The sequence below is a fragment of the Perissodus microlepis genome, chromosome 18 (genome assembly GCF_051167445.1).
Source record: "Perissodus microlepis isolate ML-2025 ecotype Zambia chromosome 18, ASM5116744v1, whole genome shotgun sequence".
In the NCBI taxonomy this organism is placed as follows: domain Eukaryota; kingdom Metazoa; phylum Chordata; class Actinopteri; order Cichliformes; family Cichlidae; genus Perissodus; species Perissodus microlepis.
In genome coordinates, this window is record NC_140478.1 from 25684905 (window position 1) to 25796294 (window position 111390).

Sequence of the window (111390 nt, forward strand, 5' to 3'; positions counted from 1 at the left end):
AAAAACAAAACAAAAGACAAAAAAAAAAAATCTAGTGTTGTATCACATTAAGCAAACAGAAACACTAAATTATTACATGTCAGAGGCAGTTGGGCTTAAAAAATATATTTTATTTATATACAAATTATACATACCTGTATAGGGCAGCAAGGTGTCATGGTGATTAGCACTGTTAGCTCACAACAAGAAAGTCTGAATCCAGCATCTGTCCGAGGCCTTTCTATGTGGAGTTTGCAAGTCCGAAAACGTGGAGTTAGTGGGGTTAGGTTAACTGGTGACTCTAAATGGCCCATAGGTGTGACTTTGAGTGTGAATGGTTGTCTGTCTCTCTGTGTTAGCCCTGTGACAGACGGACGACCTGTCCAGGTGTACCCCGCCTCTCACCCTGTGCCAGCTCCAGTCCCCCCATGACCCTGAAGTGGAGAAGTGAAAGAGGATAGATCGATGGATAATCTATATAAATTTAGATTTTTAATGAAACTTGTACGCAAACAATTGGACTGCAGCTTCTTCTAAACTATGTATAATTTATCACACTCAGGAATGCATTTTTTATAAGAGCAGACTTTATAATAATCGTGTATTATGTTACATAATGAAGTCATTACAGCTCATATTGGATTGTAATCTCTGCAGGGGAATAGCTCTTTATATGACTTCTAAATATTTAGAATTGAGGATTTATTTTATGATCAAGACTGCCATCTGTTTTATAAATGTATCCATTTTATATGCGTATTTGTCAGGATTCTATCAGCTGTGTCAGTTTTACTGTTTGGTGATGTATTTATTACCTTTATTGACTTGCTTCGTCTAGTTAACCGTAAGGCTGAATTATGCTTTAAAAAATTGCATGTTAAATTTTAACATGCAAAAAAATTAACATGCAAATGTTGTTGCACAATTGCACAAACCTGCTGTTGTTTTCTAATCATTTGTTCTTATTTCCACCTATGTTTCACATATGGCTACCTTCATACTCTACAATTACATATGCACATATAAAGAAACCTGTACTTTCTTGGGTTTTTGGGCTTTGTCACTTATGACTTTCTCCTCATAAAATGTGTTGACTTTGTCTTATGTAACAATAACAAATTACACATAATAAAAATGTGCCTTTTTAAGCTATATGTAATACTATTCAGACTGCTGTATGTGCCTTTTCTTTTCAAATAAGGTTTACTTACATATGTAAAGTAGAAAGCAATATTTAAGTGAAAACGCACTGCACACTTTTTCTGTCGACATGCCTTTTTCTGATGTAACACAAATAAGTACTTTGGACCCGCTATCTCAGCATCCTGCCACAGAAAATCAAACAGAGTGCATACAGATTGATTGCTCAGCAGAGGCCGCTAGGTGCGTAGACTGTGTTATTTACTGGTGACTGTGATAGCAGCAGTCTAAACATCAGAGCTGTCAGAGGTGTCCATCCCTCCAGTCTCCGTCCTTTGTAACTGGTTGCTGTGCTTAGCTCACTTGTTTGTTTTTCACATAGTTACAGCTCCTCACTGTAAATCAGACTCTTCTTTTCCAGCCCTGCTTTGGACACTGGCTCTGTTTGCTCACCTCTGAGTGGACATTTATGAGGCCATGTATCCTCCACTGGAGCCTGGATCAGGAATCACTGTGGACTTCCCCATTCCCAGCCTGAATCCGAGTCTCACAGTGTTTACATTTTTATTTGCACTGATTTTTGTTTTACTAGGAGATTTTTTAAAATAAACATCCACGCTAAAAATGATGAACTAATCTCAATTCCTGACACTAGGTGGCATTATTGTAATGTGCAGCATGGCTCTCAGCCTCAGCCCTTAGGCCTGTATTTACTTCATAAACAGAGACACCCAGAGGCTCCTTTATTGACAGAAAACAATCAAAGGAACATCTGAGATATTTAACACTTTGTTTGGATTTTATGTCAAAACTCTCTCTTTATTACTGGTTCCAGAAATGTTAGAAGTCTTGCTTTTTACTTTGCTTCCCTCGTGAGTATCAAACTGACACACAATGGTTCGTCTGTGATCTTGATCTATAGATGAAACACACGCCCAGATTAGCATCCATGGATACTCAGACAACTGTTTCAGCCTAGTCATTTCGTGCCTTTGGCTACTGATTGTGGCTAAGATCTCTGCGAATGGCACTTCCATGCTGATCATTTTGGTAACCCAATGCTGTAATTACAACTTCCCACGGTGAGTGAAATTAGAGCTCAAAAGAGGGATTTCAGGTAGCTGGGGTCAGCCTGGGTCATTGCCAGGGCAGAAAGGGGAACATAGAAAAAGATTAGGAGTCTGTTTTCAGAGATACTGAACACAAATACTTAAAGGCAAGCTTTTATTTCTCTGTCAACAATATTAAAGTGTATACACAATCAACACAGTGCATCTTCCTGTATAAATGTGGTTAAAAAAATCAGTGCTTTTATTACATACAGTATTGCCATTTTACATCTGAATGATTACTAATGATTCAGCGATACTGAAGACATTACGGGGTGTCAAATATGTAGCTAATGGCACAAAATCTGTCTGCAGCATTTGCAAAGTGTTAACATTACAGAGAATCAGGACACAATTTTGTCTCAGGCAGATATCTGACTCATTGTCAATTTTACAGCATTTTTACTGAAAAAACAACAACATTACACTTAGCCTGTCACCACAAAAACAAGACAACGTAGTTTGTTTTTCTTTCCTTTACAACAGTAGCCTTTCTTAATGACAGTAGACTGACTAATTATAAAAAACAAACAAACAACAAAAAATCCCAAGCCTTGACTTATATTTGACACATTTAAGACATCTCAGGCTGTTTATCAACTGTTTTATGAATTGATAGTTTATTAGTTTTCTTTTCTTTCTTTTTTTTTTTTTTTTTAAATCTTTGTTCAAAGACAATAAAACATATACAATGATTCTGCTGGTCCGGACTTAAGATTAAACTAGCCTACATAGCCTATTAACTAAGATGTCTAACAAGCTTTTTAGGCTAACAAACAGTTTGTCAAACAAAGCTCGTTTATGTTAAAATGAAGGAGGGTTATAAAGTTTGATTACTTTTTTAAATATTTGGATTCCATGTATCCTATTATTTAATTTTGGCAAGGTTAATTTCCCAGCAGGACTAAATTTAATCAAATTCAAATATATTTAGTCTAAAAAAAGTGTGCCTATTGAAATGTATTTGACACTTAGCAATAGCACAACACAAATGTCCAGTAATTTAGAATGTAATTTTAGAAACATGTAAACCTTTGGACTTGTAGGTATTTATACTGTTAAAAGTATAGTTAAGGTAGTGAAGTTTGAAAGTTGGCGCTTTTTTATGCCTCTCCCAAAATTTCAAAAGTTAGCATGTTTGCTAACTAGCAAGCAAATTAACCAAATATATGATTACTTTACAACTTTAGAATGTGAGTTTACAGGTTACAATAATAAAAAAAAAAGGTTAATAGTACATTCACCGTAGCTTTCTACTGTTTTTTAAAATGCTAATCCTGAATGTTATCAGTGTGGTTTAGCTAAAGTTATCTTACATATATAAAGCTTTGGCTAAACTTTAAACAAAACAAAACTGTGGAGACCACATCATAAGAGACTACTTCATTCATTCTAAATTAAAAACACACTGTTTCATATATGAGGTAAGGTTTACTTATTGCTAACTTTACATGTAGCCTTAGCCTCACTCTTTTTATGCATTTTTTGTATACACCATACACATTTTTTTACATTAGTCATTTCAATTAATATTGAGAAACCATAGACAATATTTTATTTTTACCAGTTCATGAAGTAAGTTTATTATTAGCTAAAATTCATTTGAATCTCAATGTTGCTTCAATGTAATTTGCGAAATAATCAAAACAAATGTGTTTTTTTATATACAAGGAAACACATAAGAAAGACAGTAAGTTAAAAAAAAAAAACAACTAAAAAAATGTTTATTAATTGAATCTAAATTATAGAATTTGATTTAAACTTTTAAAATGTGGTGAAATTCAGCAAAAGTCTCTGTCACACGGGCTTAGGTGACTTAGGAACTGTACCAAAAACCTTCTTGTGATTGCTTTGGCTACTAGCAGGTTGCTAAAGTTTGCATTAAAGACAGACTTCACTGCAAACCCTTGCCATCCAACTACCAGTTGTTAGTGAAGATTGAAGAAGTGTAACGTAAAATAGGGACTGGAGAATGTTCATCTTCACGGAAAAAGTGTGTCATACGACTGAAACTAACAGGCTTGAACACACAAAACTTCACTTTGAAAGCAAAATGTCTCAGTTTCCAGTTTGCGTTGCAGACTTCACAGTTCTACAACACTTAGTGAGGAGTTGGCAAATGTTTGCAGACAAGTTAGAATGTTCCATGCAAACTACAGGCAATCACAGCAATCTGTTGGCAATCAAAGTAATCACAAAGAGGTTTTTGGTGCAGCACTATATACCTCTGTCTGATTAATTTTATCCAACAACACCCAGGAAGCACTTGCCAACTATTCAGGAAGAAAATGTTTTTCCTTAGCAACCTCTTGCTAGGTCCCCAACCAGTCTCCAGGGCTGTGTGACTAGAGCTTAGACTCCAGGAAATGTCTTGTCTTTAGTGGTGGGGATAAAGACAAGACATTCAACAGAGTACAACCCGACTCTAACAATATGCTAACTTGTGTATAATTTTTGCATGTTTGGCCAGATGAAGGTACCGAAACTACGTGGTTAGTTTTAGGAAAAGACTGTGGATTGGGTTAAAATACTACATTTACGACTATCACAGGATAAATGAGGCAAATTGTGTCCATATTTACAAACAAGCAGATCACATTTCATGGCTATTTCACAAATTGTGAAATTAAATTTTGTCAGCAGGTTATTCAGTCAGAAATAAAGTCCAGTACAAAACTGCTGCCAATGTAAACCTATGACAAAAATATAAAGCTTGACAGGCACTGAAATAATAACCAGAGAATAACATCTAAAATGCACAGAACTGTACATCAGTGGCATGTAGCTGTATGTCCCTTTTACATTAACATAACAACAAGCTGTTTTGTGCATCAACTGTCTTTGCATTTGTCTTTTGACCGAAGAGCACTTGGCAACCTTACAATGTTGATATATAAAGCTTAAACGGAAAATATGTGAAAACTCATCTGGAAAACACAGATCAGTTTTTTTCAATTGCAGGAAGTTCCACACCCTTTGCTGCACCCTCAGTATTTCACTGAACAAAAAAACCAATTAGTCTGCGAAACCAGCAATTGTGAGAGCGAGACATCCGTCTGTTTTCCACATCTTTGATATGAATCGAGTGTCCTACACTGTCACAATAACCCTGCTGTGCACTGTTTTCTTTCTTGCAGGTCTCAGCTCCACTTTACCGAACAAGCACTGCTTAGATTTTTATCTTAAACCAGCATTTAGGCCCAACCGCCATGGCCTTTTTCAAACTCTCTGCACATTTCAGTGTGTGACGCAAAGCAAGCGTCGTCATGTTGTCTATCCTTCCTTAACAATGAAAGACACATAAAATTAGATTTGTCATCTTAGCTTTACATTCTACATTTAGCTCTAAATTAACTACGAACATAGCGGTGGGATTAGTCATTGTTCAGCACCTATATTTCTGGTTGTGCAGCTTAATCAGGAATCCTCTTGTGTTCGGTACAACAAGTCGAACAGGAATGGCCGGAACAACGACAGTTGTGTGAGGTAAAGAAAAGTAGACAGAAAAGGCTGCTGTACTTAGCAGTTAAAAATATGTCCTCGTTCCTTGTCTTTAAAACGACATTAAATGCACACTGCACTGGACTCAGTATTAAACAGAATAAATCTATTTCAGCGTTTTTCCATAAGCGAAAAAAAAAGAAAAAAGGAAAATCAGGCCTCCCTTTTGAGCCGTCACTGCGTTCCTTGGGTCCCACAGGAAAAGCTCCAGATTAAATCACTTCCTCACACATTGTGATACTGTGGAGGCTGGACCACACTGTCCCTGTAACTAGTTAATGCATTGTTTTGATTTGGCTGTTGTTTTTTTTACATACTAATTGGAAATTTGGGGAAATACATTTATTTTTCTACCCAGTTATAGACTGATAAAGCTCCCTGATCTGTGTGTTACGTATGGAGACAGAGGTAAAGGAGCATTGTTCTTCCTAGGACTGAGGGCTTCTGGACTGAGATCTCAGATGTAGTATATCCACCTGATTATCACTAGATATAATTTAACTTAATGTTATTTTTTATGCTAGGATATAAGAAGTTTTACGAAGGAGCATAAAAGTTTTTTACTTGCATTCCTGACCAGAAAATTTAATTTTGATGTTTGAATGTTATGTTTGATTCATTTCTGGCCTCTCACTGAAGTCCAGTATACTGTCTCAAATTCAAGTATGAAAAATTTAGTTCAGTGAATTCAGTTATTTTCAGTTGTAAACAAGTCTTTGAAAGATTTCTGAAATATTTGTGTTTTCTTAGTTTTTTGACAGGTGGTCTAAGAAATTTGTAAGGTACTCTATGTTGGATGCTTGTAGTAAAAGCCAAAGGTCTAAATTGTGTGTATAAAGCCTGTGAGCCAAAAACCCAGGCTTCATTCTGCTTTTAGCATTTGTTTTTCTCTTTTGTTTCTCCTCTAGGTGCTGTATAAATGTCATATAGAGTGGGTAATCGTAATATGGTCTAAGCTCACAGCTATAGCTGCGAGCACAAAAGCCTCACTCACCCGCTGTTCAAATCTGCTCCTTCTACAGGGCAGCCAATCAGAAGAAACTTGGCTTAAAGGGAGATAAAAAAAAGTCTTGTTTCAGACATAGAAGAGCTGACCAACATAACAGGTCTTCTTTCGAAGAAGGGCAAACAGCTATCTGGCTTTGCCCAGGTTAGACATCAACATACTAGCACCTTAAAAAGGCCCAGTCAAACCAGAATACTGAAAACATTAAATTTGTATACATTTAGTTACCCAAAGCAAGCCAACACAACAGTGCTGGTTTTGAAAGAAACCAAATTAGTGTAAAGTAGATGTTTTTCTGTGGGTTAAGAACAGGCGCATCAGTGTCGGCTGCATTTGACTTACAGGAAGTCCTTCACTGCTAATTTAAACTGCACTGTTATCAATGCCACCTGTGCTTCTCCACCTATGACAAGTCAACATCTCCACTGTAAAAAACAAACAAACATGTATTTCTGCCTCTGATCACTGACACTAATACATGTATGAATTTATTTCTAAATAAGTTTTGGACTAGCATTAGCATCTTCATGTTAGCGCTTCCCTATTAGATGTAAAACTGTTACCAAACCTCCAAAACGAATTACAGAAATCTTGGTATTTCCAGGCTTTTAAACTTAAAAACGTAACTTTATTTATTCCAGACACAGAAGCAGAAATAAAAAACTTCCAAAATACCATGGCGCGAGCATGCATCGAAGCCATGACAGATTTGTCATTCATTGAGCTACACTGTTGTTTCTGCTTAGCTTTAGTTTCTGCATTTATCAGATAGGGCAGTACAGACGGAGTAGGCCCTGCTGTATCTTTATGCTATGGGAGGCTAACTTCTGGAAACTTCCTGTGCATTATGACACAAGTATATGACTATTTTAACGAAAACTCTTTTCAGAGATTTGAGAGAATCAAGTGGATCAGTTGCCAAACCAACTGAGACTAGGTGGTTCTGCTCTGATGAAATAAAAAAGAAGACAGACAAAAACACAAAGAAGGACAGAAACCTGTAGTAACTTTGGCAGGAATATCTTAAGACCTCATCATGCAGGAAGTTGGTTTGAAGGCACCATGTGAATGCCACAAATATTCTAATAAAGATTTTTTCAAAGCATTTCCTGTAATGCTGATCTATTCTTTGGTGGAAGATGATGTCGCCACATTCTCGTACTCGCCATGGTCCGAATCCTCCAGTTCGATACCTGGCACCAGGTTGTAGTACTCGGTTGACTGAGTCATGTAAGCTTTCTCCCTGTCAGCTGAGTCTTTCATCACTTCTGTGACACTCACCGTGTCCAGCTCTGTATTATTCGCCCCATCAGGCTCCTGGGAGCCTTGCCTCTCCTCTGTGGAGCTGGAGCGGAATGAGGTGACTCGGGGAAGAGACTCTACTGAGCCCAGCTTGATCTCCACTTCTTCATAGATGTCCCTGGTGCTGCCCAGGAGGGCGGATGCTGGGCGAAGCAGCAGCTGGTTCTTCAGGATCCCCTCTCCAGCTTTACCCTGCTCAGCCGCTGAAGGCTGCTGTTTGCTGCGATGCTTCTGGCCGTTGGAGCTGGAACTGTGAGGCCTCTTTTTTGAGCTGCTGAAAGTAGGCACTTCTTTTTTCTTCCTCGTCCTCCCACAGCACCAGCAGAGCAGCAAGGTGGACAGGACGAGGAGGGGAAGGACAATGAAGAGCGCTGTGAGGCCGGCTGGCTGACACGCATCGGTAACCTTCACCGACAACACAGTCCTGCCGGCCAGGTGCCAGGGAGAGAAGCAGGTCATGTTCCAAAGCAGATCCTGCAGTTTGATGGTGCGATTAGCCTCCCTTCTTGCCTCCAGGCCTTCCAGTAACAAGCAAGAGCAGTCCCAGCGGTTCCCATCCAGCTCCAACTTTTGAAGCCTCGGATTCTCCAATATAGAGCTAGGAAGGAAATTTAGCTGGTTTTCTTGTAGAAACAACTTCTGGAGGTTGTTAGAGTCCTTTAGAAAGTCCCCAGGAAGCTCCTGAAGTAAGTTTCCAGCCAGATCCAGCTCCTTCAGACTGGGCTGTCTCCCCAGAAACCCACTTGGTAACATTTTTAGTCTATTATGACTCAAATAGACCTTCTGCAATGCAGAGGCCCCAGAAGCCTCTTCGCCACTGATATCGAGAGAGCTGATATTACAGTTGGAGAGATCCAGGGTCACTATGTTTGTTTCATTGGTAAACACAGACCAGTCCACACGGGTGAAAGCAGATCCAGAGTAGTTCAGGCAGCACACATCAGCAGGAACCTTGGAGGGAAACTGGGACAAAATGGTGGCTGCTGGACAAACACATCCAACAGCAAGTCCTGTCTTCACTAGCAATATGAAAATCAGCTGGAGACTCCACTGGAAAACCATCTCTGAAACAGAAAAAACTGTTAAACCAAGCACAGAAAACATGACTTCATCACTACATATTGGTGCTCTGTCTCTTACTCCACCCTACCTGCTTCCTTGTCTCTAGGAAGGGATCCACTTTATGTTGGCTAACAGAGCTGGAATTATAGTTGTAAACCTAGCAGCTCCTCTGAGGACTCCAGGTTGCTGTGAGGATCGCAGGAGTTGGCATGGTGACGCGAATCACTGGGGATCAGTTGCTAGCTGTGAGAGAGGAAACAGATGCTTCTATGACTCTCACATGAAAGTAATCTCTTAACTGGCAGATGGGAGTTACACATGCATGAGTGGAGTGAAAAACTGGACTCTAATCTGAGAAGAAGGTTATCTACACAGACTTAGACCCCCTCAAATCTGGACCTATGTCTCACTTTAATGCCAACATGTCAATAAACTTGCTCTTTGAAACAACATCCAGCATTTTGGTGTTTATGGTTGAAGTTGATTTAACTGTGTGTTTGTGTAAACCTGCTTGTAATAATTTACTTTGTAAGGTAAATACAGTAGTACTTAATAGTTGAGTTTAAGCCTGAATTTTTGTTTAAATAATTATAATGAATTATAATGCCAGTCAGAAACTCCCAAGCTTATTAGCATGCCTTGTAAAAAGTGATATACAACTAAAGTATAAAACTGTAGTTAGAAAATTGCTTGAAAGAAAGTCTTCACGTGTGATGCAATCTACCAAATGCACAGTGTACAGGATGTACACGCTTTATACATGGAGATAAAAATGATGCTGAGGTTCATTATGGTCACAAAAATGCAGCAGGGTTTCCCACAGATTCTGAGTCTATTTGTGGAAGTTGGGGCCGAGCATGTGTGTGTGTGCGCTCGACGGAGGCACATGCACACTTCTTAAGTAAATAAACTGAAAAGACTACTTGGTGACAAATAAATAATAGATTAATAAAAGCAGCAGTTTGTGAGCATGAACTCTGTGGACATGAGCTGCACTTGCTCAAGGCAGCTTTGATTCACAGTAACTGTACCTGTAACTTGTACCATACAGAGTTTATATAAACCATGCAGATAAATATAAATAGCATCCATAGCAGATTTTAGCTATTCCTGTTTACAACATTTCTTGGAGCGAAAAATCTTTCTGTGCAATCAGCGAGCTGAATATTTTTACTTCCAGATGTAGAAGAGTCTGTGGGGATTCTTCAGAACAACAGTAAGTGCTTTTAAATGACCTTCTGGTGCATTTAAACTTTGCTGGTTAATTTATTTTAGGAAAAACAAATGGTTAGCTCAGTGAATATATGCTCTTAATGTCTGTGTAGGGCACAAACTGGACTTAAAAATAACTTCAACAGCAAAATACAAATGTGCTATTTTTATCCATAAATATAAACTTTATTTTGTAGCGTCTGGACAGGTTCATTTTGAAAATGTACGGGAATAAACAATTTCACAGCATGTGTAGTAAAAAACGAAGATGACTCAGAGGATGGTACCCAAAATGTCTTATTTCACTGTAATTTCACTCCATCGTAATTACTTTAAACTCAGGTTTCATCCCTGCCGTGTGTCTGGCTGGGAGAACGTGACACGACAATATTTTGGAAAACCTGCACTTGGAGACACAAATAAACTAATTGCTGGTCACTTCCTAAAACTCACATGTGTACTGTGACGCCGCCTGAACATAAAAGCGCATGTGGTCGGCATAAAGAAGGCCTTTCTTTTCCAAATGACTTACATGTGAAGCGGGCAGGATGACACCAGCCGGGACGGAGACTGTGTTTGTTTCGCCCACCAAAAAAAGGAATGCGATAAATTATCAAACAAAAAAGCAAGACCCAGACGGTCTGCCTGTAGACCTCATGTAACCATGGCAACCAACATTTGAAACCAACTTAAGGTAGGGACGGACTTATCCCAAATAACCTTCACACAACTAAAAGTCACATGGTAACAACTGGCAACTAGTTACTACTGTTTCTTCCTGGGTTCAAACCTGAGCAGGGACCTTCTGGGTAGAGTGTGCATGTGATCCCCGTGACTTTTATCTCAACTTATTGTTGCTCTTTGCTCACAAGCTCAAAATCTATTAGTTGTTCCTTGTACAAGACCAGGGGGTTAGGGCCTTGCAGTCTGTGACTCCAAGGCTCTGGAACAGATTATGACTCCAACTCTGTTTAGCTGACTGAAACTTTTCTGTTTAATCAGGCTTTTTAATTTGTTTTGTTTTCATTTAACATGGTTCTCGTCTTATATTAATTGTGTTTTAATTCTTGTACGTGCTTTGTGACTTTTATGCCTGTGAAATGTGCTACAGAAATAAACTTTACTTACTTTGGATCCCTGGTTTCTCCTACCCCGCCTATCTCGGCTCAGGACACTCTCACCAAAGAGATTCCTTAACTCAGCCAAACTCCAGATGCCAGAATTAAACAAGTGATAGAGAATTTATCTGAAACCTTCTAAAACAGGGGTCCCCAATCCCAGTCCACAAGGGCCGGTGTCCCTGCAGGTTTTAGATCTCACCCTGGGTCAACACACCTGAATCACATGATTAGTTCATTACCAGGCCTCTGGAGAACTTCAAGACACGTTGAGAAGGTAATTTATCCATTAAAATCAGCTGTGATGGATCAAGGACACATCTAAAACCTGCAGGGACAGCGGCCCTCGTGGACTGGGATTGGGGACCCCTGTAATCTAAAATAAGAACATTTGTTTTTCTTCTAAGCTGTTCTCTGGATTTTGGACCTTTGTTTGGGGAAAACAAGACACAAATCTTCAAGTCTCAGAAAGCTCAATGTATTTTAACTATTTTGATGTCTTATATCAAAAAGGGTTATATATTGAACCCACTCTATATAGCGACAGCACTCTCTGATAGCAGTGCGCTCCCAAGCAGCGAAATGCAAATCATTAAAACTGCTCATGAACAGGTTGCTGTGTTTGCCGTTTGTTCCTCTTTTCATTTTCTCTTTGCAAATGTGGATAACCGTGTTCTGACTGGGAATATTCTGTGTGAATGTGTTCTAAATAATTTAGATTGTTTTGTTTACTGGTTCCATTTATCATACTTGTTCTAAATGATTAAATACATTCTGGAAGAAATAAAAAGGGGGGCCTTGAACGGGCCTTTGATGTGTCAGTGGGATGTGTCCCAGCCAAAGAGGCTTGCCTTGAATCGTGCAGTCTCAGAGGCTCTACTGCCAACATCCTGGAGTTGGACAACACAATTCCCAAACCAGAACCAACCAGACATGTCTATAATTCCTGGTTTACTCAAGTGTAGCGTTTTTAATAATTTTCTCAGACTCTTCCAGATCGTGAGTGTGCTCCTCTGTAAAACCAAATGTTCTCCTGGACATAAAAGAGGCACAAATGGCTTTTTTTCAACCTTGACTTAAAATATCAGCACAGCAGCAAGGCTCCTGAACAAATGCAGGAAGTGAGCGTCAGTGGAGAGAAATAATCTGCCTTGAGCTGATATCTGCCGCTTGTAGAGATGATCTAACATTTCTAGTATGAGTATGAGGGAGGATGAGATATGGTCGGTATGAAGGAGGCTGTATATGTTAAAGGGAAAGTCTGTATTAAATTGGATCTTATTGCACTTCTGACAGTGAAAACAGCTTCATAGAGAGTATAACAGCTTTAATTGTGTATTTTAATCGTCACTTTAGACTAAAACTAAATTCTTTAATATTAGCATGAAGTGACTTTGAGTAAAACACATCCTTTACAGGGAATAGCTGATTTTTCCCAGCTGAGCCAAGCTGTTAATGTGAACTAGAAGCTTAGAAACGATACAGCACTGCAGGATCTTTTAATGATATCTGCTACATTAAAAAAAAAGTTTGACCAAGATCCAGACCGAATGACACATTTTACAGTTGAAAAACCATTAACCTTGTTATTGTTCTCTGTAACAATAAAGTACTATCCCTTAATAAACCTGATCCAGTGTGGCTGCACTGTTATAACTTCTTAATAATTTTCCAACAGATACATCTGCACTCGGCTACTGATATACTGGTCTAGCTTTAGCTGTCATATTGGACGTAATGGCTGGTATGGCAACAGAGGAACAGTCACTGGAGACGAGTTTCTGGACACCTGATAAATGTAAAGTCATTTACATCATTCTTGTTTTGGTTTGGTTTGTGCAAACTCCTGAGACAAATATCTGTCCTCTTTAGCAGCTACGTGCTCCAGTGTGTTCACCAGCTGGTTTCTAACTTTGTGTCTGCAGTTTGGTGCAAAGCCAGCAGTCCACAGACAGTTTACATAGCTTTTTAACACTCAGGAGAACAGTGAGAGTGAACCAACGCTGGCCAGAAAACAAAAGATGAGCTGAAAGACACTAAAAGTGAGGGGTGAAAACAGTTATATCAGTCATTTGCTCCTTCTGCCCTGAGCATTCCTGGGATGACGTACAGGCATGTTTCCACTTCAGAGGAATAAAATCTGAATAAAATATGATCACTTCCATCTCCATATTTTTATTTTCTCATATTTATTCAGGATGAATCTGGGAACTTGATGGTCTCCCTGCTGGAAACTAAACATCTAAATCTGTTGCAGAGTACTGAACATGTGACATTCACTTGTGCTGGGATGCTGATTAGTTGATATATGGAGTAAAACGTCAATAAAGGGGACTTATCATTCTCTATAATTCTTTTTTTTTTTTTTTTTACTATACCGAGGCTCAATACAGCTCCTTGGTTCTGAAACAAGTCATTCCCTTTAAGGCAAATTGCTTCTGATTGGCTGCTCTTCACAAACAGAAGGTTTCACAGCAGGCAGTTGGTGCTTCTGACCTCACAGCCAGATCATTGTTTGGGTGGATGACTATATTATTATTATACAGAGCCAAGAGCAGGAAAAACTGTCTTTAAAAACACTGAGCTTTTTGGCTCACAGGCATAATACTTACACTTACTCTGACATCAGTTTTTAACACTCCGCTAATGTTTAATATTACAATCCAGTCTTCTAATCGTATATGTATGACAGAAACAGACAGAGAGCACGTTAGGTCCAGATTAAAAAGCAGACATTTATTGATAAATCCTCAAAAAATACGGAACCAAGACAGCAATCACCAATTTAAGATCTACCAGTGGATGTTCATATGTCATCATTTGAACAGAGCCTGTATAGTGCTCTGTTTATTTATAATATGCACCATTTCATTTGCATGTTGCACAGCCCTGTGAGAAATCTTTGTTCTAACTGATGGCTATCAAGACCCAGGAACATCCCTCTGAACACGGAAAAGGAAAAATGTGTGAAGGAAATAATTTGCCTGGAGTTGGACACTTTGGTTCAAATGTTCACACCCGAGTAGGAGCCAAATCTGGACAGCTCTTGTATATGTGCAACTAAGTTCATGCAGTCGCTCGTTAAGATAACTGCATGTCTGAAATGTCAAACTCCCATCTCACCCTGATAACAGGGGCAGTGAAAAGGTTATAGGGTCCCTGCTGAGCAGCATCTGACTGACCTGCCTTGTTTGAGGTGTCAGTCAGTTTATGTCCAGTATTCAGTGCAAACATTAGCTGATGAGCTGATCTTTGGATTCTGACACTACACACAAACATAAGTCACTTACTGACCTTTGCAGATCTTCTGAGTTACGCCTTTAAGAGGATTTAAATCTGGAGAACAAGGATGATCTCACTGACCAGCAATGTGAGTTGCTACATCCTCTCTGGGAGCAGAGCTTCCTCTGAAATAACGGACTCCATTCTCCTTCATTTGAGCAGAAAATATCTGAGCTAAATTAGAGCTACAGCTGACCACACACGGGGTGGGGGGTGGTGGGGGGGTGATTTGGGGGCTTATTGTGTAAAATTTTAATTTTCCAAACTCAGTACTGTTAAATATACAAATGTAATTCAATAATTACCAAAATCAAACTAATTAAATATTCTAAACACTTGTTTGGTGTATGGTCGACTTTCTGAATGTGATTGGATAGCACTGGGTCACATAAGTCCGTGACCACCTGCAGTGCTTAAATCTGGCCACTGTTCACCATAAAAACACATTAAAAGCGTTATTCTACGACTCGGACCTAAACAAAGTGGCTATAATTGAAAAAACAAAACAAAACACCGGAACACCTCCTAAAAGTTAAGTGAAGGTGCGTTTTGACGCACAAACACGCAGTCCATATTTAAAAACCATCACCTTACCTGCGATGTCAGCTACAGGCGTGTTGCGCTGAAACCCTGATGGACGACTCGAACATCACGCACAGCCACGGCAGCAGCTCCTCTCTCCTCTCTGCATCCCATCAAGTGGTCCGTCTGGAGGGCTTCCCCTCTTCCAGCGAATCCGGGGGCGCGTCTTCCTCCGCGAGGAGTGTGGAAACACAGCCTCCTGGTTGTGTGAGGGAGTGTATCTTTGTGTGGGTGTTAATAAAGTTAATCCTTACACAATGTGACCCTTTAGTTGGTTGAAGACGAGAGATTGAACCCTCGCACCGGGCAAAGTTTAACTGAAGCCACTGAAGGTGTGTGATGTAGCATTGCGCCACCTCTTGGTTGAAGTCGTTTTCAACATTTCACCGACTCAGGATCGCATGAATCCAGTGTTGGCGTATTTTAAATAATAAAAAGCAGGTAAATATAAACTTGAATTCTAGCAAAATTTAGTAAAAATTGAGTGCATATGTTGTATTGGTTATTTCATGCACTGAAAACAGCTGAATGTGGCTGAGAAAAATGTCTGACTCGTATAATCCACAACCCACAGGTGCTGTTCCAACAGTAAATAATCAGAATCAGAACACTTTATTAATCCCAGAGGGAATTATATAAAGAACTATTAATATCAAAAAATAATTAAAGTCACAAGTAAACACACTTGTCACCTTAGCAGAGGTACAGATACTTTGGCAAGAGTTGAATCAACGATTCAACTTTATTACTCAAGTAAAAGTGAAGGAGTATAGCCTCTGAAATATAGGCATTTATTAAAGTCAGACTTATATACTGGAAGATTCAAAAATTCATCTTAGAAACTTCTGATTGTTCCAAGTCCCAGTAATTGTGGCAGTTTGAAAAAGATTTAATAAAGGTTTCATAAAATAACAGTCAAATTTCAGATGAGAGAAGAAGAAAAACAAACTAAATGAAAGTGGCTTACTGCAGAGTGCAGTTACTGCACTTGTGTTCATTATGGACCGATTTCTGACAGAAATGTTACACACTACAAATTCATTCCCTCACTCACTTAAAAATAAATAAAATACTGATCGTCTCGATACCCCTTGTATTGTGGCTCTCCTGCTTTGAAAGGGAAACTGCAAATACATGACTGCAACTACAAAGATATGCATGGGCCAGCTTCACTGATGCTCTGCTCCAGAGTTAGAGTTAGAGTTTTTTTAGGACTTCTGCCTCGGCCTAAACCAACACACTCTAAAAATTTGATCACCTGTTCCTGAGACGTAAGGCTGATAACTTTCCAGAATTTTTTTTTCTCTATTCTGAATATTGACACATTTAATCTGGTTTCCCTTTTAAGTGAAATTTTATAAGACTTGGTACATAAATATTTCAGGTATTGTCAAAATTTTGTGATCTTTGACCACCGAAAAATTCACTTGAACACTCAGTTTCAGGCAATCTTCTATACTTTTGGATCTGTATGATGCCAGTGAGAGTGGATATCCCAAATATGATCATCTCAGCCACAAAGAAGCTCCATCCACCTGCTGTTCAAACCTTATGCTTGTGATAGGCAACCAATCAGAAGAGGTTACATGGAGGCAGAGGAGACCTAAAATCATTTGGAACTGTGAACCAAACAAAGCTCCTTTAATAAAGTGCAAAAAATATGTTGAATTCCCTCTAAACAAGAAATTATAATATAAAGACCAAAATATAATCAATTCAGTGTGGAATACATATGTGTCAGCAAATCTTCTACTATGTTTTTCTCCACATACTGTCAATGATCCACTGTACAGCCCCCACTGTTGTTCTGAGGCAGCTCAGTTGTCCAAGTCACACATGAATGCCTTTTGGGAAGTCAAAGAGGCCATAAGCTTTACTAACACTTTTGCTTTTACTATGAGATGCAGCTTCAATGTCTGATTGGTTTCCATGTTTTCTTTGTATGTGCACCAATAAGTTCTTTTTGTAGAGAACGACGGCGCAGTGAGGGCACTTCACTGACTTTAAATACATCACACGTGAAGAGAGCAGCTCTGTGGCTTCAGACTGTGCCGCCTCGGCAGGTGGTTTACAGGCATCTGGAGGGGGAGCTGAGTTTGGCTGACAGGATGGCGGAGTGTCAACAGGTGACACAAGTGTGTAACAATGGTCTGACATTACAGAGCCCTCTCCAGCTGATGTGGGAAGGTTACGCTCCAAAGGAGGCTGCGCTGACCTCTGCTGGGGAGCACAGGGAGTGAAAAAGGATGATGACGATGGTGCCCCGATTTCTGCCGAAGGTGGCACTGTATCACATGTGTTTCGACATCCAGTTACGTGTAATGTCATATCCTCTTTGCGCATGATTGTTTTCTCGCAGTGCGGGCAGTGGTAATGACCTGTGTCTCGGCAAGGCAGGTTGCATCTGCAAATGTTTGTATCTGCAAGGGACAGCCATACATCACAGTTAGGAATTTAGCTGTCCAGCTGTGATTTTACTCAGTGATGCGATGGCATAAATATTTAAAAATCATGTTCCTTTCAAAGTAACTCTAGCTTTCTTCTAAAGCTGATCTACTGACTCCAAATCAGAGTTGGTAAGAGTAAGTAAAACTGTTGACCTTTAAATGTATGGTAAATGCAATCAAAAGAAGCCCACATTTATTTCCTCTTGTCATCACCTTACCTTGGAAATAAACTGCATTTTTGATGTGGGACTCCAGATGTCTGCACATGGTCTTTGCACGTGTGGTGGTGAATTTGGGACACAGAGGGCAGCCCAGCTGTAAAGCGTTCCCAGTTGTACTCTTTAACTGGCATCCAGTCTTAATTATGGATGGATGCATCCTTCATCATATTTTTATTTACTTTTTCCTTTATACAAAAATAAAACATATATGATAATGGATGGATGCATCTGGAAAACAGTTTTTTATTATCATTATTACTTGTTCTACGTGGTTATTTTATAAAATATGAAACAATAAACTACACAGCCCACATTAGGAGCCGGTTTCCAGGACAGTGACTAGGTTAAATGCCAACCGTCTCCTTACACGTTGTTAGGCTTGTCAACTGCAAGGGTCACTGTAAGCTCCAGGAGTCACAATCTTAAAAATGAGCTATATGTAAGAATTTATTTTAAAGCTGATTCAAAAAGAAACAATTTTGCTACCAAATGCAGTTTATTATCCAAAATATGTTTTCTGCCTCTCTGACAAATAAAAATCATCATCAACCAGTTATTCTATTACCAGACTGAACAATGAACAATAACACACACACACACACACACACACACACACACACAGAACCTTCAAATTCACACTAATATAACAAAACCCCGTCAAACCAGTAAACATTTAAAGTGTCTATCAATTCGGATAAAGTATTCAAGAACCTTTTTCTACACCAATCAGCTGTGACCAATAAAGGAAGTTCTGGTCTGCGCATGCGTGATTATCTCAAGCGCTGACAGCTAAAAACAAACACTCGCTTTGACAGGTTTAACACTTTAAGAGTGTGCAGACTGTCACACACTGGATTCTTCGGTATGTTCAAGTTTAATGTAACGTAACTTTAGAAAATATTCTTACCGCTGTGAGAAAACAAAAACAGATGCATACGGACCTCCGCGACAGTTACCTTCACAGGTTGCAGGAAATTACGTGACTGCTCATGGGCAACTTTACTTCCTCGTCTTTAGGTTTACTGTGGTTAGACTAAAGGTGCAAGTCGCCCCCTACTGTAGTAGACGGTAACGTCGTCATTACAGTATATTTTGAATATTAGACCTGGTTTCTATATATTTAATTGAAGCCCTTTGAGCTATCAGCTTCTGTTCCCGGACCTGCCTCACTCTGTTTTCCTGCATTTTTCTTTTTAATATGAACTTCCTGACTCTCTGTTATAAAGTTAAATACAACAATGCCCTTTGGACTCATCTGACTTATAGTGCCCGTTATTATGGCTACAATACTTGACCTCTATGTAACATCGTCTTAACTCTAATGAAGAGCAGCTGAATTGATTACATGGGTAGTGCTGCTAAATCCTGCAGGAAGTGTATTAACAGAGGACTACAAAGAGAGAAGTGCTGAGTAATCTGGCCCTGTCATACCTTAAAGCCCTCATAATATCATTTTAGCTAACCTGAGCACTTTGCTCTCAGACTGCAGGCTTGCTGTTGGTTCCTAGAGTTTCTAAAAGTACAATGTTAGAGAGAGGATTCAGGTGTTAGGCCTCTGTCCTATGCAACCAGCTCAGAGACATACACCCTCTCTACTTTTAAGATTAGACTCAAAGCTTTCATTTTTCATGAAGATTCTGGATGATCATTTATGAATCAATCACACTAGAGTAAAAATGAATGGCTAATTCATTGCAACTAGGAACAATTCGTGGTTGCATTTGGCAACTGATTGCAAATAGTTGCAGCTGGTGGCCCAGAGATTGAATGTGCCACATGCTAAACCATCCTAAACCTTTGGGTGGCCAGTTGTAAAGGTAAGCTGGTGGGAGACAGACAAAGGTTAGCAAATAACTGCTGTCTGACTTATAAATTCAGACCGATTGGTTGCTGTGTTCTAATGTGACTGTGGCATTAGCTGTGCTGCTGTAGGCCCAACCTGCTGGGCGACTTCCCATGATGCACCAATTCTCCTCTTTTCACTCCTAGTGCGTTTATATGGCACTACTGTAACTTTTCTCTGCTCTTGCCTGTAGTTTTGTGTTTTGTCTTATTTGTTGATCCTCCTCCACTCGGTCATGGCAGATGATTGCCCCTCTTTAAGCTGGTTCAGGGAGTTCTCTTCAATGCACCATCACCAAGTAGTTGGTCATGCAGGAACGCTAATACAATATTAAGTACCTTGAGATGACTGAGATGAACTGGAGGGATGCAGAAATAAATAATTTGATTGAAAATAATCTGAAGTATGTGTACTTGTGTTTTTTGTTTCTAACGCAGCATAATCTAATAATTTCATGTTCTAAAACCATTTTCTTATAACTATTGCTCTAGGAAATGTAGCTAGTAACCTTTCAAAAGTCTTACAATTTAGAGTGGGAATGAACTTGATCCAGCTGGTCCAGTAGATGGCAGCATTACCCAACCAAGATCATCCACTTCTAAACATGGAAAACCCAAAATAACAAAATTAAGAATTATAATCATTGTTTGTCACATTTCACTCTAAAATGCAGAACATGCACTGATTCAGTACTTAAAAACAAAACAAAAACAAGCAAATACAAACCGATTCTTTTTATTTTGGTATAAAAGACAGATGCATTTTTATACAGTTCAATAAGAAAACTGAATTACTACAAAATCAGTGTAAACATTTTCTGGTTGGTCATTTTCTCAAAGTCTCTAAGCCGAGACAGAAAAGAGTGCAGAGAAGATACTGTAAACACTGAAAATAACACTGATCGAAACTGTACAATAAACACATAAAAGGCAGCGCGCTGAAGAAACGAGTCACACTGTTGCAAAAATGATTATACTGCTGTCCTGTTTTTGAGAATAACTTTATTTTAGTGCAGTTTATTGCATAGTTTTGTTTGTGTCATCCACATCAACTCCCCTTTGTGACATTTCTGGAACATTTCTATACAGCAGCCCTGTTTTGGGTATCTGCTGCAGTTTCCCCTCTAGTCACAAGCAGAGTGAGTTTGCTCATTGACACTGCAGATACAAGATAATCTGGTTACTCACAAACACACACTATGACCTTAAAGGAGTAAATTATTATCTTCAGATGATGTCTTAGTGTAAGGCTGCAGCTGGGTTAGGTTAGCTTCACACGAGGACTGGAAATAGCTTCATACAGCTTTAAAATGTTTTCCAAGCTTCCTCCTTGAGACAGTATAATGTTGTGCACACCATAAAGCATGCTAAAATTCATCCTTTTGACTTCACACACATATGAATGGGATTAAATGAAACAACTTCCACTGCTCTATTAAAAAGCTACTTCCAGCTGCTCTTCTATTCATAAGGAGTCACCACAGCAGGTAGTTTGATTGTCTGAGACATCTTTAAACACTCGATGCCCTTCCTGTTGTGCTTCCCAGTCTCAAACTGGGAGAAGACACTTTCTTTACTTATTAGGAAAATGTGTAAACCACTACACTCCTAGAGGATCTAATTATTGTCAGACCAAATTAACCCTCAGTCATTGCCAAGATACAGAAAAGAATTTACAGTTTTACTGCTGCTCTTTTCCAGTCATTGTGTTTCTGAAAGAAAAAACAAGCTTTTTCACATGATGAATACAGATGTTGTAGTAAAGCAGTTTGGACATTTTGGAAACAGATGTTCCGTGTTGTGACACCCCCTTAAGACGTCTGCAGAAAAAGCATTTCTGTTGCACAGTGGCGGTAATGTGCACACTTTAAACACCACCATCAAAAGGTCTGGATTAAATACGTCCATAAAGTAGTTTAAAGCAGTTGGTCTGAAAAACTGGAAGCTGATTTGAGTCGTTTTATGTATGAACACTGATCATTAAAAAGGCCATTTTAATGTCCACAGCCTAGAGAAAAGAAAATCTAAAGGTTTACAAATACCTTGATGTCTACATTTTTTAAAATGTCCACGATATTTAATACCAACATTTGTTGATAGGCCTCTGTGTAACTGACTGAGGTGCTACCTGTAGCTACAGGCAAGGACATCATAAACTGCAGCTGTACAGGATGTGGGCTATGTTTATAAAACTATAAATGTCAGAGGTTCCATACATGAATTTGCTTTGGACTACACAATATCACTGTTGCTATAATGTGTTTTCACTTATTCAAAGGCTTTCCTACATTTGTATTAATTTGTGATGATTCAAGCACAATGTTTGTTTACATGCTTCCTGTTAACGTGATCAGTAAGGGAGTAGCTAAAAGTAGCATTTTGTGTGTTAAAGATTTCACATCAAGAAAAATCTGGAAAATTGAAAGATTTCATTCTGTCTACGTGATGGCATGCAACCATAAAGCTCTGTGTTTCCCTTCACAGCACATCTAAATGTTAAGACTCCCAGTTTATAGATTTCTATTCAGACATTCAACTGAGCATTTTTGTGGTCAACTCATTTGTTTTACATGCATACAAAAAAAAAAAAAATTAAGATTGGGAGGAGACACAAACTCAGCTTCAAGTGACTCAAGCCAGTGTACTCCCTCAGTGCCAGAACCAAGCCTGGGTGAATGTGGGAGGGACACTGCATCAGCAAAGCTGAGTGTATATCCTCCTGAGAACTACAGGAAAAAAGTATCTTTCAGTTTAACTTTATTGTGATTTCCTGTCTCTTTGGATCAGAGGCCACAGAAACACATGAGATATCATTGGAAACATAAATGAATAGACTGATTATCAGGAGGAAATGGTTGGAACCATTTGCTACGCCTCCCCTTGGAAACAAGGGAGTAGCTGAAAGCATCTTCTGTGGATGTTTTTTAGGTCCATTTTATTGCTCTTGTTAGACCCATGCTAGCTGTTTCCAGTCTTTGTCCAGCACTCAGCTAACCAGCTGTAGCTTCATAGTTAATACAACAACAAGAAAGAGATATCGGTCTTCTTATGCAACCCAGATAAACACACAGCAAGAATCTCTCCCAAACGCTGGACTAAGCTTTGAAATGTTTAAACTGCTGAATGTGTTGAATTAAAAAGCTGAATCTGAGCGTTTTATTTACAACTTTATATCTTTGAGTTATTCTCAAACCTCCACTGTTTTATCTAAATCACTGTGAGGACTGCAAACATTTAAAAAACATATTTACAAACAAACAACAAGAAAATATGAAATTAGAACATTTTGTGAATGTGGATATTTCGTTTTACTGATGTCTTTGTAATCATCTTCTACATTCCACTTTGTGTACCCACACAAGGTTGGGAAGCATTGCGTTATGGATTACTTCTTTGATTATCTCCTACAAACCAAGCCGCTGCAGAGGAAGAAGTGACCTCACTAGCTAAGATCAACATTGGAGACAAAGACAAAGAAAATGAAGCATGCAGCTCCTTCTATCCAGAAAACACAAATGTTGTGGTCATTTTTGAGTTTAGAAAAAAAAAGTCATTGCTACTTTGCTACTGAGAATACTGTGCAGAAATCTTGACCAACTCCTAATTTCATTATACTTTACTTCCAAGCAGCCAAACCCTCTTGTAATCTTTAAAGTGCTCTTGAGCAATAGCCGTCCAGGCTTTCTGAAAGTCTTTCAACATTTTTCTTTGGACACTGGTTACAGTGTACAAAATGTACAGGTACAAAATGCTTGTACCTGAGCATTTTCACAGGAATGTTTTTGTTTACTAAGCCACTTTACATTGACCTCTGAGCAGCATCTTTAAAGAATTTTAGGGAACTGAACAAGAAAGGGACAAACGAAGAAGTGGCAGGCTTATAACGCTATTCTAGTAATAGTATTATCATCTGACAGACATGCCCTTGGGGATCCTGTCACATCTGATACTGTCAGATTTCGGTCCACCATTCAGTACCATCTGATAATCATCTTAGTGGCAACGCTCCCAAACACACTGAAGATGCAGTAAAAGCATACCTGAATAGAAAAACACACAACGGAACAGTATCGGTCATGGACTGGGCTCCCTGTTTCAACATTACTGAAACACTGTGGGATCATGTTGACAGAGCACAGAGCTCAATGCAGCAAACATCCAAAGAAAAGCTTTAAATGTTCTTCAAGAAGTCTGGAGGACATTTCCTAAAGACTACTTAAAGAAATTAAATGAAAGCATCATACCAGATATTGACTTTCAAGATTTTTAGAAATCTGCAAACACTGTTTCTGCCTTATATCTTTGAACATTTCAACAAATGGCATTGCCTATTTCCCATTTTGCTAGCGAAATATAAAGAAATGTTGGGTGGGTCAAGACTCTTGCACAGTACTGTCTCTCTGTGATTTTCCTTTTTGGCCATTTGTTTGTTTGTCCACAGATCCACAGCTTAACAAGAGTTTTTCAGCCTCTAGTTATTTTTGTACCATTTAAACTCCCACTGGCTTTTTTCTCTTGCCAAAAAAGGAACAATGCTGATAAAATGATCCTTAGATATATACACAAGTGAGTGATTGTCAGCTGTCGCATTCATGCTGCATAGAATCTTTCTGGGTGGCCATCACGAGTCCAGATAGACGGAGTAAATCTGACTGAGGCAGCGGTCGACACCACCTGCCTGGAAGAGGAAGCTGTCGTCTGGGCAGGGAGGCAAGGAGTAACCGCCCCCCGCCTGACCCTGCAGGTCCTGCAGCAAGTCAAACCCTGACAGAAGGGAAAAAAAACAACACAGCAAATGAGTTATTTAAATGTGAAAGGTTTTATTATTACATATGGGAAAGAGTTTAGTTGGAAGTTTTAAAAAAATGCAAACAGATAGTTGCCTTCATAATTGTTTGAGCAACTATAATCAATGTTTTATAATAAATGGCATCAAATAACAGCATGGAAACCATGGGGCAATATTAAAACCTACTACAGCTCACTGTTTATCTGTCTGCCCCTTAACTTTTTTGTCTCAGTTTGCTCCCACTGTTCTTACAGTGTCACTTTCAGTAGCTGCTTTTAGTAAAAAGGCTCTAAAAACCTTCATTTGACCAAATGGACAACAAGCGGATAAAAAGCCATTAGCCTCAGTCTTAGTTTTACTCTTTAGTCAAATAATTATCAGCTTTATAGATCTTTTTAAAATCACATTAGAAAGCTTATTTCAGCTCTGAAATAAAACTACAGGTTACCACAGATATGGTTAGCAACAAGCTACATTTGTGTAGTTGACATCTCACCTGTAGAGTGGGAGGCGGGCTGGTTGGTGAAGTAACTTACAGGCTCAAAACCTCCATCGCTGGGTGCTTGAGCCATCTTTCCCTCTCCATACAGGCAGCCTAGGAGAACCACAGAGTAGACGAAGATGAAGCATGGCATTGAACACACGCCTCGCTCACATTACTTGACTTGATGTTGTCTGTACCGTGTTGCTGCGAGAACACTTGCTGTTGGTGGTTGTAGGTTTTCTGGAAGCCCTGCAGCCGGACGTCCACTCTGTCTGAGCAGGGACTCGCTGGGATCACGTCAGCGGACACAAACAAGGAAGCTGGTCTGTTCCTGGAAACGCACAACATAAACATTTATCTAGCATCAAATCACAAAAACAGTTGCCTCAAAGCACTTTATACTGTAAGGTAAAGACTCTACAGTAATGTGGAGAAAACCCCAACAACCAGACAACCAACCACCAGGCCGATTTTGGATTAAGCCCTGCTGCCACAGATGACCACCTTTTTTGCTTGCGTACCTTCCTTCACAGACATCCAACCAGTGAAATCATTCCTGATTATTCTTAAGTAGACAGATAACAGTAGATGGATCAACTGATGGGCCAGATGCCTTTCTCAGGTCCTGCGTCAGGTCTTTGGTAGATTTTTTAAACATTTCTTAAGGACATGACTTTCAGAAACTGCTAAAAATGATCAACTGCCGTAGATCATTTTTAGGCCCATCACTTTTTTCTTTGTTTTTTAGGCACAACTGGACCAGTTTGCTCAAATTTCTTTAACCTCCTAGGACCTGGCGTCCACATATGTGGACATCACATTTTGGGTTGTCTAGACCAGCGGTCCCCAACTCCCGGGCCTCGGACCGGTACCGGTCCGTGAGTCGTTTGGTACCGGGCCGCGAGAGTTGAGGCTCAGGTGTGAAATGTATAGTTTTCAGGGTTTTTATTAGTTTTCAGCGTTATTTTGTTATCGTTTTTATTGTTTACTCGGTTTTCCTTGGTCTTTTCACGTGTGTTATGAATAAATTTTCTTTTTTTCGGTACCGGTACTAGTTTTATTTTGTTGTTTTTATCCGTGACACCTTAAAGGCCGGTCCGTGAAAATATTGTCGGGCATAAACCGGTCCGTGGCGCAAAAAAGGTTGGGGACCGCTGGTCTAGACCACAATACTAAATTTTACTCTGCAAAGGCCTGATATCCACTTACGAGGACATTATAATGCCGCTGTTCTACTGAAATTTAAGACGAATGTCCTCATAAGTGGATCTAATTTCAAAGAAACAAAAATCAGGTTAAAAAAAATTCTGGTAATTCTTTGTTTTTACATTCATCAGGTTCCAATCAGCCCAAATAGCAAAGAAAAATTAAAAAGATATGCCATGAAAGAGTTTGGGTCTTAGGAGGTTAAGGACACACTCCGCTCCACATTGAGATAAGTTTTCAGTTAATAGTTCTTTGAAAAAAAAAGTTTTAAAGACCTCCAGAAACTGCAGAACTGTTGCTCAAGAGCACTTTAAAAAATTACAAGAAAATCCAGCTCCTTGGAAGTAAACCATAAAGAAATAAGAGATGACTTAAGATTTCTAAAGTTAGTAACATCAAACTATTCTCCACAAACATGGTTAACTTTAAACTCCAGTACTGATTACTGCGTGTGTTTCAGTGTTAAAATGAATAAACACTGACCACATTCATTATAGTGATGGAGTGCTACGTGTCAACAGGTCCTACTGAAGCCATTTAAAGACCAAATCTAAGTACAAGTTGAAAGTGACAGCTTTGATGGTTTAACTCAAAAATTGTTATTATTTTTTTTTAAAGTGGAAATGAAGTTTCCAGAGAATTGATCCTGTATGTGACTGACTCAGCCCGGCCTGTTTCTACACTAATGCTGTTTTTGGCCTGACCTTCACTTCTGCTGAACTGCTGAAAGTTTCTGTCACACTGAGATGTATATCAGCCTTTCTTAAGCACCATAAAATTCAACACAAGTTTTCCAAGCCAATAAATATTATGGTAAAACGATAATGATGTTGTAACTCTCTGATTGATGGAACTTCAATCTTAGTTGTATTAAACTAAATTGTGAAAATTATTTCATAGGGAAGGTTTCAATCAATGTAAGCAACAACACTGACTCTGATACAATGAACCCAGGGCATGAGGTTTTCAGGTAATTAAATCAGATAAACATCAGCTGACCGCTGTATACATCAGAAACATGTAAACACTTCTCTTCTGCAAACAGTGCAGTTTGTATAAGAAAGCGTTTCCACCTCAGGAGGGTAATGTGCTGCAGAGAGCTGTATCCATCTCTTTGCTGCAAGAATGTGCTGACTGTGCACAAACACTCTGACTCAACATGGAAACGAATGAGTCAGTGGAGCCAAGTCGACGAGAAGAAAGAAAGGCAGCTGAATTTCTCTCTAAGGAGATACGCAGCTGAAAAAAAAAAAAAATCCCGTACGGTATTCAAGTGCCCCCCTTCCACCTTCAAAGAGCCCACTCTCAGCATTTCATGTGGCCTGAAGGCTTTCCTGGATGATGTACTGCAGCATATTGGTCCCCAGAGAGCCAAACAGCACTGGTTTCTGCTGGAAGACTTTTAGTGGGCTTCATAAACAAGCCAGGCCTTGTCAGAGATACCGATGGCTGCTGGCCTGAACATCGTATATTTTCGCATCTGATCAGCTATAAAAAGAGGAAATGTTTGGAGATTTCTTTACATATCTATCATTTATCATCCTCAAGTCTCTTTATTACCCATTTCCCATGTCAGATGCTATTACATTTAAGTTAACAGTTTCTGCTTTCATTGGAGAAATACAATAAAAGCCAAAATTAATCAGAAGGACTTTTTGAAAACCAAACTGATATGACTTACAGATGGCTGTGGCTTCCCGAGGTAATAAAATCCAGGCTTTGTATAGTATTATGTAAACAATGTGGCCTTTGATATAGCGTGGCTGTTGAAATGAATGTGCTGCAATGACTGCAAGGCAAAAGAATTCAACACATCTTTGAATTTCCCCTCACTGGCCCCTGAGCCATCAGCGCTGACCTTAACTATAAACAACGCCATCTGCGCCACGGCTTACATTCTTGTAATGTTGCAACAACATAGTTGAGATGTCTGAGCTGTGCTGGGTCGATCTGTCACTTTGTGGCCGGTGTGCCCAACTGCTCACATGCACGAGCTTACCGAGGGCCCAGGGCTGAGGGCGCGGTGTCAGTAAACCTCAGGAAACTTCTTGTCTGATCATATTTTACCAACTGACCCTCTGCAGGACTCACGTTTTTCTTACTAACTACAGCCAGCTGCCATCCTTACTGCTTATGCAGAATGAAAGGAATCCAGCTTGCAGAATTTAAGATCTTCTGCGCATTGTGCTGCATTTAACTGGTGCCAGCTTATGATCACAAACCTGATGTTTCGAATTTGAATTTTGAAAGTATTTCGGTGATATGGATTTAATGGATCACAGGGGATTACGTTAAATCTGTGCAATACAGATGGAGATTTAATGGGATCTAAGTGCTACCACTAAGTGCTTAGGGAAACTACAACACAAGCATTTCATTTTAGAGCTACAGCAAGTAAAAAAAGTGAAGGATTTCACTTAAAGCCGCTATTTAGGTCCAATGTCACTTGGAGTTTCTGCAAAATAAACTTCATTACATCGCCTTCCTTCAAAGTGTATAATAGTGTTTCTGTGTGAGCGCTATCCTGGTTAGTGTGCCTGTATCTGATGGACACGCCGCTGCAAAAAAATGCAAATCCAGCACCACGCTACCTCTCTCTTCCAACCGCACAATATATACAAACACTGTGCATCACAAATACTAAACTGATGGACAAGCCTCACTGCGGGCCTCTGTAAATTATTAAAAGACGTCAAAATGGCTCATTACAGCCAGAGTAAACATTGGCCTCCCTATGAGGTCAGAGCATGATGCTGGCTGCACCATGAAGAAAAGATAATTTACTTTCACGTGTTTAACGTCTCTCGTCTAAGTCATTTTGTGGAAAATCAAGTGCTTGTCTGGTATTAGCTTTGGCAGGTCGTCATATACTGTGGGCACCAGTGGGATTCAATGACATCCTCCGCTGCTATAAAGAGACGTCAATGGACAGATTGTGCATAGCTTCATGGAAGCTCTACTGTAGCTGCACATTTTAGGAAGGCGGAGAGATTCTGAGAGAGGTGAGCAAAGTTCCTAAAAATGCACAAAAGCATCCAAATGTTTGATTTATTAAAATCTGTATTTGTTTTGTAAACTTTAAACTGGTTTTAGAAGTGAAATATGTGATGAAATCCAGATCAAATAGTACTTAGAAATTCTGTGTTTTCTTGTATATATATTGGTTGCCCGATACAATACAATCTCCTCAACCCAAGGCCTGTGGCTGGCACACATACATTTATGATGTAGTTTTATCACTACCAATACAATAACTTCTTGAGTAGTTTTCAAAGAGGAACAACTAATCGTAACGTGTAAGAATATCTGAAAAACAGAAGTGGACTTTTTTCATTTGTAATCATAAGAAAAAAAAAAAAAAAAGATCTTACAATAAAAAAAAGCTTCTGCGTTGAGACAAATTTCCATTGATACATATTTCTTACATTTTAAAAATCACTAAGCATTTCCATAAACAATCTCAGATATGTGTCTAATCAATACAATGCACTTTGCTTTAGCAATGTGCTGCAGTCAGGGTCAAATCTGAATCCTTTCAAAAAAGATGACATTGACCAAAAAATAAAAAAATAAAAAACCTTCTTCAGCTTCAATTCTAATCAGTGGATTCACCATTACTTAAACATGCAGACTACTTTTGCAGTTTGCACAATATCACTAAGGGATAGAAGTGAGGTTGGCTTAAATGCCAATATGTATCCCATAAACCAGGGGTGGAGAACTCCAGGCCTCAAGGGCCGGTGTCCTGCAGGTTTTAGATATATTACCCTGGGTCAACAAACCTGAATCAAATGAAAACTTCAAGACACGCTAAGGAGGTAATTTAGCTATTTAAATCAGCTGTATTGTATCACACTCAGGTATTATCAGTGAAGGAGTTCTAATTAATTGCACTTCTAAGTGGTCTAAGTAAACGGTCTAAGTAAAGTAAGACACACGAGGCTGTCGGCATAAATAAAAGAATAAAAGACAAGTGGCACAAAATCATGGAAGGATATGTTTTTATCTAGTCCACTTTTCTTGCTGATGAACTGGGCAACATCTCCTCTGCCTGCCTTTCTGGAAAAGTCACAACTATACATAGTAGACCTTTTGCTACTTTCATTTCAACCCTAAGGGTCAATGATGAAACCTAAAGCTTAAACCTGTTGAAATCAGTGCTCAGAGAAAACAACCAATCTTAACATTTAAGCCAAACACCGAAAGGCCACTTGAAAACAATCCTTAGAAATATTGGAAGAATTTCATATGAAACAATGTGCATTATATGGTAATATTTTATATCATTTATTAAACCACAAAAATGTTATTCTGGCCTTTATTGATGCTATTTTATTAGACAGACTGTTTTTGTTTTTGCTATAGTGCCAATAAAAGTTACTTTATGGGCAAACCTTCAATGACCAATAATTTTAGGCCCTATTGTCCAGAAACTGCAGCCCTGGAGGCTTTCAGCTGTATCTTTTTAGTCTCACTTCTACTTTTATACTTGCCTAGAGAAAATTTGTCTCAGCTTACAGTGCACATAAGTTCTGTGGTCTCCAACTACCCAATCAGTCCGACCACAAAGCCATAACTCCATCTCTGGTGATAATGTCTCTGGTTTATTCAAGAATGCACAAGCTCGGATCTCTCTGGCTTTTTCTAGAAATCAGAGATGAGGGAAAGCAAAACAAAATGACTGTGAAATCTTTAGTATCACTTTGAAGCTTCAGTGTTTGATATGGAACAGAGCCGGACTGCTCAGAAGTGTTAAGCAGCTTAGAAACACTTTAATACATGCCAGATATGTTTAAACAATACGTTTAGGACATATAAAAGCAGAGGTTTTGGGGGCGAATCCTTGAAAAGGATACAGAGCGGAGCATAAAACTGAGGTCTGTTAGTTTTCACTATTTTTATCTATAGTAGAAAATAACTCTGAATATAAACTGCCACATGAAATCTTATTCAGCTCCACTGTAGTGAGTTGGCAGCAGAAATCCCAGCAGCAGATAACTGAAAACCTTGCCAGACACCACGAGGGGTAAGTAGGAAAATATGTCCTTTCTTTATTTTTGTGATTTGGATGAACTGACCATTTTACATTTGCCTCTCGTTTTATTGTTAAATGTCAGTAAAGTAATCTCCTTCCCAAGAAATAAAAGCAGCCCAATGTTGAAATACATGACAGTGTAGAAATTAAAAATGATAGATGTTTCTTTGCCTTTTATTATATGAAAGAAAATATTCACAATGGTGCAACAAGATGCAACCTTGGGGAAGATAAACTTCCATCAGATTTAACTACTGCCACTGCTGCCCATAAGCAAGTCACTTAACATCTATTACTCTGCTATAAAAACTAAGTGGACTGCTTCCAGTCCAGTTTCGTTGTATGAATAAATAAATAAATGCTCAGGGGATGCACCGCATTTAACTTGAACTTACTCTGATCTTACACTCACCCCTCTCTCATGCTCCCCGGGCTTGTTAATGAAGATATTGGGCTATTAGCATCAAAGTTTCCCTCCAGGCCTGGATACCTCGAGTCTGCTGATGGGGGCAGAAACTCTGAATTCCCCCGACTGTGGGCGGTGCTGCTGCTGTTTGAGTACACACCTGAAAGAGAGCCACAGATAACCTCAGTAAATCTGCTCCATCAAACATTTTGAGCATCCACTTCCACATCCGGTCCCACATCTAGTCTGAGGTCTCTGCAGCAAAGGTTGGATGATGTATATAACAGTTACAATAGAGTAGGAGTTAACATTAGAATCATTAGAAACTTCAACTGCAACATATTTCACTTCTACGCCAAAATACATGTAGCCAAGTTTTCCAAACACCAAAAGTTTAGGAAGTGTTGCAATGCTTTTCATTCTCACATCTTTTGCTGTCAGAGATCGACCGCAAGTAGTTGTGGCAACTAACTGGTTGCCCGGAGGCTGAGTGTGCAATCTCCTCATACACTGGGTAAATACTTTCAATTGCACAGCAATTGCACAAACAATCGCAGTCAGACAGAACGACTTTCATTAGTTTTAGACAGACTGGTGAATGTTTTAAGATAACTGGCATTTAGAAATGCAGAAAGATTACCAGGATGTTGCAATCAATCTGTGTCAGCCTGCAACACCTTTCCTGTCAGTCGAGGCTTAACTCAACTAGTTGCTAAGTGGTTGTACTCTGGTTATTTTCATATATTTTCATACTCTTGACAGGCACTCGTAAACATGACCATATTTCCCCAGTCTTGGCTTGTTTACACTGGCTTCCAGGACATTGTAGAATTGATTTTAAGATTTTATTGCTTGTTTTTACATCTCTAAATGGATTAGCTCCGTCATACCTCTCTGATTTGTTAACTAAAAATACTCCAAATAGAACTCTCAGGTCAGCTGAGAAGCAGACTGAAAAACTGAGGAGACCGGGCCTTTGCGACAGCTGCGCCCAAACTTCGGAACAGTCTGCCTCTTGAAATTAGGATCTTTCCAACACTTGGCATTTTTAAAACCCATCTGAAAACACATTTTTACTCTCTAGCTTTTAATTGTGACTGAGTTTTTTACTTTTTTCTTTGTGTGTGTTTGTTCTACTTTTTTACTATGTACAGCACTTTGGTCAACCTGTGTTGTTTTTAAATGACCTCATAAATAAATGGATTGATTGATCGATATATAAATAAAAGCTGCTGAGCATCTGTGCAGTTAAATCTTCCTACTACATCACTATCACATCACTACCTGTAATGATGATTTTCACTGGGTTCAAGCTGTATTGAATTGTATTATAACATTGTTAGAATTGTACAAACACCAATAAAATATAAAGAAATGAAGGGCTGACTCTACTCAGTGTTGCACTTTATTTTTCAGCACAGCCTGAATTCTCTCAAGCTGTCTTGCAATGTCTTTAAGTAGTCTTCAGAAACGGCTCTCCAGGCTTCTGGAAGGACATTCAAAGATCTTTGGATGCTGGCTGCCTCTTGTTCCTTTCTCTGTCAAGATAATGCAACACTGCTTCAACAATGCTGATGTTTGGGCTCTGAGGAAGTCAGTCCATGACTGATAGTGCTCCACTGTTGGCTCTTCTATCCAGGTATGCTTCTACTGTCCGCAATAATTTTCATGGTGAAAAATTGAACTAATATCAGTCAGATGCTTTGCAGATGGTATAACATGGTGGATTAAAATCTGACTCTACTCTTCTCCAATCATTCAATTTTGACAAGCGCCCCAACACCGCTGGCTGAGAAGCAGCCCCAGACCATGACAGAGCCTCCTCCATGTTTTACAGATGGCTGTAGGGACGTTTGTACCGCTCTACTGACCTCCTCCATAAATACTGAAATGGCAATAAAACTCTAATTCGTATTCATTTCCCAATAACAGCTGTTGCCAATGATCTTCAGTCCAGTTACTGAGTAATTTGGCATACCTCAGCCTCTCTTCACATTTCTGATGAGGCTTCAGTGAACAGTAGATTGATCACCTGAGGGGTTAGTTTTTCCTCTCAAGTCCTGTGTTAGGTATTTCCTAACATTTGGTGGGTGTGTTTGTTAAGTTTGGGAAGAAATTGTGTTTTTGCAACAGATTGTTGGTACCAAGGTGCCTGCAGACATAATTTAAAATGGGTTCTTTGCAAAGTTGTCTGTGTAGACACAACACTGATTCAATTAGGTCCCTTTTACAAGGATTGGACTAAAAATGAGTAAAAAAAAAAAAAAAGCAACCAATGTCCAAAGAAAAGCTTTGAAAGACCTTTAGAAAGCCTAGAGAATTATTGCTCAAGACCACTTTAAAAAATGGCAAGAAAGTCTGGCTCCTTGTAGGCAAACAAAACTGTCGAAAATATTAAAATACTCAATTTATAGTTAAATGAAACTCTTCCAAATTATCATGCAGTAGTGACATTTTTCCCCCACTGATGAACAACTCAATGTGCTATAGAAAAACTATTTCTGGTGTAAATACAAGTATATTAGACACAGTGTGCACATATGGACAGATGGGGATTAGACTATGTTGCAAGCAGACTTTGAGGAGTTTCCATGGTCAGCGTAATCCATTTTTCTGTAAACCTTTCAGAGCCACATTTCAAGCCTACAGGGGCTGAATGCTCAATATCAAAAATATAGTTTCATGCTGTTCATTTAAATCTGTAACTTGTACCTGCATGCAATCAGTAAGCTGTCAGCACTAGGTTTTAAGCCAAGCTGACAATGATAGTGTGGGTCACCATAAATCCACCTAGTATACCACAACAGAAAGCAGTTTTCAGGCTATAACATTTGGCCATTTGAGATAAGAAAACGTCCTCCTGGGATTTTTTCAAAATTAAACACTGACATGCTTGTTTCACCCTGACTAAACATAGCTCATAGCGTGCCGCTTGAGGCTTTTCCCTCAAAGTCTTCTGAGTAAAACGGCGAGTAGTCTGAAGTAATAGACATGGACAGCTTTCCTGGACGCTCTCCACTGTCTTTGGCCAACTGAGCCTCAGTGTACCTGACAGCTTCTTGATTCTGGTTCAGCCATTGAAATGGAAAGAAAAAGAGCTTGGCTGGAAAACCCGTTTGGAGAAGCTGAAGGACAAGTGGGGTGAAGGCCAACTTGCCCACAGTCATGGTGCCCAGTAATTGGACAAGGTAAACACTGGCATGATGAGCTATCATCGAAGGAATGAGAGAGGAGGGAAAGGAAAAGGAGCAAATGAGGCCATGGGAGAAAATGAAAGAGACAGCTTAACAGCCCAGGTGTTTTGGGCAATTACTCTTTTCTTTTGGGTTTTGCTCATTTCCAGAGAGGCACTGGAGGCTAAGCACAGACTTCTGCTACCGTTTCATCTGCACATACCTGTGAAGTCATCTAAAGCCGGTAAAGGTGAGCTGTTTTCTTGGTGCGACGAGGCAGAGCTGTGGAGATGCTGGCGTGCCAGGCAGTCACTTAAGATGTCAGATTCCAGCATCGTGTGCACCTGAACCTGACAACAAGACAAAACGCATTACAGCCATATAGATACATGTCATATAACAGCACTGTGTTATCATGTTGGTGACCAAGTGTGGATGTTTGCCAGCATGCAGGGATGAGAATAATTACGTTAAAGCTGCAGCTTAATTGTCTTCCAACTATATGCTGTTGGGCAACGCAGCTCCCATGCAAGTTTAAACTAAATGACTTCTCTTTTGATTTCATTCAGTAAAGCAACTGAAAACACAGTGAGCGAGCTGCAGGAGGTTTTCTACTGTTCATTTATCAAAGAAATGAGTTTGCACCAGATGCCTGGTTCTTGTTTCATCTTGCAATCCAGCTTCTTGAGGTACAAAATCCAGAAATCTTATTAGGCAATCGTATTCCAAAAACGTTCTAACAAAGTTAAGGCTAAACAACTGGCTTTATTATCCAGCGCTAAACAGAACATCCCCCCGGAACTTTCCAAAACAATTTATTGACAGCTTCGGGATTCAGAAGAAGCTCGCGGCAGACACCCAGGAACCACAAAAGCGGCGTGAATAATCAGCAAGAAATGCTCACCCAAAGTAGCGTTCACGAAGCCAGAAACTTAAATCGCTGTGACACATCAGCTCGAATAAATGTATGCCTGTGAGGAGCTTAAGAAGCTCATCTTTAATATTTCAAAGTTCCAATTAGCCCCACAGGGTTTACTGCAGCGCAGGGCGTGTCGACTGTGTCACAACTTACCAACACACGTGGTTCTGTTTAAACCAAACAAGGCATGCGACTACACACACAAAGCCCCAGTGTCACTCACAGGCCATAGAAAACAAACAAGGCCCAGATAAAGCAGAACAATAGGCTCCCTATTCGGACTTCCAGGGAGTGTGTGTAATACTTTGTTTTGTTGTATTTCATCCTACTGAATCATAAACATACCCACTCTCTCCTGCTGCTGCTGTAGTTCTCCAGAAATAAGACCTGCAACCCCCGAGAAGCCCCCTTTCTCTTCGAAAGTTATATAAAGAAGCAGTTCTCTACTATCTATATTTAAGAAAAAAATTCTGGAAGAACAACATTGTTTTGAACCTTAAGGTTAAACGGGAACAAACGTGCATCTCATTTGCTTTTAAACATGAGGTAACAATCAGGAAATAAAATCAAGATGTAGCACCAGAAAAAAACCCTGTTTTACTTTCTCTTCCTGAGCTTGTTCATTTTTAGCTACAGATTTTCTATTCAGGGTCTCATGAATGACTGTGTGTGTCTTTATGGAATTTAAAACATAACCTTTTTGGGGGGGCAATTTTTATGTTTTAATAATTATTGAAAAAAGCTGTCTATTTTTAACTGAAATGCCAGATTTGGGGAATGGCACACTCACTGATATTTTTAGGAAAGCAAAGCTTTTATTTGTGTGTCACTTTTACAGAAAAAAATCCTTGTTCAGAAATTGCATGCTTTTACGGTCACTCGTTTCTGCCAAATTGGATCAATTTTAAATGAATTCAAGGTCATTTAAATGATTTGGCACCTGCAGGCAGGACATCTGCCTCCAGATGTTAGGCTTGACCATAAATGCTTCAGTTTGGCTTTTGATTAATATGTCTTTCATTCTTTATTTTATGTAAATGTGTATGCTTATAATGGTGAGTATTGTTCCGTAACCACTGCTGATTAAGCAGCTGTCTATGTTGGCCAGGACTCTGTTGCGAAAGACATTTTAAACCTCAAGGGTCTTGTCACCAGGTTAAAACGAGGTTAAATACAAACATGCAGTCATGTGAATAATAAGGTTTCAAAATCAAAGTTCACCCTATGATCTAGCAGCATACGATTTAGCAGCAATAACCTGAAATAATTGTTTTCTGTATGACTTGGAGGAAATTTGGCCCACTCGTCTTTTCAACGTTGCTTCAATCCATTGAAGTTTGCAGGAATTTGTTTATGTACAGCTCTCTTAAGGTCCCACCACAACATTTCAATCAGCCTGAGGTCCATTGCAACACCTTTTTAACCATTCTGTTGTAGAGTTTTTGCTGTTTTTGGACTCATTGTCCTGTTGCATGACCCAGTTTAAGCAAGATATAAATGTAGGACAGATGGCCTTATATTGAATCTAAATATCGGTATACAGAGGTGTTCATGTTTGACTCAGTGGCTGCAAGGTACCCGGGTCCTGTGGCTGCAAAAGAAACCCAAATGATCACCACTTCATCAATGTGGTTGATAGCGGGTCCTGTTGTGTTTGTGCTGATATGCTTGTTTTTTACCAAATGTGGGACAGTTGCCGACATTGTTTTTAGTTTGTAGAGCCTCTTTGTCATTTGTCATAATAACCTTCAAGTTTTGTACTGAAATAAAATCAAAAACATGCATGGCTGCTCCTAATAACTTCATCAAATAATGAGTGGAGCCTTCATAGCAGTTTGTATTGTTTTCATTATTATGAGAAGAAACACAACTTAACATGTATTCCAAACAACAGAAGACAAATATCAATCATAAATACAAACTCCAGATGTGCTGTGTATAATTGCAGACAGACAAGTATAATAAATTGGGAAGGAAAAAAAATCTATCAAGTAATATAACTTAAAACATTTCATGTTTTATATTGTTAAGCTGTTGAGAAATAATCAATTGATTCCAGTAAATTTGAGCCCTGTGAAGGTGGCTCAGGAATACAAGGCACTGACGTGATCCTGGTTTAAATTATGCACTTTTGATCCCATCCAATAAAAGCTTAAATATGACCCCACTATTGGACAACCTGATAGGTGAGTGGTTAGGGTGCACACTGCATGTTTTACTCCTGGCTAGACGGACCTTTATTGAATGTCTTTTCCACTATCCACCCAAACCATCCATTAAGGGCAAAAACGCAGCTCAAATTTAAAAAACGTCCCCAGGTTGCTTTTAAAAATGCTTTGGCCATAATTTTTTATTTCTAACCACGCTTTCTGAATCCTCTCTTTCTGCCCTTTGCTTCTGAACGACACACAGTCAAGTTTTAGAAACATAGAAAGGTTTTAATGTTCATTACCTTGACCTCCTTCTCCTGAAGGCCTTTGGCTGAATGAGCTTTGACGTGCTTTCGTAATGAGCTGGGGTCAGTGTAGCGCTTGGTGCATCCTGGTATCTGACAGGCGTATGGTTTCTGTGAATGGACCACAAGAAGGAGAGGTGAGAGAAGTTTGACTGAACATTTAGAAGCACCTTGGTTTGACTTTCTGTTATAAAAAGAAAACAGGTGTGCTGCTATTAAAAAGAGCACAAATTATGTTTGGGTGTTTTGGGGAACACTTTCTTCCACGGCTCTTCTTCTGGCAGATTGTGAAAATTTAGCAATGTTGATTTCAGTACTGAGCTAAGGAGAACAAACCTTTTTTTTTGTACAGAAAACACAACAAAAATAGCACAACACGCCAAATTAAACCCAGAGCTTGAGAGTTATTATTAGATTTACTGTAAGGTACAGACTACACCATCTCTTATATATCCTACATTATGTATTGAGAAGGTTACGAATTTTCTACACCAGAACTGAATAATATTCACAACACAATGATGATTTTATAGTCTCATCAGATACAACGATGTCAAACATAAAATGTGTTTACAAATAATGGCACAAGTTCAGATGACTCACATCCACACTGAAGACGTAAACATTTAGGATAAAGATCGTAAATGTGGCTACTTCTTGTGACAACTGGACTAACAGAGGAAGAAAGAAGATGTAGTTCTGTCAACATTTTACATAAAGTGCTCCTCAGCTGAAAAGGGAGGATATTTACCTTTCATCTGCGGGCTTAAAAGAGGGGAAGAGAGAAGAGAGTTTAGCCATAAATCATTTCATTCATAAAGTAAACTGTATGAGCTTACTGCAGTCTTTGTATTCATATAAAAGTATTTATTTCTGCACATTATTTCCTGAAGGAATAAACATTTCATAGCAGGCTAAAGCAGCTGGAAGACAAAGTATTTTCTGGTGTAATGATATAAAATACTACAGTTAACTGAGTCCTCCTGAAATAAGTAAAATGAGTAACATCGTGGAATATGTGTTGAAATTTTACTGTACAAACAGCTCATTTCTTATATGCAGACAGGTTTTCATCATTTTACTTCGAAGTAGAAAGTTGAGTAAGATGACTGTATTTCACAATTTAGTGAATAAATGAGCAAATTTCCATGAATCTCTTTTTCATTGCTAAGTATTTAACAGGTGGACTCAATTATACATTCATGAAAACACATGTACAGTGTTTATTTGAGCCTTTTGGGTTTATGTGCTGGGATGTGAGCACTACAAGTCAAAAAAATAATGAGCATCAAGTTTGATGATCGTATTTTTCAGGACATTTTAGCAGAACATGTGACGAGAGCTGTGATGTAGTTAACACTGCCCAGTTTCTCATCTTTGTACGCGGGATTACGAAACAAGCTTGAGATTACAGCGGAGCTCACAGCTGTGCACTAGATGAAAGAGACTATGACGAAGAGCGATTTGTTTAATGAAATCAGATAAACTTGCTGTTGTTACATTAGTAGCGAAATCTGACTAAAACTGATCATTTTGTGTTGTATTATACACCAGGAGGTATTGTACAAGTAAGAGCTAAAAGTTAAACACATTGTTGATGTTGTAAATAAATAGTTAACTTCACCAGAGCAAGGGTTTTAGAGGTGCATGAAGCTGAACATTGTGAGGCTACCACACAGGTCAGCCTGGACTAAAAAGGGTTTAGGACCTGCTGCACATCCATGATGAGAATCTGGCATTCCAACACATCCAAAAAGTTCTCAGTTGGGGGTATTTGAATACAGTGAATCTGTAAAAAGCTCTGATCTGAGCTTTATGAAGAAGCCAACAGAAGATAGGTACACTGTGGTATTAAAGGGATAGACATAGTCAGCAACAATACTCAGGTAGTGTAGTGTGGTGTTTAAACTACACCAGGGGTGCCAAAAAAAGGAAAAAAAGATAAAGAAATTGCCAAGAAAATACCACTGTACCACCACCAGCCTAGACTGTTGACACGTAGCAGGGTGGATCTATGCTTTCATGTTGTTTTTATGTTTAAATTCTGATCTTACCATCTGAATGTCACAGAACCAGACAAGGAAATATTGTTTCTCCAATCTCCTCTGGTCCTGGAGGAAATGCAGAGTAAAGCTGAGCTTAGTGAGGTAGGAAAAACAAATCAGAATGGGCAACAGTGAGGTGTTTTGGGCATGACTTTTTATCTGCTTCTTAGCGTGGAGCATCCCAGACAACATTTGAAAACCCCTGCTTTTCAAAATGACTTCTTTCTCTGTAATTAGTCATTTGCCTGAAGATCTAATATGGAAACACTTTTCTTTCTAATATGGCAGTTTTCAGCATATTTGTCACACTTAAATTTTAATATTTTACAAAGATAACTCATAACAAAATTCAGCTTTTAAATGATAATTTCATTTATTAAGGGAGAGAGCTATCCAAACCTAACTTGCCCTGTGAGAAAAAGTAATTTCCCCCTTAAATTGATGAATTAATTAAAAAAGGGACCCATCTAATAAAGGGAAGTAGGCTAAAAGATCTCAATAACAACAAATAATGCTACAATCTAAAGAAACTGAAGAACAGATGAGAAACGCATCTGTCATTGACATCTGTCTGTCTGGAAAGGGTTATGAAGTCATTTCTAAGGCTTTGGGACTCCGCAGTGAGAGTCATTATATACAAATGGTGAAAACTCGGAACAGTGGTGATCATTCCCAGGAATGACTGGCCCACCAAAATTACTGCAAGAGCAAATTGACGACTCATCCAGGAGGTCACAGAAGAACCCAGAACATTCTAAAGAACTCACTTGCCTCAGTTAAGGTCAGTTTTTGTGATTCAACAATTAAAAAAAAGAGACAAACCAAGAAACATCTTGATAATCCTCAAGACTTTTGTGTCTCGAGACTGTTGGACTAATGAGTGAAAAGTAGATTATTTGGAAGGTCTGACTCCTGTTACATCTCATGTTAAACTGACACTTTTCATATAAAGAACATCATACCAACAGTGGCGGTAGTGTGATGGTCTGGATCCAGACAACCATAGCTGAGGAAACCATGAATTTTGCTCTTTACCAGAAAATCCTGAAGCTGAATGTTTAGCTATCAATTCATGCCCTGAAGCTCAGGCTCAGTTTGGTTATGCAGCAGGACAGTGTTCCAAAAAACGTCAGCAAGTCCACCTCTGAATGGCTGAAATGCAAAAAAAAGAGCCTTTGAAGCTTGGCCTTAGTCAAAGTGTGGATTTAAATGAAATTGAGTTGCTTTGGCATGACCATAAACGGTCTGTTCATGCTTGAAAACCCTCCAATGTGGCTGAATTAAAACAATTCTGCAAAGAAGAGTCAGACAAAATTCCTCCACAGTGATGTTATTATCACAAAAACTTGAAAATTTGATTGCTGTTTGTGTTGCCAAGGCTGGCACAACTAGTTATTAGGTTTAGGAGTCAGCTGCTTTTTCACAAAGGTTCAGGTAGGATTGGATAAACTTTTTTCCTTTATCATATAAAAAAGAAAAAAAACAGCATTTTTGCATTTTACCTGCTTTATCTTTGGCTAATGTTAAAAACTGTTTGATGATCTTGGGTTTGACAGTAATGCAAAAAAACTACTTTTTCACGCCACTGTATCTAACAGAGTAGTATTGAAAAATCACTTGTATTTTTTAATGATGCAACAAAACAATGAATGAAGCAAATGAGTAAAAATGTTGCTGTAAAAAGAATTTTTAGTAGAAACGTATCAGGACAGGCTTGACTATAATAATGATTGTGTCAGTTGGATTGTTATTTTTCTAATGTCTGCTCGATTTTTCTTCTCCAGTATTCCCAATTTTTGTGTAATTCTTAAACAAATACATTTCAAATTACAGACGTGCAATACCAACGTAGATCTGGCATCAGAGTAAGTGCTGCTCTACAGTGTCTGTAAAAAAAGAAAAAAAAAGGAGGCAATTTCAAAACAATTTCAGGAAAAATATTCCCTGTGAGACCAGCTCAGTTCTCTCTTAGTCTAAACAGATCAGCACCAAATGAAGTGGTGTCTTTCTAATCTTAGCATAAATTCAGGGTAATGACATGCAAAGTGGTTATGGCAAATGACAGCTCTGAGACAGACTGTAAATTCAAAAACTGCATATCAGTTTCCAATTATGTGTGCCAAAACAATTTAGAAATCTTTTTTTCCTGTTGTCAGGGCTCAACCCAAAAAAAACCAAAACAAAACCCTGGCATTATTCAGCACCACATTTCATATCGGATTTGTCACAGTCCATCACCTTTTTGCACTTCACTGCCATCGTAAAATGAAAGCTCTCAATGCTCTTAATACATTTCCAAATTCTCAAAACAAACCACATTTTTATGTTATGTGAGCGTCAACTTAGAAAGGTAATTCCTACTTGAGCCTGCACTTACTTTAGGACAAAATCCCCCAAAGTCTCATATTAGTAACACAATACAAGCTGTTTAATCAAACTTGAAAAACATTTCTTGGCTTGCCGTTGCACTACTCAGCAGTTATTTACATTCAGACAGGCTTCCACTGGGCCTCCAGGATGGCGCCAGATGTGTCTGATTGCTAATTTGTGACGCAACTTCGAAGCCCCCATTAGCCAGTGTGAAACCACTAAAGGGAGAAAATAACTTGCTGTAATAACAGTGGAGCGAATCGTGAAGCTCCATCTCATCCGTGTAATAAGAGATCTGATTCGCGGGATTACAGCTAAATTCTCATCACTTGTCAGCAGGAGTAAAAATAACTGTGGTCTGTAGGGTAAATCCACAGCAGGTATGCAGTTTCACAATCCCAAAGAATTCAGACTGTAAAGCAGAGAGCACCTCACACCTTATATTACTGAGCAAATATTATTTATCTTAATATTCGGAGCAATTATGTGTAGTCTTGTGTTTTTAAAGTGTATGGTCTCATGCACTGCAGCAATTTTTAAACATAATTTATTGTGTATTTTGTATAAATGTTTCAAGTAAATTCACCCAGACAGACATGAGCAGTGATACTATAGATTCACTCGCCACTTTTTTAGATACACCTGTTTATTTGCTCATTAACGCATTAATCTAATCAGCCAATCACATGGCAGCAACTAGGCTTACTGAGGCATGTAGACATGGCCAAGACAACCTGCTGAAGCTCAAACTGTGCATCAAAATGAGGGAGAAAGGTAATTTAAACATCTTTGAACACGGCATCGTTTTGGTTCCAGACAGGCTGGTCTGAGTTTTTTGGAAACTGCTGATCTACTGGGAATTTCTCCACGCAGTCATCTGTAGGGTTTACAGAGAGACAAAATTAAAAATACTTGCTTGGTGTCAGTGGTCAGAGGAGAATAGCCAGATTCTTTAACCTGACAACAACTCAAATAACCTGAATGAACAGCACGTTGAACCTTGAATCAGATGGGACATAGCAGCAGAAGACCACACTGAATGCCACAATAGAACAATAGAAGACTGGATTTGTGCTCTAACATTCGGATGGTAGGGTCAGAATTTGGTATCAACAACATGAAAGCACGGATCTATCCTCCCTTGTTTCAGCGGTTCAGACTGCTGGTGGTGTAATGGTGTAGGGGATATTTTCCCTTAGTACCAGCTGAAGATCATTTAAACATCACGAGGTACCTGAGCATTGCTGTAGTGTACCCATCTTCTGATGGCTGCTTCCAGCAGATTCATAAAGCTCAAATGTTCTCCAACTGATTTCCAAACATAAAAATGAGTTTACTATGCTCAAATGACATTTACAGTCATCAGTTTCACTCCCACAGAGCACATTTCGGATGTGGTGGAATGGCAGTTTGGCATCATGGATGTGCAGCCAACAAATGTGCAGCAACTGTGCAGCATAGTGTTGAATCCAAGCAACGAAGAGATAAGTCAGTTCTGAAAACAAAAGTGGATTTAACCCCATGCTACGAAAGTGTATCTAACCCAGAGGCTCGAAAGGGAAAGTCAATTTCACTCAGTTATTTTTAGGTAAATACCATCTGCCAAGAAGGTTATGTAACTGACTGCTTTTTTTTGTTTTGTTATTTGTTACCAGGTTTGCTCGAAAAAGTTATACCGTGCATCAAAGGCTTGGAGGTGAACAGAGATTTCCAGGGATTTCCAAATATTAAATTTTTTTGAATAACCTTTGACACTAAAATGTTGTTTAAACATAAAAGTTATGACAGGTTCATCTACAAGATTCATCCAAAATGTAGCAAAGCACTCTTACTTTATATTTAAAGTTATTCTAAAAATTATTTTAAAATCTTTAAAATTCAGTACTTTTTTCTACAATATTTTAAATGAGATACTTTCAAATAAAAAAATAAAGCACTTATGAAAAGACCTCATCATATTATTAAATCCTATTTATTTAAAAACAGTACTTCAGCAATCTAATAATACAAGTAAATGTCCTCCAATAACATTTTACCCAAGGGACGGAAGTTTTATCAGAAATATCTTGTGAAAGTCTTGATCCAGCTGATTTTTACGTCATTATTATAAAAACACTTCATAACATTTTCCATGTTTTGCCAACAAACACTTTGGTCTAAAAAAATGTAACTAATCATTTCAGCCGATAAAAATAAGCGTAATGGTTTAATAACTAACGAACGTTGTTTTTGTTTTTTCCCTAAAATATAGTCAAGCAAAGTTATTATGTAATATTAAAAAATATATATATAAAAGTAGATAAATATCATACTAATGTAGCATTTAAATAGATCCCCTGGACATGAGAACACCTTCATGGAAAGAGTGACAATGCTGGCACGACACTTGATACCTGGTACACAAGAGTGGATTACGAGAAAAGGCCTGTTTCTGTTCTTTCTCAGGCTCCATCAGCTGTGGATTTCATAACTTATTTTGCAGTTGTAACCTTAATTTATGATCATCAAGAGCACGGGGGACACTCACTCCCACTAGTTTGAGTCCCCTGATGAATTTAATGTCGTTACTGTAGATGGTGTGTATGAAAATTCCTGGAAATTCACGCTGTCTTCACGGTTGAATGGATTCTATTTTTTCCCTGTTTTGTATAAACTGATCTGACACAAGCAGACTCTGCACAGCAAGTTAAAATTGGCTCACACGCACTAGCAGTTTATCTTCCCGAGTCATTCCCAGAAGGTCCCATAGAAAGCTGAGGGAGAGGCAGTCTGCTGCACTTTAACCCTCTGAGGTCTCAGCCACTGTTTTCAGCTGTCTGCTGCCTCTGTTAACATAGCACTACATCTACAACAAAGCACATATAAAATCCTGAATAAATGCAGTACTGTAAAATAATTAACGCGTTTTAAGCACACCTGTGTTGGTATGAAAGTTTAAAAAGTCAATTTAATGTTTATTCATTTTTCAGCACACGTCTAAAAAAGACCAAATTGTGCTATATAAATAAACTTGCCTTGCCTAAAGTTCTCATGTGGCAAACAGAATTATAATATTGTGGTCGGCGATAACCTGTACACCGTACCTTTGTATTTAAAACAACCGCTGAAGTTTGGTGGGGGTACTGTCATCACAAAAGTCACAAAAACACAGTCTGTTTTTCAGGATTACTTTGAAACAAATGTACCTCTAAAGAAAGTTTATGTCACTTATGTTGTCCAGACAAATCAGGTACATGTCGCCGTGCCAACCCAAGTAACAGAGCTCTAACATAAGTGGCAACATTGTAACCCAAACCATGATTTTGTATTTTTTTTTTTTTTTTTATAAACTTAACCCAGAGGTTTTAAATATCTAAACCCAATCAGGTAATTTATTTTTAACTAACAACATAGTTAAAACTACTAAAAAAGGAAACATGTATGACTCAAACTTGCATCTCCGGCTGTAATGACTACCTCCACTACGACTCACTACAAAATAAAAATCATGTCCAGAAACACAGTGCACTAGACTAGAGCTGATTAGAGCCAAATTCATTTTCCTACGCCACATAAGCAAGAAGCTTGTTTACCTGAATTTCCCCAATGAGGGACAATAAAGGATATTTCTATTGTACTTCTAGAGATTGTGACCATTTCCCAAGCTGTGTTAAACTTATTAAACTGCATTGGTTTAGAAATCCTATGTTGACAAAAAAAGTGTAGAAATCTACAGTTTTGCTGTGTGTGCTCTCATTAAAGAGTAATAAAGTTGTTGCTGTGGTATTGGGATCCTACATTGTTTGAATTATCAGCCTTAGTGCATTTACACAATATGCAATTAGGGCAAAGGCAAAATACAGCAACAGAATTGGCATTAATGCCAGTGAGTGTCTTTAATTACAAGAGTAAATGTAGTAGACAAACAATGTCAAGAAAAGCTCGTTTTTTTTTTGTCTCCATTTTAAAAATGGCGCTATTTCCAACATACAGCAGTTCAACCAGGCTGAAAGAGGTTACATGCATGTATGATGAGTTCACTGTCTCTGACCCAAGCCAGAATAATTCTTCATGTTATCTTCAGATTCTTTTTGTACTTGCATATAGCGTGTTTACATGACCTTGACCTCTTTGTGACCTACTGTTATGGTGACGTTTGCTTGGAGAAGCAAAAAGCAACCAGCTATTGAGTCCACTGTAATACTACAAACTGACAGAAAGCTCAAATTAGGAGAATGTGCACTATAATAGAGCACATCCTAAATGGAAGGAGCCCACTTACCGTGTCCAGATGTGTGCGCTGGTGTTTAGCACGATCACTGGAGTTGCTGAAAGCCTTGAGGCAGCCGGGGTGCTGGCAAATGTAAGGTTTCTCCCCTGTGTGGCTCCTCAGGTGGATCTTCAGGTTCTCCAGACGGGAGAACGCCTTGGAGCAGCCCTCAAACTAACAAATAGAAAAGCAGAAGATTTTATATAGAAAAATTATTTAAGAAAATGTGCCTAGATTATCTTTAAAAATTAGTAAAAGTGGCACTTTGCCCATCAGTGTACACTCAACAATGACAAAATGAAACCATGTGTTTAGACATTTTTGCAAATGTATTGTATTTAATACCATCAGTTAGTGGAGAACCATATACGGTGAATATGTGCCATCCTATGTTTTCCAAATATTAAAAAGAATGTTCGTAACAGGACGATGCATTAACCCATTCCTCTCCTGAGGCTCCTGTATTAGAAGGAGACCGTATGATATTTAAACAGAACCTGCTGCTTTTTATAAAGACTACTAAGCAAGTCTACATTCACTCAACAAGTTGCTTAGTGAAACCATGACTAAGAAGGTAATGGAGTAAAAATATTTAAAATTGGTTCAGCAGTATCAGTGTTTACTAATATATTGTCATTAGTCTGCTTCTTTCATAATTAAAGATTAAAGAAGAGTTAAAGGATAGTTTTTTTCCATTTATATATTTTAACTGTACTCAGATGCACTGAAAAAGCAGTAGATGAAAGAACTTGATAGTGTTGTGCACACTGCTGATAATAGTTGTGTAACAACCTAAAAAGAGGGCTTGAAATTCAAATCCTAGATACTGTCACCTTAAAGAGTTGAATGTCATATCGCCTAAAAGCTACCGCCACCGCTTTAATCCAGTGACAAGCAGTCCCGACTCACTCCGCTGACCCGATACTCGTTTCTCCTGTTCATACTGGCCATGAACACGGGTATAATGTGCTTCATATAAAAGTAACGGGTTTCAAAAGCCCCGGTGTGACCCACTTTTTTGTGAAAGTGCATTCAGTGAGCCAAAATAAAGCTTCAGCACTTTGAGAACTTAAGTGTTTATTTAAAAAGTTTGGGAAAAAGAATGTTTGTAACAGGGCGATTTCTGTCACTTTATTTGAAAAGTTTGGGGGCTTTTAAGTGCAGTTTGCCATCAGTTTATTGCATTTACACAAGAAATCAGTGTCTAGTTCTTGAAAGATTTTAAGATATACCGATTCAAATCTGTGACGGTAGACTAACAACTACATGAGAATTAAAAAAAAAAAAAAATCATTCTGACATCTCTTTAGGGACTCAAAACAAAATAACAAAACTACAACATAAACTAAGAAATCATTAAATCCCCTTATGTTCCTTTAAAATGCTTAAGTTGTAACTACGTTAATAAAATTATATTTGTAAATACTACTTAATGTCCTTACAGAAAAAACTAAAACAGAGGCAATGTACCAGTATTTATATCATAAACTTCAGGTAATGGCTGTTCTCCACTCAGAGAAAAAAACGTAGCCAAAACCACACAAACACACACGCATGCACCGACTGCGGTAGGTACTGTTTCAATGAGCCTCAGCATGCTTACATACTGCCTGACATACCGCCTATGGTTTATATCTTTACAGAAATTCCAATTTCTACTGATCAGTGTTTCATATTGTATCTTTATGTCAGAACGCCAAATATATGGAAATATTTAAAAAGGAAGTAAGAGACAGCATAGACCAGGGGTGTCCAAGTCCAGGCCTCAAGGGCCGGTGTGCTGCAGGTTTTAGATCTCACCCTAGATCAACACACTTGAATCAAATGGTTAGTTCATTACCAGGCCTCTGGAGAAGTTCAAGACATGTTGAGGAGGTAATTTAGCCATTTAAATCTGCTGTGTTGGATCAAGGTCACATCTAAAACCTGCAGGACACCAGACCTCGAGGCCTGGAGTTAGACACCGCTGGCATAGACACACACAGAAGATTTACATATAGACCAGGGGTCCCCAATCCCAGTCCACGAGGGCCGGTGTCCCTGCAGGTTTTAGATGTGTCCTTGATCCATCACAGCTGATTTAAATGGATAGATTACCTTCTCAACATGTCTTGAAGTTCTCCAGAGGCCTGGTAATGAACTAATCATGTGATTCAGGTGTTGACCCAGGGTGAGATCTAAAACCTGCAGGGACACCGGCCCTTGTGGACTGGGATTGGGGACCCCTGATTTAGACCATTTTCATTTGTCAGTATTTTTTATATTTAGAAAAAGGTTTTGAATCAAAGTAAAATAATTTTTTATTCCCATGACACAATTTACTCTATAGATTTAACTGTTTTCTCTTCAAAATGACAAAGAAAAAAAATGAAGACCGATCATCGTGTGTGTGACACTTAAATTTGCATTTAAAAGAAAATAATCCACTTATAATCTATAGATATTTTATAGATTCTATACAAATATTATATTTATTTCTTAAAACTTTTGATAAAATCTCCAGAAAATTGGTCTCTAGACTCAGTTCTAGTTTAGCACTGAAGGCTTGAATAAAGTAATTGTTTTACATTTTTTTTAATATCCAGAATTTATTCCACACATTTATTAGCCATCACTAATGAGTCTATAAATGTCACTCACCTCATTAGGTTTAATAAGCCTGTACATAAAAAACACACTACATCATCTTGATTAATTAATCCAAGCTTTGAAAACACCTCGCCACAAAAATACAGACGGGCAATTGAAGCATTCAAACACTGAGTCACACAAGAACACAGATGAAGCCCTGAGAAAGTGAAGCTGTAACATTTCAACAATGTGCAGCTGTGAAGTCAAACCTCACAACATTAGTCTGAGTTATCTGAGAAAAAAAAAGAAGCTTTTCTGTAGTTTAATCCATTGCCACAGGACAATATTTAAGATCTATAGTTTATGTTCTGATATTTAATGCAAATGTAATTTACTCTACATTTTTCAAGACTTAATATCTTTGCCATTATTAATTTTTATTCCCCTTGTTAAGCACTTACTTTTTCAAAACAATTTTTCTTCTTATTTTACTAATACACACAACCCTGCCAATGTTCGCACATACAGACACACACTTATAATTTAAAACTATGTTATCAGGAATGAAAAGACGATCACTCCACACTATATTAGGTACACCTTGTCAGTACTGGGTTGGACCCTCTTTTGCCTTCAGAGGCATCTTACTGTAATTCTTGGTGGTGCAGATTAAACTAGGTGCTGTTTACATCAAATCCTAACCCTACAACCCAAATTTTACATCAGAAATCAATACTCGTCAGACCAGGTGACGTTTTCTCCGATATTCTACGGTCCAATTTTGCTGAGGCCATGCAACTTGTATATTCAGTTTCCTGTTATTAGGTAACAGGATTGGCAGATGATGTTCTTCTGCTTCACTGATTGTAAAGAGTTGTTATTGGAGTTACTGCCGTCTTCTTTTAGATCAACAAGGCATTTACGCCCAGAGAACTGCTACCAATGGGATTATTTCATTTATAAACCATTCTCTGTAAACCTTACAGGTGGTTGTGCAGGAAAATCAGCGTAAATTAGAAGTTCCTGAAATACTCAGACCCGACCATCTGGTACTAACAATCATGGCACCGTTTGATGCCCAGTTTAAACTTCAGCAGGTTGCCTCGAGAATGTCTTCATCCATGTCTTGGGTTGCCATGATTGGCTGATAGATATCTAATACCTAAAAACAAACAAACAAACAAACAAAACTAGCTAATGGGTAAAGTTTCATAAAAGAAAAAAAAAAAACAAGCCCTGCAGTTTATACTACAGATGTGATATAATGACAAGGAAAAGAACCATTGACTAATACTTATTATTTATAATTACATATTTGGTTGAGTCTTAATATTCCTGCTAAAAATATTTTGATGGGAAGACATTTTATTCTGCCTTTACAGCTGATAATATTAATTTTTCAGACAATGCTCGTCATTTGAGGGTCACTGATTTTGGTCTTTTTGTGGTTATATGACAGACAGATCATAAATGTACATACATGTGTATTTTATTGAAGCATCATAAATTACACATGATGACTCTCACACAGTCGGTTTAGAAGTGCTTTGAGAACTCGTGTTTACAGCCTGAGTAACACCTGTCCAATCTGGGGCTTGACATTACGAGCTGGTAAATAAAGCTGAATTCATTAACAAACACTGACTGCATTCATGTGAGATATATTCATTTTCCACTGCAGCACCGGGAATGACTTAATTCACATCTTCTGGCATAAGAACTTTATGAAAATGAAATGACGTTATTCACGTAGTTCAAGTGTGACTAATGACTAATTTTTTGTGTTTATGTTGATTTAATATTTATTAGTTGGCAGCAGGCTGGATCACTATAATGAACTAATTCACTTATGAAGGAAGCGTATCCCAGAGTGAGAACTTCTGAATGAATTACTAATCCTTAGGCTGATGACAGCAGGGAATAACGGAGAGAGCTGCTCAGGGATGGGGACTTGGCACCAAATAGCAGGTCATAATGGGGCAGATGTATTCAGGTCATGAATTATTGAGCTTCATGAAGTGACTCATGACAGAAGTGATGGAGGATGACGCATCGCTGGGGCTCAAAGGCCACTGTTGTGATGGTAAATGTAGAAAGCACCGTGTTTTCACACCAGCGTGGTTGTAGATCTGTCTTTATCTTAGTGGCCTGGGTTAAATTTATGGCTCAAATATATGAGCCTCTTTTTTTAATTATTTATTGGCATTTAAAGTTTTATCTGCTGAAACTAGTGAGCTATAGAAGCAAACCCAGTGGGTGGTTTTTGTTTGTGTAATGAACAAAACAAAGGAAAGATCCTGCATCCATCCACTTCCTGCTGCTTATCTGGGTCTGGGCTGTGGGGCAAGCAGTCAAGGCAGGGCCCCCCCAGAACCTCCCTGTCTCAAGACCCCCACAGAGGGACACCAAGTCACTTTCCACTGTGAAATAATCAGGTAATCAACCTTTTAATTCTATAAATGAAAAAGGGAAAATCAGATTAAGTTACACATAATGTGATAGAAAAAAAAAAAAAAAAATATATATATATATATATATATATATATATATATATATATATATATATATATATATATATATATATATATATATATATATATATATATATATATATATATATATATATATAACAATAGATGCATACACATTTTACTGTGGTTTTCTTCTACTCTTGTGCTGCATTTCTGAAACTGCATAAGTAATAATCCTGGGGACTTGTAGTATTCAAAAACTGCACACAATGGCCACAAATATGAAAAACCATATTTTTGTCTTTAGGAACATACTTTCCAGAAGAGACAATCATTTAGCTGCTGATCTAAGGACAATGCATAATGTCTATGCTAGGCAATAAATTAAATGCATCTGTCAGAAAAGGCTCAGGCTGATCAGCGGTTTTCGTATGCTTAGACACATCCTCCATTCATACATTCATTCATTCCTCCTCTGGCATTCATGAGTCAGGGAAACCTGTTGTGACGAGAGGAAAAGGTTTAAATCATTTCTCTGTCTAACAGATGGTTCATCAGTCTGGCAGAAATCAGTAGAAGACTGTGAGCTCATTAATGCCTTTCAAACCCAGTTAAATCTCCAAGTGGCCCTGGCCCATGCGATGCTGGAAAGGATGAGATACTGTATGTTTTGACTGACTGTTCTAAGATTTGGCATGTGCTGGATAAATCTCTCCAAGTGAAGGGAATAAACAAACAAACAAAAAACGTTCATTCTCACAAAAAACACATACACTGTAGCAGCCAGCTTAACTAGACATTAACCAACAGGGATGCATGTGCAGACTGGATTGGACACAAAACAGCCTTTAACCTCTCGGTTTTCTAGTACTGTATTTTTCGGACCATAAGGCGCACGGTCGATGAACGAGTCTTTTTTCATACATACGGCGCACTGGATTATAAGGCGCATTAAGCAAAAAAAAAAGAAAGTCAGATAAGTCAAACTTTACTCAACTCATTCCATTGATTCATTAATGTTGAATTCTCTCGCAGCTACTCTATTCCCATGTTGTCACAGTATATTAATGACTAACCTTATATTTTACAGCACCCTGCCATGCGATTGCATTTGTCCCTAACCATCAGGAACCCTCACGTTAACTTTTGAGTGGAAAAAAGTTAGCGTTCATCCTCCAGCTTCACTGTGTTTATGTTATGCTAACATAGCTGTGTCGCTAGCGAACACGTAGCACATCATTATATACCATGCTAGTCCAATTTCAGTAACCCTACAAAAGTCACTGCTGTTTAGTTTTCTTCTTCTTTATTTATGTTGGAAGTGATAGCAGAGCTGTACATTTAAATTTTTCCAGAAATCCCATACAGAACATGGTATATCATCCTTAGGTAGAAACTAGCAAGCTAACTTCCTGCTAACTTCTAACTCTGTTAAATTTCATAAATTCTGTTTTCATAGATGCCCGGATGTTAAACTTAATTGTTACATCTGGTAAAGCAGCAACGCTGATCATTTTATTAAAGATAAAATAATTTACACTGTTTCTAACTCTCAGTGATGCCGCAGTGTTTATTTGACTTTAGGGTCTGACCCGGATTACTCCGCGAGGCTCCTGACTACAGTAGCGGTAATTCTCCGACAATCCATCAAGCGGTGCGGTTTCGTAGCTCACCAAAGTCGTACTAAAACATTTTTTGACAGATTTTTGAGCGTCGTGTACCACATAAAGTTGGTTCAAGGTCAGTAAGCAAACAGAATTCATACATAAAGTGCGTAAGGCTCACTGTCAATTTTTGAGAAAATTAAAGGATTTTAAGTGCGCCTTATAGCCCGAAAAATACGCTGCCTGTACGTCCATTAGTTCTTAGGTGAGAATAAAGCAGCTATCATTTAGGTTTGTTCACAGTTGTGATCCTCTTGTGTCCTGCATCATGTTCCCTTCCTTGATCAACAGGTCCCAACATTCTCGTTATATACCAGGGGAATCAGGAGAAAACAGCCTTCTGGTACGATGATGATTTTGCTATAGAAGTAAAGATGCATCTGGCTGTGCATGCCAGTACTTTATCACAGCCACACATTTAGGGGGACCCATTATGCTTTTCTTCATTTCCTTAGGTAATATATATATGTCTATGTTATAATAGCAGATGCTCATTAAGTTTCACATAATGACATTAGTGTATGTACAATCCTCATTAATTGCAGATGGCTACAAACGCTTGGCTTTAGTTTCCATCTGCACCTGATTCTGTATGAGCTAGAGCAGATATCCCTTATATGGCTGTCTCAGACACACAAGCCCCACCCAATTGCTGTTCAAAATATCTTTTTATGAGGGGCATCAAATCAGAAGAAAGTTAGCTTAAAGGAAGGGAAGGGGAAGAGAACTAAAAGACTTGTTTCAGATAAAGGATGATAAAGAATGGTTATTTTGACCTGGGAATCATGTCAAGTGGGTCTACTAGAAAACATGAAGTTAGAAATAAGTATAACAAGTCCCTTTCAAAGAATTAATGGACACAAAGTGCTGGTTTTATGTTTTGATGCTTAAAACCCCTTCCATTTGACAAGGTACTACTAAGAATATTACTGTTATTGCTAAATTAAATAGTTGCCGCATTGTTCTAATAAACTACTGTTGTATAAATTCCTTAACGGGGAAAACTCTTCCAAGAGATTTCTGTTTTGCAGTTTGAGAAGTAGTTTGTGTCTTCTCTCAGTAACTTCAGATTTTTTTATTTATTTATTTATTTTTTTAAACGGTCCGTTCTGACTCGGTTATCCATTTATTCTGTCATTTAACTGTCGACTAAAGCAAACTCACCATGCACTTGTTGGGTTTTTCTCCAGAATGGACCCTCATGTGGATAAGCAGCTTGTAGCGAGCATTGAACGGTTTGTGGCGTCGCACGCAGCCAGTCCAGAAACATGCAAACTCCTCCCCTTTTCTCTGGTCGATGTGCACTTTCTCGATGTGCCTCACTAGCTCCTCCTGGGTGCTATAAGTGGCACTGCAGTCGATCCAATGACACGGTTGCTCCTGCTGGTCAAGCGTGGGATCCTGTCCCACAGGTACGTTAATCATGGGGGACTGAAGAGAGGACTGTGTGCTGTCCTGATTGCTGTATCCTTGAAAAGCCTGATTTAAATGGTACAGCTCCCCCTGCTGGTTGCTAATTTGAAACTGTTCCCTCTTACATGGCAAGAAATCATCTGCAGGTTCTTGTTTTACGGAGCAATATTCCTCCTGTGGCTTTTGTTGCTGTTGAGACAATTTATTGTTGGCATCAGAAAGAGGCAAGCAAGATGCAAAAAGTAGAGATGAGGAGGCAGAAGACAGTGAGGAAGGTGGCGAGGCGAAAGATGAAGATGTGGCACAGCTGGTGAGCATGTAGGAAATTGGGAAGGAAGGCTGAGGGTAGCAGCTAAACCTCTGAGTGCTGTTTTGAGTGTCTGTGTGAGCTGTGGTTGCAAAGTCCTCCACAGTCTTTTCTATGTGGGATCCGGCTGTCTTACAGTTGAGCAGGGAGGTGAGGTCACGCCCAAGCGAGGAGAGCGACAGTGAGGTCCTGGGAAGACAGCACAGGCCTCCCGAATGGATCGACGGCTGGCAGAAGCCACCAGAAGACAGCGGCGCCTGAAGATCCTCAGCATCCTCAAACACACTCCCAAATCCAGGAAGAGTCACATCTGGAGGCCCGAGATCAGGGGGCCACATGCCAGCCCCCACTCACAGACTCCCACCAAGAGATCCTGTCAGTAAAATCGTTGAAGTCTATTATCTTGGAGCAATTTTAAGACCCCATTGTAGATAAAACCCTCTGCAGCATCTTTTCGCATTCAAAGGTAATCAAATTAGATTCATGTGCAACTGCTGGCACCTTCTGAATGTGTAAACTTCAGTCATTTGTTCCAAAGTGTTGCGTGGTCAGTCATCACTCCAGCACTGTGGGAGACAAAAACCAAACCCAAATGAGTCATCATAAAAAATACATAAATGTAAAAAAATAAAACAAAAACAACATACAAATCGCAAATACAAAACACTTTTTGAAACAATTCTCAGACTTATGAAAAATACTTGAATCTTTTATGATCGAAAAAACAGTTTAAAACCTGAAGAATTGCATTCAAGTAGATGTACCCTAGTTTTCTTGCCTAACTACGACACAAGTCTTGAAAATAAACAAGGCCAGTTAGCTGCAAAAGCTACTGCTGAAGCTAGAGTTAAAGCTGACCTACAGTATGATGCTCTTTGCAGCTCCATAATTTTAATATTGGAATCTAGCAGAACAGCTTTACATAAGTCATATTTCAATAATAATCCTTATTTATCTTATCCTGGGCCTTAGTGTAGCCCCTTTGTTCATCTAGTGTCTGAAACAAGTTGTTCTAGCCCAGGGGTAGGCAACGCCAGGCCTCGAGTGCCGGTGTCCTGCAGGTTTTAGATCTCACCCTGTGTCAACACACCTGAATCAAATGATTAGTTCATTACCAGCCCCCTGGAGAACTTCAAGACATGTTGAGGAGGTAATTTAGCCATTTGAATCAGCTGTGTTTGATCAAGGACACATCTAAAACCTGCAGGACACTGGCACTCAAGGCCTGGAGTTGCCTACCCCTGTTCTAGCCTATCTGCCCTTAACTTATCTGTCTTCTGACTGGCTGTCTTTTGCAGACAGAGCGCTAAAACAACAGGTGGGTGGGGATTTACTGCTCAAGGGCAGTGCTGACATAAAAAAAAGGCTATCTATAGTCAAATGGGCTGTGAACCAGACAGATAAATGTTGTAGAGCAAAAAAGAAAATATAATAGCCTGAAATTTAAAAAGATTAACGTACGATGCAGCATGAAATGGAAAAGCTGCAAAAAGACACGTGTGATGATCTGTGCATTTGAAAAGAGATATTCCATCTCTTACACTCAAGCCTCACCACATCTACCATGGCATTCACCCATCAACCACTGGTTCATCGCTCGGCCATTGCCTCAGCAGAGTTTCCTTCACAAACAAATTTCCAAAGATGCTTCTCTCATGAGAAGCATTACTCTAAACTTAAGGACTCACAAAACTAAGAAAATCTTGATCAAACTGGGGATTATTTTCACCAAAACTGTCTGTAACACTCTGGAGGTCCTTGGATTTTATGGTGTTTAGTGTCCTGGCTGTTGGGTTTAATGATTTGTTTTTTTACTTTCATTTTAAAAGAAAAACCTGTTTCATTTCTGACCACTACACAACATGCAGAAGACTGTTTAAAAAAAAAAAATACAGAACTGGAACGCTCATATTGTCTAATGAATGTTTCTTATAAAAATACAATACTTGTATCACCTTGAACTGACAATTCATTAAACATTCATGTGTTCTGTTGATAAAGGATGATGTACCACTCATGCTGCTAAAGAGGACTTGTGAGCTTGTTTCAGTCTGAAACACTAATCAACACAAGAAGTTTTTTACTTATAGTAATTTATATTGAGCAGCACGGCTCTAGCCTAAGACCTCTCAATCTTTATGCAAACATGGGTGGAAAGGAAAAGGTGGTGAGAGCAGTGGCAAGACCCAACAGGCATCAATGAGAGCAGATTTACTTTGATCAACTCAGATACACCATGAAAAGGAGGAACTGGGGTGGAGGCTGTCTAAAAAGAGGCAGATCTGCACCTAGTATGGGACAGACTAAAGCACAATAAACAGTGTGCCCTTGAAAAGATTTACCAATTGGTTATGTAGAAGGGTATCGGCTGAGCCATCAGCTAATGTGGGCTGGTAATGAGATGAGCTGCTGAGCTCGGAGTGCAGCCGAGCTCGACTTTGAGACCTGCCTGAACTAACGCTGCGCTGTTTGGAGATCAAACAGAGGTTGACTCAAGTAGATTTACCCCAACTCCCTAAAAGGCCTTAAACACAATCTATAAACAGATTTTGATGTGTAAAAATGATGAACTTGCCCTTTTAAAGACAGCACTTAGCACATTTTATCATGTCGGCTGAACTGAGTCAGAATTGATTGTAACTCAGCTGGTGTGACAACTTGCCACGCTGTTCAACAGTATGAAGCATGAAACCCAGAATGTCTCATTCTCTCAATGTTATTCCCTCATTTCCATTTTGTGTCCAATCATTAACAACAAATAGACCACAGTGACCAGAAGGGAACGTTTTGGATGGAGTAAAAACCAAAACAAACACAGTCCAGCGTTCCTTGTCAGCAGACTTCAGTCAAATATCTTAGAGTGTAATTCTGCAACGAGTGTGTGTTTGCTCCTGCGACACTCAGAGCTGATTCATTACTCCAGGCATTTAGGCCACCCTTGCAGCAAACAGCCAGTTGCTGTGTGGCAGCCGATTGCCTGGAACCTGGTCCAGATGCTTGTTAACAGAGGAAGAGTAATGGACCGCATCTCACTGCTTGCTACTGATGCAATACAGGGAGGCTGGAAAATGGTGGGCCAAACACAAGCACCCCCACCCCTGTCACATATACAGTAGCTCTACTGTGCAGAAGTCCCTGACTGTTTATTGGACTTGACTTGATTTCCACAGTTCTCTACCATCTGCCAGATATCGATGATCTAATTTTCAGTAGGCTCGCTGCCACGTGTAATTAGTCATTGGAAAGATTCAAAAGGATTTTATGCTGATGGTTATTTTACGAGCCACAGGCCAACACAGCTAAGAGGATGAGTAAGTTCAGTTCTGTAGTTATATTAGCTGACGAAGGAGTCGCTAAGTGTAGGTTAATGCCCATAGTTTCCGGTTATAGTCTGGTTTACAGTTTTACGATTCTTCCTGTAAATCGCTGGAGTTCCCCCACCATAGTCATGTCATGGGAACTGTGGTTGACTTTTAATTAGAGAGGCTGCGATGTGTCTGTGTGTCGATGAGTTGCAAGGGATTAACGATAGCAGATGTGGTTTGGCATGTTTGAAATGGGATAATTCCAAACTAGATCCTTTTAGCTGTAAGAGCTTATGAATATGAAGATTTGATGTTCACATTCATAATCTAACTGCTCCTTTTTAGCGTCAAACCGGGACTTGTGTAAACATCCTCTATGCCATAAATACAGCTGTAAATATAGCACACAGAGGACGTTTTTAGCATTGTCTGTTCGCAAACCACTTTGGTCTTGATCCAGAAAGAAGAGTTAGATGGCAATACTAAGAAAAGTGACCCACAAAGCCTCAACTGAACCAGCAAACTCTATGAAATAGCAGCCTCATCTCATGTGGCGTCTTTTAAGGACTCACTCGCTGTGGTTAGCTAAACACAGCTGTGGCATTTCAGGACAAGCAAATGTGTACTTGTCTCAACAATAAGCACTTTGGGTCTTGAATTACAATTTTTTTCAGTGCCTCTTGGTTCAACTCAAACGTGGGAAAGATATCCTTATTAAACTGAGAAATGCGAACACATACAACAGAATTAGGTTTCCCAAATCTTCATAAATAATCCAGAGTTGTGGCAATTAGAGTTCACTGACTTGTGCTAAGACTGAGCACACATTACTAAGTAAATAATATTTATTTCTTGCTTTCTACTCTTATCACCATCTTGCCCAAGGACACTTCGACGTGCAGACTGGAGGAGCCAGGAAATTGAGCCTCTGACCCTCTAATTAGCAGACGACCAACAAAAAAAAAAAAAAACTAAAACAAAATACAAACAAACAAAAAAAAAAAAACGTGTGCAGATTAAAGATATCATACCACCAAAAGATGATATTTCTCAGTAAAAACCACATCTGTAAACAACAAAAACCCGACCGGTGGGTCTTAAACCCACAAACTTTGAATCGCATCTCAAGTGTTTGACTAGGAATCTAACGTGCTATTGTTTGCACCACAAAGCCTGTTACAGATCAACTTTATTTACACATAAGAGTCTAAAGTTTAGTACACACAAATACGCAGGATCTCATTGTTTAGCACTGTGAAAACATGCTGTCAAAACAGCACACAGTTTGAGTTATCACTTCATCAGGTGCATGTGAACTCAGCATGTTGTCAGATTCTTATGAGTAAGACTAAATATGTTTGTCTCTGAGAGCTTTTGACATAGGAAAAAGGTTCTCCAAGCACAGAACGGTCAGACTACCCTCTCCCACCCAGCCCTTAAAGCTGAAGTAATCAATATGTGTTATGCAAGCGTTTAAGAACAAAGATGAGCGTGTCAAAGTGTTTCGGTTTCTTTCAGCTCATTGTTTTAGATGAATGTAAACTTGATGCTCTCATCAATCATGTTTCCAGACACAGCAGGAAGCCATTTTAGTCAGAGCTCTGATAAAACCTCTGTGCACAACTTACTGAGCACCAGACCGCAGACAGACGGCATTAGTGACCAGCTGTCGAACATGGCAGAGGAATTAGTCACTCCCTATGGAATTTCTTTTGTGATTACTGTGGCTAAAAAATGCTTTGCAGCAGCTTTTCTCAAAAATTCCAGATTCATGTGGCAAAGATTTATGTCCTTTTACTGCATTAAATTGTAATTATTGCAAACTGTAGTTATATACACATTGCAATTATAGCAACATTACAAGCATAATGTTCATAAGTGTAACTTTTTAAAAGAAAAACTGCATCAACTTAAAATGAAAAGAATGTATCTGTTTTTACAGTACACACATGTCATGTTAACAACACTTTGTTTGCAACATTTTCCCAAGCTCTTTAACGGCAATTCTTTTTCTGCATGCCTTAACTATGCACAAAAGGTATGAAATTACAGGATAAATCATGGCCCAAATGTTGTTGTTTTAAAAGCTTTGTGGGTGACTTCACTAATACAAATGTTAAAAAAAAATAAAATTGAAAGTTCTTGAGTAATTTTGGTTAATGTCAGAAATAACATAAATTCCAAGAGGGACTAAATGGCAAATAAAGAATGGCCTATTTGGTGTTGGTGGAGACCAAAATCAGTGATTAAATGAGGCAACAAGGAAGTTTATTCCTAACACAACATGTTAGTGATATATTTACAACATGGTTTGGTGCCTTCAGGCTAAAACAACAGCAGCAATCAGGAGGATTAGCTAAGACAAGCTTTTGATATGTTTTGGTGCAGCAGTCCCCAACCCCAGACCACCGACAGGTACTGGTCCGTGAGCAGTTTAGTACCAGGCTGCGAGAGTTGAGGCTCGGGTTATGGTTTTCAGGGATTTTATCGTTAACTCGGTTTCCCTGGGTCTTTTCCCGTGTTGTAGTTGCGCGTCTTATTTTGAAAGAAATATTTATGCGTTACCATAGCGACCAGAGAGCATTAAGAGGAAGATTTTACTCTCAGTGTTGTTGGTGCATTTCAGGAGAACGCTGCTACACAACAACGGGAACAACCTTCCCGTTGTTGTGTACATTTCAGTGTTTTTCTGTAACGCTACCGATCTCCAACTTGTAACCCCATGTGATGTCTGTGTTATGTGTGTAAGGTCGGGGGGGGGTCCCATTTCACTGCAGGGCAACCTGCTTGTGACAAATAAAGCTTTGATTGATTGATTGATTGATAGATAATAAAGTTACACAATTACACAGTGAATTTGCGTTGATTGTTGCGTTTACACAACAATATAGTTTTTGTCTTGGTCGTATCATTTTATTTTATTGTATTTATCTGCGACACCGTAAAGGCCGTTCTGTGAAAATATTGTCTAACATTAAACCGGTCTGTGGCACAAAAAATGCAGGTTTGGCACTGCTGTTTTAGTGAATAAAGTAGAAAGACATGGAGAACACAAACCTCTTTGTGTTTGTGTCCTTTTTAAATGATCAAATAGTAAAAACAACAAAACAAGAGTTTAAAAGGTAAATATTCATTATCTACTATTCTGAATAATACACGCTGTATGTGCAGTATTTACAATATTTTTTGTGTACATGTATTCATTAGTGATGATTTTCATATTGGCTTACAGAAAGAAGTTGCTATAATATCAAAACAAAGTAGCATTTCTAAGACATATTTGCATCATTCATTTCAAAGTACACCTAAGTTCTGATTTATAACTCTCCCATTGAGTTATATTAGACTTCTCACATAAATCATGCAAGACTAAAACAAGTGTAAATCTTAGTTCCTGAATTAGAAAGAAAATACATGTAGAAATCCTCAAGGCAGCAGCATATTTCAGGTTAAGACAATATGTTTGCAGGAGAATAAAATCTCATAAATGTGGCTGGCAATGCATTAAAGAAAGCATTTGAATTACATAACTAGTTTCACAACTGTCACTTGTGTTTTTCTAATGAACATGAGAGACCAGTATCCCAGTAACCAAGAAAGTTGGCCGCAGTCTGAGAGTTTACACTTCTCTAAATAATTTGTCTCAGATCCTCCAATTTCAAAACACCTTAATCCTGTGAAAACAATTTTGTGGGATTGTGGTATGCTAATAAATCCCAGTTTACTGCATTTTCAGGTCATTAGCCTATATTTGTCCACAGGAAACTGGAAAGGCAAACTTTTTTCCTAACAGCTTCCTGCTTTATATTCAGTACACATTCACACCTTGCTATATTCATACAAGTGACTGCACTAAAGATTCAAATAAGCTTCCCTACTTTCCTCTTATGTTTTTATAAGTACTACTTGCTCGTGCTACAGTTGGTCACCAATTTTAGTTCGATGTTAGGTGGTTGCTCGGAAACACAATGACATCACTATATATCATGCATAATGAAAGCTTTGTGGATATAAATTAGATGTTATGGTTATGAAACTGAAATTAAATCCTTAATGGTTTTATGAGGTGTTAAAAGTGAATAAATGCTACAAATGGTCAGTGATTTAAGCCTGTTTGTAGGTGCTTGCTAGGCAACATGATTGTATTAATCATAACATCCAATATAGATAAAAATCTTCAGGGGCCAGTGTTGGATGTTCAACTCCTGATGGGGTAAGAGGAATTCGCAAGCAAACAAACACACAGAGATTTCATGTATTAAAGTCAGATTTTCCAGAAAGACAAACCAGTAACCTTGTAAATATTCTCCCATTTTCCCCCCATAGATCTTTCTATATATTGAGGCATCTGTTTCTTTCTACTACTGTTCAAAATCTATCCCCAAAACTTTAATGAATCTCTTTTAATGAGCTAGTGAAAAAGTTAATTTCCTGAAATAAACTTTTTTTTGCCAGTCAACTCATAGCCAATTGCAGAAAAAATCTAGACATAAATTTTTATTCCAGGTTTATTCTTGACTGATCTTTTGAATTCTGTATAACAAAGCACATTAAATATAATGTTATTAAAAATATATTGCTACTTTATGATATTGGACCACTTTAAATGGCAAATTACAACAGAAGGAAATTACTGCTGCTCTAACATAATTCAGTCTCAGTTTTCCAGTTAAGCACAGAGTTAGCTCAGGCAGTTCAGCTAACCTCAATTGCCAGCTCACATCACCTGAAGGTTCAGCAAATACCCTTTTATTCATCCAGTTTCCTAGCTCCTATAGGGTGATTAAGCTGCAGACAGCCTTGCAAGCCACTTCGCAACCCGCCTCTATCTTTTGTGCTCTGACTTAATCATTGCCAGTTTTGTTGTCAGTGATCTCTGTTCTGTTCCATGCTGGGTCATGGGTAACAGAGCCAAGCTGCTAAATATACATTAGTGCACATTAGTGGAATTTCTTGGGTCCTCAAATAAGCACATTTACAGATACCTCACAAAATGTTTATGGTAAACAGTAGCAGAGAAATTGTGACGCTGCTTTTTTGATGCTCAAACGCATGAATCCAGATCCAACAGCAAACACAAGCTTCAATATACTACTTTAAGCTCATGATTTCACAAACATGAAATGTACTTACTTTGAAATCTGCCAAATAGATGCAAATGAAATATCCACAGGAGCTGCCAAACATCTTTTCAAAAGCTCTAGCCCCCCCCCCAAATTACTGACACAGAAAGTGTGAAGCCAGACAAACTTTTAGGAGTTCTGCAGCTCCACCGAACCTCAGTGTTTATTTGCCGATTTACCCCAGAAGACAGAAACGAAAACTACCTGCTGTGCTGATATATCTACCGCTAAGAGACCAACTGGCACCTTTTGCATATATATTAACAGTGACAACTGTTCATCATCATCCTCAGCAAGACTCCCATCAGAAGACACATAGAGGGCAGTAATAAATTCCTATAAATGTGCTTTAGATCACAGTCCTGCATGCTGGGGTACAGAGTTTTTGTAAAAGTGAATAAAAACATGAGCACAATCTTCTGCTTCTGTTCTGCACTAAACTCTAAAAATGTCCCATCTGTACAAGCTGTCAAACTGATTCAGCTTCAACAGGAGAAAGATTTATTTTTACCGAAGGAAGACGCCCGAGCTGAAGCTGCTGACCTGACACTGTAGGGCTGAATACAGAGACACGTTGTTGTGATTAGAGGTGTACGATACCCTTTTCCAAAACCAAGAACCAAGTACCCAATGCTGAGAAAAGTCTCAAATACTTTTAAACACAATTTGCTGTTGGCCATCACGAGCTATGAACTTAAACACTGACGTAACTAAAAATGTTCAAATGTGAGTTTGGAAAAATTGTTTGGAGTGTCAAGATAAACATTCACAGGAACTTGTGTCCTACATTAAAATCCCACTAAACTCTGATGGGATTTTAGTTAGAAGTAACTAAATATCAGCACAGAAAAGAGGACAAAAAAGCAAGATGCCAAAAGTCTAAAACTGTATCAGATTTTTCTAAAGAATCGGAGTGTACACAAAAAGATGCGAGTTTGTAAAGAGGGAAAAAAAGAAAAACCAAAAAAAGAGAAACCCTTTAAGAGCAAAGCACTCTTCGTGCTAAGAGTGCCACAATAATCCAGCAACAACTAATTGATCATCAAGTGTGAACACGTGTTTAGCAGCTTGGCAGTTTGATGATCTAGAGCATTCAGGTGTGTTAACACAATGACAAAGTAGTCCCAGAAATGGATGTCCCAGCAAATTGACCCCAAAGTCAGACCGCTCAGTGAAATTGCACAGTGCACAGTGGTGGAGGGGCAATAATTTGGGTTTGTTTTATTGCGCGACACGGGGATGTCGCAGTCACAGAGTCCACCGTGAACTCTTCTGTATACCAAATTATTCTAGAGTCAAATGTGAAGCCATAAACAAATAACTGCAAAATTCAATAAACTGAAGCAACGTCGTTAGAAAGAATGGGCAAAAACTGCTCCAAAATGATGTGAAGGAAGTAAAGTCACACAGAAAAACATTCCCGGGGCGTTTGATCATAATTATGTAAGTGACATGACTAGGGATGGGTACCGGTATCCGGTGCCATGATGGCACCGGTTCTGACATAAACGGTAGTAACCAGACCGAAAAGCAGCGCACATTTCGGTGCTTTATTTCGGTGCTTTTTTTTCCTGAGCTGTGATACACTTTAGATTCTAGCCAATCATTTTACGTTTCCGAGGATAGTAGGCGGGTCCAGGTACGTACGTTCTTTTAGAGCAGAGCTACAGATTAAAAATGCCCAAGGAGGACCGGTCAAATGTATGGCTGTACTTCACAGCAAAATATGCAAACTCAGCAGCCTGCAACAAGTGCTTTAAGCTGATACTGTGATACTGTCAAAGGAGGTAACACCTCAAATCCGATGAAACACCTGGCGACGCATAGCGTTTTTTTTAAAAGCCGAGAAATGCGCCGTATTTGATAGCTTGCTGCGAGACCTCACTCCGTGCACATCTACTGCGGGTGGGTTGCCAGTTATCGGACCCGGAGCAACATCCCCCAAAAACCCGAAGAATAGAGTCCTGGCCCCTAGCCCTGCCAGTGTAGCAGAAATGATGACGGATGATGATGGCAGCAGCAGCCGTTCTTCTCTGCGTGAGTAGCGTAATGTTGTTCGTGTGTAATTTACGTTGAGTAGGCTAACCACGTTATTACATTAATGCATGTAAGGTGAACTAGCAAACATCATCATAGCTACATGCGGCTGTCTTCTTGTTTGATGGCAGATACTCCCTTCACCCTGGCCAAAAAGGCTAAAATGACCAAAGAAAAAGTGGAAAACAGTTAAACATGAGAGGTTTTTGGATAAAGTTTGTGTTTTTTCCATTGTTTAAGCACTGCTTCCAGCCAAGAGTGATACCATATATGCCCCATAGCTGCAGAAAAGGCTAACATTGTTATCTTTTTACAAAAAAACAGCTGAACATGAGAGGTTTTTGGACAAAGTTGGTGTTCTCCATTCTTTAAGCACCGGTTTGAGCACCGTTTAAGCACCGGCACCGTTTCAAAAGTACCGGTTTGGCACCGGTATCGGATAAAACCTAAACGATACCCATCCCTAGACATGACTGAGATGTGACAAACGTTTATCTAAACTGCAAAAAAAATCAGGAAATTACAGAAACAATAAACACAAAATCTTGTGACAGTGTATCTACATGTACAAAAATACGAACAAAACTCTGGTTGTCATTATTTTTAGTGGTTCCACTGCGCTTTATGTTTTTATTGATAACAGACTGGATGCTGGTCACGAACCAATTATAGTTACCATCTTTCAAGACCTGCAATGTTCATTCTTCAGCCTGTTTTTCATTTTCCAATGTTGTGTGAGTATGAGTGCTTTAAACTTCAGTTAGTCAATGTGACAGACGTGCTGTGGGAAGTTTCAATACAATTGGAGAACAGAAAAGAACCAGGCTGCACAAATGATTACTGAAATAGATACTAGTGTCTTTATCATCACATTACAAGACACCAGAGGTACAACATCAGTTCTTGTAAGTCCATGTGTTTCTGGTAAGATTATTTTCATGCCAATACTCTGTAGTCTGAACCCTTCATTATGGAAATTTTATGTATTAAGCATTGCATCAGTTGCTGACTGAATTTGCCAGTGTTTTTTCAGGTGGAAATTTAAAAAAAGGAAAATAGCCCAGAGCTTGAGAGGTTAACCACAACCACAATTGTTCCCAAACCTAACCAAACCTTAGCCACTGTGTTGTCACACATGAAAACATGTTACAAGAACTGTGTTTTGGAGGTTTGGGAAAGCACAGACTGCAGAGGTTTTCTGCCAAATATGGGCATCGTGTCAAGAAAATATCCTTCTGAAGGCCTAGCATGAAGACTGAACGACACGTGAACACTTCACAAAAAATTCTACTGCGAATTAGAGAGCTTTGTGTTGACCGAGAGCTCAAATAGAAAGTCAGACATAACTAGAAGATGAAGCAGGTGCAAAAACACCTGTGGATGGTATGGCCATGCCAAAGTTCCAGTCTGGGGACATCAATGCCACTGATGAGGACCACATGGCTGAGAGTTGGCACCTCGTTTCTGAACCTGTCCGCTCTGTGTGCCAGTCAGCTTCTCGCAGCCAGTTCTGTGTGAAAAAGGTGCTGAATACATTTATTCCACGCAAGTATAAATCCCTACGGCATCCGTGTCAGCTCAATAAAAGAGGGCAATGTGAAGCTGCAACACTGCCATGACAAAAATCAGTGGTGACGCCAGTTAAGACGCTCAGTCATGTCTATATTTGCAAGCATTGCTGAAAGCAAGGCTAGTTCTGGTAACAAAAAACACCAATGCCTGCAGCACAGCTTGAAACTGAAGGAAAGAATGCAAAGCTGCAATACAAGACCCCAACAGAGGACCCAATTAGTCTTCCATCCCCACAAATATAGACTCTGCAGCTGGAAGGAAAAACAGAGACTATCCATCAAAAAATAAAGATCCAGGTAAGTGTTATTTAAAACAGATATACCCTCAAGGCTGGGATTGGTTACAGTGGCCCTGAAAAGACAAAACAAGTGATGTTTAACAACAATGTAAATAAAATACAGAAATGAGCTGCAAATAACAGACTGAACAATGACAGATGGCATGTGCAACGGATAAGCACTCTGGTTGTTGACCAGGTGACTCGTCAAAGAAGCCTGTGCGTTGTGGTAGAAAATGAACTTTATGTGCATTTATTTTAATGTTCTTATTACATAATACATCTAGAAGATTATGCCTCTAAAAATTAAAAATCATAGTTGACTTATATTTGGTTGCTTTTTCATTCAAGGTTGAGCAATACAGTGCCCATTTTTACCATCAAACTTAGTAGAGGAGATGCAGAGACGACCATCTGTTTTACAGTTGATGAGCCCAAAGGCTGTGAAGACAGCATTTTAGGTCAGGAAAGCAAGAACGATCATAGTCATTGTTTTTTTTTAACAATCATCCTCATCTTGTTTTTTTATTGGTTTTCTTGTTTTTTCACACTTGCAGTATCATGCTCCGTTAATTTGTGTCGGAGGTTCGTTTCTGTAACATCCTCAAGCAATCCCTGCAAAACTTTCTCATTACCCACCTTGTCACCACATTTGTCTCTGTCGCCTTTATCTTAACCAAAAATGAATTTTCAACTTGAAGCCTTGCCATATTGACACTCCGACACTGTGGATGATGCACATTTGGACTTCACTAAACACTGGAAGTGGTGTACTTTTGCACAAGAAGATGGCCTTGAAGTGGATTCAAGTCTAATTCAAATCAGACATGTTTATTTTCTCTTTATAGGAGCAGGAACAACACTTTTTGATCACACCTGGCATGACTATAGATGTGTGCTATGAAATCATTTGGAATAGTTATAGGCCTGCAATTCAAATCAATGTTCCAAATAGAAAATACATATAACTAATCATAAAACTGGCTTTGTTTAGCCCCAAGCACACAGGGCTGGACACTAATCGCCGACATGCATGTGCGAACTACTTACTGAAATGTAGTGAAACTGTTAAAAGTGGGACACAAACCAAAAACAGAGACTGATAGCTTTCAAAGTAAATGTTCCACCTTCTGAAATGTGTTAAGTACAACTGTAAGTCACAATTTTTACTCTGAAAGCAAATAATCCCATATCTGGTTTAACTTGCACTTTTTCAAGTCATTACCACTCAACTAGTAATTGTCAACTGTTTGCAGACAAGCTGGTGATGTCCAATGTTTTTACAAATGTAGGACCTTTAGTTGTTTTGGTTTTTGTTTGTTTGTTTGTTTGTTTTAAGAGAAATATATATACACAGAGCCTAAAAACTGATCTTATTTGTGTGGCTAAATCTATCACAAAGCCTCACTGGATCACCAGTATAGCTTCAATTGTTTTAATAAACTGAGTTTTGATGATGTGAAACAGAGGGAGAGAATATCAACATTTGTTTTCCACTTATTTTGATGCAGTGTTTCTGCTCTAATAATTCTGTTTTTGTTACCTGCAAACCATGTTTAAAGTGATTCTTGCTGGTTGTAGACTTTGAACGGTGCTCTTGTTGAACTTCACATAAAAGCTAAGTAACTAATATCCATCATCTGTGCTGGTAACTCAAACTTAACTATATAATCACCTGCAGCTGGTCTGAAGTTGAGATGCTTTAACAAAGTCTTGGCTGGTTTCCTGCGAGTGTTTCAGCTCAGCGTGCTGTGACCCCGTTTGCCTCGAGTCTCTGACGTGATGAGTGTGGCTGGTGAAAATCTGACTCACTGGTAAAATCCCCTCCCTTATTTTGATATATTCAGTCACTTTTATCATTAGTATTTAACACTCCCAAGTCCCTAACACCCCAGTCCAGTTAAGTTGTGTGAGTGAAACCAAAAAATTGTTTGATTTCGAGACGCAGTTCAGGTCAAAGTAAGCTCACTGGGAGCAGGTGAATGATTCACTCTGGTATTGCAGAACATGAGGATTTGCTCTTGGGTCACAATTCATGCATGCCATCTTAATAAAAGGTTTAAATTACTGTTGACTTTATTCACAGTAATCCTTCCTCTGCATTGAGACATTTAATAGCCCAGATAGGGATTTTAGAAATGTGCAATTTACTGAAACTCCAAACTAATGTCTATTTTACTGGATGAGCAGGAGGGATTGTTTTCTTTTGTTTCATTTTGAATTACATATCTGCACATAGAAATGACCCATTTCAGTTTTCTATGAGAAACACACACACACACACACACACACACACACACACACACACACACACACACAGAAACTATGGTTGTAATCAAAATCGCTCTGCAGTTCAACAAAAAATTTGCTTCACTAAGTGTTTTTATAATAACGTAGCAGCGAGTGACATTAGAAAAACTAAAACATGAGAAGAGAACTGCATGTTTGAGGCGTGAAGACGTGAGATCAGCACACTTTCCACTGTTTCCTCTGTGCAGAAGTAGGGGATGCACCAGCAAAGGGGAAAACCAAAGGAGGAGAAAAATTCAAACAAGAAATGATTTTATTTACTTTGTTTATCTAATTTATTTGAAGTTGTTTGTTCTTTCATTGCAGAGCTGCTTTCTGTCATGTGCTGTCACTGTAGTTTTGCTCCTCTGTTTTGATTTTGTTTTAAGTAGTAAAACCTTTCAAATAAAAAACACTATTTACACATTAAAAAGATTGAGAATTTGTCTTTTGGTGTGTTTTCAAGAACAACAAGAGGGTACATTTTGGTGTTGTAAATGACTCCCAAGTGGCCCGTTACTGGTGGAGACAAGCTTTTCCATGATCTCATTGCATTATACAATTTACTGTAATATCTGTTGCAGATTTAGAAAACACCATGTAGCACTGTTGACTTTGTATGAAAGACGGAAAAAGCTCTAAATCTGCATTCCCACTAATGACCAGCGGTGTGAGACTGGCCTCGTCCACCATTTAAGTCTTAAAATACAACATGAGGTTCAATTTGTACATTATAGTCCTCGACAGACTACAGGAGGAGATGTTGTCCATCGATCATCTAGTGTCAAAAAACCAAGATGATGCTGGCGAAATAGAAGATGGAATTGGCAACAGATGATGCTACATTGACTAAATCCATCTTTTATAAATAGGGTTTGCTTAACACTTGTAATTATTAGTACGTTCAGTTGGTTGTGATTTCACAGATTAACAAAAGCAGATATTACGTTTTGTAATGAGGTGAAGCTGAGTGTAATCAAAGGAACAAAAAAGAATTTGTATCATAGTTTTGAGTAGCTCATAATTGTAAGAAACTTGCTCATATGTGAGAAATGACTACAATGATATAGGCTTTAGAGTCAAGCTATTACCTGACAATGTAAACTTTAAGTCCAAAAGTACCAAAGTCCAGAGTCCATATAAAAATATGCGATGAGCTGAGCCAGGTTAGGTTTTGAAAACCAGACACCATAAGCGTAGGATGGATTTGACTGTGAAACTGAGGTAAACTACATACTCCTAAGGCAACAACTTATCAAACACAAAGTAGGCCCAACCCAGCGTCATTCTTTTGCATCCTTCTGGAGATTACACACCAAACGTGTTGAAAAAGCAAAACTGACATGAAATTCAAAATGTTTCCACTGCAAACTTGCAGCTTGTAATTAGTGTAACATTATATTCAGAAAAAAAAATCATTCACCATCAAACATGAGCTTTATAAATAAAAAGGAAGAAACAAGGATTCTGTGTTCAATTCAATTAAATGCTTAATTGTCCAACAAGGGGAAATTAGTTTAGCAGCAAGAGCAACAATAAGAATAAACAAAACAATAATAAAAATAAGAAATAAGAGTCATGTTACCAAACCAAGCAGTGATACAGAAAGAAATAACAGATTCAATAAAAGGTCTGTAAAACAAAGACAACATTTCAGATGAGACATTAAAAGATCCCATTTACCTGAAAAAGAATCTGTCTATAGGTTCATCCAGTTATCAAGACTCCAGGAGAGGAAGTTGTATCATGACTGCTGCATGTCAGTGGGGCAGATTGAGCGCTTGTTGGCAGATTTGGGAACGCATTTGAGGAAGCAGGTAAATAATTTCCGAGAGTCTAGCAGCGTCTAGCTGCGTGTCTCTGGTAGAATAGCATTGTTTTACTATTTGATCTGAATGGTCAGATCTGTTAGTTCACATTTAAAAATAAAACATAATCCAGCAAAATTATGCGGTCGGTTTGAACAGCTGTGAATGACGAGTGAGAAAAATATTTTTAATGCATGAAACATTTGCACAAGGTTTTGCACTTGTGTGTAAAGGCCTTAATGGGGTCCATAACTTACTAAAGGAACTTCACAGTGTATTCAATAAGACTTGAAACAGCAACTGAAACCATAAACTCAATAGGAAAGTGAATACTTAGGTGATCAAAGCAGAGAGCCTAGGGGTCATTTTCCCATAGACTTTAATGCAAACATTTGGCTGCCAGAGGAGTCACCCGCTGCTTCCCATCAAAAATATTTTAAGTTATAAGCACTTTCATAATGACTTTTATGTACAGCCTATGTTTTTTGGTTTTGAAAAGACTATAGCAATGCTTCTTGCGGCAAAATCCATTTTCCTCACTTGTGAATTGCACTCATGTCAACAAGCAAGACATAATTAAGTGATTTTCCTTAAAGCTGCGATATATCCGACTTGGCGCACAACATATGGAAGTATCGGCAGAAGTAAGCAAACACTAATACTTTATACTTGCAACTCTGCAATAAAAAAAACCCTCAAAGTTATTACACTGGGTTCAAATTACACTCACACACAGTAGCTATTAATAGCAATTTATTATGGGTCTCCTCTGTGACCAAAACAAATCCAAGTGCAATGCGAGAATGTGAAAAGACAGCAGAAATCTGCAGTGATGAGTGAGAATCAGCAGCACAAGTGGACTGGCAGCCAAAAATCCAGAGTTTCCTAATGACATGAACATAGCATTATATTATCATGCAATTCCTGTTTGACTTAAGACCTTAAGCAATCTGTAAATTTTTTCTTAAGCAAGTGTTGAGATATGCCATTTCAGCTCTCAGCATCTGCGACACCAATTCACATTTCATTTTTCTTCCTTCGCTTTTAAACTCAAACCATAAAAAAATATGTGGGTCTCTGCCTTTCCCTCCATCACCGCTCACCTATGCCGCTCCGGCCTCCCCTCTTGGCAAACCTAAACCTTTACAAGCAGGTGTGGATCTGTGAGAAACTTTGTTTTAGTGCAGATGGCAGGAAATTCCAGTGAAATGACAGCGGCTCAGTCTAAACCACAAGTTGTTGTGAGCAGCGCTCATGGACCAGATAGAGCAGGGCCAGCAGCAGCAGCGCCTATGGACCAAACTTGGACTCCTGGCCTGCCAGCGCCTTGAAATATGAGCAGCTTCACGAGGCGTCTGTTAAAACTCTTCTGCAATGGACTTATTCCTGGTATGGTGGGTACTGACTGACTCCAGTGTGTCTTTCCAAACAAATTTTGGGTGGTATTTGGTCTGAGCAACCCTGTGAAAACAGATTATGTTTTACATCTAGTGGTTTATTGTAGCCGATGTTTGGTGAACCATCAGTATTTCAGCCAGTAGATCAGTCAGGGCAGCATCAAGCAACACTTTCCAGCCCTTCACGCAGGGCTCCTCCACATGATGTCATGGGAGAATTAGCGAGTGAAGAAGCCGCACATCCAACACTACAAAGCCGGGAATTTAAAGTTTGTTTTTATATAAATCTTGTTACATTGACTATATTGTTAATAATGTAATCTTATTACAGTTAGCTGAATAAACAGTTTGACAAAGTTATGCGGTCGTGTTTAGGACAGCCTCCGTTTCACTGGCATCTTCTTGTCCTTGAACACTTTAGTTTCCCTTTCAGTGGCTTTAACGTTGGTAAAATCAGCCAGTTCATCAGTGACTGACAGTGTCAGCGTGTTCCAGCTGTTCATTGCACTGATATGATAATTACACAGAGGTTTTTTGGAGTGCCACATTTGCCTCATATGATTTATATTTTTGCATGAGCTATCCCACTTGATCCACACCTAATTTTCTGTTTTTTGGGTTGTTTTTTTCTTTTTTTTAAATCCTGTCATCAAGTGGAAATATTCAACATGTTTTTCACAAAGTTTTAGCCCGACAAATTTTGTATCTTTGGAAATGTTGGAATGTGAAGAACAATTTAAAATGTTGTATTTTTTCTGCCTTGGGACAAGTTTCACCACAAGCTTGTTATATTGTTAACTCAATGCAATCAGTCATTCAGCACCTCATGTATCAACTGAAGGTGTTCCTGAGATTTATTTTTCTTTACTGTAGGAATCTGACCAACTTTCCATTAACATGTAAAACGTTCCTTGTGCTGCCATGTAGTTGATATTTTTTTAAAAGCAGCAAAGTACGTGAACATTAAAATGGGACTTATTATTCTCATTTCCAGCTTCACAGTTCAAAATAATCCTTGATTTTTGTATTTTATTGGATGTTGGCACAGCCCCTCAGTTCATCCATTCTCTGAAATAAGTTGTTGTACTGATCGGAAGGTTGGTGGTTCGATCCCCCACCATTCTCCAATGCACCCATTGGACTATAAATGTGTGTGGATGTTCGATAGAAAGCACTTAAGCATTAAAAAAAGTACTTGTGTGTATGAGGTGCTTAGAGTAGAACAGCAGTATGTAAGATTGAGTCCATTTACCATTTAATCTGATATCAGTGACAGTAGCCAACACCACAAATGCTGTTGCCTGCAAGATGTAACCTTTGATAGAAAGTTGAGTTTTTTTCCCCCCTATATCATCATGCATATAATTCCCTCAAATTACCTTAAAATATTGTGATATAATTTTGAAGCTGTAGCACCCACCTAGCTATTTTATCTAACGTGTGCTATCAAAATTATATTTTAAATATACTCTGACACCAGATGCTTTTGCCCAGTACATGCTTCTGTGTGTGTGTGTGTGTGTGTGTGTGTGTGTGTGTGTGTGTGTGTGTGTGTGTCAAAAACAAAGAAAGTGAATACAGAAGTTGTAGGAATAATGAGCAATAAATCGTAGTGTGAGCTAGGAAAACATACACAATCAATAAAAGGAAGGAAGTCAGAAGTGTTTACAGCTGTTTAAAATGGCAACACTAAGACAGAATGAAAAGCCAGCAATCATAAAATGAAGAAAGCCACAATGGAGACATCCAGAGATAATGGTGAATTTTCTGGAAGAGAATCATAGTGTTGGGCTTGATTGTTCGCATTGAAAATGACAGAAATAACTGCGTAACATCTGAAAGAGAGCTGAGAGAGAAGCCGGGTTTATTTCTTAGCTCCGCACAGCTTGCTAATCACAGCGTGATTATCAGCTTCAGAAAGTTACAGAAATGGCTGGAAACGAGCAACTTTGATTAGATGTCGGTAAGGTCCATGTGTGCAAAACCATTTGAAACTATACACAGCCTCACTGTGGAGGTTAGGGTTTAATGACCTTCTACTTTTATCAGACCTAACATAGAGGTGATGGTCTTAAGCCTTAGAGTGGAAGCTTCACACAGCAATTACAATATGTGGAGAAAATAGAACTTTCTCAGTTGCATCAAAGAAAGAAAGAAATGCATGCGTCTACTTCCACATATGGAAGTGAACATATTACTGAGTACTCTGTTAGAACAACAACAACAACTTTCCCCAAAGGACTGAACGTTTGAGTCATATCTCTCTACCTTATTCACTCTCTTACACTTGGATGCTGAGGAGTGAATATGGCACAGTCACGCAAGAAAGGGGGGAGGGAAAAAAAAGCACATCAAAATACTCATTAAAGTAATGCTTTTAACAAGTTCCAGGACACAATCTTAACTTTACTCTGAGTATTCATTTCAAAACAACTCTTACCAACCCTCTTCTTTGTAAGCATCAGTGAAAACTCATGTTTTACGTCAACATTTCTCCCCGCAGTTCCAGCAGACCCTACGCCACCTTTGAAACACTCCTTTTTTCTTTCTTTAAAAAAAATAAAAATAAAAAATAAACACAGAAATGTAAATTGATTTTCTTCTGGGAGTAGATGAAAGCTGTATATGTCGCTCTGCAGATTCTTCAAGCCATCATTAATTTTGACAGATCTCTTTAATTTAACTGCTATATTTGTTATGCTTGTATGTTAGTCTTAGGAGGTTCCCAGTAATAATATTTGAACTTTATTGCAACAACTCCCTCTGCATTGAGTCTGTTACTCTCTTTAGTGCACACGTCCCAACACAAACTAATGCAAAAAACAGCACATGATGTTGCTACTGGCAGTGGCTACATGCTCTGTAAGAAGTATACTTTTAATTTAACATAATAATTTTGTCATTTTTCTAGGACAGTTCCTCTTTGTTGCTGAGTTATTTACCAATCTGTTTGCTGGCACATTGTTTATTGCTGCTGCATTGATTTAATCACTTTCTGCTCTGCTCTCTTGCTGCTTCTGCTCCAACCTCCTGCTGAAGACCCCATGGGAAATAAACCAATTAGCTTTATTCTGTTATCCTTTATGAATGTGTGTTCATCTTCAAACCTGTATTGTTACAAAAGACAACAGAGCTTTAAAATATGGGACATGTTTTAAAGCTCATGTCGACTCTTAATATACCCTAAACTGCACTAGCTGATATTTTTTTCATATGTAAAAATGGAAGAGGTCTCCCACAGAGGATTACTGCCAGCTCTGCCTTTACCCAACAGCTTTGATCAGTTAGATCAATCATTGTTTTGGTTTTACGGCCTACGGATGTATTATTTTGGTTTACTTTGACCACCACGCATGGCTTTTTATTCAGCATGAAGCCCTAAAAATACACTAAACACCACCTGCTAAGGACCAAAAGAGAGGCAGACATAGATTAGATCTGAACACAGTGGACCATTAAGCAGACCAAAGGCCAGACATTTCCCTCAAAGTTGGTGAAGACCAAAAGCAGAGCTAGAAGGAGTTAAAAAGGAACTAACCAGTCACTGTGCTAGGTATGCCAATTTAATTCCTCGTTAATTCTATTTATAATTCATTCTAGTCAGACAATTATGCAGCTCAATGCATTTAGGCATGAACTCATGCTCACGACAAACTCCTGAAGTTCAAACCGAGCATCAAACCGAGGAAGAAGGGTGATTTCAGTGAGTTTGAACGTGACAGGATTGTTGGTGGCAGACAGGCTGGTCTGTGCGTTTCAGAAACTGCTGGTCTTTGGGGATTTTCCCACATAGTTAGCTCTAGGTTTTACAAAGAAGGGTCCAAAAAAGAAAAAATATCCAGTGAGCAGCAGTTCTGAGTGAGAATGCTTTGTTGATGTCAGAGGAGAATAGGCACACTCTTTCAGGTTGTTAGAAACGTAACAGTAACTCAAATAAACTCTTTACAACCAAGGTATGCAAAAGATCACCTCTGAATGCACAACATGTCAAACCTGCAAATAAGCTGCAGCAGCAGAAGACCACACCAGAGCAAAATTGGACAACAAAACACTAAAAAAACATTCCCTCATCTGATAAGTCTCAATTTCTGAGGCAAAATTCAGATGGTAGGGTCAGAATTAGGTCCCAACAACATGAACACATGGATCTATTCCACCTTGTAGCAATAGTGCAGGTTGGTGGTGAGGGTATAATGATGTGGGGGGTATTTTCACGGCAGCTATCAAAGAGGAGCTGGTCGGTAAAAAGAAAACATTTGGAGATTACCATTTTAGTGTGGCCAGCGTTATCTTAGTGCGGTTAGCTCATTAACGCATTGACGCCGTGCAGCCCCACGCACGTTAACTCGTTAACGGAGATTTGCCGCGTTAATGCAGTTATGGCGTTAACGTCATTTTAACAAGATTAATGCTGACAGCAATAATTATTATTACTATTTTTTATTTATTTATTTATTTTTTATTTAACCTTTATTTAACCAGGAATGTCCCGTTGAGATCAAAAACCTCTTTTTCAAGGGAGTCCTGGCCAAGAGGCAGCACATTTCCAAACAAATACATACGAACAAACAAAGTTAAAAAATTACACAAAACAATTACACATTATTGAGGCAGTCTGTAGGCCTTTGAGTTTAGTTTTAAAAACATTTAAAGACAACAGTTCAGTCAGTTTCCAGTCTTTCTGTAACAGGTTCCACGAAAAAGGCGCAGAGTGGACAAAGGCTTTCTTACCCAACTCTGTGCGGACAAGGGGAACAGACAGCAACAGCTGATCATTTGAACGCAAGGAGTAAGAACCACTATTTGTCCTTGTGACCAAAGTACAAATATAAGGAGGCAGCAATCCAAGCATAGCTTTGTAAATAAAAGTGTACCAATGCCCCTGTCTTCTAATGGCCAAAGAAGGCCATTTTACTCTTAAGTACAAGTCACAGTGATGGGTCAGATATCTACAGTTGGTAATAAACCTCAAGGAAGCATGATACATCGTGTCCAACATTAGAAGACATGAAGAAGAAGCGTTTATATACAGAATGTCACCATAATCTAACACAGATAAAAAGGTTGCAGTGACAAGACGTTTTTTTACTGCAAAAGAAAAGCACTGTTTATTACGGAAGAAAAAACGAAGTTTAAGTCTCAGTTTCTTTACAAGTCTCTCTATATGTGGTTTAAAGGTGAAGGAGTCATCAATCCAGACACCAAGGTATTTATATTCATGAACTATCTCTATGACATTTCCTTCAAGGGTGGACACCACTGGAATAGGCTCCGGGACCTTCTTTGACTTAGAAAACAACATTAACTTAGTCTTGTCAGCATTGAGAACTAATTTTAGCTGGATAAGTGGATACTATTATTTGGAGTGTCAGATGAGCAGCAGAATAATGTATTCTGTTGAGAATGTCGCCTTATGTATAAATTCTGGTTGTGCTTACTGACCGCAAACCGATTTCATGTGGTACACTGCGCTCAGAAATCTGTCAAAAAATGTTTTAGTACGACTTTGGTAAGCTACGAAGCCGCACCGCTTGATGGATTGTCGGAGCATTACGGCTACCGTAGTCAGGAGCCTCGCGGAGTAATATGTACTGTGCTTCAACGTAATATTACCGTATTGTGTGTGTATAATGACCAGAAATGGCTCCTGTTAAGAGACATGGTTACGAAGAGGATTTCAAACTCCAGGCTGTCAGTCACGCAGTGGAACTTGGGAACAGAGCAGCTGTGAAATCTGTCTCTTTGTTATTATGCTCAGCGCCTTTTTACTTTACATTTTGATTGCACAATTGTGAGCTTTTTGTTATGCACAAAAACAACATTGTTTTATTTTATTTATAGAGCATTATTATTTAATAAATGCTGATCATTTTTTTCTGAGTAATTTTTCACGTACATCTACGCTGTATGTTAATAAAAGTGCCTATGTGAGATCTGGGACACAGCTTTGACTAAGAACTCTCTTTCTGTTCTTACTTTATGGCTTAAAAAAATATATCGAGATATATATCGTATATCACCATCCAACTAAAGAATATCGAGATATGAATTTTGGACCATATCGCCCAGCCCTACCGCAGCCTACCTGATTATTGCTGCTGACCACGTCCAATCCTTTTCACGAACCCATCTTCTGTTGACTGTTTACATTAGGATAATGCATGACGTCACAAAGATCATTGTACTAAAAATGCCTCCACAATCCAATAGAGCACCTTAACTAAGTCTGCTCTCAGATTGGGACATGCTAGCTTTTCCTGGCAGGACTTTTTGATGACGTTTCTCCTCAACTTTTTACTGGTTCGACGCCGATGGAAGCTTATTTCCACCACTGAGAAGAGAAAAAAAAAAATGGTGCTGGCTAGTGAAGCCACTTTGAAATTTTGGCTTATCTCAACATAATACCTTGAAATTTTATGGCACTACTTATTTTCTCAGAAGTCCCCTATGACTGAGACCCCTAAGCGGGGTCCATCTATGTCCTTACCCTCACCTATGGTCACAAGCTTTGGGTAGTGACCGAAAAAAATGAGATTGCATATACAATTGGTAGAAATGAAAGAGTGGCTGGCCTTTCCCTTAGAGACAGGGTTAGGAGTTCTACCACTCAAGGGGCTCCAAGTAGAACTGCTACTGTTCCACATCGAAAGAAGCCAGCGGAAGTGGTTCAAACATCTTGCAAGGATGCCTCGTGGGTGAGGGCATGTCCCACCAGAATAAGGAGGCCCCACGAAAGACCCAGCCAACAGTGGGGTGTTCCACCAAAGCTGGAAGAGGTAGCTGAGAAGCAGGAAGTCTGGCCGTCCTTGCTTAGGCTGCTGCCCCCATGATAATGGATTTTCTCAGACGTTTGACTTTGTAAGACAAACTTTTCAGATAATTAACTGAAATTTTTACTTCTGGATGGCAAAAAGAAAAACATTTCAGTTTCCATGGAAATATAGTTAGTAATAATTTCTTACTCTACTTGTGTTTTTAAATGGTAGCTTAAAAAGCTACTGGGTGCATTATTGCCACCTTTTAACTTTAGTAATATGTGAAGCCTAGATTATACTCTGTTGTGGACATGGACAGCTGGAGACTCGATGGCGCATCAGTCTTTGAAGTCCACTTGAAGTTTGCTGCCTGGGTACATCCATAGTTGGTGCACTGTGATGTACATTCTGCGCAGATCACCAACCCACCAACTCCAACTGTCTCCAAACATGACTGGGACCCCAGCAGACTATATAGACCACAGCAGACTCATAGATATGGAAAGCATAAACCCTGCTTTACAGCTTACCAGCTGCTGAGGGGGAAAGGGTTGTACCTGTATCAGTATCTCTTGTACTCCACTACATTTACACTATTTGCTTTAAAATAAACCATATTTAAATACTGGGAACCAAATGAATAAAAAAAAAAACACAATACAGTATAGTGTCGAAAGTGATTAAGGCATCGTTTGAGATCATTCACTGTTGCTTTATCTCTTGTTCAAACATTGACATCTAATGCATTTAAATATTTAAGGTATCCAAGTTTCAATCAAGTCCAACACAAAATCAACAAAGCCCAAGGAGGAGCCTTTCCCTGCAACACAATCTGGATTCATTTCTAAACCAGAGACACTATAGATACATTCATACACTCCCGCACACATTTCTTTAATAAATCTGTTTTCATGTGCTGTGAAAATAACCTTGAGCATGAATCTGGGATTTATAATTGTCATTTAGAGATAAAGTACCCTCCTTGTATTAACTGGAACTCCTATAATCCCACTAATTCACTGGACTGCGCAAAAAAGAAAAGTTCTGGGAGCTGAAATAATTTCCCAAGTAAACATGATTTAAAAAGACATTAGCCCGCAGTTAATAAACACCAGAAACAATGTTGAAACAGTTACCTCTGATACTTGAAGCGAGTTGTATTACCCAGCTGTGTCACCCTTGGGTGTTGCAAAAGAGAACGCACCTCTGGCCAGGAATAATATTTCTGAACGAAACCAAAATGACTCTGTGCTTTTAGGGCAATAACTGTTAATGTCCGTGAAAGGTATGCAGGGGTTGGGCAGCTGAGAAAAACAAGTGACGACCCATTTCATCAGCATGCTCTGTCATAAAACAACAGCTCGAACTAGCATGAGATCGGATGTGACAAATTCAGACTCCAGGCTGTTTTTTCAAAGACGTGGAAACAAATATTTATGTATGAAAAAGCAAATTAAATTCTTGCCTAACACTAATTCATCCCATATGACCCAGGGTTCGCTGCAGCTTTGAACTCTTAATTTAATACATTAGGTCATCCTTCCCTACGTAATGTAAACACAAGTATTAAGAGGTCTTTTGAAACAAAGCGTATGACTTTGAAAGACCTCTAATGGCCACCAGAGGGAATAGCATTAGCCTTTTTTTCCCCCGGCCAAAATCTGATCAGATTTTAGACAAATTCGAATCAGCAGGTTTTTCCCATCAACTGGTTTTACACAAATTTAGGGAAGTGGGTGGAATATTAGATGATCAAAAGAGGAGCAGTAACTGACTGCATTACAACAAACTTATTTCAAGAATTTATTTGTGTTTACAGTTTTGAGGAGATTTTCAAGATCATTTGGGGAAAATGCCACATTAAAAGCCGGCGCTAAAGGCAGCTTTGCACAATTTTGGCAACACTCTCCTAGATTGGTTTTCAATTATCTACGTTTTTTTAGCGATTGCCATTTTTCCACTTGCTGCTTTTAGTTGTTGTGTTTATGTTTAATGTACTTTAGTACTGTTTGTATTAAAATGTTGCATCTTAAAAAGATAAACAAGGACGCATTCTGAATATCAGCTATACATCTTCTGACTTGGCTCAGAAATCAACAGCAGCACATCAGATAAACGAAACGTCAGATAAACAAGTAAACAAACATGCATGAATGCAACTTTTTCCAGTTCCGATACGATACTGACAGCTTGACTGAGGGTTCAGAAAGACACACTATGTTACCATAAATGCAATAAAAGCTTCTCTAAAGCGTCAAACCAAACATAGCAATAGTGAAAGTTAGCAAGAGAGCGAAACTAACAAGGAAAGATTTGTCAGTGGAACTTTTTAGTTGTGTCAATTCACTTGACCTTACTTAGCTGACTTAACAGCTTGAGGTTAAATCCCAAAGTGCTGCAAACATACAAATAAAAGCTGTTGCTATAACAAGTGTGAAATAGCTCCAAACTAGCTGCTAGTTTCTACCATGTTGTAGCAGCGGCGTGGGAAGAGTGAAGGAGTAAAACACAGAACGTAATTAAACAGGTCCTGTTTTAAGGCAAGGAATCCTTGTGTTGTAGAACAGATTGTCACTAACTCAGTGTTTTGAGTTAAGATGGGACCCATGTGAGCTCACCTGGAAATCCACAATCTACACACCTTTATATAAATAAAGGCTAAAGAACAAGAGTAGATCAACATCGGATCTTAATCCAAAGGCTAGATCGGTGCATCCCTTGTTGGAAAATCTGTCGGTGATGAACTTTCGAAACTGGCTGAGAACAATAAGGATGTCAAAGACGCAATCTAAAATCTTTAATGCATTTTTGCTTTGGGGAACCTTTTTCTTGCCTTTAACATTTTTTTTTTATATAAAAGGTCAGAAAATAGTAAAGATTGCATCAATATTTCCTGAATCCAAGAGCATCAGTTTCATTCTAAATCTAAGGGCAAAAAAATAAAATAAAATACAAAACTGATGGTGACAGCATTAATGACATGACATGACATGAAGAATTGCCCAAGACTTCTGAAAATAATAATGTGTTGTAATTAAAAAGTTGTTTTTCCAGTGCATTAATCTCTGCTTTAGGTCTAACATTTAAAACAGCAGCATGAAGTCAGATATTATCACTAAAAAAGACAGTGAGCAAAGAAAAGAACTCAAATAATATATTTAAGAGGGAACTGTATTCTTTTTAAAAAACAAACCTTGCTGCATTATTAAACATCAAAAACCTGCAAATAAGTATTCTCCCTAACAAACGGAAAAACGAACCGAACCAATTCCATAACCCATTCAGCAGAGGTAATTAATGATGCCGCTAAACAATTCATTAACCAACATATTTTTCCAACTACAAAGCTTGTTGGTCTCTCAGTTCCTAAGGGAAATGATAACATTTCAATATATACTGGGGATCAGAGGGGGCTTCTCAGGAACTGGGTTACAGCCATGTTGTAACCCAACATAGCTGTTGGCCATCGGGCATACCGGGCATTTGCCCGGTGGGCCGATGGTGATTTTTCGTTTTTTTTCCGTAACAGTATAAACACTGAAAGGTGGTGGATTGGCCAGATGAAGGGAGATGTGTAAAAATAACTCAGTTGTTTGGTGGTGGCTATTGCGGAGCTTCTACAGATTCAGTAACATTAGCAAGTGGTGGAGGCCAGCAGATGCAACATGCTGGCAGGTGGATGACGGAAAGGCAGGAGGAGCAGAGACCCGAGGCGGTGAACTGAACTTCAGGTAAGAAGTTATGACCTGCAGTCTATCTGGGTCAGATATAAACCAAGTTTAGGTGGAGTTTATTTTCATTATGCTGACTTTTTACAGTCAGTTACAATAACTCGTACTGCGTACTAGCTAGCATGACGGATTTTATATACTGCTGGGTGGGTGCTATGATGTTATTGATGTTGAACTTGTTTTATCTTATTTTATTTATAAGGTTAGTTATTAGAGTTTCCAACCGTCCCGTAAAAAACGGAATCGTCTCGTATTCAGAGAAAATATTGCGCGTTTCGTATTGAGGTGAAAAGGAACAGTTTGTCCCAGACTTCAGCTACAATGAAAAAGACACAAAGCTGGAGTTATTCTGTGTCTTTGCTGCACAGCTGCCTCTTCTTCTCTCATTCTCCCCCCTCCCTCTCCTGTTTCTACTTCAATAATGAAACTGATCAATGATCAGCTGATCGGCTTTTCTCTCGTTAGTTTATCTCCCACTTTGCGCTAGAAAGAGGAAACCAGCGGATGTCGCGCTAAACAACAGCAGCACGTTTAAGCTTGATCAGCTGTTGTTAGAATTTATTTAACATTAATTTCTAGTATCAGCTGATGTTTGCTGGAGCCACAGCTGTAAAAGCTGCTGGTCATGATATCGGTTTGGTTATCTGGTGAGAGGGAAACATGAAGATGAAACCAGGAGATGTCCTTACTGAATCATCAGAGCTGAACAGGTGATGGAGAAACAGGTTTACCTTTTAGGTGACATGAATGAGTTGAAGGGAAGTTATGAACTGTTTCTGAGAGACAAATAACACCAGGATCCTTTTTTTATGTAGCTGACAGCTGGTAACTGTGCAGGGGAAAGTTTTATTCTTTCTCACCTGTCTTTCTATCTCCTTTCACTTTCCCTGCCATGCTGTTTATTGATGTGGCAAATGAATGGTTTATGAAAATATATCTAAATCTGTCATCAGTAATCAGTAATGATCATGTCTCACCTCTAGTCTTCTCTGTCTTAATTTCAGGTTTTCACCATGTGTTCTAGATAGTTCAGGAGGTTAACTCAACCAAGCAGTCTACTTTCGGGTACTGTTTAGAATACCAGAATAGGGAGGATGGTGTAGGTTTAAGTTTATTAGACTGATACATATATACCAACAAGACAGTGTACATCACTGTGACAACAGCGTTTGTTTTCATTCAAAGGCTTTATGGTTTTTCCTATAATACCTGGTGGGCCGGTCTCTTGTCAAAATGCCCGGGCCGATTTTTTGTCCCAGTCCAGCCCTGTAACCCAATGACACATTTTGAATCTGCCGTTTACATTTTGAAAGCGGCAATAGTAAAACAATCCACGAAAACTGAAATGTTATTGTTATTTTCTCTCCCTGGTGAGAAGTTGAGGCGAACATACAGCACAACTGTCAGGCCAAACAAATACTTTAGGTAGAAACAAACCTTGGCTTGCTGCTGATTTCCCGCTCGTAGCACCATGTTCCATGTGAGAACTTGAACAAACAATCTGAGCATCTGGTGAAATAATCTGTGAGTCATCGGTGTTGACCAACAACCTGATCAACCTCCCAAAAGCATATTAAAGTAACTTAGTGCTTTCTGAAAAAGCCAAAAATCTTGTTTATTGCTCCTTTAAGAGTCACATATATAACATTAAATTAAGTTAATAAATTATCAGTGATTCCCCATCTCAATGTACATCTCAAAACCATCAATTCCCAGCACAAGCTGCATGTCAGTGACACCATAAGACTAATGATTAAAACAAGCCTCCTCATCTGTTTGCCTCTCAGTAAGCCAGATTTCCACCCCCCGCGCAGCACTTTTCATTCCAGCTACATTACATAAATCAGCAGACTGCAGAGGAGTGGAAAGGAAAAGTCCCATAAGTAACAGGAGGGAAACTATCACAGGGAACCATTTGGGCATGAGCTCACTATAGTGTATAGCTCTTAATTGCCTTCCTCAAATGCTTGTTGCACAATCAGAATAAGTTCTTGTGTAATCCAAGACACGGAGGTAAGATTAGATCTGATAATAACATTTCTTGAGGACAGCGTGGAACTATTTTCTTCCACCCAGCGATGATTTTCCTCACTTATCATAAAACTCCTGACAGGTCACTGTACATTTGCATCCATCATACATCAGCTGGAGTCCATTTACAGAAACTCTTAGTTTTCTGGTTTTTTTGGGTGGTGGGGGCTTCGTTAGGAGAAAACACATCATATTGTTTCAAACGTGCTAACGCGTTAAACTCCATGACAGCGAAAAAATTCGTGGAAAAAAAACTTCATAAAAGTGCAGTAAAGTCACATCAGGCCAGCTGTTCTTACCGTGTGGTGTCCCCTCATCAGCTTGTTGTCAGTAGGTCTTTGCCTCGCGCTGACTGCACGCGGATTGTACTTCCCACTGTCACTGCAGAGCTGTCGGCTCAAGAGCTGCAGCTGCTTAGCTGCCCGCGCGCGCACGCACGAACTCTCTCCCCTCGACGTGAGCTAATATACGTTCATCTGTAAGCATCTGTTACTGCTTTTAAAGCTCTTTCACAATGCTGCATATGAAGCTGAGTCTGTAGTGTTTTAACAGTGAGCAACGAAGTAAAAAAAAAAAAGTTTAAAAAAACGACTTAGACCAGGGGCGTGTCCAGAGGGGGGGGGGGGGGGGGGGGGGGGGTATGTGGTGAGTCTAAATATGATTGGCCCCCAATCTGAGTTAGAGGGAAAATATTAATAAAACAGAGAAATGTTGAAGTGCTTTCATTTTATGTTATCCTTGCAGCCAGTATGTATGGAAGGTATGGAAGGACTGATTCTTATATAGCACTTTTCTACTCTCCCAGAGTACTCAAAGCGCTCTATATAACATGCCACATTCACCCAATCACACAAGCACTTTCTCTGTACTTAATGCTTTCTAACTACATTCACACACATTCATACTCCGATGGATGCATCGGAGCGCAACTTGGGCTTGACATGCAGACTAGAGGAACCAAGGATCAAACCACCAACCTTCCGATCAGTAGGTGACCTGCACTACCTCCTGAGCTACAGCCACCCCATGCCCTCTGTAAGTCAGAATTTCAAGTTAGGTATTTCTAAAGAATTTGGATTTTTGTGTTGTTGAGTTGAAACTTTGAGATGAGCACTCAAAAATGTCAACATCTAACATTCAAGAATTTATTTTTCAGCAAAAAAAAAACAAAAAAGTTGTTTTTATTTAGAATATTTTTTTCTATTGTTGTTGGTTTAGAAACTGAAGTGAAAAAATAGATATAAATCTTGAAGTACTATTTTGGAATAGTATTTTTGAAAGAAAAGTTGAAATAATATTTCAAGTTTAATCTCGAACAAGGGTGACGATTATTTTAACTTTTTTCTTGAAATGGCACTTTGATATTTATCTACAAAAATTGATTTTAATCTCAAAAAGAATAATATTAATAAAATGTATATTGTGTGTGGGACAAATTTGGGCTACATCATTGTACCATACTGACCTACTTTATCTGCTCCTGTTTTTAGATATATAAGATAAGAAACTTTACACTGATTGGTAAAATCGGTTTGGGAGTTTGTTGGTGTGGTAAGGATGGAGTTCTTGTAAATAAATTGTCGCCTTTGGCTGATCAAGAACAAAAGGAACACCGTTTTATACTACACTCTCAGACTGCTGTAGTCTGTTTACATTATCTTCAGGTAAATTCACCTATATTTGCTCGTGGACAGTGGCTTTTCATTTTAAAAGGAAAGTACGAGAGCATTTCTTTTTTTTTAGCCCAGGTGTGAGCTGTCTTGGTGGAAGCTTGCACCTTCTACATGTAATATGTTGTATGTGTGAAATATTGAGTCTTTAGTCATAATTTGGGCATGTATATCACTATAGTCTAGCTATAATATACATAGATTTAAGGCATTTTTTATATATATATACTCATCGTTTAAATAGAAAGTTTTAACCTTAGTAAACCACACATATGCCGGCTAGTTTCACGTCTGTAGATTTCATGGTTACTATGATTAAAGAAGCTTTAGGTATAATTCATAGTAAACTTACTTCAATCAAATTGGAACATTTGGTAGTTTTAACCAACCTCACAGGGCAAAATCTCTAAACTGCTAATGAGTACTGGGAAAAATGTTTTCCATACATACAAGCTGTTTTTATCACTGTATGATTCTGATAGAAGTCCACTTTCTTATTGAAGAATGGCTATTTGATATGTTATCCTGGCGCTAATGTTGACTGTAAATCAGTTTATTGATTATTAGCACCTGCAGCACACGGGTCAGAGCAGGACATTAAATCTAAAGCAGCTCCAGATGTGCTCTAAATAGTATAAGCCTCTTAAGACAAATGCATCTGTAAAACTATAAGTATGCATAACAGAAAGTTTTATTACAGTTTTTCCCTGTATGGTTTACCACTTTTCCTATATTATAACTGAAAGAGACTTAATATTAAGTTCACATGGCTTCTCTTCACTTTATGATATTTGTATTTCCAGTGGTTTCCCTATAAATTGTGCTGAGTATGTTTGAGGTGCTTGGTGTTGACCTTACTTTCACCATATTCTGGTTTCTGCTCCGCACAGTTTCCTATATGGTGTCTCTGTCGCTGTCAGCTCTGCATGATTTATACCAGGGTGAAAATTGATGGCACACATTATCATCCCATCACTGCCAGCACTGACATGTAAACTCCCTGCTACTCCAACATTTGTACCAATCACGTCAATACTTGGACACACTGCATAACAGCGTGTCAAACATCTGTCTCGTCCTCACGCTCTTAAGACTTTCATAAATACACAAAAGAGGCAAACAAGCAGAAACCTTTCATCTGTGTACATGATCACACAGTGAAACTGCAAGTCAGAGTATGAGTTCTGATTTCTGAGAAGATGCACAGAGCTGTAAACAAGTCCTCTGGGATGGAGCTGCAAACAAAACCAGATGGGCAAAAACAATTCACAAAAGAACGTATTCTCCATGAAAATTTGGGACACAGGGGCTTCGCTGCTAACTAGATGCAGAAAGCAGCTGGTGTTAATCTGTCTTTTTGCCATCCCTTCTCTTTAAAGTCATTCAGAAATCTTTTGAAAATGAGAATTAAAGCATTTATTCAGGGTAAAACACAAGTGTTTTATCTGCAGCTCATTTTCATCTCAGAGCAAACAACAAATCACTGGAGATGATGGACTGATGTTCCAACTTGGAGAATTAAGTAGGTTCTCAAATTCACAGGTGCTTTCAAGGCTTTTTCATTGTGGGATATTTGGTATTTTGCGATGAATATAAAAAGATATGCAGGCATTTTGACACTCTGCAACCAGCAATGACTTTAAAAAAAATCAAATTAATGTAATAAGAGCTCATCATTTAACTCAAATTGGTAAGTGTCTGTCCCATAAATTAAATAATCCCAGCATTTTTGGTATTTCAGATATTTGGTCCACTTTTACTATAAAAATATGCTGATATGCTATCACCTCTCAAACCCTCTGGAGACACATAATGCATAGGTTTTATAGAGCGTGTCCTCAGCGATTTTCTTTCCTCCCTGTATCACTTGACTTTCTTTGTGTTGAGGACCTGTTTCTTTTACATCAGTGTTTTATGTTAAGTTACATTTATATATATATATATATATATATATATATATATATATATATATATATATGAAACACTTACTGTTTGCAAGGTATAGCAAGAGGTGTTACTTCCTTTTCAAGACTTACAAGCCAAAAAGGTCTAGAAAAATCAGCATACGAGCTAAAAGATTTGGTTGATACACCTCCTCGGTTTGCCTCTACTTTTTTTCTTTGTTTAAGACGTTGAAAAAAATTGTTGCACAGCACCTGTACACTAGGTGTCCTCAGTGAGCTTTCTGTGTCTGTGTTTAACAGCGGTGGGCAACTTCAGACCTCGAAGGCTGGTGTCCTGCAGGTTTTAGATGTGTCCTTGAACCAACCCAGCTGATTTAAACTGCTAAATGCCCCCCTCAACATGTCCTGACGTTCTCCAGAGGCCTGGTAATGAACTGCTCATGTGATTCAGGTGTGTTGACCCAGGGTGATATCTAAAACCTGCGGGACACCGGCACTCGGGGCCTGGAGTTGCCCACCCCTGGTGTATAACCTGACTTTTTTTGTTTCAGGCCTCGTGTCTACACAGCTGTCGCTTTTCTCCACTCACTCTTGTATATGTAAATAAGAAGAGTAGTTATATTGGTCTGACCAATCTTCCACGTTTGGGTGTGTTTTCTTTTAATTAAAAAAAGAAGTCCCTATTAGTCAGTTCAAAAGAGCCTTTTCACTAATCTCCTAAACCTTTTCTTTTCAATTAACATCACTATATTAGTTGTGTACCTTCTATTAAGCTCTGTTAATTAGCACATTTTGTTTTTAATGTCTACACTTTAATGTGCTGGGTTGAAATGAGTAAAAAGAACATAGGAGCAGATGTACTACACTTTATAACTAAAGAGTTGCAACCTGCTTGTCCGGTTCTGGAAACATCTCAATAATTATAATCAGTTGTGGTGCTTTTCTAAGCTTATCTGTAATTATCTAAATGTACCGCAGAGCTTCTTTGTGGTACATTCTTTCTTCTTGGTAGCAGAGCCTTCATCTGATTAAAAAAAAATGTTCACCCTCTAAACAGGTAAATCTCTTAATCTGTGCCAAATACTTTTTAAACTCACATTCATCTTTTTATAAATAACAACACTGTCATCTCCTGGCCGGCTGTGGTAATAAACCAGAGGCCTATTGCTATTAGATAAATGTAAGTAAACGGCCCGTTAGACAAATGCGAGAGGCTGTTGAATTAGAAAAGAACTTTATAAAGTCAGAGTTAATCACAGTTACAAAGATGATTCATACTGGTCTAATTGTTAGCCAATGTTTAAAAATAAAAACCACTGAATGTGTTTTCACAGCAAGATAAGCAAAAGTTACTAAACACTGTTCTAACATAAATATCTTGTTTAATATATATTTAATTGTTTAATGTTGTTATCAAATATATATTTAATTTATCACATAATCTTTAAAAAGGTGAAAAGAGAAATTAACATAATAAAAATAAACGTTTTGAATAATTCATTTTTCAACTAGAGGAAAAAAACTAGAAAATTTCTTTGTTATTTTGATTTTTAGAAAATTTGCTCTTGTTGGTCAAAAAGGGTTTTGTTTGTTTTGTTAAAGGAAGAACTAAAGAAAAATAAACGTATATAAAGAGTCCTAGCTTTTGGAGATTTTATTCTGAAAAGAGTGCGTAGTGATTTCTCCAAGAAAGAGGGTGAGTATGTTTTATATATTTAGTTGGAGTGAGAGTGGCGGGGTGCTTCAAATGATGTACCAGTTACCGATTCCGGCCTCCTCGAACTGCATCGCAACACAAAACAAGCGTCTCCGTCAATGACCGCGCCACCACCGCCTCTGTGCGTTAGCTCGGCGGCTAGAAGAAAGCTAGCTAAGGGGGCTGAACCGGGTCTGCTCCAAAAGGACAACCTAAGTAACAAATTGACAGGTTTTACCGAAAGCAAGACATTTTGTTCGTAAAGGTCGTGGTGAGTATTTTGTTCCCAGACATTTTTCATTTTTCCTTCCTTTTTCTTTTCTTTTTGGATTTTTTTCTACGATGCTTTTTGGACAGGACGTAATGTGCTGGCTAGCGAGGTAGCTGGCTTAGCGGCCTCGGAGATGCTCATCCCCTCCAAAAAAAAAGAGCACAAACGCTGGTTGTGGTTTTTAGAAAACACGACGCTTTGGATGCCTCTTAGCAACAGTCTCGTCCACTTTTTTGCAAGTTTGTGTAGCTGTATTTTTTGTAGTGTTTATTGTGAAGACTTTATTTTTACGGGACTTGCTGGTTTTTGGCACGCTTTTCAGCCAGCTGGCCAGCTAACATTAGCATGTTAATAACCGCGGCAGCAGCAGCATCCTGATGATTGATTACACGTTATCGACTTCAGATTTGTCAGAATTTTGCAGGTTTTGGTTTTTGCAAGACAAAGAGGAACTGGTCTGATGGCTGTATACTTTTTTTTCATGCTTTTTAATTGTTGGTTGGCTAACGTTAGCCATGCTAGCCGGCTTTGATCCCGGAGGCCAGTCAGGGCCTGTGTTTCACTCTGAGGCCTGCTGAAGGCGCTGTCGGGGTCCAAGCGGGTGTGTTGTGGATGGTTTAGGTAATTTTTGATTATCCCTAGACTTTGCTTTTTTTGCTTCGGCTTTGGGTTTTTTTCTGCCCCCTATGGAGTAGTTTTTTTTCCTCGTGTTTTTCCCCCCTCCCCCTCCCATGATGAAGAGGTTTTTTTTTTTTTGTTTTTGTTTTTTTTTTTTTTCTTGAGTTTGAACGGTTTGGAGTGCCATTGGCTTAAGTTTTTACATAACGTTACTAATACACATTTGATTAATTAAACATTTCATCTGAACCAGTATTATGGTTGTGTATATGTGTATCAAAAGCAATCCACGCCCTCACATTCACTCCATTTACCCTTTTTATGAGAAAACACAAAGCTTATGGAAAATAAATTTAAACATCACTATTATACAATACTGCGCACAAGTCTCAAACCGCCACTCATTTCTTTATTTCGTGCCAATAATTTATTGAAATGTGTAAATATATAAATTAAAATATGATGTGTATAAATAATAATAAATAAAAAAAACAAATACAAAAACGTTTTGTAAATTTCAGTTGTTTGGTATGACCGCCCTTATTCTTTTAATATGGCCTGAGTTCGCTCATGGAAGTTTTCTTGGAATTTCTTTAAAGGAGCTTTCAGGAATAGTTCTCCGGGCTTCTTTAAGACATTCCCAGAGCCTCTGCAGTGTTTTTATAAATGGCTGTATGCATGCACTGTTGTACCTCCTTTGTGGTTAGGTTTAAACCAAAAATTTGAGATTTTGATTAATTACTTCAGAAGACCTGTTGCCCCTGGTTTTCAGTCCAGATTTTGTGTAATTTGGCAAACCTCAGACATTTCCCATCCTTAAACATAGCTTCTCTCTTCTTACACAGACCATTTTTGATAAGGTTTCAGTGAGCACTACATGGATAACCTCTGAGATCCAGTTTCAAGTTTTTGCTGGATTCTTTTTATATATATCTAATTTAAGGATATGATTTTTAGATACTGTTCATTTGCTGTAGATTGTAGTTTTTGTAGGCCAGCCACTACTATTTTTGCCCTCATGTCTAGTTTAATGATGCACTACACACCATGCGGAGATAGGTCAGGTTTTCACTTAATAGTTCATTTGGGAATCACCTGATTGGTGCAAAATAAACTACATTACCCTTTACATTTTCCATAGATTTGCTAAGTTTTCTGTTACTTGAGTTAGGTTCCTTTCCTATGCTTTTGATTTATAAGCCTGGGTTAAGTGGTTTCATAAAGACACAAACAAACATACAAAAAAATCCTCTGGAAATGAGTGTAAAAGCTGCCAGTGTCCAGGGAACAACTTTGAAAGACCTTCAGAGATCCTGGGGAACTATTGGTCAAGACTTCTTGGAGGCAAAATATAAAGACATCAGGGGTGGCTCGAGACTTTTCCACAGTACTGTTTGTTATGGCAAAAGCACATTTACACTCTTGATTTCATAATCTCTGAATTTGGTGATTATTAGTAATAATAATGAAATCTCTGGTTACCCTTAAAGGTTCTCTAAATATAATTTTCCCTTTAATTTCCCCCTGCTGCTGATGTAATTCCCAGTTCCAGAGTTTTTATTATAACACTACTTGTGTTTAACAGATTATATACTATATATTTTTGGCTGACCTTTGTAATGTGTCCCTTCACATACGCACCCCCGTGAGTACTAATAAATGGATCTGCCCATATTTGGACTAGCTTAGATAAATTCCAAATTTTAATATTTCAGTGATATGTAAATACCCTGCTCTTCTAGTTTTTACAAGCGGTTCCATCTAAGTCATTGCGAACTTTGTGTCAGTAATCAGCATTAATTTGTGGTTTGTCTAGGAAATGAAAATAAAAGCAAACGTAGAACAGTGTTTTGAAATTCATCCAGCTTTGCTAAACTTGTTGGCATCTCAGCTGCATCTAGAAATGCAAACGAATGTCTAAGCTGCTACACCCATATTTCTTCACACACTAGCAAAGCATATGCGGGCTAAGCCAGTGCACTTTGTCGATTGATTGCAGTCCCAGGTTTCAATTTGTGTCTGGTTCTGTTCTGTATTCTCACACTTCACCCAGCCTTAGACATTGCAGTAGGTATACATGCATTAGGCTCTACTTGCAGTCTCATACTGGCTAGCTGTGTAACTGTATTTGCCTCATCACTGACTCTTGCACACACTCCAAACAGGTAAGGCTTCGTACAAGATAACCCTGCTCAGCTTGACCGAGGTGTGTTTTCTGTCACCTCAGTATAAGTCGCCAGGGGCGAAGGTGAAGGTCGAGACACCAGCCCAAACTGAACCCAGCCCACAGTCTCAAACATCAGGCAGACGACAGCCCTGCACACAGACGCAATGGAGTGAGTGATGATGAATGAAAACCCCCTCTTCTGTCAGCCAGGGGGTTAATGTTAATGCCACGTAACTGTTTTTATGTTTACTTCCCCTCTCCAGACTTTACACACACTGGGCAATGGGCTTCACACACTTGCTTATATAGTTTACTTACACATATATATATATACATATATTCAGTGAGGATTGGGCAGCATTACAGTGCTACAAGAAGCTGTATTTGTATCTACAGCTAAAGCTCTATACCTGTACTGCAGGTTATTAGTTCATTGAAATGAGTCTGGCATAGCTGGGGCTCCATTAACAGGTAAATGAATTATATTAATGGCGAGTGATAGTTTTTTTTCTAGTTTCTTTTATTCAAAATCGTGCATTTTAGTTAAATATTTGTTTTACTTTTCTGAAGAAACGCACACCCCTTATTTAATATATTATGAAAGCACCGACAGGCATACCATAAAATTCAGAAGGAAGAAGGAACAAAGTTGTCATTTTGTTGTTGTTGTTGTCTTTGTGATTATTATGTTTTATTACTCAACCCAGAGCCCCAAGCACTTCAGGCATGAGAATTAGAAATTTCTGGTATGAAACATAAATATCGCTACTTCCCACGGGTCTAGCTTTCTGTCATGGGTGTGTGGTTGGAGGTGTTGACTGTAAGCTTTGTAAAGAGGAAGTTTAGTTGCTAAATGTAAATGTTGTTATTGTGAAAATATTTTGCATTAAACCATACAAGATAAACGATAAGCAAAGTCCTTTTAAATTTGATTATGCAGATTTGCAGTTGTTGTTGTCAGATGTTGGTTTGCATGTTTTACAATTTGCTTTTAAACTTTTTTCTTTTTTTTTTTGTGACATGAAAATTATACGACAGAACTACGTAAAAGTACTAAAACAAATGCTCATTTGAAAATGATTTAAATGTCTGCTACAGTTAGATTTAATCCATTGTGAACTTTTTACTTTATAATTTATTTTGGGTGATAAATAACAGGCTTCTCAGTTAGAATGAGCCTTTAGTGGGCACCTAAGCAGGAGGCATACTGCTTACTTTAAAGGCAAAGAGTGGATTTTGGCTTACTTGACAGAAAACAGGGTTTCCTAGCCATTAGTTAACAATGTTGTTTGTTAATAAATTAAACCCAGATATTTTGATCAAGATTTGTCTTTGGCTATGCCTAAAAGCCCTTAAGAGGACAATTTGTTTTATATCCAGGAAATCACAGTTGAAGAATCACGTGGTTCGTGGTCTTAGTGCTTGACTTTGTTTCCATCAGTTTGGATTTCTTTTAGATGAAGAGGAAATGATGCAGCTTTTAAATATTAAGTACATGGAAGCTGGTCGGAATCTAATCAGTTTCAAATTTGTAGAATAAGAAAATATTTGTAGAAAAATGCAGGTAACCAAACTTCTCAGGAAATCCTGATGAGTCCTTGACACTTTGCTTTGTGACTCGGCAAAAGCAGGATTCATTCAAAGGGTCAGATATTTCTCATCCTGCTACTAAATCGGCTGCATATGTGTCTGTGTGTCTTCCTGACAGTCGTTCGCCCACCTCCTCCAGCCTGATGAGCGCCAGCAACGTGACCAACAAGACCGACCCACGCTCCCTCAATTCGCGGGTCTTTATTGGCAACCTCAACACGCTGCTGGTCACCAAGGCAGATGTCGAGGCCATCTTCTCTAAATACGGCAAGATCGTAGGCTGCTCTGTCCACAAGGGCTATGCCTTTGTGCAATACGCCAATGAGAGGAACGCCCGAGCCGCTGTCGCCGGGGAGGATGGGAGAATGATTGTTGGACAAGTACTTGGTGAGGGCTCAGTCTCTGAATTTTTATTTAAAAGGATTTTGCTCTTTATTATAGTCTTATTTAACTAAAATAAACTGAACTTCTGAGCTCATTGTTTGCACCTTCTTAGTTTGTTACCACTTTAAACAGTCACTGTTTGTTTGCTGGGGCTGATAAGTGATAAGTTTTTCCCCCACCCTTCTTGACGCAACCTCAAAGACATTTGTGTCTCCGTCTGAGATCAAAGCAGGGATCTTTTGCTTGTTAGGCTTCCTGGTTAGACCCTGGGAGGAGCTAAGATTTAGTCTCATTTGTTATTACTCAGAAAACTGATGTTGTTAGGCAGGAATCTTAATATGTCCATCTGCCTCCATAAAATATACACACATTTCCCAGTTTAAAAGTTTAACTGCTGGATGTAAGAGGTTTCTCACTGAGAAGTGAAAAAGTCTACATGCAGTGCAGACTTTGGTGCGTGAGAGCTGGATCACAATTTGCTTTCAGACTAGTCGTCTCTATGCATCCAGTCATTCTGCTGCTCCACAACACTGCGTAATCCATTTGTTGTTTCGTGTGAACAAGTGTGAATGTTTAGGTATAATTTTCTTATTTTAAACAAATAATTCTCAAACATTTCTGCTTAAATATGCATGTGAATTCATTTTCTCGCTACCTGAGAGCTGAAATACAGGTTAATGAGGGTCCCTTGGCTGTGAGAATGAAACTGAGAGATGACTCGTAAGACTCACTCAGTGACAGTAACAATGAAGTCTGATAGTGATAGATTACAATACTCAAGGGATGCAAGAGTGTAATTGCTTTACACATTGTCTCACTGCTCTGAAAAGAAATGAAAGAACTAGACAAGTAAAGTACTTTGATGTTTCTAATTGTATTTCTTCATTTAATCTCCTTTTAAAATGTTTCCAGTGGTAACAGCCGTAGGCACGAGCAAGCCTGAAATACATTTGAGGAAAAATGTAACATAAAATCCATTTTGTGTTCATTTTGACTTGTCAAAAGAAACACCAAACTTCTCACTCACAAATGTGTGCCATTATTATTTGTAAAAGAAAAAGCAGGGAAGTATGTAGTGCCAGCAGCACTATTGTTGACTACAGTACAAAAATATTTATAAATATATTTAATGTTTATATAATATTTAATAAAAGTGTATTCACAGCAAACCTCTAGTAAAAAAAATTAAACCTTCATCAAGCCTGCTATTTTCTGAAGAGAGACTTGTGGCATTGTTAAAAACTTCTAAAGCATTGGTTTAAAGTTATTTGTCCTCTCAATGGGTTTGTGCATTAATGTATAATGTAACTGTCTGGCAGACATCAACCTGGCTGGAGAACCCAAACCGCACAGATCAAAAAGCACCAAACGCTCCGCTGGAGACATGTACAGGTAAGTATCAGCTGCAAACCTGAACAGAAAGCCAGAAATGCCCCCATCACTGTTCTTGATGAGGGCATAAGTGACTTTTGATTTGGCGCTAAAGGAAAAACTTCATGTAGTTAGAAAAAAGAAAGAATGCAGTGATACCAGCAAGTCTTCATATTTTTCAACACAAGCTTTCTGTTCTTTTGTTCTTCCGCAGCAGCAGCAGCAGCTCCTTTGACCTTGATTATGATTTTCAGAGAGATTATTATGACAGGTGAGTAGATCCCTGACGATGGATGAGTGCTTTACACTCACGCACGGTGCCAATCTTTGTTTGTTCATGCTTTGTTGTTTGTTCAGCAGTTCATGCTTGAAGATGTCACTCAAACATGGGTATGAATGTTATTTGATTAGAAAAAGCAGTAATGCTTCACTTCTACCACTGCTCTGTTCTCATATTCAGCACAGAGTATGTTTATTCATTTTTTTTTTAAAAATTAAAACCTCTTGTTTGATAACAGAATGTACTCGTACCCGTCCCGTGTCCCTGCTCCTCCTCCCCCATTGTCACGGGCTGTGATCCCGTCGAAACGCCCGCGGGTCAGCCTTAGTGGAGGAAGCAGCCGGCGGACCAAAAGCAGCTTTTCCTCTTCATCCAAGAGCAGTCAAAGGACTTCCTCATCCAGAACAAGTGAGTCGGTTACCTGGTCCATGCAGCTGTCTGGAACTTCAGCACAACAGTATATTATCCTAAATTCGATCAGTTTCACCGAATACCAAACTGTTGTTGTTGGTGCTGTTATCATCATCAACATCCTGCATAAATCTGCTTTTGTAAAGATTTACAGAGGGTTATTCAGTCAGGCCTACAGACTGGGCAGTGACTGTATGGCCACACAATAGCTAACACATGATGCACCAGCACAACCATAAGTACCGGCAGCAATATCGACCACTTACAAAGGTCGAAATACATTTAATTAGCATCTGGTTTATCAGACTTATTGCGGGCAATACAAACCAAACCCACTGTGTTGTACATTTTCCCAATTACTTTAAACATTGGGCCAAATAATAATCTTTCAGTAACCTTATACATGTCCTTTGATACGGGGGGCAACTGTCAAAATGTACCCTCTTTGTAGAATAAGGCTTTCTAACCCCCCATTCCGCAGTGAAAGTGGATGAGCTACAGACCATCAAGAGAGAGTTGACGCAGATCAAAAGCAAAGTGGATGACCTCCTGGAGAGCCTGGAGCGTATGGAGAGGGACCATAGCAAGAAGTCAGGTAGGAGGGACACGGCATGTTTTAATGGGGAGTGCTGAGTGAGGTAAAACTCAGCAATAAATGCCTCCGTGTTTAACCAGATGGCCTGTAAATGAAAACCTACAGTACAGAATGATCTCACACATTCTTTTCTCACAGCTGTAATACAGCCTTAATGGCCTGCTTTTGTTGAAAATTAACTATAGATCTAAAGATTTCTAGCTTTTATTATATTTTTTCCCAGAGTAGCCCTTAAGTTCATTTAATAGAACAGATAACGGGTCATGAATGTACCTTTGTGTTTGGCAGAAGGTAAGAGTATGAAACCAGAGCCAGGAGAGGTGACTTCACCTCCACACCCAAGCAACAAGAAGGATGACAGCTTGAAGAGGGAGAGGGACAACCAGGATATGAATGACTCTGATGAAGAAGAGGAGGACGAGGAAGAGGAGGGAGACCTGCTGGAGGAAGAGGAGGTGAGGTTTGCAAATGGTATTCAGAGGGAAAGGAATAAATGAATATGGGTTTTTTGGGGGGACTTTTTTATTCAAATTCAAATTTCAAATCCAGCACTGGACAGACCTGCCATGTGCATCATGTGGTATCAAGCATCAGACACGTTTGGGATGGATGAGGGTGGGTGAGTGCGTATCTGTGTCAGTGTACATGCGTGTGTGTATCCGGTGTCCTTTCAACCAGTTAAGCGAAAGTCAGCAGTCCGCAGCCTACGCAGGTGGCCTTGGAAGGATATGTGCGCAGAGACCCACAACAGTCTGATTATCAGGGAGAAGATTTTGTTGTTTTCAGCCAGCCGGCCTGATGGGCCTTCTAGCGACATGGGAAGCCAGATGAGAGAAATTATGTTTTGGTTTAGTGCAAACGAGCTGCCTCCAATGCTACAGCCGGTCTAAATGTCCTTCACTGGTCACCAGGTCTGTCAATTTCCCGCTAAGCTTCTCCAAGATCTTATCCATGTGGCATTCAATAAGGACAGTCTGAGTACTCACAGCCCGTCCCATCGCTTCGATCATAGCAGCCAGCCTTGTGGGGTTTTGAACAGCTCTAACCGCTTTCTTCAGTCTTCGATAAGCCAGGGCCAAGCCAGCTCCGATCGGCAAGAACCCTGTTATTATGGTTCCGAATAGGTAGAAATCTTCTATGTCCTCAATCGACAGTCCCGGGAATCCCAGGCACACGACGCGCCACTTCTACCACCCATCCAGCATGTATCCAGCAGGTCCCTCCAGGACATTCGGGCTCTCTTTAACCCAGGCTTGCGTTCAGGGGCCAGTGGATCAAATCCATATTCTTTAGGTTTTAGAGAACAAGACTGAGAGACTCTCTGGGATAAAGTTAGACAAGATTACACAAGGGCATAAGAAGCCAAGCAGGAAGAGATGCGTCTGCCTCCGTCAGAGCCGACAGCAAATTTTATTTGTATTTTATTTTATTTGTAAGAAGAAAGAACTTCATGTTTCAGATTTTCTCAAACTGCTGACACGTGAAGTCATTTTCTGAGAAATTTTATGGCATCGGGTTTTATTCGTTCATTCCTCATTACCTTAAAACTGGAATTCATGTAATTTAAGTCCACTAAGCTACAGTGAGTGCTCACTTGATCCAACTCAAGTCTGTCCCCTTCGCCCTCCGAGTTAATGGTTCCATGTGCCATCATGCCTAAGTATCTCTCAAATGGAAGCTTAGAAAAACCAAGTACCAAGTTTTAAATCTCTCTTAATATTCTAAGGAGCTTGGAAAGAAAAGTGACTGGACTTCTTTAAGTTGCTTGAAGACATTTTGCCTCTCATCCGAGAAGCGTCTTCAGTTCTAGGGTCAAATAGTGGAGAGTCCCAGATCCACCATTCAACCCTAGAACTGAAGACGCTTCTCGGATGAGAGGCAAAATGTCTTCAAGCAACTTAAGTCCAGTCACTTTTCTTTCCAAGCTCCTTAGACTACGATGACCTGGATGACTGAGAGCCTTCAGACTCTCTCAATATTCTCCACCAGAAATGGCAGCAGTTAGCGACTGCTACGATATATACTGCTCTTAAAAAGAAATATTAAGAAAATGTCAATCATTTATTGTATTGTGCCTACTGTTTCCGTTTCAGCCAGAAGTTTTCAACATTTCTAAAATGATCCCGATCAATAAGATTTTTCTTCTTGTTCTCACTACGAGTTATAACAAAAATAGTAATTTATGAAGCAACTGTCACCTAGTGCCACATACAAAAGTTGTGTAAATGTGTGTGGATGTTTTTGTTCCATATCGTACACAAAAGTGCTTTTTCTGTTTACAAATCTGCACAAAAGGTTGCTCTGACTGAAATACAACTATTAGCTTACCTCCGACTTTTATTGCTGTCCTTGTTAAAACCCATGCAATCTGAATCTGGTGTCTAGACTGAACAGAAAAGCGATGAGATTTTTCGTCAGGTGCATCTTTGCAGCATTGATGCCACCTGTCATTATGCTAATTTTAGTATAGTTTCCATGTTTTTTCCTAGGATAGCTGCGTAGTCCACCCTAACTTGTGAGGCACACCCAGTCATTTTCCATTATCGGTCTGAAATGATATAGAAACCACTCAGTTCAGAAGTGCATCGAGGGTTACTCCTAGTAGGTCTTCAGGGGATTAAATAGGGTTTCACAGTTATTCGATTTAAAATTTTAAATGTGAAGCTATGTAACTGGCAATTCATAAAAAGCTGTAGTTAGTCTACACTGTGCACAAAACGTCTCAGGTTTGAGACATTGATTTTCTAAATCTTTGCCTGCTTTCTTGTGCTTTTCATCAATTAGAAGCGACCCAAGACAGCTACACACACTTAGATTAGTGTTTGATTAATGTGGTTGCAGTTAGTTTCTATGTGCATCCCTTCATGTCATGTTGCAGTGCAGTGATATAAATTACACTCCCGAGTTCACTAAAAGCCAATCAAATTGGAATTTCTGTCAGAAAAATCAGTGGCACCCCATAACAAAACACACTGCTATACAGTTGTTTTAAATGGGGGAACTATTCAGGCGCCCAAACTAGTTTTTGTACTGTGCTGTACTTGTAGAAGGCCACAGTCATGTGACTTCCAGAGGAACCACTTGTGCATTTGCTTCCTTCTCAGTCCCAGATGTTGCTTGATGATGCTTTGTCACCAGTGTTAGTTTCTGCTTACGGTGTTTATGCTTTCTTGATGTGCTAATTTCAACCTCACCTGCTGCTTTAATTACTACCCCTTTAGATCAACAAAACAATGCAGTAGATAAACTTCATGATTTTTTTTTTTTCAGATTTATTTAAATTAGTTTTTTTAAATATCCGAATATGATTTTTTTTCATCACTTATTAAATTGTCTGCAGGTGAAAAGTCAAGAGAGGGAGGAGGAGGAAGAGGAAGAGGAGGAAGGCGAGCACGTGGAAGCAGACGATGATGGTGACAGCGTGAATGGAGACGAAGACTCGTAGGCACAGATGACAGCCCCGCATGCGGTGTAGTCGCAGCTTCCAGAAGGACATCGGACTCCTATTTTAACTCTAATATTGTAGATATAGGAAAAAAAACAACACGTACACACACGCACATAAACACACATAAGCATGGTGCACACACTCTGTCATAATGTCCCTAAAGGAGATTTTTGTTTGCGTATCTTGCCCGTCATCCGGTACCCCCTATTTACAGGAACTAGTTGTAGGTTTGGGTTTGTTTTTTACAGCGTCGTTACTTGTCTTCAAGAGAAGGCACGAGTGTGGACTGGTGATGTTCTCAGAGACGACAGCTCGACGGACATGTCTTAATGTGAGGGCGAAAATTTCTGTTTAAAAAAAAAAAAACGTTTTTAGCTTCAGTGTGTTTGTTTTTCTCATCAGTGAATTAGTTTGGCCTTGTCTGTCTGTATGTTACTGTCAGTTTTTATACTATTCAGTTAAACTGTAAAGGAATAAATTGCAATAAAATATTGAATTTGCTTTTGTGTTTTGTTTGGCTCGACATGGATCTTTTGTATTGACACTGCAGAGATGTTCCTTATCTGGCTTCACTTAATTCAGATGTCATGAATCCCATTTACATGGTTATCACTTCAGTAAGTAACCCAGGGTTTCCTGGTGTAGTCGGAAGCATTTTCAGCATATTTTCAAAGGGAAGAGGGAACTAAAGTAGGAAAAACATGAAGTTGAAAACCACAGTTAAAGCATCAGTGTGAGTGTGGGGGATTGGAAAAAGGTTATACAGTTTTTTAGCTCTCTGAATGCACAATAAGTTGAAGCAGGCATGCTGCAGAAGAACAAATCATGTGCAACTCCTGGAGACTGAGGCTATGATTAAAAACTGATTTGAGAAAACTGGACAACAGGCGATGGGGGGGGGACATTGCCAGTTTTGGTTTGGGCTGCTACTTTCTGACTATAGGGTCAGAATGTGATTATTCCGGCAGGATAATGTGTGTAACAAAGAAACCAGATGAGATCAAGTGCTCAAGTTCACAGTATTCAAATGTTTCCAGTGTGATACTCAATTTGTGCCACAAAGACTTGGAGCAAGCCCTCAAGCAAAAGTAGTTCCAATGAAATACAACACAAGGTGTGCCTATTAAATTGTGCAGTGAGCATCTGTTACTGTGACATGTAGCACAACAGCTGCTTTGTTCTAGCCAACTAAGGTATTTTATGGTTTCTGTCAGATGACCATAAGTGCTTAAGTGTGCAAATCAAAATCAAATGAAGTTGCCATGATGTCATAAGCAGTGCGCCACTCTCGTCATGGATCTGGTTACCGAAGTGACTTCAGCAAAGGATGCAATGGCAAACCTGCTGTCTCAAGATGCATTTTAGGGAATTTGGACATCCTTCACAACACCGAGTGCATTTGTATTTGATTGTTTATTTATATCTTATAGCTTATTTAAGGCACTGCAGATATAAATTAGCTAGCAGCTACAGGTTGCACAAATCATCTTTTCTCTTATGAGATCAATGTGTTATGCAGTTATATCATCATGCTGTATATCATGAATGCACTGAGATTCCCACGAACAATCATAAACAGCTGTTAGTCAGCTTGTGCAGAATGTTACTTGTATGCACTGAACATACAAGTAACAAAATGGGGATGTACCCGATGTTTCTCACAGCCAAAACAGGGCGGTGAGAGGGAAACGAGATGACATTGCAGTGATCAGTTTTGAGAGATTCAGTACCGTGTGTCTCTCGATTTAACCAGATGAGGTTCATTTAGACATCAGTCACACCCTCATCACCACCAGGAAAGATTGTCACACTGTATCTTAGGGGATAGGATTTGTTGATTTCACTGTACTGTGTCCAGAGATGCAGCTCATGAGATAAGACCATAGTTTAACTTTAATATAATTAGCTTCAGTTTCAGTAAGTTTATCTTTTAAAAGATAATCTACAATCAGTACATATATCTGTTAAACAAAACCATCTTGCCATTTGTCTAAGTATGCTTACTTGTATGTGTATGTAAATCACATGCATGAATATAATATATATATATATATATATATTTGGTGACTAAATCCACACAATTACTTTGAAACTGAACAACATAACATCTTCAAATTCAATAGATACAAAAAGTGCAAAGGAAACATAAAACATTTCACTATTAGTTCAGTAAACACATCATAAATAGCTTGACACTCAGATTTTCTGGCTTTGCAAACCAGTCATCTTCACCGGGTCACAGGTTCTTCCTCTCTGCACTCCTTCAGGCTGTCTTCAGGACGAACAGCGTGAGGACAGTTAGCAGGAGTGTCAAAGCTGGCAGGGAGAAAAGACAAAAAAGCAATTATTCAGAAAACATCCGTCAGGGTTTCTGCTGGTTAAAGTTAAGATATCTTAAATACCGCATGGTGCAAAGTGTAATTATGCATCATCAGTGTTGGGAAGGTTACTTTTAAAATGTATTCCATTACAGAATACAGAATACAGAATACATGCCCCAAAATGTATTCTGTAACGTATTCCGTTACGTTACTCAATGACAGTAACGTATTCTGAATACTTTGGAATACTTAATATATTATCATGCTTTTTACAACAACGTGAATGTACTATTGCTGTGTGATTTATTACTATTACTGAAGGTCCGCGACTCCGAACTGTAGTAAAGGGACCTCTGACTAATACGGCGGGGTCCCTGTCGGCTCGTAGCCGAAAAATAGCTTTACTTTGTTGTGTGGGTCAACTTTTCTTGCGAGAGACAGAGAGAGGCGTTGAAAGACTGCTGCAACGGAACTTATTGTTTTCGGAGGAAAACACGAACACAGTGTACAGTCGAGTCTTAATAGCTTACTTACAACTGGGCTCGTCAGGCTCTCTTCTTGGCTACAGTGGTTATTATTATATTTACATGCTTCCAGCTCCCGTTTTTGCTCGATGACAACTCGTACCTTTCCACTCCCCTTTTTCTCCCTCCTCGCGCTCACAGACCCATAACGTGTATGGCAGTCCATTCTCCCTGCAACACGGACTACACTGCCCATGATGCTACATTCTTTAGAGCTATGCTTGTAGCATTCTGCCTGTTAGCTTAGCACAACAACAACAACAACGAAAAGGCGCTCTCTCACCCAGGAAACACACAGTCGCAGAGAGAGAGAGAGCGTCGCCCTGTAACCATGGCAACCGTAACGCTGCCGCCTGGAACAACAGAACGTAGCTGTCAAACAAAACCCAAACAGTCCTGACCCGCGACAAAATGAAACAGGAAAGTACCGCAGTGTAATCCATTTATTTCAACAAAGTAACTGTATTCTGAATACCACCTTTTTAAACGGTAACTGTAACGGAATACAGTTACTCATATTTTGTATTTTAAATACGTAACGGCGGTACATGTATTCCGTTACTCCCCAACACTGTGCATCATAGTCATTGCTAAAGAAAAATTCAGCTAGGACAATATGGGCTAAAATGACATATTATCCCTGCTCTTTCTGTTGTATAGCAAATTTATTGTCATGCATTTGCTCCATTAAAAGGGCCAGGAGTCCAATAATGGCTCCAGCAGTTTCTAAATGTAGCTGATTTATACATAGTTTTCATTGTCCCCTTAATCTATGGTAAATTATACATTACTTACTTGGAAAACTAATTTTTTTTCTTCACCACTATCTTTTACTTATAACTCTAAAATGTTTCATAATAGAATTAACTAATTTATTAAACAATATTTAGTAACTAAAGCTTCAGAACTGGGTATTGTGAACTGTGAATCTTCATCACATTGAGCCCTAAATCTACAGTCTGAGAATAAAATGTGAGTGTGGTGTTTACCATGACTGTGAAGAGCGCCACTGGCTGAATTTTTTGTCGTAGAAGGTGATGCGGTGGTGGCGGTGGTGGTGGTGGCGGTGGTGGCGGTGGTTGTGGTGGCGTTTGCAACATTGGCGCTTGGGTTGGCGAGGTTCAGAGGATCGGTGGTTTTGCTAGCTGTGAAGGCCCCAAAATTGCCTGAAGAATAAAACATTGAAAATAGTGATGAGGATTCAATTTAACCTTCATTTACAGCTTCACAAATAATGTAGCATCTAACGTGTGTATTTATGTTGATAAGAGTAGACAACAAGTTACAGTTGAAGGCTGCTTTCACTGGACTTACTTCCATCCAATGGTCCAGACCCAAGGATGACAACATAAGTGGTAGAATCAGCGCTCCTGGTGTTGGTGGAATTTGAATTGGGGACACTGAACTCACACTGGATCTTTCCATTGACTACCTGGCCTCGTATCTTTGTCACAGTCTGGTAAAAACAGTTTGACTTGAAGTTAAAAAGCACCATCAGGTAAAGTATTACATTTTAAAAACCCCACTTTTTGTTCTGTTTTTTTAGGGCTTCGATGACTGAATTACAGAGTATGCATTAAATAATTTCTAGGTTAGCAGCTTTTAGGAATGTGTTCTGATCATCTGTCAACCGTTCAACTGTTTCAGCTTGTTTGGTAATGTTTATCTGTATACGTTTTAAAAGTAGTTACAGCCTCACCGAATTAAATGTAGAGAGTGTGTTGTTGATGTTGTTTCTCTGCCGAGCCGCGAAGAAGAATGAAGCATTGTTAGAGCTGTTCTGAGCACAGATGTAAAGCACAGTGGTACCCTGAAAAAGAGCAAGCAGTTTAAGGGTTATATACTTCCTTAACTCACTCGTCTCACTTTTAACTCATTACTTTGGCCTGGGCCAATAAAGACATAAACACATAAGCAGGTCTGTGTGAGCTTATAGAAACACAGATGTAATTGATTAACCTTGGTATAGTATTTCCCAGGTGCCTTATCCTTAACTTGGCCTTATCACTTGTACCTTAACAACAGTATTTACATTTAGTTTGGTGTGAAGGTTTCACATCCTGGTGTGAATATTTGACTAAACAAGGTGGTGGCTTTCATTAAATAAACCTCTCTCAGTTGTCTCTGAGATGACCGAACGTTTGTTGGATTATTAAATCTATATTTAGAACATGATATATTTTAAAGATATTTACTAATGGAAACCAATGCCCATTTCCAAACACAACCCTATTATTTAAGGGTTTTTTTCATTATGTACCAACGTCAAATATTTCATTAATCCTCTGACAGTGAGTAAACATTTCCTGTCAGAGGATTAATGGCTAGGTAATGGAAAAGTAGTTGAATGAAATTAATTAAAAAAAAGAAATTGATAACATAGGAAATCAGTTCTAATTATTGAAAAGTTAACGTGTAAATAAGTATAACTCTTCAGTAAATAATTGTTTTGGGTTAACATTTTGGTTTAAGTTAAACTTAATCACCGCTCTGGTTTTGTGTGCTGTGGTACCTGGGTTGCATTGGCGGTGAGCCCCAGTGCGATGTACCCAGTGGAGTTCCCACTGAGCTGGAACATCAGCTCGGTGCCGTTAGGAGCTGTAGTGTTGCCTGCAGCCACTGATCCAAAGAAACAGCTGCTGTTCCCAGCAGGGTCACAGTTGTCTGGGGTCTGTATGCACAGCTTACTCATCCCGCAACCTGTATTTGTAATGTTTACCTAGTAGAGAGACACACGAGCATAATCCAAGTCACAAGACAGCTTAGCAACCTCAACGTCTGTGTCAACACTTTGGCGACGAAACTGCTTCCGTTTATTGTGTTCTGTAGTGAGATGGCATTAGAATAAGTCAATACTTCTTACTGATTCTTTATTTCTATATTTGTGAGAATGCAGAGCTACAGTGCGATGAATTAAAAGGGTTTGCCACTGATTTCACACAACTTATGGTGGTCAAAAATGCACATTCTGCGACAGTTATTTGTAAAATGAAACCATCAGTGTCGATATAGAATCGCTCATGTGAATTAGAAAAATTATTTTTGTATTGACAGTAATCTTGTTAAAAAGTAAACATACTGAAATAGGAAGAATAGCATCCCAGCTCATGAACTGGGAACAGCTCCTATTAGTTAACATTAGGTTACTAAAGGCTTTATGGGAAATGAAACTCTACCTTAAAAAAAATTAGAAATGTATAAATCACACAAATTCCATTAATTATATGATTTATAAACGCCACTGTTTAGCCATATGTGACTGTTAGACTGTATGTAAAAGATGGCAGTAGCCACCACACCCATCTCGATTCTTGTCTCTCATGTTGAAGCCTCATTCTGAACATTTTTGCATTTTTTCGCCATCTCACAATCCGTAACCTGCCCTTTTACTCTAATGTAGATCTGACCTCATTATGTATTAAATTAGTCATAACTTAGCATCTGAGATCGTGAACTCAAAAGGAACACGCTTACTGAGTTCATCGATGGGGAGACATTTTTCCATAGACTTTTATATAATTAGACTTCTTCACTTCTCCTCCTGCTGGCTATTATTATGGATAAATGCTCAAGGCACTCCCCCTCCTTTTTAGACCCACTACCATTTTTTTCTTCTCCCATGATAATAAGAATTCTCAGAATCTATAAATATAAATAAAAGTTTAACCAAGTAACCATGCGCTGTTCTATTTCACGCTGTAGATGCTTAACTTAAAAAGACAAAATTAGCAGTAAATTCTGACACTATTTCGTACAGTAAAACTCATTTCAGCTCCTAAATATGTAAAAGTGTATGCTTAACAAATGCACTCCATCCGTGTAAATCACCATGGCCACAGTGGTATTGTGCTGGCAAAGTTAAATATAAACCAACCGTTGCATTAGTGGCAAATGAGAAACTGTCTGCTGCTTGGACCCCCGGAGCCACAAAAAGCATCACTGCGGCAATCAGCAGGCTCAGGCCTCGCTCCATTCTTTCCAGGAAAGCAAACAGTGAGAGAGCAAATAAGAGAAGAGCAGATAAGAATGAGATTGCAGACTTTTTTTTTTTCAGAAAAAAAAGCTCCTTTACATTCTACCTCAGTTTTATTATAACAACTTGTAAATTCGAAATTTGTGTGTAAAAAATGCACTTATAACAAAATGTTTTGTTCTAAAATACAGTTAAGTAAAAAGATTGTAAAAAAAAATGAATTGAAAAGAAAAAAAGTCCACAGGGCTGAAAACACATTTATACACAAATTTACTAAGTACAGTCAGTCCTTTAAAAGGTAATAAAACACATTATGGTTTATCTGGACTGGAATATTGACAGAATAATTATTCATTTAAAAACAGAGCATCGTTCCTTTCCTTTTCCAGGGTTTGTTTTTTCTTTGTGTAACTAAAAATCGATTGTCAGATTATCTAAATAGTTTTTCTAGAATTCTCATAATTAACCAGATTATGCTTTAAAGGATAATGACAACAAATGAAATAGAAGCAGGCATCCAGGAGAATCCAAATCTAAAATGTAATTAAATAAAGTTTGGAGAGACTTACTCGATGCTGTGAAGTTTAAATGCTGCGTTGAAGGATTGTTTTCTGCTTTCTGTGGGATGATCCGCAGTTCTGGTGATGGAGCAATGTGGAAGTAGCTTTTTGTTAAATAAGGGGCGGGGCTTGATAAGAATACACCTGTGTACCTGCCTGGGTGTGGGTTAGTTGTTTGCATTACTAAAGCAGTTTCTGTAGAACAAGCCTTGCTGCTGACATGAAATAATGTCCTTGGTTTTTTCTTCTTTTACGATTTTCTGTTAGGAGTTGACTCACAAGGTTACTTTGGTTCAGAGTTTACTGCTCATAACTAAATACACTGTGAAATAAAGAAAAGACGCATGAGAAGATAGTTTGGCTGAGCTAAATTAAATATAAATAAAAGTCAAATATTAATTAATTAATCGCAATCATTGTATGACTGTTTGTATGATTGTTCTCACACTGGATTCTCCTTAAAATAACAATGTAATATAAATCGGGCTTAGATAAGCAACTTCATAAATATGTAAAACGTCATTTTGCATTTCTTTTCTTAGTGTATGGGTTTTCAAACAAAGCAGATTCAAAGTGGTTTTTTACTGCCAGTAAAGTCAATGACACACAGCAAATACATGTAAACACCGAGAATGAACTTTATAAGGCTTTATTCTGAGAAGTGGAGATAAATTCAAGAAAGGAAACGTAGTTTCCAGGTATAACTGCTACAATTATTACAACATGCAAGTCCAATATTGAGCATTTACTTGCACTGTAAAGGAACATTTCCCCCAAAGAAAACAACAATTCCCTTTTATGGAGTTAGAGACGATGTCAAACACCCAGATTATTTGGTACCTTTATAAAGAATGTTGTGGTGTAACCACAGTTGCATCGTGATCTGACCTTCCTGTCAGGTTAGTTACACTTTTTGCATTTTTGTGTTCTTTATTTCCTTTTCAAGGAATTTCCTTTTCGTTTCTGGAAGTCTTTGTGTGTCATTACGTCACATGGGGTGTAGCTCAGGAGGGAGGGGAGGTCATCTACTGATTGGAAGGTTGTTGGTTTGATCCCTGAGTTTACATGCCAAATATCCTTGGACAAGAAACTAACCCCAAGTTGCTCTCTGATGCATCCATCGTGTGAATGTGAGGTAGTAAGCACTTACAAAGCATAGAAGAAAGTGAAGGTGGCATGTTGTAGAAAGTGCTTTGAGTGGTCTGGGAGAGTAGCAAAGTGTAAGAATGAGTCTGTTTACCATTAGGATGATTTCATCCTGCTTAGTGTGACTTTTAAAAGAAAGAGAATAATTAAAAAAGTAAATTTGACAAAAGTCCAAGATCTAGAATTAGTACCAGTCCATATGATCTTACATACGACATCATTTCATATGAGCTTTCTTGCTTTTCTTGTCCTAGAGAAATTCCATTTTTACTACAGTTCATTGGTCTTCATATGATTTTGTCCATGTCACAAACTTTTCCCCTGTGAAAGACTTAGTGAGTTGGATTTTGAAAGGTTTCATAGACCAAATTTGATCATCATATAACATCCTGTTACCCTTAATTGGATAAACAGCTAAGAAAATGGATAGCTGATTAGGTCTTAAAATATTTTATTAATAGGCACATTTAACTGCTGATATTATCCTGACTAATTTTGCTGAAATCACGCTTTTAATACAAAAACCTCATATTTTGTGGTTCCTGAAACCATATTTAGAGGCTTGTGGGAGTGTCTCCTCTGAGAATCAGATCACATTTTGTGGCGCCACACCCTGCATGCGCTGCAAAGTAAAGAGTTAATTCCAGCCAAATGTGCCCCTTTACAAAGAATGAGAAAGGTGTCTTTGTGCCTTAACAATAACCATATGCATTCCTACATTTAGGGTCATATTTCATAAGTTATTATTGTAAGAGAACGAGTGATTGTTTATCCTG

General features: G+C 38.8%; 5 protein-coding genes across 13 annotated transcripts; 1 reads left to right on the forward strand and 4 right to left on the reverse strand.

Moving 5' to 3' along the window:
- Positions 1–2340: 2340 nt before the first annotated feature.
- LOC146367982 (uncharacterized) lies at positions 2341–15588 on the reverse strand. The gene is made up of 3 exons (XM_084913259.1): positions 15306–15588; positions 9188–9342; positions 2341–9101 (listed from the first exon to the last, which is right to left on the reverse strand). The coding sequence occupies exon 3, from the start codon at positions 9097–9099 to the stop codon at positions 7858–7860; it is 1242 nt and encodes a 413-aa protein (XP_084769385.1). The 5' UTR covers positions 9100–9101; positions 9188–9342; positions 15306–15588; the 3' UTR covers positions 2341–7857.
- A 480-nt stretch (positions 15589–16068) lies between these two features.
- LOC146367983 (uncharacterized) lies at positions 16069–19051 on the reverse strand. 2 transcript variants are annotated; one of them, XM_084913287.1, is made up of 3 exons: positions 18869–19049; positions 17959–18146; positions 16069–17713 (listed from the first exon to the last, which is right to left on the reverse strand). In XM_084913287.1, exons 2-3 carry the CDS (start codon positions 18116–18118, stop codon positions 17124–17126), a joined length of 750 nt encoding a protein of 249 aa, XP_084769413.1. In that variant the 5' UTR covers positions 18119–18146; positions 18869–19049; the 3' UTR covers positions 16069–17123. The 2 variants fall into 2 exon arrangements, with proteins under 2 accessions (XP_084769413.1, XP_084769414.1); XM_084913288.1 differs by lacking the exon at positions 17959–18146 and having other exon boundaries at positions 18869–19051.
- Positions 19052–20523: 1472 nt separating this feature from the next.
- Positions 20524–86186, reverse strand: glis1a (GLIS family zinc finger 1a). Its single transcript, XM_084912743.1, has 9 exons — positions 85985–86186; positions 54805–55926; positions 46947–47108; positions 38268–38381; positions 35120–35246; positions 31730–31883; positions 25274–25407; positions 25089–25187; positions 20524–24567 (listed from the first exon to the last, which is right to left on the reverse strand). Exons 2-9 carry the CDS (start codon positions 55696–55698, stop codon positions 24425–24427), a joined length of 1827 nt encoding a protein of 608 aa, XP_084768869.1. The 5' UTR covers positions 55699–55926; positions 85985–86186; the 3' UTR covers positions 20524–24424.
- A 4853-nt stretch (positions 86187–91039) lies between these two features.
- On the forward strand, positions 91040–102590 carry hnrnpca (heterogeneous nuclear ribonucleoprotein C a). Of its 8 annotated transcripts, none has more exons than XM_084912624.1 (10): positions 91040–91226; positions 94072–94180; positions 95720–95988; positions 97305–97376; positions 97567–97627; positions 97717–97746; positions 97875–98044; positions 98529–98642; positions 98934–99097; positions 101983–102590. In XM_084912624.1, the coding sequence occupies exons 2-10, from the start codon at positions 94176–94178 to the stop codon at positions 102085–102087; spliced, it is 990 nt and encodes a 329-aa protein (XP_084768750.1). In that variant the 5' UTR covers positions 91040–91226; positions 94072–94175; the 3' UTR covers positions 102088–102590. The 8 variants fall into 8 exon arrangements, with proteins under 8 accessions (XP_084768750.1, XP_084768753.1, XP_084768755.1 ...); XM_084912622.1 differs by having other exon boundaries at positions 91047–91847; positions 98931–99097; XM_084912621.1 differs by having other exon boundaries at positions 91047–91226; positions 98931–99097.
- On the reverse strand, positions 102441–109582 carry LOC146367986 (ferric reductase 1-like). Its single transcript, XM_084912630.1, has 7 exons — positions 109478–109582; positions 108810–108909; positions 107448–107654; positions 106635–106745; positions 106250–106391; positions 105925–106101; positions 102441–104406 (listed from the first exon to the last, which is right to left on the reverse strand). Exons 2-7 carry the CDS (start codon positions 108906–108908, stop codon positions 104354–104356), a joined length of 789 nt encoding a protein of 262 aa, XP_084768756.1. The 5' UTR covers position 108909; positions 109478–109582; the 3' UTR covers positions 102441–104353.
- Between the last annotated feature and the right edge of the window lie 1808 nt (positions 109583–111390).

Coding starts and splice junctions, on each gene's coding strand:
- LOC146367982 (XM_084913259.1), bottom strand. CDS start 9,099: ATGGTTTTCCAGTGGAGTCTCCAGCTGATTTTCATATTGCTAGTGAAG.
- LOC146367983 (XM_084913287.1), bottom strand. CDS start 18,118: ATGCATCCATCCATAATTAAGACTGGATGCCAGTTAAAGAGTACAACT. Junction 17,714..17,958: donor AAATGCAGTTTATTTCCAAG/GTAAGGTGATGA, acceptor TGTCCCTTGCAG/ATACAAACATTTGCAGATGC.
- glis1a (XM_084912743.1), bottom strand. CDS start 55,698: ATGTGGCCCCCTGATCTCGGGCCTCCAGATGTGACTCTTCCTGGATTT. Junction 47,109..54,804: donor AAAAACCCAACAAGTGCATG/GTGAGTTTGCTT, acceptor TCTATTTGTTAG/TTTGAGGGCTGCTCCAAGGC. Junction 25,408..31,729: donor CCGGGGAGCATGAGAGAGGG/GTGAGTGTAAGA, acceptor GTGCGTTTCCAG/GAACAGACCAGCTTCCTTGT.
- hnrnpca (XM_084912622.1), top strand. Junction 97,747..97,874: donor AAGATGTCACTCAAACATGG/GTATGAATGTTA, acceptor GTTTGATAACAG/AATGTACTCGTACCCGTCCC. Junction 98,643..98,930: donor GGACCATAGCAAGAAGTCAG/GTAGGAGGGACA, acceptor TGTGTTTGGCAG/AAGGTAAGAGTATGAAACCA.
- LOC146367986 (XM_084912630.1), bottom strand. CDS start 108,908: ATGGAGCGAGGCCTGAGCCTGCTGATTGCCGCAGTGATGCTTTTTGTG. Junction 107,655..108,809: donor CATTTGCCACTAATGCAACG/GTTGGTTTATAT, acceptor TCTCTCTACTAG/GTAAACATTACAAATACAGG. Junction 106,392..106,634: donor CACTCTCTACATTTAATTCG/GTGAGGCTGTAA, acceptor TGTTTTTACCAG/ACTGTGACAAAGATACGAGG.